Source organism: Neofelis nebulosa, chromosome 5, assembly GCF_028018385.1.
Source record: "Neofelis nebulosa isolate mNeoNeb1 chromosome 5, mNeoNeb1.pri, whole genome shotgun sequence".
Taxonomy (NCBI): domain Eukaryota; kingdom Metazoa; phylum Chordata; class Mammalia; order Carnivora; family Felidae; genus Neofelis; species Neofelis nebulosa.
Window position 1 is genome coordinate 150,314,548 of NC_080786.1, and position 117,830 is coordinate 150,432,377.

General features: G+C 47.0%; 1 protein-coding gene across 5 annotated transcripts; it reads left to right on the top strand.

The window, feature by feature from the left end:
* The first annotated feature begins 1,294 nt into the window (after positions 1 to 1,294).
* DOP1B (DOP1 leucine zipper like protein B) lies at positions 1,295 to 105,578 on the top strand. 5 transcript variants are annotated; one of them, XM_058731947.1, is made up of 37 exons: positions 1,297 to 1,481; positions 8,214 to 8,378; positions 33,552 to 33,733; positions 34,358 to 34,528; positions 40,091 to 40,280; positions 42,272 to 42,370; positions 42,710 to 42,833; positions 44,695 to 44,804; positions 45,119 to 45,233; positions 47,270 to 47,390; positions 49,024 to 49,143; positions 51,433 to 51,535; positions 52,717 to 52,908; positions 54,942 to 55,626; positions 57,330 to 57,601; positions 65,527 to 65,679; positions 66,357 to 66,457; positions 67,404 to 67,594; positions 71,329 to 72,958; positions 73,444 to 73,555; positions 74,196 to 74,384; positions 75,706 to 75,828; positions 78,079 to 78,213; positions 82,784 to 82,839; positions 84,129 to 84,233; positions 84,330 to 84,396; positions 86,220 to 86,364; positions 88,831 to 88,916; positions 89,133 to 89,242; positions 89,346 to 89,492; positions 90,491 to 90,552; positions 91,065 to 91,193; positions 98,988 to 99,124; positions 102,027 to 102,082; positions 102,746 to 102,907; positions 104,423 to 104,552; positions 105,073 to 105,578. In XM_058731947.1, the coding sequence occupies exons 2-37, from the start codon at positions 8,241 to 8,243 to the stop codon at positions 105,322 to 105,324; spliced, it is 6,900 nt and encodes a 2,299-aa protein (XP_058587930.1). In that variant the 5' UTR covers positions 1,297 to 1,481; positions 8,214 to 8,240; the 3' UTR covers positions 105,325 to 105,578. The 5 variants fall into 5 exon arrangements, 4 of the variants coding, with proteins under 4 accessions (XP_058587930.1, XP_058587931.1, XP_058587932.1 ...); XM_058731948.1 differs by having other exon boundaries at positions 88,834 to 88,916; XM_058731949.1 differs by having other exon boundaries at positions 71,332 to 72,958.
* The last annotated feature ends 12,252 nt before the right edge of the window (positions 105,579 to 117,830 follow it).

Genomic DNA, 117,830 nt, shown 5'->3' on the forward strand with positions numbered 1-117,830 from the left:
TCAGTGCTCTACCCTTTAGTTTTCCTCGGCTTCCACTTTAAGACTATTCCTAAAATTGACCATTAGAGAATTGACATCTGGGGCCCTTGGTGTATGGCCAATGTAGATAGAATCAGAAGCCTGGGTGGGCCAGGGGTGGGTTCAGCGTCGCAAGCTATAAATATATTCTTGGTGATTTGGGAGAGGTGGCAGATCCCTTTGGGAATCTGACACAAACTATATACCCTTTTGCAGAAACATATACACAAAATGTTCTGTACAATTTTGAAGTGTGCATGGACCTCCGAACTCTTTCGTGACCGCCTAGCTTTTACGAGCCCCGGACTAGATCTGAAAATTCCTTAAGGGACTGTCAAGGGTTAAATGATTGGCGGCCTGTGCAGAAATGACTACCTCACTCAACAGGTGCCACTGGTTTGATTGTCTGGGAGCCCCAGCTGGTGCAATTAGGGTGCTCAGGTGAACTCTGCCTGACTCCCATCCTTAAGGTGCATCTGGCCCTGCAGGCGTTGGGCCAGGTTGGGTGGGTCTGAACTGTCCAGGTCCGAAGGCTCGTAAGGATGACAGGAAGGAGTTAGACTTTATCCGGAAATATTAATGCTCTTTAGGCTGAGGTCTCCTTTCTGAGCCAGAGCCCACGTAAAGGAACTCATTACAAAAATTAACTTCCTCACCTCTGATGCCGAGGGCCAGAAAAGTGCGGCCTCCGGGGGTGGGGGCGCTTTAACCAGGTTCCCCGAGCCTCCAGAGGCCCCAGCATGTATGGAAAGGTTCATTTCATCTCCTCGCAAAAGGTTTGGGTGTGGCCCTGACGGAAAGGATGGGGTGAGCCAGGTGCCATCGGCCCCAGTCTTTTGGGCCCCCGCGGTTCTCCTTGTCTGTAACTACAAAGCCCCTCCTGGGGTACGCTGATTCACTGACCGAGGTTCTGGTGTGGCTGGGGAGCCCCAGGTGAAAGCCGAAGCCACCCCGCCCACCGGAGCAGGCCTTCCCCAGAGCAGACCCGCTGCGAGGGCGGCAGTTAGTCTCTGCTACTCAGAGCGACGCCCACCGCCTGGAAGCTGTGGAAGACCGGAGGCTGGAGCCCCGAGCTCGCTAGTCCTCGCCCAGGACCCGCCCCCGCACGCTAAGGTACCGCCTCCTGATCCCGCCCCCCGGATCAAAGGCCCGTCTACTGCCTCTGACCCCGCACCGAGGGCTCGCCCTTGGTCCCGCCCCGGCCCCGCCCCCGCGCGCCGAGGGCCCGCCCCGGCTCCGCCTCCGCCCGCCATGACCACGCCTCCATGCCGAGGGCCCTCCTCACGGTCCCGCCCCACCGCCTGGGGCCGCGGCCGCTCCGGCTCGGGCGCGGTGCTTCCTCCGCGGTCCCGGCTCCCGACTGAGCCGCAGCGGGCCGCTCGCTCTACCTGCCACAGCCCGGCCGGCTCTTCCGCGCCGCACGTGGGCGCGCCCGCCGACCAGGGACGCCGCCGCCGCCGCCGGTAAGCTGGCCCCGCGCCCTCGGCCGCCGGGCGAAGCCCGGGCGCCCCGGGCGTCTCCTCCCGCGGGCCCTGGGGCGGCGAGGCGGCGCGGGCGTCCTCCCCCCGGACGCGCAGGGTTCGAGCGGCGCTGTGGGGGCGGTCCCGGGGCGAGGGGAGCCCCCAGAGCGCGGCCGGGGCCCGCGGCGGGCGCTGCTGCAGTGCGGGGCCGGCCCCGGCGAGGCCGCGCGTGGGCGTGGGCTCCGGCCCGGGACCCCCGGGGACACCCCGAGGGCAGGGCGGGGTCCCCCAGTCTCCCCGGCCGTCTGCGGCGAAGGAAGTGCGGCCAAGTCCACACAGGGCCGGGCCGGCCTCTCGTCGGGCAGGTGGAGGTCAGGTGGGTCACCGCCCGCCTTCCCCTCACCTCGGCCGGCGGACGCGACGCAAGCCGCGCCTTTGTTTGCTTGTGCCGTCCTGGTCCGGGCGGAGGGCTAGGGACTGAAATCTTTGTAAACTGAGGGCTTTCCTGATGAGGGAGGACCCCAGAGTCTCCTAGACTGCCCCCAAGACAAGAGATCCGAGCCGCAGTGCGAGCGCTCTCCCCGCATCCTGGCCCCGGAGTCTTGCAGGATTGCCGCCTGCGGCCGGCGTGGTTGGACCTTTAGCAACTCCTAGGGCTGCTTAAGGAGACTGTTAGCCGCAGGTGTTTCCCTAACCTGGGACAGTTGCTCAATATTTGGAGAAACCTTTGTAGGATTTTTTGGTAAGGCGATGGAGGCCTTCCCCCCGCCCCCCCCCCCCCCCCCCCGTCCCCAAAGCCCGCTCCCGTTAGGGTCTTAAATTTTTTCCGCTGCAATTTAATTACCACTCTGAAAGACCGAATTCAAAATAATGTGCCCCAGAGTTGATTAAACCATTGGCAGAAGAGTGTTTCCGTGCTGTAGACTAAGGGTCATTATCTAATGTTCTTTCGAGAGGATGGCTATTTGTCATTTTTCACTCTGGTTTCATCTTATTCCCATGTTCTTTCATGTAAATGTCTTTACGGTTAACTTCCTTCTCATCTGGGCAGTTGATTTTTTACCTGAACTTGTTTTTCTAAGAAATTAGGAATGGAAAAGGTGAGAGATTTCTTGCTGACATTTTCGATTTTAAGGCGGCTCCTTCTGGTCAGATGTACTTGTTTATATGGTTATTCCTTTGTGTATTTAATTGTTAGTAGTCTGTGGGACTCCATCAGTTTTACTGAGCTGAGCCTCTCACAGGAAAGGTACTCAGGATACATTGCAAGAGCATTGTCAAAACAACTATTTGAGGGCTGAACTGTTCATTTTACTTGCCGCATAACGTAGTAAAAGCTGTGTACCATTATGCTGACCTGAACTGGATCCCTAACTCTGCCCGATGGTTGCTGAGGGCCCTGGGCAGTTTTTCTGATTCCCAATATCCTCATCTTGAGCAGCATCAAGATAATGCCCATCTCCTAGGCTTCTGTGTGTTGCATAAGATAAATGCATGCATAATGATGGATTTACTGAGCCCAGAAGGCTTGTGTAGTAGCATAGTATTGAATGCCCATATTTGAAATAAAGGAGTTTGCTTGAATGCCTCTTTCCAAACCTCCCATCTGTGCTTTTAGTTACACCAGATAGTACTTTCTTCATGTAGCCAGCCATGACATTGAACTGCTCCAGTTACCTGCTCTTACCTGGCCAACCCCTTCTTTGCCAGGAGCAATGGCGCCACGTCCTAAACACGAACCTGATCGCTGACCGAGGCTCTCTTCCTACTAACTAGCCGCCCAAACCTGTGGACTTTGAGGACTCCTCTGCTGGTAGTTGGGCTTCCTCTGTCCTTTCCTTGTGCCAGTGTTATGTCGGCACACCCTCTGTCCCTGCCACCTTAAATTGAAATTATGTGTTTAGGTATTTCCTCTTTCAGTTATGTTCTGAACTATGAAAGGGGAACCCTGGTTTTTTCCATGTTTCCTTTCCCTGTACTTAGACACTTAATATAGTGAACAGACTATGTATGGAGTTTTGCAGTGGTTCAGAGACGCTGGATTTCAAACCTGTAAATTTCCTGGGGAAAAAACCCAATTATGGTTTCTTTGGGTGTACTAACTCCTTACTCGGGAAAATAAAGTACCATTTCTCATTACCATCCTTTAATATTTTTAAGGAGTGTGATGGCTAGTGTTTCAGAAAAAGGGACAAGCCTTCCCAAGGATCAGTGGGCAATTTTACTGTGTGCATTGATACACGTAGTCCAGTATATTTTTGCAGAGAGCCACAGAATGTGCAAAGGCTCTGTGATAGGCTGAGTTAGCTCTAGAACAAGCAGAGTGCCTCAAAGAGAGATAGATGGAGCCTTGTAGGCCATGGGGTGAGGGGTGAGGAAGTTTGGATTATGATAAGCTTAATGGGAAGAGTTTAAACATGGTGGGGATGTAGGGGCACCTGGGTGTCTCAGTCGGTTAAGCGTCCGACTTTAGCTCAGGTCATGGTCTCACGGTTTGTGGGTTTGGGCCCCGCATAGAGCTCTGTGCTGACAGCTCAGAGCCTGGAGCCTGCTTCCGATTCTGTGTCTCTCTCCCTGTCTCTCTCTCTGCTCCTCCCCCACTTACTCTCTGTCTCTCTCAAAAATAAACATTAAAAATAATAATAAACATGGTGGAGATGTACTGTAAAGTATGTTTTAAGAGGATTCTTGAGGTGCTATGTGAAAATGCATTGGAGAGGGGCAAGAGTGAAGAAGAAGCGTCAGGAAATACCTGCAAGCTTGTAGGGGAAAGGTGGCTTCTTGCACAGTGGTGCCACGGGGATGGAGAGCAATTGAGGCCACAGGTGTTTTGGAAGAAGAAGAGTCAGGACTTGGGTTGAGTGTGGCAAGTGAAGAGAAGGAAGAATCCAGGATGATGTCAGAGGTCTTGTGAATGGTGGGGCCACTTTCTGAGGAAAGGAAGACTGGAGAAGGAGCATGTTGAGCAGGTCGCATGAAAAGTATAGTTTCTTTGGGGGGGCGGGCGCCTGAGTGGCTCAGTCAGTTAAGCGTCTGACTTGGGCTAAGGTCATGAGCTCACAGCTAGTGAGTTAGAGCCCCGTGTCGGGCTCTGTGCTGACAGCTCAGAGCCTGGAGCCTGCTTTGGATTCTGTGTGTGTGTGTGTCTCTCTCTCTCTGTTCCTCCCCCACTCGCACTCTGTCTCTCTGTGTCTTTCTGTCTCTCTCTGTCAAAAATAAAGACTAAAAACATTTTTTTAAGTATAGTTTTTTTTAAGGTTATTTTGAGAGCGTGTGCGTGCGTGTGCACATATACTCACACGTGCACGCACACGCACACACACATTAACAGGGGAGGGGAGAGAGAGAATCCCAAGCAAGCTCCACACTGTCAGCACAGAGCCAGACACGGGGTTCGCACTCACAAACCATGAGATCGTGACCTGAGCGGAAATCAAGAGTCGGACGCTCGACCAGCTGAGCTACCCAGGTGCCCCAACAGTGTGGGTTTTCTTAAAGACAGCTTTATTGACGTGTAATTTACAGATCATAACCTTCATTTAAGGGCACAGTTCGGTGATTTTTAGTCATTCACGGAGTTGTGCAACCATTGCCACAATCCAGTTTTCGCACTTTTTGCTTTACCCCAGGAAGATCCCGTGCCCAACAACTCCCTGTTGTTACTCCCTTCCCTAGGAGGCCACTAACCTGCTCATCATCTCTGTAGCTTCACCTATTCTGGGCATGTGGTATGAACAGAATCATCCAGTATGTGACCTTTTGTGCGGCTTCTTCCACCACGTTATGTATGTCTCAGGTTCACCCGTACTGTGGTGTATATCAGTACTCTGTTCGTTGTGTGGCTGGACCGTATTTTGTTGATGGATGTTCGGGATGCACTAAGGCTGAGACACTGTGCCTCATGCGAGTGGAAGAGTCAAGCAGACAATTGCATGAATCTGGACCTCAGAGGGGCAGGTTTGGGCAGGCATTATGAATGCGTGGGTCGTTAGCTTGAAGATGGTATTTGCCAGATGACCAGGGCTAAAGAGACAGAGGACCCAAGGCCTGGTACCAGGACATGCCAACGTTTGCAGCAGGTAGAGGAGGATCAGCCTGCAGAGGAGAAGGAACCACAGAGAAGGAAACCCACTCACAGCTGGCGGGGCCAGAGGAGTGTGTGGGCTGAAAGGAGGCTGTTTTGAAAAGGAGGGAGTGGTCTGCTACACAGTCCTCCTGAGTGGTAAAGGCCCAGTGACGTGAGAAACTTGAAAGTTGTGGTGGCCCTGGGAGCTCAGAGTGGGCCCAGAATGACCAGAAAGTGAACTAGCAGGTATCATGGGATTCTTAGAACTTGGCCAAGGCCAGTAAATGAAAGGTCCAGGCCTCAAGAACATTTCGTATCTACAGTTCAGTTTCTTTCTTTCTTTCTTTCTTTCTTTCTTTCTTTCTTTCTTTCTTTCTTTCTTTCTTTCTTTCTTTCTTTCTTTTCCTTCCTTCCTTCCTTCCTTCCTTCCTTCCTTCCTTCCTTCCTTCCTTCCTTCCTTCCTAGTTATTTATTTGAGAGCAAGAGAGACGCTGGGGGTGGGCAGGTGGGAGGCATAGAGAGAGAATCCCAAGCAGGCTCCACATTGTCAGCATAGAGCCCGACGTAGTAATCGAACCCATAAGCTGTGAGATCATGATCTGAGCTGAAACCAAGAGTAAGATTCTTAACTGGCTGAGCCACCCAGGCTCCCCTACAGTTCAGTTTCTTTCATCTGTGGTTTTGCCATTTCGACTGACTACATGCGACTTTGTTAGCAAACTCACTATGGCATTTTCAGTATATTTAATTACATCACAGTGCTCTACATTTTATTCTCTTTTCAGACTACGTACTAGTGACTGTTAGCCTCGTGTATCAATCAGGCTTGATCGTGTTTGGTTGTATCACAAAATGTGATTCAACGGTGGCTTACATTATCTCTTCTGTGCAGCAAACATCAAGTCCAGAGGCAGAGTGTCCAGGCTTGATGCCTTCTTAAAGCCATCTCTGGCCTCAGCTGCTGTGTCTTTCCACCTACCCACAAAAGTTGCACACTGTGGGTGGTGGTTTCTTCTTGGTTGCCACACGTGGCTTCACCTCCAACGTTAAACCTTTGTTCCAGGCAGAAAAAAGGGCAAGAGTGAAGGGCAGGAGGCCCATGCCAGAAGAGTCTACCTCCTTTCAAACCGCCTTCCTGATGGCCCCACCACCAGCTTCTACTGACTGTTCATTGCCTAGAACTGTTAATGGCCACCTAGCTGCAAGGGAGGCGGGGAACTGTTAGCACTGCCCCGAGCAAACTTAGTGTTCCCTTAGTATGGAAAAGGGGACAAGGAATTTTAGGGTAGATGCCTGCCATACTTTACATAGATCTTAATCAGATGAAGGCCAAAGAAGGAGGGCAAATCAGAGCCTTAAGGCAGCCTTTTTGAGAAAAATGTCGAAGTAAAGAACTTGGTGACTTCCAACATTTCCATATCTTGTGGAATAGTTTTTTTTTTTTTTTTTTTTTGAAGGTTTATTTATTTTAGAGAGAGAGAGAGCATGAGCCGGGGAGGGACAGAGAGAGAGAGGGAGAGAGAAGATCTGAAGCGGGCTCTGCGCTGACAGCAGTGAGCCCAGTGTGGGGCTTGAACTCACAAACTGGGAGATCGTGACCTGCGCCGAAGTTGGATGCCAAACACAGGCACCCCTGGAATAATATCAGAGTTGTTATTTATTTGAATAAACTGGTAGGTTGACCTACAGATTTTTTTTAATGAAGGAAAAAAAAAACAAAACTTAAACCTAAGCACGCATACGTTATAATGTTTAAATGACAGATATTTCCACAAAGTCAAATCAGTGCAGTATTCTGTGTTATTTTTTGTTTCCTTTTGTTGCACTGAGGATAAAAAGAAGAGGAAATGGTTGCCATTGGAGCTGGGATTAGACCATAAAGGTCTCAGGCTTTATACCAGCTGCAGTGGTTCATACATAATGAATGCATCTAGCCACAGGGAAAAATGAAAGAATCCGTCAAAGAATATACAAAGGCGAGGAGAATAAAATGGTGATTGCTTGGGCCCTGGTGTCACCACCCTGCGTCCAGACTCTTCACACTGAGGCATGAAGCTGTCAGGGCAGTGCCTGGCTGGGGAGATGGGTGGGTAATTGGAGCTCAGTAACCGAACAGGCTCATGGTGGATTTCTGGCAACACTGGGGTCACATACTGTATTCTTACACCCTTATTGTTTAAACTTTTCTTGTTTTTTCCATCAGATCTTCCTCTAGAATATTTCCAATCCTCTAACATAGTCTAGTCGAAAAGGACTAGATCACTAAAGAGGTTGTTTTGGGTAATAGCATTGACCTGCTTTTTCTTAGCCTTTATAAATGCCCTTCAGTGGGAAGGGCCGCCTGCATTCAGAATTACCGGTGGGCAACAAGATTGGTTTGCCGCTTTGTAAGTTTCACTCCTAGAATTAATTTTGTCAACTCAGGAATCCTAGCATTTTTGCTTCTTTTCTGCTCCGTCCATTTGTCTCCAGAATCCAAGAGGGCCGGAACTGTTTATTTTTTATCTACCACAGTGCCTGGCCCAGAAGCCTTGCTAAATATTTGAATTGGATTGCTGAGTACGTTTGTGCACAGTAGTGTTTGTGGACGCGTGTCCTCTGTAGCTCTGGGCTGGGAACGCTTTGTGTCCTTGGGTAGCTCCCTCATTTATTTCTTAATTCACTTTTAGATCCTTTCTCCACTGTGAGAATGTAAGATGGATCCAGAAGAGCAGGAACTCTTAAATGATTACAGATACAGAAATTACTCTTCAGTGATTGAAAAGGCTTTAAGAAATTTTGAGTCCTCAAGTGAATGGGCGGATCTCATATCTTCACTGGGCAAGCTCAACAAGGTAGGTGGGGTGGAGACTGGATTGCATGGAGGGGGGGGGGACACCACTGTCTTTTTATTATTTCAAGAAATTACCTTTTTTAAAAAAAGATCTTATTTTTTTTAACTTTTATTTATTTAAGTAAGCTCTACACTCAATGTGGGGCTTGAACTCAAGACCCAGAGATCAAGAGTTGCCTGTTCTGACTAGGCCAGGCAGGGAATTATCTTTTTTTGTTGTTGTTACACAACATGTTGATTATAACAACTAGGAAATACTGATAAGAAAAACTACCCATATTAGAGAGGGAGGGAGCCAAAGCATAAGAGACTCTTAAAAACTGAGAACAAACTGAGGGTTGATGGGAGGTGGGAGGGAGGGGAGGGTGGGTGATGGGTATTGAGGAGGGCACCTTTTGGGATGAGCACTGGGTGTTGTATGGAAACCAATTGGACAATAAATTTCATATTAAAAAAAAAAAAAACTACCCATAATTCTGTCACCCAGTTACCTGCTGTTATCCTGGTCAGTATATTTACCTCCTTTTTTTTTTTTTTTTTTTTTCCTGATAATAGAATTATACCGTGGATGTAGTCAATGGAATAGCTGAACAGTCTCTTTCTCAACTATATTTACATCTAAACAAGCTAAACTATAAAATTGTCCAATCAGTTATTCAAAGATGAATTATTTTTCAGGTATTACTTAGGATTTTTATGGCTTTTTCTTTTTCAGTCTACTTTTATGGCCATTTTTACTGCAGATTGTCAAATTTTGGTCTTCCATGAGTTACCATCAATATTGAAATCTGCCCAGAGATTGTGAGTGTGTTTGGACTAGGAGAAAAGGGCCAAGTCTAGGAAGAGCAAAACTGGTCACATGCAGGTTTGACCTTGTGTCCTATAGATGGGACCACTGCATGTTCCCATCCTGCCCAGCAGGATGACCTAGTAATGCCCAGTGCTTCTACTGTAGGTAGAAGATATTTGGGCTTGAAGGTGCCAATCCCGGGCTCCGTTGCTGCCTGGCCGAGGCCCTTGGCCAGGATACCTGAGTTTGGAAAGCTAGTGCCATATGGGACTTGAGAGATACCCATACCTACTCTGCAGATCTCCACTCACCAGGTCACACACACCAGGGTCCTCTAACGAAGGGAAAGAATTGACCTCTGCAGGGAATGCGGGAGGGGTCTGGGGAGGGAGTGAAAAATTCCAGCAGCCTGACCATGATTACAGTCCAGCTAGCAGTCCAGCACCGACTACCAGAGAGCAGCTGTCAGCCTTCACAGATGCCCGTCAGGCACAGTGGAGGTAGGCAGTCGTGACAGGTAGTGGCCGGGAAACGACGTGATCTCTTTCAAGGTATATTTATCACTTGTGAATGCCACGGCTGGTGCTTGCTGGGATAACTAGGTGTAATAAAACAGCAGATAAGAGCTGGAGAGTTGTTTGGCTGTAGAGCTCTGACTCTGGAATGTGAAAGCTAAACACAGTAGTCACTGTCATTCATGAAGATGGGTCTCCCTTTAGGAGAAAGGGAGAAGCGCTGGAATGGGATTTAGGCATATTCAGGTTCTTCTAGATGTTTCCATAGTTTAGTGCTTGACTCTCCTGGAATCTAAAAATAGCATACTTATTTTGGGACAGGGTGTGTCCATTATTTTTTGTTGCAGTAAAATTCACATAACCTAGAATTTGTCATGTAACCATTTTAGAGCTTACAGTTACACATGGCTTTTACTACATTCGCAGTGTTGTGCAACCATCACCACTATCTAATTCCAGAAGGTTTATACCACCCCGAGAGGAAACCTTCCCCATCCCCCCCAGCCTCCCCACACAGGCCCCGGCAACCACTAATCTACTTTCTGTGTCTGTGGACATTTCATGAAAAATGCACACATACACTGTCCTTCAGTGTCTGGTTTCTTTAACTCAGCCTGTTTTCAGGGTTCATTCATGTTGTAGCATGTGTTATTGCTTCACTGACTTTTGTGGCTGAATAATACTCCATTGTATGGATAGACCACATTTTGTGTATCTGTTCACCTACTGATGGACACTTGTGTTTTTGCCTTTTGGCTCTTACGGATAGTGCTGCTGTGAACATTTATGGACAAATTTTTGTTTCAACATCTGTCTTCATTCCTGTGGGGTATAGAGACCTAGAAGTGGAATTACTGAGTCACGTGGTAATTCTATGTGTAACTTCTCAAGGAACCACCAGACTGTTTTCTGAGGTGGCACCAGTTTACATGGCCACTAGCAATGGTTGAACATTCCGGTTTCTTCGTGTCTTCACCAACATTTAGATTTTTAAAAAAATTTTGATGATAGCTATCGTAGTAGTGTCTCATTGTGGTTCTGATTTGCATTTTCCTAATGACCAATAATTTGGGTATTTTTTCACGTGCTTATTGGCCATCTGTATACATATAAAATATATATGTATATTTGTTTGTTTGTTTGTTTATTTATTTAGTTGAGAAAGAGACATAGGGAGAGAATCCCCAGCAGGCTCCACACCATCAGTGCCGAGTTCAGTGTGGGGCTCAAACAACAAACCGTGAGATCGTGACCTGAGCTGAAACCAAGAGTTGGACGCTCAACCGACTGAGCCGCCTGGTCGCCCTTGTATGTCTTCTTTGGAGAAATTTCTGCTCAAAATCTTTGCCCATTTTTTAAAGTGGGTTGTCTTTTTGTTGTTGATGTGTAAGAGTTCTTTACATATTCTGGATACTAGGCCCTTATTGGATATATGGTTTGCAAATATTTTTTTCCCATTTTTATGTTGTCTTTTCACCTTTTTGATGGCATCCTTTATGCAAAAACTTTTTAGTTTTATGTAGTCCAAGCTATCAACTTTTTCTTCTGTTGCTCGTGCTTCTGATGTCATATCTGAGAAACTTGCTGAATCCCAAATCGTGAAGATTTGCCCCTGTATTTTCTTCTGAGAGTTTTACAGTTTTAGATCTTATGTTTAGGTCTTTGATCCATCTTGAGTTAATTTTTGTGCATGGTGTGAGGTAAGGCTCCGAGCATATTCTTTTGCATGAGGAAATCCAGTTGTTCCCGCACCATCCGTTGAAGACACTGTTCTTTCCGAGGGCCTTGGAACCCTTGTTGAAAATCAGTTGGCCATAAGTTGGGTTTATGTCTGGACTTCCATTTCTTTTCCATTGACCTGTCTATCCTTATGCCAACACCGCACATTTCGATTACTGAGGCTTTGTAGTAAGCTTTGAGATGGGGAAATGATTTTGTTGCTCTTTGTTGTTCTTTTCACCGTTGTTCTGGCCGTTCTGGATTCCTTGAAATTCCATATGCCTTTTAGGATCAGCTTGTCAGTTTCTGCCAACAAGCCTGGTGGGATTCTGGCAGAAATTATATCGACTCAGTAGATCACTTTGGGGAGTGTTGCCATGTGAACAGTATTAAGTCTTTGAGTCCATGAATACAGGATGTCTTTCAGTTTATTCAGGAACATATGCATTTTGAGCTAGGTAAGATAATAAACTTGGTAAGTGCAGTTCTCAAGCCACAAGGTAGTCCGTTAAACAAGCCTCGTTTCGATATGCCTGACAAACTTCCTAAAATGTTTAATCGTTTTAACCCACCTTTTATTATTATTATTTTTTAAGTTCATTTATTTACATGATCTCCATTCCCAACCTGGGGCTCAAACTCACAACCTTGGGATCAAGAGTCATTCACTCTCCCAACTGAGCCAGCCAGGCGCCCCTTAACCCACCTTTTAAAATGCAGGTTATCGAGTAGAGATGAACCCTTTTTGGAGGAGCTTTAAAAGCATTGGCTATTCATTCGGTAGCTATGGGAGTCCCTGCAACATGCTAGTACTGTCCTAGGTGTCAGGGCAGAGCAGAGAACAAAACCAAGACTCTGCCCACACCGGGATCAGGGGAAAGCTGGATAATAAACAAAATATACGGGCGGGTAGATAGTGATGAGCGAATGGGAACAGTAAAGAAGGGAGGGGACGGTGAGTGTTGAGGACACGTTGTGATACTAAATGGGGTCTTTAAGGAAGGCTTCGTTGAGAAAGTGCCCTTTGGCTAAGTGTAGAGGCTCTCGTGTGTCTGAGGCCAGTGAGGTCACAAAGCAGGCGAGGGATGGGGAAAGGGTAGTACACAAGGCTATAGAGGTAAGGGGTGGGGAGGGCATCCAGTCTTGTAGGTCCTTTAAAACTGGAGTCTGACAGTGGCCACTGAGTCAGGGACTGCGTGGGGGAGCCCCGGAGGGGAGTTGAGTGAGTAGCGTAGCCTGGCTTAGCCCACTGGAGCCGGCTCCGGTTGCTATGTGGGGGCTAGAAAATGGGTAGGAGTCAGGCAAGGCAGAAACAGGGAGACCATTTAGGGGCTGTTGCTGTAACATAGGTGCACCAGTGGAGAAAGGTTTGGATTCTGATATATTTTGAAGGTGTAACAGGATTTGCTCATGGACTGGATTTGGGATACAAGAGAAGAAGAGGAGTCCAGTAGGATTCACAGGTTTTCTCCCAGGCTGTTGGCTTGAGAAGCCACAAGATGCAACCGGGACCCTGGGGGCGGGGCCCACTTCATGGGGTGAGCAGGGAGACTGAGGGATGGGTTAGTTTGATGTTTCTGGTGGACGTCCCCACGTGATGTCAGTAGGCAGTTGGATATGAGTGATAGTGAATAAAAGTTTCAAAAGACAACTTTTTGTTACAGTTGGTACCCAGTTCCATGTAACGGCTCTACTGTGTTTTCTGTGATCAAGCTTCCTGTGCTCTGCTGCTATGTATGATTAAGTGATGAGCGAAAAACTTGCAAGACATCAGTGGGATGAGGTGACACTGTCCATCTTTGCCTCAGCCCTGCCTGTGACAGTGGACATTCCTAGAGAGCATACTGTGTGCTAAGGACTTGGCGTGCATTATTTTATAATACTGTGTATCTGGAGATATGCTTGATCTCAAATTAAGAAACTTCTGCAGTATTCGAGCCTGCAAGCGCAGAGAGCTCAAACCCTGGCTGCCTGGCTGCAAAGCCCATGCTCTTGAGCTTTTTTTCAAGTCATTATCTGTATGGCTCACATAAGGGGGCAGTGATAACCTCTTTGCTGTCAGGGGCACTATCTTCATTATCCAGATGAAGTAGGTGCAATGAATTATTAAGACCCATTTTATTGATGAAGGCTAACTAACTTGCTCCATGTCGTACAGCTGCTAAGTGGTGGTTATGGGTTGAATTACGTCCTCCAAAAAAGATAGGTTCTCGTCTTAACCCCCAGTATCTCAGAGTGTGACCTTATCTGGAGATCTGGTCTTTACAGAGCTAATCGAGTTAAAGTGAAGTCACTAGATTAGGGTGGGCCCTGATCCACTTGGACTAGAGTCCTTCTAAAAGGGGGCAATTTGGACTCAGACACAGACATGCACAGAGGGAAGACCCCATATGAAAGTGAAGGCAGAGGTCTGGCTGATGCAATTATAAGGCAAGGAACACTGGAGATTGCCAGCAAACTTCCAGAAGCAAGAGGAGCAGTCTGGAGGTATTCTCCCTCACAGCCCCCAAAGGAACCAGCCAGCTGACACCTTGAGCTAGGACTTCTGGCCTCCAGAACTCAGAGACAATCCTCTTCTGTTGTTTAAGCCATCCAATGTGTAGTGCTACGTTACAGCAGCCTTAGCAAAGTAATACAGTGGTAGAACCAAGATAGACCGAACACCTAGGTGCTGGGGATATGGCATTGAACACAAAGTTCATAAGGCTTTGTTGGCAGAAGGCAGACAGTGAATAAATATGTGATATCCGGTGCTGAATGCTAAGGAAAAATAAACCAGGGAAGGGAAGTAGGGTAGTGAGGAAGGAGGGTGGGGTGCTCTGATAATGTGACATTTGAGATTTGAGTAGAGGCCTGGATGCAGTGAGCAAGCTGGTGGGGAGACCATCTGGGGTGTGGGACTGTGTCCAAGGTACAGTAGGGGGTGGGTGTGACTGGAGTAGAGAGGTGAGAGGAGATGAGGGAGGAGAGATAGCCAGGGCAGATGACGGGGTTTTGTTCTGCAAGGGAGGAGAAGCCAGGTGACGTCTGCCTCGCCTGCTGGAAGAATCCTTCTGGCTGATGCGTGGGCAGTGAGCCCGAGCGCAGGAGCCTGCTGGGGTGGCAGTGGGCAGCTTTTGTGGTCAGATCAGAGTTACTGGAGGTTCAGGAAGTGCTGGATGGAGCAAGCCCCGATCAGTGTTGGCAGCTACCTAACTTCTGGGAGACTCACAACTGTATTCAGGGAACCTTAGTAGGAATTGATGTGAATAAGGGATTTAAGGCTGTGGTGGTGGTCAGGCTTCCTGAGCTCATGGGTGTACACAGAGATTCAGTGAGTAGATGGGTGATGAATTAGTAAAAAATGTTCATAATGCAAATGGAAGCAATATTATAGGTTAATAGTAAGGTTAGATCAAGATACTTTTTAATTAAGGTAGGTGATTGCTGGTTATAAAACGTAAACCGTAGACAGAACAGAAGGCTCATCTAGCTCCAGGCTTGGCAAATGAGGAAACTGAGCCCCAAAAAGTCTTGGTTTGTCAGACTATCTTCGTGTTCTAAGTATATCAGGGTTTTTGTTTGTTTGTTTGCCAAACTTACAGTATGATTTTGAGATTTTTATGTAGTAGAAAAAGTTTATCTTTGATTGCTTTCAGGTGTGTCAACATGAATAGAGTAGATTTTGCTTAATTGTTTATCTGAGATGCCAAGCCATCATCTTTCACTGATTATTTTTAGATAAATTTTAATTAACAGGCGGCATGTTGAGCTCTTATGAACCCAACCACTTGCCAAGCCTGGATTATGACTTTGATTATTGAAATGAAGGATAGTAGAAATGAATAAACTCTGGGCATTTGAAAATCTTATCACTGAAACCTCTTTTTTAAAAACTTCATAATGGTCCTAAATGAAGCACCTTTTTTGTGGCTTTTTTTCGGTACCACTTTGTTTCACAAAATGGCCAGAAAGCAGGTGACACGAATAACGAGAAATATTATGGGTATTGTGATACGTTTCAGCTTCTCAAGTCTTATCACTTAATGGTGACACCTCCTTGGTAAAGCACAGCCCCCCTGTGGCATCTCAGAATTAGCACTATTTGGGGAAGAATGTGGGCTGGAGATGGGAGACCTGGTGAACGTTTCTGGTCTACACTGAACTGATTAGCCCCGGGACCTCTTTTGCCTGGAAACTCGAGGAGTCTGAGCTGGATCTCGATTTTTTTTTTTTAATTTTTTTTTAATGTTTTTATTTATTTTTGAGACAGAGAGAGACAGAGCATGAGCAGGGGAGGGGCAGAGAGGGAGGGAGACACAGAATCCAAAGCAGGCTCCAGTCTCTGAGCTGTCAGCACAGAGCCTGACGCATGGCTCGAACTCACGGACTGTGAGATCATGACCTGAACTGAACCGACTGAGCCACCCAAGCGCCCCTGGATCTCGATTTTTACCCTAGTCCTAGTCAACTACTTTTCTCTGTTAGATCGTGTTAGTTCAGATAAAGCCCCTTTGGTCTGAGGTCTTATGTTAATCAGCTAAGGCTGTCATAGCAAAATCCCACAGGCTGGGTGACTTAACGGAAATTAACTTTCCCATAGTTCTGGAGGCTAGAAGTCCAAGATCAAGGTGCCGGCCAAGGTGGTTTCTTTTGAGGCCTCTCTCTTTGGCTTGTAGGCAGCCAACTTCTCACTCGGATGTCATGTGGTCTCTCCAGTGTGCATGCCTGTGTCTTGATGTCTTACAAAGACATCAGTCATATTGGACGTTCCCTAGACAGTCACATTTTGCCGTAGTTATCTTTCTAAAGTCCCTGTCTCCAAATATGGTCATACTGTGAAGTATTAGAGATTAGGGTTTCAACTTATGAATTGGGGGGGGGGGGACACAATTTAGCCTGTAACAGGGTCTGACAATGAAGCACAGATTGTTTTTCCATGTAAATCAGTTTTTTTCAAAAAGCTCATTTCTGATAGCATCCTGGATGGTTTTTCATCACATCCCTTATGGAACAGTAGAGTGTTACTTCCTTAATCTTTTTTCGTTGCCCCACAATGTCGTGAAGAACTTCACTTCTCATATGCATGGTGATTCAATGTGTGCCAAGAACTTCTGAGTCACTCTGGGCCACCTTCCTGGCTGTCTTAGTCTGTGTGAGCTGCTATAAAGAAATAACCCCAGACTGGGCTTCTGAACAGCCAGCCTTTCCCAGTTCTGGAGGCTGGGAGTCAAATCTGGGCACCGGCAGATTCAGGGCCTAGTGCGGGCTGCTTCCTGGTTCACAGTGGCGGTCTTGCATCACCTCCTCACCTGGCGGAAGGGGCGGGAGAGCCCTGTGAGGTCCTTTCTCTAAGGGCACTAACCTCATGAGGGCCACCTTCCACAGCCACCCCCACCCCCCATTAATACCATCGCACTGTGGGACACAAACATTCAGACTGTGACACTAATGATTGGTGTCCCATTTGACTGCACCTCACTAGCCCTGCACCAGTTTTTTCATAAGGGCTTAGTTGTGGGGTGTCTTTTTGGCGGGGGACATTGTCCTTTCCCACGTGTCTCTCTATGTCCTCCTCCCCAGCCTCTTCATGCTTCCAGTGAGATGTGGTTTAAATCACTGCTCCAGATCCCCTCTAGCCGGTGACCCGGGGTAGGGCCTCAACCCCTCTCAGCCTTCACTGTTTATGACTTGTAGCTCTGAGCCTGTGTGATGCCCGGTTCCTTCTTGTCATCTTACTTTGGGGGTCCCACGTGTTAGAGTGTGGTACCTCAGTTTGGGGCAGATATTGTAGTCATTTTCCAGCAACCTTCTGCTGCTGTGACCCTGGGGGTGGAAGTTGTCAGTTAAGTGTGGTGTCAGGGTCATATTGGAAAGATGTGGCCTGAGTGCCTTCTGGGAAGAGACCAGATTGAAAGCCTGTCTTTGGCAGTTACTGGATCTTCATGGGTCGGTAAACTAGAACGGGTGGTAAGCACAAGGCCCATTGGCTTCTGGCAACGTGCTGATTGTCTGGGCACCAGAACTTCGGTCCTGGAGACATAGCTAGCTAACAGAATGTCAGGCAGAGCTCCTGATCCTAATGTGAGGCAGAGGCTGCCGGGTCCTCTGCTGCTGTTCGGGCCTCCTCCTCTCGGTAGGTGACGTATGGGGCTCAGACGGCGTTGTGGCTTCTCACCCTCTCGCAGGTTCTTCAGAAGGGGCTGAGGATCAGCACGGGCGTCGCTGGTTTGGGCTTGTGGTGGCCGCCTCATGTGAGCCTCTCAAACACGGGTTGGCACGAGGCTGGCATGGTCCTTTGGAAAGAACATTTCTGTGCTGAAATCGGGAGGCTGTTATCCTTTCGATAATTTATAGCTAGGGTAGTGTATATGTTTTGCATGTGAGCAGAGGATATTTTTGCTGTTCTTTGAGGTCTGCTGGTGGGGCAGAGATAGTCCAGATTCGGGCAGGTGATTTGTTCCTCCAGCAGTCTAATGACAAAAACCCATCTTGAGGGAGGGAGCGGGGAAGCTCATCTAGCAGAATTGAGTTTATGGACAAGGGTAAGAGCTTGTTGTCTGCTCACATTTTATATATTCTGTCAAGAAAGTTATGAAACTAGAAATTTCCTGTCAGCCATTGTAAGGAAAGTGCTATGAACCGAATTATGTCTCCCCCAACCCCACCAAACTCGTACGTTGGAGGCCTAACCCTCAGTGTGACTGTATCTCAAAACACATCTTCAGGAGGTAATTGAGGTTAAATGAGGTCATTCATTAGCGTGGGGCCCTAAGCCAATAGGAAGGTGTCCTTCTGAGAAGAGGGACAGAGCGAGAGATGGCTCTCCCCCATGTGAGCACACAGTGAGGAGGTGCCCTCTACAAACCAGGAGAGCCCAGTCAGCCAGCACCTCGATCTGGGACTTCCAGCGTCCAGAGCTGTGACACATAAGTTTCTGTTGTTTGAGCCCCCTGGTCTGTGGTATTTGTTGCAGCAACTCAAGCAAACTAATGCAGAAGGAGTTGAATTAAATGTGGCTATTTTTCAAAAAGGACAACTGATTGAACACGAATACCTATATTCAAGCTTGTATTTGAGCCAAATGCAGGCATTCCCATTTATTTATCTTTTTTCAAATGGTGTTTTCCTTTTTCCTTTCCTTTTTTTTTTTTTTTACAGCTTTGTTGGCATGCGATAAACTAGATGTACTTAAAGTGTATAGTTTGATGAGTTTTGACACGTGTCTATCCCTGTGAAACCATCCCCACGCTAAGATAATAGGGTGTATCTGTCACCCCTAGAAACTTTCTCATGCCCTTTTGCAGTCTCTCCTTCCCTCCCGTCTCTGCCCCCTTCTCTAGGCAACCACGGATCTGCTTTCTATCACTATAACGCTGGTTTGCATTTTCTAAAATTTTATATAAACAGAATCAAAGGGCATATACTCTTTATTCCCCGGTCTGGTCTCTGTCGCTCGGCAGAACTGTTTTGAGAGTCATCCAGGCTGTTGTGTAGATGGAGAGTTCACTCCTTTTTACTGCTGAGCAGGATGCCATGGGTATATATCATTTATTTGCCCATTTTCCTATTAATGGACATTTGGGTCGCTTCCAGTGGATATATATTTAACTTTTTAAAAAACCTGCCAGATCGTTTTCAAGACTGGTCGTGTCATTTTTCACCCATTCGGCAGTGTACGGGAACTCCATATATTCCGTACTCTTGCCAGTGCTTGGTACGGACAGTCCTTAATTTAGCCGTTTTAGTGGGACTACAGTACTGGCTCCTTGTGGCTTTTGCACTTCCCAAAGAACTACTCATTAGACAGTACACGATCGCTGTAAATTTGTGTGGATCTTCTGGAAGCACAACACAAAGATAACCATAAGAATCTGCGCTATTTTATTGTATGTAATAGGCAAAAAAGTGAAAGTAGCCCCCCTCGATGGGGAGGGGTGGCAGAAGTCTAAGTCATGCCACAACAGGATGATGATGGATGTAGCCATCCGGATGGAGTAGTCTTACAGTCACCTGAGCGAAAAATGCTTATGATAAGATAAGGGGGCAAAAAAAAAAAAAAGGGCTAGTTGACCAGTTCATCTATAGCTCTAGTCTTGTATGTGGGAGAGAAGAAGAGAGAGAGGGAGGTTGTATGGAGGGGGACAAAGTCTGGAAGCCCTTTAGTGTGGGACTGGTTTGCTTCCAGTTTTTCCTGATTCTACATGAAGCTCTAAGGAACATCTCTCCCCACGTGTCTGTTTTTGCCAAGGTCCATCAAGGTGGGGGCAGGGTCCGTGTCAATGGGCGGGGAGCTCAGCCTTCGGACACATGAGTCTGTGTTCTGCTGATCCGTGTGTGTTGGTGCCAAAGCTATGCCCTTGAACCACCATGCTATAGAGTGTGTCTGTCTCTGTCTACACCAACCAAACCCCTCTGCTCTTTCGGAATTTTTCTACCATTGCCAGGTCCTTTTCCTCCAGATGGACTTCGGAGTCATTCGTAAAGTGAAAGGAGTCCTTGAGGGGTTGACTGGTATTAGGTAACAATTGTAGACTATTTGGGGGAAGAGGTGACATCTTTACACAGTTGGCTCTCCCACGTGGAAATGCAGGCATTCTCTTCACTGGTGAGAGAGTATTCACTTTTGTCTCTAAGAATTTAATCATTTTTCTTGCATAAGTCCTTCCTGTTTCCTAAATGTATTAGGTATTTTATACGTGTAGTTTTGCCGTATGACTGGGTTTATTTCCCACTCTATGTTTTAACTGGTTGTTGGTATGTAGGAAGTGATTAACTTGCAGAATTTGAAAACTGGCCATCTTAGTGAATTTATTTCTCACTTATTTTCAGCTAGTTGTTTTGAGTTCTTTAGTTAGACAAGCATACATATGATCAATCAATACTGAATTCGTGTTTTTTCCTATTTTGCTAGTAGCGGTTACTGGAACAATGTTAAATAATGATGACACCTGTGGTATATCAGTTACAGAAATGTCAGCTGCCGTAACAGAGCCGTGCAAAAATCCAGAGCCACCAGGAAGATGGAAGTTTCTTGCTCGTGTACTGGTTCAGCGTGGTGTTCCAGATGGGCAGCTCTCTTCCCCACGGTCGTTCTAGCGACCCCAGCCCAGTACCCTGCCATCTTTAACACATGGCTTGCAGAGTTGCTCTGTTCGCTGCCATTCTGTTCCCTGGGAAGGGGGATCAGCATGTAGGAGCATGCATAGACCTTAATGCCACACATTACTTCCCCTCGTATCTTCAAGGGAGAAAATTACCCTCTGGCCGCGCAGCCAGGGCCCAGCCACAGCCTTACCACAGAAGCAGGGAGCGTGATTTGGGTGCACCTTGCAGTCCCCACGCCCACCTGGCGCATGTGGATTCTGATGGTGGTGCCTCCTGTTTCACTGGTATCTCAGCGCCGTAGGTCCATCAGATTGCTGTCTCCTCAGACATCACTTTATTCATTCTTTACTAACTTTAATGACTTCTCATCTTTATGTGGCCAGAAAGCATGGCATTTCATTACCTGATCAGTTTGTAAAGTGTTGAATTGCTCTTTTCGAAGCAGCACAGTTCTGCCTTACACCTTATTCATGTGCTTTTGGTGATGATTGTACTTAAACTGGTTCTCTCAGTGGCAGAGGTACGCCTTGGAAATCAATCTGCTGGAAGGTCCGCTAACTCAGATGTTGTGGAATGAAGGAAGGGGCACTGAGCTTGGAGGCAGAGCTCCTGGGGGCGCCTGGGTGGCTCAGTCGGCTGAACGCCTGACTCTTGATTTCAGCTCAGGTCATGATCTCACAGTTTGTGGGATCGGGCCTCACATCAGGCTGTGTGCTGACAGCATGGAGCCTGCTTGGGATTCTCTCCCCACCTCCCAATCTCTCTGCCCTCCCCCACTCACGTGCATACTTGAGTTCTCTCTCTTAAAATAAATGTTTAAAAAAGCAGAGCACCCTGGTTTATGTTCAAGCTCACCGCTGCTTAGACTGAGACACACGTGCTGGATGTCTCCCCAGCTGCTCACCCCCTGCCTCCTCGTCGGAAGAACCCAGCTATGTGTAGGCATCAGGTAACAATGTGCTGCAGCGTGGCAGCTCCCATCTCCCAGCCTCAGAGGTCAATGCTACTGGTCTACGACTTCTTCCTAGTAATTCCATTTCCCTGGGCAGGGATTGATTCAGACACGAGCATGTGACCTTCTCTGACCTATGAGGTGTGGCCAGCTGGCTTCTGGAAAGGGCTTCCTCTAATACGAAGAGACAGGAAAGGAACCAACCCTTGACGTTTTGTTCCTCTCTTTAATTGAGGGGGAATTTAGGGCTGATATGTGGCAGACATCTGAGGCCACAGTAGGAAAAGGCTGAGGATAAGTCAACTCACCGTGAGAAGCACACAAGCATGAAAAGGTTCAGGTGCTTTTAGGATGTCACTAAGCCCTTTGCATTAGCCAAATACAGGAATATGCTCCCCGAGACCAGTTTCTTGGCCTTGGTGCTGGTGACCTTCCGTGATGGGGCAGGGAGTGCTGCCCTGGGTGTTATAGAATGTTCATCAGCATCCTGGCCTTTGTCCACATCCCACCCCCAAACCCCATTATAACAGCCAAAAATGCCTCCAGACATGGTCACATGTCCCTAGGGCAAAATTGCCCCAGTTTGGGAATCACTGCTCTAGACTTTCGGTTGTGCTCTAGGTTGTGAGGTGATATGTTTCTTCATTGAGATTTGTATACTTGGATATCCTGTGCTTTACAGCCCAAAGCTTGGTAACTGAGTCCGCAACCTTGGACCATCCTTAACCCGTGGGAGCCTGTTTCCTCTGGGGGCAGAAGCAGGCACGCTTGTTTCTCAGCAGTAAAGGTGTTTATGTGTCCTTAAAAGGCATGGAATGTCCCCTGCTGATCTGTGCCCTCGCCATCTGCACCGGCGTGGTTCTGGTTGGCATCAAGGCATTTTCAGAGAAACTGCAGAGGATTTTCTGTCTCCCCACCTGCACGGGTTTCACCCTCAGTGCAGAAGCCCCGTTGTGTTTCTGAGGAGGCAGTGTTCCTTGAGTGCCTGCTTTATGCCAGCCGTGTGTTCAGCGTCTTGGTTCTGAGGGTCCCGGGCAGTTTTATAGCTGCTGGGGTTTGCAGAGTGGAGCCAGCTTTGGGCTTGAATGGATCTGGAAAGAGCCAGGCTTTCACACCTTGGTCACCGTCCCTGTGTGCCTGGTTAGCAGCCTTTTCCCTCCCCCTCACCAAGAGCTACCTTGTTCTTCAGCTGTCCCTGCTTTTATGCAGCTGGCTTGTCTCGGGGACTGGGAAGCAGAGGAAGAGCAGAGAGGAGGAGACGCACAGGTCACGTTCGGATCAGCTTGAACAGGCAGTGCAGCATTGGGGCGGTGTGTTCTTCTTCTTCACCCCCGGCTTGTGACTCTGAATTACATTCCTTGCTGCACACGTGGGTCACAGGAGCCCAGTGCGTTCCGGTGCCCGAGGCTTTTGTGGGCTGTCAGAGCCAGAGCGCTGGGAAGATGTGTCCCAAGCTCCACACAGCCCTGCTGAACCCATTTTGCTTCAACATTGAGGATCAGGAAGTGCTGCTCTGGAGCTCTCTAGAGAAACCTCTGCCCAGGAAGGGATAATATTCAGTCCCATTTGAGCGTGCCAGTTCTGTTCTTCTGGCTGTGACTTTGAAAGAATATGCAGTTCTATCAGTAGAACTTTTGGGACTGAAGCGTGTTTGGGATTTGTAATGAGACTCTTTCTCCAAGATACTCTTGCTGCTTTTTTGGCTCTGACTTGAACAAGTTGGTTTCCACATAATAGGCTTTTGGTTTGTTTGTTAAATATATCATTTGTATGTGGATTAAAATACGTTTGAAAAGCAGAAAAGAACATATGTCCAGACACTGAGTCATTTAGTATCTTAACGATAGGCTTTTATTAGATCTTCTGGTTTATGGTTATAAATTCTTCAAGTATTTTGTGTTGTCTATATCATGTATGTTTCCGTGTTTAGTTCTGAAGGGTGTGTTTGCCCTTCTAATTCACTAATTCATTTCCTTTCGTGTGGTTCACTATCTAACTCTGCTGCCGTGACCTCCTCCCACCCTTTTCCATCACCCCTGAGCCTCTTGGCTCATAGCCCCCAAAATAGAATGATTCCCTTTTAGTGAGCCCCCCTTACATGCTTGTCACTCATTGTTTTTTCAAACCTGTAATTCTCCGAAGTTGGTGTCATTCAACCCCTTTTACTGGTGAAGGCACCGAATGCAGGTCAGGCTTGCTTGAGACTTCTTAGTTCAGCATCCCGTGTTTCAGCTCAGCCAGCGCGGCCGCAGCACCCACACACGGGTGCCTGGGTGTAAGGGAGGGCTCAGGACCTGCACCACAGCCGGGAAAGAGTAAGATGTGTCTGGAAACCTGGAAAGCGTCACAGCTAGCCGTCTAAAGTTTCCATGTAGAAGACTGGGAAAATCGCCATTAGTGGTGAGAGGGAGTGGCTTCTACGATCTAGATGTTGTAATAAACTCAGAAGGGGAAAAATAAAGAGCAATACTGGAACACGTGTGTCACAGCTTGCCCTCTGTGAGGCAGCGATGCGTCTGTCACGTGTTTTAAAAGGAGTTTCCCGACCCAGTGTGGAGATTCCCCAGTCCTCTCAAGCGAGAGCCCGGGGTGCACCCTGTGATCCTGTCGAATGCACTCCTTGTTAATCCCGATGCCCTGGGGAAGTGGGAACGGCATGAACGTGGAACCTTTCAGCTCCTTTTGAGTCTGGCCTGCGTGCTCCGGGGAACTTGTGCCCAGCGGGGCAGCTGAACAAGGCTGGGGCCCCGATGGGGCCCCAGGTCACCTGATTCCGAGCCCATGCTCATCATCACGGGGCCCCTGCCCCTGCCTCTGCCTCTCCTTGTCACGAGTTAGACCAGCACAGCATTCCCTCCACAGCCCAGCCAGCTCCGGTTAAGCTCAGAAAAATGGATTCCCGAGACAGCCCCACAGAGGCTGGGGCCCAGGGCTTGTGGTATCATCAGGTAGTCAGCGGTGGCTCCGGCTGGGGTTGGCCTGCCGTGTGCCCCCCCACCCCTCACCCCCAGCCTGGCCCTGGACAGCCCGCTGCTCTGCCTTCAGGCCGCGCTTTGTAACGTCTCCCGCCTTTGTGTGTGCTCAGCCTTTGCTTGTGCTCCTGTGCAGGCAGCATGGTGTTTGCTCAGAAAGTATAAGTTAATATCAGCTATAGCAGTAAGGTGGAGCTGATTCAAAAGGGACAAAAATAAGCGTAAGGAATTTTAAAAGCAGAAACATATTCTTGTGTGTGTGTCTCTACCTCCTGTGGAAGGTTGAGTGAACCAGAGGCCGCGGCACCCTGCCAGGGTCATGGGGTGTGGGTGCTGTGACCCTGGTCGAGAGCAGACTGCCCACTCAGTTCACTGTGCTGTGGGCTGGTCCTGAGCGGTCAGCTGACATGTCCCGCACAGGACAGTCATGTTGCGGCCCGTGACCTTTTTAAAGAAGGAAGCTCTTCTTTTACAGAGGGGTTGAGCCCGCGTCACTCCCCCAGTTAAACAAAAGCTGGCTTCGTTGGTTATCTGTGAAATCGCAACATCCTGTAGTGGCTGTTAGGGGGCCTGTCTGTCCTCCTCCTGTCTCTCGCCCTCCCCAGCTGGCGTGGTGGCTGAGGCACTGCCATGTCAGGTAAGGCGAGACGCTCTCCACCATCCCCACCTTCAGCACTTGGCCTACTTTAGTGTGGGCAGTCCTGGCCACTTTGTTATTACTCAGTGTCTGTTCTGTTTTCCTTCTGTCTGAAGGGCGTCGCGGGTGTCCCTTGGCCAAGTATGTAACGAGTGTTCAAGCTCGTGCTACCTGGCCAGCCTTACTCTCTGTTCGGCTTCGTTCTCATAGCATGAAATGAACATCCTTTTAGAGATGACCAACTTCCAGAAGGAAGACCTGCTGGTATTTTACCATTCGCTTGACGCGAGACCTGCTTTGAAATTGGCTTGCTTGAGTTTCTTTATAGATGGGCATCTGGCATTCTGAATTCCAAAGTCAGGGTGATCACCGTGCAAAATTAGGTTTGGGCAAGCTCTTCTAGGAACTTTTTTTTTCTTAATGTTTATTTTTGAGAAAGAGAGAGAGAGAGAGCACGTGCACAAGCAGGGGAGGGGCAGAGAGAGGGAGACACAGAATCCGAAGCAAGCTCCAGGCTCTGAGCTGTCAGCACAGAGCCTGACGCGGGGCTCGAACTCACGAACTGTGAGATCATGACCTGAGCTGAAGTCAGACACTTAACCAACGGAGCCACCCAGGCACCCTGAAACTTTTTAAAAATCAAATATAACTCACTCCCTTACCCATATTGTTAAATGACCCTTTAAAATTTTCTTAATTGTGATAAAATACACTTCACATACAATTTGTCTTAAACCATGTTTAAGTGCATTAAGTTACTTTTTTGAGTCGGTGGTCTACCCTTTTGGAATTTTTAATCCCGTTTCTTACACGGAACGGTATCTAAATTGTGCTGAGAGTCCTGGAAGACATCAGACTGTCAGATAGGCTGACAGTTTACTGTCAGAGTTTAACAAAGTGCGACACAGATGTTGTCTTGGGTGGGGCAAAGTGAGACACTTCCTGGTCTCTATTAATGAAGCTTGGATGTGGTTCAAACCTTTTTTTTTTTTTTTCCCAAACTTACATTTTGTAAGTTTTTTTATTATTTTCAGGTCAACCTGCTGAGCCTACACATACAGTGAAGTCCAGAATATTATAATTGTATCTTGATTATAGCTGAAGGAATGTTTTTAAAATAGTGTAGTTCTTGAGGAAAATAAGGAGGGAAGGTTTATTTCTGGTTTGATCCTAGCTTTTCCTTTCTGTTTAGCACTTTTCCAAGTGACTCTGAAAACATGGCCATTTTTTCCTTCCAGATTCATGAGTTTCCCTGAGATGTTACTTCTGTAGCTGAAGAACGTTTCTCATCTTTTTTTTTCTTTTAGTAAACATCATTTTTATTCCGTGTTTACCATGCGCATTGTAGATGGAATATAAATACATATATTATATACTATATCTGTATACTTATCCGTATCTGTTTGTCAATGTATCTGTTAACTTGCTTGGGTTTTGGGTTTCCTAAAAAACACAACCCAAACAGTTTCTGAAACTTCCCTGGAAATACTCACTGGGCTTTGCCCGCCGGAGAAGCAAGCGTCTGCATAGAGGCTGGCAGGAAAGAGGCAGAGTCGCGCGGCCCTCCCTCGTCCACACCAGGGGTCCAGTCTTGGCAGCTCTTAAACAGCTGGGAACGGATGAAGGGGAAATCAGGAGTTTTCAAGCAGTGGAAGCTGGACTCAGTTCAAGGTGGCTAGTTTGCTATTGAAGGGTTGGAAACACTCAGGAGAGGCTGGACCCAAGTCCCTGGGTCCCTTCAGGGTTTATTAAAAGGAGTTCCTTTGTTCTCTGATAAGGAAAGAGTTTGTGGTTTGTCCAACATGCAAACATCGCTCGAGAGTTCATGGTTCTTGTAGCCCGGCTGCAGGAGCGGTTGGGTGAAACACAGCATTCATTTCTTTTTTCTTTTGGGGTGATAAAATCTACGTAATATAAAATTTGCCGTTTCTTTTTTTCAACGTTTTTTGTTTTGTTTTGTTTTTTTTATTTATTTTTGGGACAGAGAGAGACAGAGCATGAACGGGGAAGGGGCAGAGAGAGAGGGAGACACAGAATCGGAAACAGGCTCCAGGCTCTGAGCCATCAGCCCAGAGCCCGACGCGGGGCTCGAACTCACGGACCGCGAGATCGTGACCTGGCTGAAGTCGGACGCTTAACCGACTGCGCCACCCAGGCGCCCCTAAAATTTGCCGTTTCAACTATGTGAGTGTACAGTTCAGGGGCATACAGCAGTCACCACCATCCGAACCTGAACCTGTTTCCATTAGACATAAACACTAGCTCCACTCACTTCCCCTACCCCGACCCCTCCCATGCTGCTTTCTGTATCTGTGGATCTGACTGCGTTAGGTCCCTCACTTAAGCGGAGTCATAAAGGATTTGTCCTTTTGTGTCTGGTTTCTTTCACTAAGTGCAGTGCCTTCAGGGGCCCTCCATGTTGTAGCATGTCAGAATTTCTTTCCTTCCTTTTTTTTTTTTTTTTTAATTTAACGTTTATTTATTTTGAGAGACAAAGACAGAGTGCCAGTCGGGGAGGGGCAGAGAGAGAGGAAGACACAGAGTCCAAAGCAGGCTCCAGGCTGTCAGCACAGAGTTTAATGTGGGGCTCGAACCCATGAACTGTGAGATCATGACCTGAGCCAAAGTTGGACACTTGCCCGGCTGAGCCACCCAGGTGCCCCACAATTTCCTTCCTTTTTAAGGCCAAGTAATATTCACTGTATGTGTAGACCACATTTGGTTTATCAGTTCATTGGCATTTGGGTGTTTTTTGCCTTTTGGCTGTTGTGAACAGTGCTGTAGTGACCATGGGTGTGCAAATATCTGTTTGATATTTGCTCTCAGTTCTTTTGAACGTGTACCCGGCAGTGGGGTTACTGGATCATATGGTAGTTTGGTAAACAAGTCAAATGTTTAATCTTTTGAGGGGCCACCATGCACAATGCTGTGTGCACAGTGATTACACCATTTTATATGCCCATCGCCAGTGCGCAGCACTCCGTTTTGAAACCTCCTAGGCCAGGGCTATTCTAAATAGAACATTTACTTTTTCAAGAGCAGTGACAGCTCTGGGCATCTGGCTTGATCTCACTCTCAGAGAGGATGCGGCAGAATGCCTCCAGTTTCCAACTGAGAAGTGCTTTTCAGATCCTAAAAGTGGGCCAGCCACATGGGCCAAGCACTTCCGCGTGTCCAGGGATGCCTAAGTGACAGCTTCCAGGTAGAGGAGCTCCTGAAAAAAGACACGGTGGTTCAAACACCACCGTGAGCTCTGAATCTTTAGCAGCCAAAGTGGCAGAGTGAATCATTGGATGACTCATTCTCATCTAAGTTTGCCCTGAAAACATGGAGCCGTTCCCCTCATGGCCATGCATTAGCCCTCAAAGAGAATAAAGGAAAAGTCTTAGAAAGGGAGTCTTCTAAAGGGACACCACACCTTTGTGACCACTGACCAGAAGCAACTGGCTCTTCCTTCACTGGTCCCCCTCCCCCCCACCGCCCCCAGCTTCTGCACACAGGGCAGGGTGATGGCGAGCAGATCACTGTTTCCTTAATGGCATCAGGAGTTAGGTTATGTTCCCCTTCAGGCATGTTTGCGAGATGCTGCTTAGTACTGCCCACGCAGAAGGTGTTTTTAGGGGCTTCTCGTGGCTCAGTCGGTTAAGTGTCCAGCTTCGGCTCAGGTCACGATCTCACAGTTGGTGAGTTTGAGCCCCGCATCCGGCTCTCTGCTCTCAGTGCAGAGCCTGCCTCAGATCCTCTGTCCCCCACTCTCTCTCTGCCCCTCCCCTGCTTGCACTCTCTCTCTCTCTCTCTCTCTCTCTCTCAAAAATAAACAATAAACATTTTAAAAAGTGTTTTTAAATAGGGCCCCCAACCTCCTTTCCTGCAGGAAGTCCATCAGTCTGGAGGAGGAGGTGCTCTGTCTAAGGGAATCCCTTATTTCAGAAAGTGCTTTAAATGCACTACAGACAAAGCGTTTCACTGGCAATTCTTTTTTTTTTTTTATTTAAGTTTTTTTTTTAAATTTTATTTTTTATTTTTTAAAATTTACATCCAAATTAGTTAGCATATAGTGCAACAATGATTTCAGGAGTAGATTCCTTATTCACTGGCGATTCTAATCTCCAGTTTTAAGGCTTGCAAAATGTTCGTTTAGAAATTTTGCCTTAAATATTATTTAAGAAGTAATATTTTATTATCCCTTTTAATCTTCAGCATTGGTGTTTATCTTTGCCTCTGTCTTCCTAAAAGGAAGTTTCGTGTTCTCCCAACTCTACCTCCTCTGTGCAGATTTCCTTTTCCGCTTTAGTGTCTCTTGGGATTTTCATCAAATTTTGGGTCTGCAGTGATCTTACCACCAAACATAAGAGCGGTTTGAGTTTTGCTTTTCTGATTTGATATATTTTTCACCCTTCCTCATCAGCACCCCTAACTAGTGTCCTTGTTTGCTTTTGTGACAATAAAGGGCATTATCTGTAAACAACTGGGTATCAGTCCATTCTTTTATTATTTTTTTTAGAGAAACTTTTTAAAATTTGTTTTTTAATGTTTATTCATTTTTGAGATGGGGGTGGAAGGAACAGAGAGAGAGAGAGGATCCGAAGCGGGCTCTTTACTGACAGCAGAGAGCCCCATCTGGGACTTGAACTCACGAACCGTGAGATTATGACCTGAGCCAAAGTCAGACACTTAATGACTGAGCCACCCAGGTCCCCCATCAGTCAATTCTTTTAAAATTTTTTTTAAAGTTTATTTATTAATTTTGAGAGAGAGAGAGAGAGACAGTGTGAGTGGGAGAGGGGCAGAGAGAGAGAGGGAGACGGAATCCCACACGGGCTACGTGCTACCAGCGCAGAGCCCAACACAGGGCTCGAACTCAGGTCACTGACCTGAGCCAAAACCGAGTCAGATGCTTAACCAGCTGAGCCACCCAGATGCCCCTGCCCATCAGTCAGTTATTTTAAAATGCAGTGTATCTTCTCTCCATCTCTAAGTCTTGTGCTTCCTTTTCAGTTTGTCCTTATTTTTCTTTTAATTTTTTTTTTAATGTTTATTTATTTTTGGGAGAGAGAGACAGTGTGAGTGTGGGCGGGGCAGAGAGAGAAGGAGACACAGAATCCGAAGCAGGCTCCTGGCTCTGAGCTGTCAGCACAGAGCCCGCCTCAGGGCTTGAACTCGCAAACCGTGAGATCGTGACCTGAGCCGAAGTCAGACGCCCAACCAACTGAGCCACCCAGGTGCCCCTTCAGTTTGTCCTTATAGTAAGAGGTCATGTGCTTCCCGGGTGCCAGACAGCGTGCTGTCCTGTTTACATGTGGTGTCTCACCTGATGCTTGCAACTTTGTGAAGCGCCATGATCTTCATTTTTATAGATGAAACTATAGCCAGAAAGGTTAAAGAATTTGCCCAATGAGCAAATAAATGGTGGGACTGGAATGCCAGGCTGTCAGCCCCACGCTCACAAGTTAAACCGGTCTAACGATACTACAGTCTTGTTTGCTTAGCCTCAGCGTGGAAGCACCTGTTGAGTGGCAGGCTCTGTGGGAAGCGGGTTGGCACAGCCACTGTGACCGAGGCACTATTTCAGTCCCGTCATTGGTGATGGAAATCTGCAGGGTGGAATGTCCTGACTGTTCCACGGAGCAGGCTCGCAAGTTGTTTGGCCACATCCTGACTCCAGGTGAGGAACTTGGTTCATGATCCCTGGCTGGCCCTGCTCTGCTCCTGAACCTGTGCGCCTTGATCGAACTTGACAGTCTGATGGGTGAAAAGGATGGTATTTCCTTGTAGTTCTAATTGGCGTTTTTCTTACCAGGAAGGAGGAACAGCTTCCCGGTTTTCTGCGTACGATCTGCTTATCTCCTTTATTCTTGCTGAATTTTCAGATCAAGCAGCATCCTATATTTCTAGGCACCTTTCCCTCAACAGCACAGAGCCCCTGTCTCAGGCATGCCGTGTTTGCGTGGATTAACGTGGACGGCATACAATGAACAACCAGGTCCACCTTTGCTGGTTACAGCCTCCGTTCTTGGTTATATTCCTTTTCCTATATCTTTTTCAAATTACATGAAGTCACACATTCAAATGAAAAATAGCAAGCAGCCCCCCTTCATTTGGAAAGAATGGTTGTGGTTCATCATCATTGCATTTATGTGGGAAGAGGTGTATCAGTCAGGATAAGGAGGGTTATGCCAGGGTAACAAACAATCTCTGATCTCTGTGAGTGTTACAGCATGGTTGAGTTCTGCCTCACTGGGCTGCAAGGGGTTTCTGCTCTGTAATTTCTCAGGGAGCCAGGCTGGGAAGGGCTTCAGCTCAACCCACATTTCCATGATCTTAGAGTCAAGAGAAGAGAACCCGACAAGCTTTGAGTTGGCTCGTAGAGCCTATGCCAATATGACACGTATCACTACTCATCTCTCTGGCCAGAGTAAGTCATGCTGCCACACCTAGGGTCACAAGGGCAGAGAAATGGGATTCTACATGCACAGCCCAAGGGAAGCAGATGCTGGTGAGTCCCGGATGACCACCATGGGAGGTGCATCACATCTTTTCCACCTCAGATAGAAGAAATCCTGAGGATACTGAGGCGAACGAGAGTAGGTAGTGACTTAAAAAACAAGTGCTTTATCCTGATAGAAATAATTGTTACAGGTGAAGACAGAGGCTCTCTCTCCTGCTCTTAAATCCATGGAGAAAGCCCACAGCCACGTTATTGTTAAGCCAGTCAAGTCTCAGACGTGGTTTTCCAAAAGCCGCGTCTTCAGGATTGGCTGGGAGTTGATGCTCGTTGACGCCGGGTGCTGGTTACATTGCCGTTGCCCCTGCTTTTCTGTGTGTCTGAAAACGCCCATAATAAAATGCAGTTTCCTGTGCATTTCCCACATTCATTTTCCCTCTGCCAAAACCCTCAGTTTGTTCTTATCCTTCGTCACAGCATGTGTTTCCAGTCACCTCAGGATTTGTTTTGACAGGAGACATTTAAAAAAAATTAATTTGTTGGCTTTCCCTTTGTTTTAAAATGTCAGACTTATATATATAATGTTTCAAGGTGTTTCTTGATGACTTCTAGTTGCATGAGCTTTTTTTTAAATTTTTTTGAAACATAGGTTTATTGAATTCAAGAGTTCAGTTAGACTCCAGCCTTCCGATGAAAAATATTCTTTTCCTTCCTTTCCCTTTGCCTCCTGCATAACCTCAGTGTATGTTTAAGGTCATTTTCTTCGTTGATCAAAAGAACATGTGGTCCAGTGGCCAGGAGTTGTGACACAGAGTGCAGGTGGCATCACACGTCTTCTGACATTCTTCCAGAACACGCCGGCTTTGTTTCAGGTGCTATGCAGAGTACCCAAGTGATTGTTACAGGTGAAGGAAGACCATAGACCCAGCCCTCAAGTCATTGCCCACCTGAGTCAGCCGTGAAGCAGATGATCAGTAGAACAGGGTTGTAAATCCATGACAGATACGCCCATGGAACCCAGAGTAGCCAGAACTAAGTACGGGGAAGGGGACGGAGGGCCCCTGCCAGGGAGAGCCATTCCGCCTCCGTGAGACGGGGTGCTAGGTCTCATGTGAGGGAGATTAGCAAAGTGGACAGGATGGAGCTTGGGCAGAGAGCCAGGCAGGAATCACAGATGGATCTGAAGTATTAAGAGTCACGGCAGGCAGGAGTCATGCTATGGAGGCCTTTGAGTGGCTTTTTGAGAAGCGTGGACTTCACCCTGTAGGCCTTCAGCAAATATTTGTGGACTGTTCCCTAATGACAGACACTTTGTCTCATAAGGTTGAGTCATGAGGACCCACCCAACCGCAGCACTCTGCTTGTGGTCACTTGAGGCCGGGCAGAACGGCCACAGTCCGCTCACACTCCTGATTGTGGTTCTCAGGTACTGCGAATACGCAGGCAAGGCCCGGCTCAGGAGTGCCGTTGCCGCATCCCAACAGGGCTGGGCGTTTCTCCTGCGGGACGCAGGTCCCTCCCAGCAGGATCACCAGCTGGTGGAGATGCCAGGAGTCATGGCCGAGAGGTGTGCCCCCCCATTTCTTCTGGGGTGACCCCTTGCTCAGAGCCCCCGGCTGTGAAGCCAAGCTGGGAGAATGATGGGGATAACTCAGACCCCTTCTTCTCCCTGGACAGAGTCCAAGGGCTTCCTCAGTGCAAGAACGAGGGTCTTCTTGGGGACAGGGGTCACCTCCCCCAATATGGTCTGTGCTCCGCTGAGCCTCATGCGTGGACTGGAGCCCTCACCTGTACCTGGCTTCCTATGTGTGGCCAAGAGGCTGGTCTGATGGTGACAGAATCTTCCTTGCTATTGATTTTGATACCTGCCTCATCTCCAGCATTGCTGGGGGCTTCCCTGATACCCGTGCCCCCTGGCTCGTGGCCCCCCTGGTGTTCCCCACGATGACCCTCTGTCTTCCTTTTGAATCTGTTCTTGTCTTCCTGGCCTCGACAGATTTACTTTCCATTGTAAACATTGCTCCCTTTTTCCTCCTGTTTTTCCTCTTGTTTTCCAGGCTCTTCAGAGTAACCTGAGGTATTCCTTATTGCCAAGACGGCTCCTCATCAGCAAGAGATTAGCCCAGTGCCTCCATCCTGCTTTGCCCAGTGGTGTGCACCTAAAAGCCCTAGAAACCTATGAGATTATCTTCAAAATTGTGGGGACCAAATGGCTGGCCAAGGATTTGTTCCTGTACAGGTAGAGTAGCTTCCCTACCGTATTACTTTTTTGTTACCTGAGTAATCATATTTCAGTTCACGAGATTAGAAAAGGACAAGCAACGTGGGGGAGTGGTAGGCAACAGTTCATCCTAAAGACGTCAGCAGGAGATGGCCAGGGCTCACCTTCTGGAGGCATCCTCCCCGGCCTCCCCATAAGTGTGTCCTAAGTGGACGTGTAACGTGCATCCTGCCTAGACGTCCGCTCTTTGCCCAACAGCACATTGTGACCATCCCGTGCCAGGCAAGCGTCTCCGTCCCTAGTGTAAATGGCTAGCTGGCTGCTTTTGAAAATCCCCTTTGGGGGCACCTGGGTGGCTCGGTCCGTTGAGCGTCCGACTTCGGCTCAGGTCATGATCTCACAGTTCGTGGGTTCGAGCCCCGCATCAGGCTCGCTGCTGTCAGGCTGTCAGCGCAAAGCCCGCTTCAGATCCTCTCTCCCCTTCTCTCTGCCCCTCCCTCACTTGTGCTCCGCCCAAAATAAATATTTTTTTAAAAACATAATAAAAAAATTAAAATCCCCTTTGGCTGGGTGATTGTGCCAAACTTCTGACTTGGTGTCTCATTTATCCCCCACCCCGATCTCCCTTTCTCTTTCCCAAAGCTATGGGTTGTTTCCTCTTCTGGCGAACGCAGCCATGTCGGTGAGGCCCGTGCTGCTTGGCCTGTATGAGAAATACTTTCTCCCGCTGCAGAAGCTTCTCCTGCCCAGTCTCCAGGCCTTCATTGTGGGCCTGCTGCCCGGCCTGGAGGAGGGCTCGGAGATCTACGACAGGTGGGTCTCATCCAGTGCTGACGGTGGCGGACTGCTGGTGGGGGGGTGGTGCTGGTGCACCGGGGGAGGGGGTGCAGGGGGACCTGCTGGTGCACAGCGGGGGGACGTTGGGGGGCCTGCTGTGTAAGAAGCAGGGAAGAAGGAGCAGCAGGGAAAGGTGCAGAAGTCGGGGTGATGCTTTCCATTGCCGTGGTGGTCCCTGCTTGACCGGATGCTGTGTTCTCCTGGGAACTGCCTTCAGTTACAGGTGAGAGTCAGAAGGTAAGGTTTCCCAGAGTCACATGGTGAGTGAGTGGCAGAGCTGGGATTCTGAGCCACGTAGGTCAGATTCCAAAGTCTTCCTGCTTCCCATTACACCTGGCTGCTTCTGAACGAAAGCAGAGCCATGCTCATTGATGGCTGGGGCTCGAGAAGGCAATGCTAACTAAGCAGAATAGCTCGACACCTTTCAGCAGCACTTTGGGGACATTTGTAAAGCTCCTAGCATAAAAACTCATGGAGGGCTTGTTTCACTCGTGCTTAGGAGAAGAAGGCATAAGTCTATTCAGACTATTGGGTATATACCGTGTCCTGTTTGTCTGGGGAATTATCACATAAGAACTCACTTCCGTTGTATCAACCATCTGATCACTGTGATTACCCTCTATTTAATAGGACCTGTTTTAAGAGCCTGTGTGCAGCCTGACTGGGAGGTTTAGAAACCTTGGTGCTTGCAAAAGTTTTCATTTGATTACACAATGCACTGCCCAGATTTCCCCCACGCCAGAGGCCCCAGCCGCCCCACCTTTGTCATGGCTGTGACTGGGGGGTGCAGGGGCTGGGGTGGAATCAAGGAATCAATCCAAGGTCTATTTGGAGTGCTCCCCTAAATTCAGAGAAACCAGATAACTAGAATGGTTTGGGGGATTGTGGCTAGTGGTTATTAAGGGTGCATTTAAGTCAACAGCATTTGTAGTGGAATTTGACATACCTAACCAAAAATTTACACTGGAACATTTCAAGCTTTCACATAGAGCAGGTGGTGGCTTCCCACTTCCCAGCGGAGAGCCCCCCCTTGCTGTGGGTCTGGTCAGCCGTCCACTTCTGTAGGAGGCAGAGTCTGTGTCACTGCCTTGTTAAGCCGGTGGCCGCATGCAGGATTGGTAGGTGTGTGGAGGTGATGAATGGAAGGTCATGTAGGAGTCAACTAGAGGGCCCTTACCAGATCTGTCTCTTGACTCCTAGTTCAGGCTCTTTCTAGAAGTTCTGGCCCATTCATGTTTCCCAGACAAATATGGTATGTTCACGTGTGTGTACGTAAACGCTTTTTCTGTCATCTGACAGATGAACACATCAGTTCCCTACATGTGTTGCGACTTGTGTTTTTTTTTTTAATCTATAAGAATGAATCACACCAGAAGAGCATAAATAGTTGGGGTGTTTTCGTGTGTTGTCTTAGTTGATCGATGAGGGTTCATTTGAACAGTTGCTAACATTGCTTAATATAGCTTTTTTGTGTGATTTCTTGACATCCGACCAAGAGCTGAGTAGAGCTGCATGAAATCACTGGGTAGATGGAGCTGTGACAGGAAACCAGGCCCAGAGTCATTCGTTTTCAGCTCTCCTAGGTGGTTACTGGTCGAGGGTTCCAGAATCTCTGAGTGGGTGTGCATGGGCACAGTAATGGGAAGATTGCACCAAAGTCTTTGGTCTCCGTGTCCGTGTTAATTTGAGAGAAGTCATCATTTTGAGAGAGTCGTCAGCTCTTTCTCCCCCTGAGTGCTCTGGAGCTGAGTCAGACACCCCCCGGCAGACACTGTGCAGGAACAGGGAAAGGAGGGTCAGTGGGGTCCTGCTGTCCTGTTGGTAGCACATGCAGAGGGGTGAGTTGGGCTGGGGCTGCTGCGGGCAGGGTGACTCACGAGTTTCGCGGAGGTGGAGGCTTCCTGGCTTGTGTGTCAGTGAACCCTAAGAACAGAAACTCTGACCGGTGTTAGGACTTCTTATTCACCCTGGCTTTCCGACCCTTGTATGCCTGCAGATGTCTTTTCTAAAGTGGCTATGAGGGGCACCTGAGTGGCTCAGTTGGCTTAGTGTCTGACTCTTGGTTTTAGCTCAGGTCATGATCTCATGGTTGTGAGTTTGAGCCCCGAGTCTGGCTGTGTGCTGACAGCATGGGGATTCATTCTGTTTCCCTCTCTCTGCGCCTTCCCCACTTGTGTGCGCACTCTCTCTCAAATAAAATAAAATAAAAACAAAATAAAATAAAAGTGCTGTGAAATAGCTTCATAGCTGTGTTTTGCTGCACTGAGAAAACAAGAGTAGTTTGGAGAAAATCTCGAACTCCTGAGGAAATGGAGGAAAGGTGAATATTGTCAGAGGTTTGTAAGCAAGCAAAAACTGCTTGGCAGAGATTTTCATGTAAGTTAGTGGTTCTCAGCTGGGGTGATTCATGTCCCCCACGGACATTTGGCATCATTTTTGGCTGTTACCACTGAGATGGAGAGGGTGTTACTGGCATCTAGTATAAACATCCTGCAGTGACATGGTTGTCCCCACAGTGAAGACTTACCTGCCTCAAAGTCCCTCGTGTCAGGGTTGAGAAAGCCTGACTTAAATGGTAGTTGAAACATTTATTGACCTTTCTTTTGGTCGGTTCCAGGCACCATGATGATCAGCTCTGCTGGCTCTAGAATTTTTGTACTCTGGTCATGTATCTGTGGCGGTGCAGGACACTGTTGTCACTGTTGTGCTTGTTCATATGGCCACACCTCGAGCTCTTTGCTCCTGTGACAGGTTGGCTTTCCATGACTATCCCCTACACAAGTGGCAAGTTGGGAAAGGCTTGGGGCTTACAGCAAACAGCCTGTGTCACTGACTATCCATTGAATAGAGAGTGAGCTTGTGTTTGCAGGAGGCACGAGAGAGCGGCAGGCAGGGTGAGGCAGGAGGCATGGAAATAGGAGGGGTCCAGAGGCTGCTTTGGTTGCTGATTCGATCTGAATAGAAAACATTTGAGTCCCGGGCTCTAAACGGTGTAAGCTAATTTCACATTGGAGATGATAGGAGTGATTCTTACTTAGTAGAGAGTTATTTGGCTTTTCTTTATATATATAAGGATTATTTATTCATTTTGAGAGAGAGAGAGAGAGAGAGATAGAGGAAGAGAAGCCCAAGCAGGCTCCACACTGTCAGCACAGAGCCTGACACAGGGCTCAGTCTCAGGAACGATGAGATCGTGACCTGAGCCAAGGTCAAGAGTTAGAGGCTTAATCGACTGAGCCACCAGGCGCCCCAGAGAATTGCTTGACTTTTAACCCAGTTATCTTGCCCTTCACTTTAATCTCCTTAGCAAAGTCTTGTCACAATTGCCCTTTTTTGAACTACAACATCATTGACATTTTTAACGTCTATTAATTTTTTTAGGATAAAATGAGACATAAGCTGCATTTCTCCAACAAAGGGAACTAGCCCGTGCACGCTGAATGCAAAAGGGATAGCTTAGGCGGCACCTCCCCCATTGCTGGACAGTTGAACCCTCCGTGAATAGCTCGTGGTTGGTGTTCCGTGGAACTGACTTTGGGAATACCCTGTTCCAGCAAAGGGAGATGCCGCAGCAGTGAGTGCACCGCTGTGTCTGCGATGGGCTTTATCTAAGCATCAGTCCCCGGAGAGGGGTCGGGCTTTATCTAAGCATCAGTCATCCCCTGAGAGGGGTCCCGGAGAGAGGGGAGCTCTCCCAGGGTTTTCTCAAATCTCCTGCTGTAGGAATCTCTTCCTAGCTCCAGACCGGCCTGTCGGCCTGTCCAGTGCGCTGCAGCCGCCGCTGCTGAGTGAGTGGCGCTCCTGCCTCAAATCGGGGCCTTTGCTGGGCTGTTTTCAGAGCTGGGCGAGATAAGCTCAATTTGTTTGCTCAGCCTCAATAGAAGACCAGTCGATATCTTTAGCCACCAAACATTCTGTGTGCTTTTCCTGAACATTTGGCTGTCATTCGTGCCTCTTCAGTTTTGGTTTTTTCTGCAGAGGTGGTAATGTGCATCACGTGCACAGTAAAATTCAAGTATTTTATGACTAAAAGGGTCAGACTAGTTTTATTTATTATTTTTTTTAAGATTTTAAGTCATTTCCTTACCCAACAAGGGGCTCGAGCTCACAACCCCAAGATCGAGAGTCACGTGCTCTACAGACTGAGTCAGCCAGGTACCCCAGACTAGTGTTAAAGAGAACAAAATTTACTGTTAATATAAAGAGGTAGTAATTTTCTGTACGAAATGCCTTTGTGTACCTTGAACTGATTATCGACAAGTAAGCTGAAGGTGACTCGGGTCGTAATAAGAGGGAAAGAGTGACACTCCTCTCCCCGTGTTTTTGGGTGCCAGACAATCATCTGGACCCTAGGGACGTGTCAGCAAGCAGAGCAGACCTGGTAGTAATGGGTGGGAGGTGATAGCTCTGTTCGCCTGTGCTAAGGTTTACGGGAGACTCTCAGGTCATGGTCCGAACATCTCCATCTCTTCTCCGTATCTCAGAGCCACAAGCTAACATGCACAGAGGTTAAACTCATCCTAGGGACCCTTGCCAGGAAGCAGACACAGGATCTGGACAGCACAGGCCTGATTCTGGGAACCTGGGTAGGCCACTGAGTCACCCTGGACGACCAGTCCTGTGATTGTTGCCTGTCTTCTTTGCCAGTAGGAAACCCGACAGGTAGAATTCTTTTGGATTTTGAGTCACTTCGCTCATTAAATGAAATCGCTTTGTGGAGATTTCCCTCTGCCATTTACTGACAGGTGCTGTCATTGGCCCCGTAAGCCGTTCTCACTGTTGACGGGGAAGGTGCCCTAGTCAGCTGCAGGCACACCACTGAGCGGAGAGGGGCCGGGCCTTGGTCAGTGTCCGTGGAAAAATAAGCCCGGACCCGCTGAGGACCCTGCTTCTCTTCAAGGGCGGACGTGGAGTTGCTGATGTCCCGTCATGGGAGAGAGACCCAGATAGAGATAAGAGACAAAGGAATGTCAGACATCAGCAGGAGAGCGTCCCAGAGCCGGACTCAGCAGAGGGGGTGCTGTGGATGGAGTGACAGGCTTTATGGGATTTGCAAATTCCCAGGGGAACTTTGTCCCCAGTGTTTCTAAAGTCAAATGTCCCTTGGCTCTGCTCAGATGGAGGGCTGTCTTTATCATTATTTGAGTCTCCAGTCAGTCGCACTGACCTTTTATTTTTTATTTGACATGTTAATGAAAGTGACTGGTCTGCTCATCCCCTTTTTGGTGGTGGAACCGCCCACCCACCGGGTCTTGCAGCATCAGGAGCCACAGATGGATCTGAGCCACGGTGCCACCACCAGTCAGACATTTCCTGTTGGCCAAGAAGCTGTACCTCTCAGCGACATGCTTGTTTTAGCAAATTCAGTTTCAGTGATGGCCAGCAGGTGGACAGAACAGAAAAGCGAGAGGCGGCAGCCTCTCAGAACCACGAAGAAATGGTCCCACAGCCAGGGGAAGGCGAGCAGGGGCTGTTGGTTACCGTGAGACACGGACGCCTGGGACCAAGCCCTTACCTTCCGTAACGTCTTGTCCACAGAACAGACGCTCTGCTCCTGAGGCTGTCCCTGGTGGTCGGCAAGGAGGTGTTTTACGCTGCCCTTTGGGGGAGTGTCCTGGTGAGCCCCGCCATCCGCCTTCCTGCCTCGCTCTTCGTGGTGGGCCACATCAGCAGGGACTCGCCCGGCAAGGAGCAGAAGTACATGCTGGGGACGGATTACCAGCTCACGGTGGGTGCTTTGCTTCTCACGCGGGTGGAGCGGGGCACGCAGGTCCCGGCTTCCTGGGCACAGGCCGTCACTGGGGCTGCAGAGGGGCTTCGGAGAGCGGCAGGGAAAGGGAGGTGTTGCAAGCTTCAGAGCATGTGTGCTCTGCTGCTGAGCAAAACGAGGAGGAGGCTTCGAGGCGGCGTCGGTACCCAGAATGAAACCCAGGATGGTGGTGTTTGTTTTCAACATACGCGTTAACTAACGCTTTACATATTCAAACAAGTACTTGCACCTAAGGAGGGCCCTTCGGGAAGCAGTTAGCTGTGACCAGTGCTCTGAGGCCTCACGGAGTCTTGCTGTAGCTAGAACCTCGTTTCCTCCCTGTCCTGTGTCACACTGCACACTGTCCACACATCAGGCTCCCTCTTCCTCCAGCCACTGTCTCTGTTAGTCCTGTTCTTGCCGTCGTCCTCTCCTCTGGCTGCTCTCAAACCTAGACTGTCAAGGTTCTTCCTGTGTCCATCCCCAGGCCCTTTGGAGGGCCGCTTTCTTTCCTGGCAAGGTCATCCCTTCCCTTGACCTTCCCAGATCTTTAGACTTAACGTCTTGTGTGTCTGATGGCCCGCAGTCTGTCGCCACCTAGTGGTAAAACTGAACAGCTTTGTCCATTTCCGCTGCTCTCCTTTCAGCTTCTGATCCTTGCTCTGGACCACATCATAATCTTCTGACTGCCCATCCTCTGCCCATCCAGACTTGTTTTTTGTGTTTTTTTGTTTTTGTTTTTGTTTTTTTTTTTTACTGCTCTTAGCTCTTTGCTTTGTTAAAGCATAGCTTTGTTCATATCCATACCATGCTTGAAAAATATCTGGCTTCCTCTTGCCTACAGATAAAGTCCAAACTCGAGAGTATTATAGGTTTGCTTCCAACCCACCAGTCTCACTCTCCCATCAGGCCCTCTGCACCCCCAAACTGACTGCCCGGCCTGCCCTGCAAGTCTGTGATGCTGCCTCCCTGCTCCTTGCCCTCATTCCCCACCCCTTCTCCCCCGGCCTCAGTGCAGGCCCTCCCTGACCTTCCCGCTCAGCTTTCCTACAGAACTCCAATGTTTTCCCTCCTCTCTATCGAATTAACATTTCCCTTATGGCTCTTCTCAACTGTTCTGCATCTGTGTTCCTGTATATCTATACTTGGAAAAGACACACAGAGTATAGATTGAATTGGTTTGGAATCCATGTAACTGAATGGAGTTTGGGGTTAGTCAAAAGATCCTACCGGAACCTAAAGACATTCCTTTCTGGATCCTAGAATTTGAGGCCTTAGAACCTGACCATCTCGTCCAAGCCCTTCAAGCTCTCAGATGCAACGTGTGAGAGCTGCAGCTGATCCACTGTCCGATGTTACACTGTTTACAATCTCCTTGGGAACTTCCTGGGTGTGACCTGGAATGTCCCATACATGCAGAGGGCAGGGGGAGGCCAAAGGAAGAGGCAGGCCACTCCAGATTGGTCGGCGGCCAGTTTACTACGCCGGGGAGCTTACTGATGAGGCTTGTCTTGGGTGGGCACAGGACAAGTAGATCTCTGCATCCAGCTGCCAGATTGTAAAAGTTTACTATGTAGAGACTTTGCCTGGGTCGGTCACATATACCATGCAGGTGTCGTCAGTGCCACATCACCATGTCAAAGCTGCGTCCCTCAGGCAGCTTCTGAGGCAGGGAAGGCAAGCAGAACGCACACTCCCAGGACAGAGGAGAAGGTGAGGAGCCTCCAGCTCACAGGTCAGCCAGGTCACGTCATCTCGATGACCTCCTCTCACCACCCCACCCCCAGTGTCTAGAGCTAGAACCCATATTTCCACATTGCTGCCTTACTGTTGTATTCCATGTGATTTAACACAGTGGTTTCAAGATTCCCAGGAAGAGTTAATTTTATTTTTGTGAGTGTAAAGAGTAGCCTACAAATGATGTTAATTGACTTGGGAGTGAAATGTCCCTGCTGTTTTATCATCTACAGGTAAAGTCTCTGTGTGCATCACTGTTGGACTCCAATGTTCTGGTGCAAAGAAATAATTTGGAAATTGTTCTGTTCTTCTTTCCATTTTATACATGTCTGGTAAGCTGTTTGTGTTCTCCCAGGAAGTCCCTAGTATTCCCGAGGATGTGGGGGGCAGGGGGCAGGTGGGACAGATCCAGGCAGCTTTATAGCAGCCACTTTGCGGTCACCATTTGCTTCCAGCTGGCTGAAGCGTCCTTGTTCATTTTTGTGAGGATGGTGTTTTCGTAGCAAAAACTGAGTAGCTTCTGTCCGTGGGCATCGTGAAGAACCAACCCCTTTTGAGAACTACCTTTTTAAGAGCAACCTTGGTAGACCGGTAAGGAAGGGCCACATTCAGAAAGCCGATGATCTACTTGTTCATCCCTCTGCAGTAAAGTTTTCTCTGTCTTCCAATAGGATTCCAACGAGAGAGCCATTCCTCTGCTCAGATCTGACATCGTGCATATCCTGTCAGCCGCCACCCAGACCCTCCTGAGAAGAGATATGTCTCTAAACAGAAGACTTTATGCGTGGTTACTAGGTACTGAGCAGTATACGACAATCGAAAGTTGAAGTTAACATGAAACCTTATAGTGCTGATTTGTGGATCAAGTTTCAGTCTTGGTGATATGTTTCTGAATCATGAAGTATGGAGAGAGGGCACACTGACGGAATATGGCACCGGTCAGATGAGTTCTGCCTACGCTGTAGCTTTGCTTATGTTGCAGCTGTTACACAGAAAACAGGGAAATAAACAAATGGTTTTTTTTTTTTTTAATTTTAGAGATTGAGAGAACGTGTGCGATTGGGGGAGGGGGAGACAGAAAGGGAGGGAGGGAGGGGGAGAGAGAGAGAGAGAAAGAGAATATCTTAAGCAGGCTCCACGCTCAGTGCGGAGCCCGACGTGGGGCTCGATCCCATGACCCTGGGATCATGACCTGAGGCAAAATCAAGAGTCAGCCGCTCAGCAGATTGAGCCACCAGGTGCTCGTAAATGGGATATTTAAAATGCTCACTGAATTGCATTTTAAGAAGCTTGAAATACCACAAAAACTTGTAGTGAAACCTCCTTCAAGTAGAAGCTTGCTGCTATGAAGAAGTCTCATGGGCTTGCAGGGTGTGAGAGCAAACCCACAGACGGTTTGATACAGATGGAAATGTTTGTGGTATTGACCTAAAGTGTTGGAAGACATTTGGAACCGACTTTGGGAGAGCCTGAGAACCCGGGCCCATGTTTCTGTGCACAGCCCATAAACTTGTAGAAAAGCCTTTGATGGTTGGTTCACAGGGACAGAGTTCAGGAAATCCCAGGGCTTGGAGGCTAGCACTTCAGAATTTTATAAATCTGCATGTTCGTGTACCTGAGCACAGGTGGCACACAAAGTGACCATGAAAGGACTCCACAGCTTTTTTTTTTTTTTAAGACTTTATGATTTTAGAGCAGTTTCAGGTTCACAGCAAAATTAAGAGGAAGGTACACAGTTCCCAGCTCCCCCTCCCCGCCACAACCTCCCCACCAGGGTCGCACGTGTGTCACAGTCTGTGAACTGGGGCTGGCACGTCATCACCCAGCGTCAGTGGCTTCCACCAGGGCTCACTCGTGGTGGTGAGCATTCTGTGGGCTTGGACACATGTAAGGACACGCGTCCACCTTTACAGCATCACGCAGAGTGGTTTCACTGCCCTAAAGAATCCTTTGCTTCTCCGCTTTTACAACTCTCAACATATAGGTCTTCTCACACCAAAGTCAGGAAGTTCTCTGAACCCTTTCCTTCCTCTCTTCTCCCTAGTTACAGAACTGCCAGAACCCATTGCATGGAAGCCAGTGAAGGATGTCAAGAAGAATATTTACAGACTCTTTAAGCATTTTTATCAAAAGGATGATTCTGATGAATGCTCAGCTCCCGCTTAGTTGACCTTGACTTGCTGTATATAGAGGACCTGGGAACAAGTTGAGTGCTGGCTCCCACCTGTTAGCCTCAGCCCCAGAATCAATGCTCCTAATACCATGAGATGCCTTTCTTGCCCTGAAGACCTCACAGACTTACCCAGAACTCACAATAAGAGCATATAGAGGAGAATAGCTTGAGTTCACATACTGCCATATAAATGCTGGATTTTAAAAATGATCCTGTTTCCATTAGGTCCTTGTAATCAGACTTATCCAAGACAGGGTGAACTCTTGGGATGAACTAAATTGATGCCTGTTGAGCTGGAATCCTTAGCATACCACTTTTTTTATCAGAAGAAGAAAATGTGACTTAGTTTCACCAGGTTGGAATTTGGTTTTCTGTTGGAGGAGTTCTCTTTTTAAAAATACCGCAGCATGAGACCCTTGCATAATGTTATGTACCTTAAAATTATAGATCTTGTTACAGCTCATGGCTCTTGTTCTCTTGCAGGTTCAGATATTAAAGGAAATACCGTTGTGCCAGAATCCGAACTCTCAAATTCTTACGAAGACCAGTCCTCGTATTTTTTTGAAAAATATTCTAAGGATCTTTTAGTTGAGGTAAAGGAGACTTTCTGGAAAGTAGGTCCCAATCAGAACATTCCTGATCATGATTCCTCAGTAGATTGATTTGTAGGACCTCAAAGTAGATGTTGGGAATGTTGCTGGATACGCGGTTGGGAAAATTCTGTGTGTGTCTGTTTCATGCCCTGTGACTGGTTTTCTATCAGAAATACTATCCCAGAATACTTAAAATTAGAAAAAACCAATAGTGTCATACTGTGCTTAAAATTAGAAAAACCAAGAGTGTCATGCTGTGCTACAGTGTCCTACAATATCCTAATAATATGTGGCTTTTTTGGGGGGAAAAAAAGGGTCTAGCTGAGATACTGCACCAGAAGTTCTCAGATGCTGACATAGAGGAACGCCATCATGCGTATCTGAAGCCTTTCCGCATCCTCATCAGTCTTCTGGACAAGCCGGAAATAGGTAATGTTAGAAGTGCGGTTACCGGGGTGCCTGGGGGGGGGGGGGCTCAGCCGGTTAAGAATCCGCCTCTTGATATCAGCTCAGGTCATGATCCCAAGGTCGTGGGATTGAGCACAGTGTCGGGCTCTGCACTGAGCATGGAGCCTGCTTGGGATTCTCTTTCCCTCCCTCTCTTTGCCCCTCCCCTGCACTCGCTTGCATGCACATGCACGCTCGCTCACTCTCTCTCTCAATAAACTTTAAGGAGAAAAAAAAAAAAAGAAATGCGGTTATCCTCATAGGCCCGATGTGGATTGCCTGTGTCGAGGGAGTTAAACTTGGCGAGACACAGTCAACATGTTATTTTGAATATAATTCAGTCATTGGAATTTCAGAATCTTGAAGCATTTTCATCACCTTGTGTGTTCAGTCATCCTGTCTGGGCACCACTTAAAAGTTTTGCACGATAACGTGAATGCTTTTGTTGGAAAAATACCTTGGAGCTCCTATCGTGCGCATCTGTGTGTGTGCCCACAGAGCACATAGGGCACTGATTGTGTGAGAATGTTTCCTCCGTCCAACGTCATGCTTCAAATGCACTTTGATCTTATTTTCAAGTGAGTAGGGATCCTCCTCCCTCTCTCTGCCTCACGACCTGGGGAAAGCCACGTCTGCCGTGTGGGCCTCGGTCTGTTCCTCTGCCAAATGAAAGGGGTTGAACTAGACTCCAGCTCCTGAAGGGTCCCCTCTTGCACACTGTGGTCCTGTGAGTGTCAGCTAAAAACACAATGACCTCTGTCCCTTGCTTAGAGAATAGAAATTGCTCTGATATCCATTCACGGTAAGATTTTAACATCCAATCGCTTGAGTGGGGGAGGGGCAGAGAGAGGGAGACAGAGAATCCCAAGCAGGCTCTGCAGTGTCAGCACAGAGCCTGATGCGGGGCTCGAACACACGAAACCGTGAGACGATGACGGAGCTGAAACCAAGAGCCTGACGCTTAACTGACTGAGCCACCCAGGCGCCCCAAAAGCGTTCGACGTTCTTATGCTGTAGGTAAAATATACTTGGGGCTGATCGTCAAAAAAGTTCTCAAAAATGCATAAATAAAAGTTTTCTGAGGCACGTTTTTGGTTTTGTGGAAAAGCAGCATCAAAGATTAATCTGCTGATTGCTTTTTACACGGATACATTGAGAGAGCTTTCACTTTCTCAGAATCAATCCTGTTTTCATCCCTTTGCACACTTGGGTGAGAAGTCGCTCCCTTCACTGCCTGGTGGCTGCTGGTTGTGGGGCAGAAATGTCCAGCCACCTTCCACCTGCCTGATTGACAGCAGTGCTTCTCTAACCTGCGGCTGGTCCAGTTCTTTTGTGCCATTTTAATAAGCTTTTCAAGAGCAGTGTTATTTTTTTTGTGGGGTTCTGGCTCACGATTAAAAGGATTTAGACGGGCACCTGGCTGACTCCGTAGGTAGAGCATGTGACTGTTGACGTTGGGGTTGTGAGTTTGAGCCCCTTGTTGGGCTCGAGATTACTTTAAAAGAAAGATTAAAAGCAAAAACTCAAAGTGTAAAAAAAATTTTTTTTAATGAAAAAATAAGGAAAGTTGCCCTATTCTACTCTGTTGGTATTTATGCCTGGTAACGTCTCTGGCCAGAGGTGATGCACACTTAACACACACCAAGCACACGCCCTGGGTCCGTCAGGCAGAAGCAGGTGTGGGCAAGTTACTTAACCTGCCTGCCTCTGTCCCCTTATCTGTAGTCCGTACAGCAGTCGGTACCTGGTCGCGTGGCTGTTGTGAGGATGGAATAAGTTAATAGATACAACGTGCTTAGGGCGCTCTCCAGCCCGTAGTGTGCGTGACGGAAATGCTGGCCGTTTACATGAATGTTGTTCCCCCAACTTAATAAAGTTGTCATTATCAAACTAAAGTTTCTGAGCATTTTAGACTCTAAGATTGTGTGTACGGTTCCTCTCTATTTCATGCGTACGCCATTTATTTACTTATTTAAATACGGATTATTAACCTCTCTCTGTTTTCTTTTTCATCACAGGGCCTCGAGTGGTTGGGAATTTGTTCCTTGAAGTCATCCGGGCCTTTTATTCTTACTGCAGAGACGCTCTCGGCTCTGACCTTAAACTTAGCTACACCCAGAGTGGAAACTCGCTCACAAGGTACGGGTTTGGCCTCCAGCTTCGCACTTCTTCCTCCCTCCCTGATGCTGCTCGTCTCACTTCCCCTGCCATGTGGTATAAAGTGGGCGGGGCTGGAGAAAGATGTGGCAGACATGGTGCCTTGGAGTATGTAGTTCTCTCTCAACCCTGGGTTTTGTTTTTGTTCCTTTTAAGATAGTGCAGTGTCTTCCTTTTGACTTTATTATTTTTTTAATGCTTTTATTTATTTTTGAGGGAGAGAAAGAGAGAGAGTGTGCACAAGCGAGCCAGGGAGGGCCAGAGAGAATCCCAAGCAGGCTCCAGACCCCAATGCAGGGCTCGATCCATGAGATCATGACCTGAGCCGAAACCAAGAGTCGGATGCTTAACTGACTGAGCCACCCTGGTGCCCCTTACTTTATTCTTGATGTAGTTTCCTTCTGCCTGAATTAACATTGGATATATTGAAAATTTAAAGCTATTTGAGGATTTATCTGGCTTCTTAATTGTAAATGTACCAAGAGTTCTGAGTGTTTGCTTTTTTCCTCCCAGAATTTTTCCTCTTTTCCTCCCCTTTTTTCCTGTTTTCTCCCAGAATTACTGTTTTTCTAAATATGAAAGTAACCATGCTCTTTGTGGAACATACCAGTATTTGAAAATGTCAAGAAAAAAGATACCACCCATGCTCCACCACCCTTGAGAGAAAAACATAAAACGTTTTCATTTCTTTCCAAACTTTGAATGTATATGTAAATATACAGATGCCTGCCTTTTATTTTAAAGATGGTATTATGAGCTATTTAATTGCCTGTTTTTTCTTTTAAATGCAAGTTGTGAGTAGCTCTGCTCTCTTCTACAATGGAATATAATGGTTGTCTTAGGTTCCTCAGTAAAGATTGATCATCTGTTTAAATGAATCCTGACCGATTGGTCAATCTCCTGCTGACCGACTTGTAGGTGGCTTCCAATTTTTCAGTGTTTTTAAATGGCCTTGCAACGGTATCCTCATGCATATATCTTTGGGTGACCATGCAAGGATTTCTGTAGGGTAAATCCATAGAATAAATTTCCTGAGTCATAGAAGATACACATTTAAATTTTAGCCAAATTTCCCACCCAAATGGGTATACCATATTATTTTACCAACAGACTATCTCATTACCCACAGCTGGACTCAAACTGGTTTTCTATACCAGATTCTTTTCACAACAGCTCTGACACTTATTTCTTTTTATTTCTTTTTTAAATGTTTATTTTTGAGAGAGAGAGAGCATGAATAGGGAAGGGGCAGAGAGAGACGGAGACACAGAATCCCAAGCCGGCTCCAGGCTCTGAGCTCTCAGAACAGAGCCTGACACGGGGCTCGAACTCACAGACCACAAAATCATGACCTGAGCCCAAGTCATATGTCTAACCAACTGAGCCACCCAGGCGCTCCTCTGACACTTCTTTCTAAGAGAATGTGTCAATATAAATCCTGTTTAGGATGGCATGCAAACTCTTTCCAGTAACAGGACAGTAACATTTTTATCTTTCTTGGGATTTGTCCATCTCTCCAGAAACAGGTAAATGAATTACAGGTTTTCAGGAACAGTGTCCTTGTAGTGAAGGGTTTCTCATGGATATAGTTAAGAGTCTCCACCTTCCCTTACAGTGCAATAAAAGAAAACAGAAATGCCTCGGAGATTGTTAAAACGGTGAATTTGCTGATCACTTCCTTAAGCACAGACTTTCTCTGGGATTATATGACAAGGTGCTTTGAGAACTGCTTTAGGTAAGTGTCCAGTTCCAGATTATAGAATGTTCAGGAAGGACTGGAAGCTCTTGTGGTTTCATAGCTGCTTTTTGTGGCTCAGGGTGGGTGATCTCTGCTGAGCACACGACAGGAAAGAATTCAAATCTTAGCGGAATAAAAAATATTGCCATTAAGAAGGTTCAGGTAATCTCCGCCACATAATTCTGAAGCTTTTTTATTTATTAATTTTAATTAATTGATTGATTAATTGATTAATCAATTAATCAATTAATTAACTGAGATGAAAATCCTGTGCATTTTCAAGTTATGTTGACTAAATAGACTCTTTGCACAGTTCTCCTGGAGGCTGATGTGTTTAAGGAGGCTTAGTTTTGTGGCTCTGTGTCTAGAGTGAGTGGTTTTGAAATCACCAGTCTCCTTAAATTCTTACTGAAATTGTTCCATAACAGGTCCGATAAAAGCGTAATGTCTCAGCTGCCACAATCAGCTTCAAGTCACCTTCGGTCTGATGACTTGTACCACCTTGACATCGTGGATGGTGGCCCCGCTGTGGGGATCCACGTGCCTCCCTGCGAGCCTTTCCCCAGTCCCTCCCCCTATAGCAGGGGAGTAGCGTCATTTCTCAGAGCCCGTCTTGTCCTGAGTCCCCCTATCAGCCTTCCCTCCTGTCACCCTTGAGTGCGATGCTCTGTGCTGTCACTGTCCTCCACTACCCAGCAGCTTAGCAGAAGCTTGACTTGTCGCTTCCTGTGGGCCCTTCTCTGGCCTCAGAGCCCTACACGCACTCACTAACGCCTTGGGACAGCCCAAGGAGAAGTAGGCCCTTGTATCACGTAAGAAAGCCGGGGCCCAGTGAAACGCAGCCCTTGTGTGGCTGCGCGGCAAGTTAGCAGCAGCCGAGATGGGAACCTGGGAGCGCCTCACTTCCCGGCTGCTCCCACAGTGCAGCTCTGTGTCCTCTAGAGCCAGGTCCCGGCAGGTGTTCAAACCTGTGATGAATGAATTATAGCTGGACCCACGGGCAACCCAAGGCCACGTTATACTGAAGCTGGACTGTATTTTGGTCAGCGTGTTTCCACTTCAGAGTTAGAAGGTGTGCTTTCTTTTTTTAAAAAAATCAACTACGAAACATATCAAGTGTAAGGAAAACCAAGAAGTAATGTCAGATACACATGCACCCATTACTGAAATTATAGTGAACCCTTGGCCATTTTTTTTTTTCAGATTTCTTTTTTTTAAGGAATAAAATGTTGCTACCCAGATAGAACTAATTCCTACCTTCCCAGCACCTTCCCCCTTCTTACTGGGATTATTAGTGTCCGTCCTAGCCGTGATGTTGTTTGTGCATTTATAACAAGTGCGTATCCAGAAATGATACAGTCTCGTGTGTCTGTTCAGGCTTTACATAAGCGGCATCAGGTTGTATATAACTTTTTACAGTGTGCTGTTTTGGTGGTGGGTTAACAGTCCTTTGGAGAGCAGTCTGTACACCTGGTAAAAACACTAGTTTCAATTTTTCCATTGTTGCAAATGTCCTTTGTCCTGTCTCTTTACACATACATGCGCAAGTTTCTTTAGAGGAGACACGGAGAACAGTTGCCTAGGCTAGAGTGTGTGTACTTCTTCACAGTGCTCAGATAAATGCCAAGATAACTACATGGTAATTTGTGGTGAAGACAGTGAACTCAGGTCGAGTTGTCCCATGAGAGCTAGATGAATCCAAAGTTACTCTGTTTTGAGCACCGATACGTATCTATTTTTTAACTTACCTATTTAACCAGTCACCTGCTTCTTTAAAAAGAAGTGTTGAGTTTTATAGCATAAGCAGCCACCGATAGAGTGGAGCGGTGTGGACACTGGAGAGTCTAAGCCGCTCCCGTGCCGAGCTCATGGGGGTTATGGGGAGGCGCTGTGTCAGGTTGCTTTCAGGAAAGTAGAACGACTGCTCAGCCTGCCCTTCTCTAGCCAGGCGCCTTCCCTCGGAACATGCCTTTGGTTTGGGGCTGGGGACCTAGTGTTGCACCCGTAGCAGAGCTCCGGATCCGCTGGCCGTGGAATCCCACCTGGGTGTGGGACCACCCTCATCTGAACTGATGAAGTTCAGATCTGACCAAACCCGTTTTGGAGATAAGCAAATTCAAGACACTGACACTTCTTTGTGTTAGTTTTAAAAAGCTTAATTATGAGAATTACAGAAGCTATCTTTCATTATGTTTGAAATAGAGGAACTTTATTGGACATCATGAATGCTTGAAATTACCATAGGAGAAAGAACTGACTTGTTTTTCTTTCCTGTGACTTCTGTAGACCAGCGAAGCAGAGTTACACTGTTGGGAACAGCATCAGCCCTCCTCCGACGGTCTCGGAGCTCTGTACCCTTCTGGTGTTCCTTCTGGATGTTATTCCCCTGGTGAGGCTGCTTGCTGTGAAGAGGAGGCTCCATGCTTGGCTGATATTTATGCTTTTCATTAGTGTCGTTGGCCTGATAAACCTTGCCATACTGAAAAGTGGTTTTACGTAAACACACAACACTTTTTTTTATGTTTATGTATTTTATTTTATTTTTTTTTAACATTTATTTGTTTTTGAGAGACAGAGAGGCAGAGCGTGAGCAGGGGAGGGGGAGAGAGAGATGCAGAATCTGAAGCAGACTCCACGTTCTGAGCTGTTTGTTAGCACAGAGCCCGATGCAGGGCTTGAACTCACGAACTGCAAGACCATGACCTGAGCTGAAGTCGGATGTTCAACCGACGGAGCCAGCCAGGTGCCCCTTTAATGTTTATTTTTGAGAGAGAGAGACAGAGAGACAGAGACAGAGCATGAGTGGAGGAGTGACAGAGAGAGAGACACAGAATCTGAAGCAGGCTCCAGGCTCCAAGCTGTCAGCACAGAGCCCAACGCGGGGCTCGAACCCACAAACCGCGAGATCATGACCTGAGCTGAAGTTAACTGACCGAGCCACCCAGGTGCCCCCAATGCACGACACTTTTAATGTTTGTTTTAGCGCAGAGAATGTAGCTGCTACACAATGTTGTTTAGTAGTGAGAGTAAATGTGCCTCTAGGTAAAATTGTGCAGTTGACTAATTTTCTCAAAGGAAGCTAATTTACTTAATATAGAAACAAATGTGGCAATAGTTTTCTACTAGAAAAGGTAAAGACAGTTGAAAAAAAGAGGAAGAATGTCCATTGATTTGTCTAGATGAAAAAGAAAATACTTTGTTTTCTGATTTGGGAACGAACATAAAACTTATGCTCTTAAAAAATGGACTTTTCGGGGCACCTGGGTGGCTCAGTTGGTTAAGCGTCCGACTTCAGCTCAGGTCACGATCTCGCGGTCCGCGAGTTCGAGCCCCACGTCGGGCTCTGGGCTGATGGCTCGGAGCCTGGAGCCTGCTTCCAATTCTGTGTCTCCCTCTCTCTCTCTGCCCCTCCCCCGTTCATGCTGTGTCTCTCTCTGTCTCAAAAATAAATAAACGTTAAAAAAAAAAATTTAAAAAAAATGGACTTTTCTAAGGTGCCATTTTGAGGTGCATTTGCTTTTTTCTGATCAAAAATTGAAAGCCCATTAAACCCGGGTCTTTTTTCCACAGGAACTTTACTCTGAGGTACAAACCCAGTACCTCCCGCAGGTGCTGGGCTGCCTGGTGCAGCCTCTGGCCGAGGAAATGGAGACTCTAAGCTTACCTGAGCTCACGCATGCCTTGAAGACATGTTTCAAAGTGCTGAGCAAGGTCCAGATGCCACCTTCCTACCTGGACATGGAGCCCACGAGTGGAAGCACGGTACGTGCCTCGAGGAGCTGACGTGGTTCTCCAGGTGAGGCTTATGCCCTCCTGGGAGCAGGAAGGAATTAGGGTTGGTTAGGGGAGGAGTAAAGGTCAGAGGATGTAGTGGTAATATCTAAGTTATGCTTCTAAACTCCTCAGACACTTTCCAAAGCTTTTAGCATGGAAGCTGATCACCCCTTCACTTTGCCTACCCACCCCCCCACTTCCTCCTACAGCTCTCGGTTAGCTTCCACTCACCTTCCAGATCTCGTCATGTGTATGTTTTTGTGTGTTGGTGGTATCTCTCTAAACGCGTAAGTGAGGGGCGCTGGGTGGCTCAGCCAGTTAAGCGTTTGACTTTGGCTCACGTCACAATCTCGCAGTTTGTGGGTTCGGGCCCTGTGTCGGGCTCTGTGCTAACAGCCCTGTGCCTGCTTCAGGTTGTGTCTCCCTCTCTCTTTCTGCCTCTCCTCTGCTCGTGCTCTTTCTCTTTTCCTCAAAAATAAACATTAAAAAACGACATCACCACCACCTAAGTGAGATACTGGTTTACCTGGTCTGCAATAACAAAGTACCAACGACCGAGTGACTTACGTGAGAGGAAGTTATTGTCTCACGGTTCTGGAAGCCAGAAGTCTCCACGACAGTCTAGCTGTGGGCTTTACAGTGTCTTCCAGTCTTGCCCCGTTGGGGTTATTTAGGCGGTTTCTGGGTTTCACTGTTACCGCTCTGCGTCCTAGTACAGCTTGTTCGTGGCTGCGGGTTTCTCTGAAGGATCAGTGCCTTGAAATGGGTTGTAATGAAACCCATTTCTTTTTAAACTGGGAGAGAGGTACACTTGCCCCTTCTGACTTGATGTGGGCGCTGCCAGACCGGGTCCCCAGAAGACTGTGTCACAGTTCCCCAAGCAGTTCGATTTTTTTTTTTTATTTTCCACTTCGCTTCAAGATTTGAAAATTCTGGGGTGCCTGCCTGCATGGCATAGTCCCTTGAGTGTCTGACTCTTGATTTCAGCTCCGTTCATGATCCCGGGGTCGTGGGATCGAGCCCCGAGCCCCGTGTCAGGCTCCACACTGAGCATGGTGCCTACTCGGGATTCTCCCTCTCCCTCTGCTCCTCTCCCCCACATGCTCGCTCGCTCTCTCTCTCTCTCTCTCTCACTCACTCAAAAAAAAAAATGTTTTGAAAATTCTGGCCTTGACACCCATTCAGTGTAGCCAAGGGCAGGAGAGTGGACAGGCTGGTAGCCAGGCACTCCTGGAGGCGCTGGGCCTGCCCCTCGGGTGCAGACTCACTCACAGACGTTTTCTTTCCACAGTGAGTCCTTTTCTTTTTCTAGCTGTTATAGCTAATCGGAAAAAAATCCTATAAATGATTTAAGGTACAAAGTTTAAGCGTTTGTCTATAAACATAATTAACCGTGTTTTTAGAAGTGCATACTGTTTCATTCTTCCCTAGAGAGCACAGTGGCGTAAATGGTCAAGTGTTTTAAATTTAATGTAATATTATGTAAGTTAACAGTGTAAGAGGAGAGGCTGGTGATCAAAGGTTGCAGTGGCATCCCTTTGAAAAAGCCACAAAGTGTAGACACACACGTACACACACACACGTAGACGGATGGATAAGGTGCTATATATACAGGGGCAAACCCTTCATTCTAGTTCTCTGCTCTCGTTTTATTTCTTCATGCCTTTATTTTACCCCCACTCCAATGTCCTCATTCACGTTTGAAATTTAAATAGATCAGAAACTGTTTTTGCAACAGGTTTTTGAACCTCAAAGGCTTAAATGAACATACAAAGTGGGCTCAACGCCAGCCTGCGCAAAGCGCTGGAGACACAGCGGCCTCTCTCTGGGCTTGCACCCATCTTCATCCCCCGATGGGCCTTCTTCATTTTATTAGACACTTTTGCACGGGGGTTGTCTTGGGGTAGAGAATTAGGATTTTGGAAAATGGGAGGTGCAAGCTTTGGTTTGCTGGATTCGGCTGATTCTTGAATCCCTTGGCCCCACGAGATGGTGTAGTTACAAATCTCCATTTTTTGCAGAGTCCAGTAAAAGGTGAAAACAGTGAAGTAATTATAGACACAAAGGCGGTGATTCCGGGTGATGAAGAAGCTTCGTTTCCTCCCCTTAAATCTGAAGACAGCGGGATCGGGCTCAGCGCCTCGTCCCCGGAGCTGTCGGAGCACCTGCGGGTCCCCAGGGTGTCTCCCGACAAGGATGACGTTTGGAAGAAGGGTGGGAGCATGCAGAGGACGTTTCTGTGCATCCAGGAGCTGATTGCCACCTTTGCCCACAAGAACATCTTTGGGGTGCAGCCGACGGCGTCTGGAGAAGAAACCAAGTGCGAAGAGCCCGCAGGCCGCAGAGACGAGGGCGGGCCACCAGGCACGGCGGTCAGCGACCCCGGCGGGAAGAACTCCTGGGATGCCAAGCCCATCAGCGTGCCCCAGTTTAAGCAGATGCTTTCTGACCTCTTCATGGCTCGAGGGTCTCCATTTAAGACAAAAAGCGCGGAGTCACCGTCACCTGTGCCCCGGAGCCCTGGCCGGAAGAAGGAGGGGGACTGGGCCGTGGAGCAGGGGGTCGTGGACCTGGGGAGCTCACGGGAGGCCTGCCGGGAGGCCTTCGCTGCCGCCTGCCATCTGCTGCTGGACTGCGCTACCTTCCCTGTGTACCTGTCCGCGGAAGAGACGGAGCGCCTTTGCGAAACGCTCTTCCGGCTCCCGGGTGAGCACCCTGCCCCACGGAGCCACCCCGAGGAGTCCCGACACCTAGCTGATGTTTGCAGACAGGCTGAAACCGTGTCTGCCGGGAGGGGACTCTTCCCCACACTCGTCTCCTCCTTATTTTGTCACAAGCTGTGTGTGCATTTGACTCGTGTCTTACCGATGGCAGATTGGTGAGGCTGGGGCTGTAGTTTTGACCTTTAGGTGTCCCGTGCAGCAGATCCCATTAAAGGATCTGGAACATAAAAGGTGCTTAATGATAATCAAGAAGTAGGCTGTTTCATGAGGCCTGTTGTTAAAGATTTGTGTTAGTTTGCTAAGGTTGCTGTGACAAAGTCCTCCCAACTGAGTGGCTTAAAAAAACAGAAAGGTATTGTCTCCGGCCCTGGAGGCAGAAGTCTGAGATCAACCTGTTGGCAGAGCCGTTCTCCGTCTGAAGGCTCTGGGTAGGGATGTGTTCCAGCCCTCCCCCTTAGCTTCCGGTAGTTCCTGGGACCGTGGCGTTATAACTCCAGTCTGCATGGCATTCCTCCATGTGCGTGTATGTGTCCTGCATTCAGATTTCCTTCTTATAAGGACACCAGTTGTGGTGGATCGGGGCCCATTCTAATGTGACCTTGTTTTAACTAATTACATCTGCATCAACCCTGTTTCTGAATAAGGTCACATTCTGAGGTCCTAAAGGACCTTATGACTGCAACATAAGAATTTGGGAGAGTTGGGGGGTGAGGGGTACACAGTTCAGCCCATAACAGGCAGCTTCTTAGAAGCTCAGGCCGCCATAACAAAATCCCATAGGTCAAGTGGCTTAAACAACAGAAATTTCTTTCTCAGAGTTCTGGAGGCTGGAAGTTGGAGATCAGGATGCTGGCATAGTCCGTTCCTGAGGAGGGCTCTCCCCTCGGTTATAAACGGCCACCTTTTTGCGGGATGCTCACATCCCGGGGACGTGGGCGGGGGTGGATCTCTCTAATGTGTCTTATAAGGGCACTAATCCCGTCATGAAGGCCCCACCTCTGAGTACCAGCACATTAGGGGTTGGGGCTTCAACATCTGAATTTGGGGCAGACACAATTCAGTCCTTAGCAGGCATTGAACACTTTAAGAAAAAGAGAGGAACATGGAAAACAAGAAAGAAGGGATCAAATTGAAGGGAACACAGGAACACAGGACAAAGCTGTCCCCTCTTGTAGCCGTTACGGTAAATGTCCTGTCTCTCAAATCATTAGCTGCAAACGACACCGTACTTGAAGGCACTGCACTTGGAATTCAAGTCCACGGTATATTTTGGGCCTCTCTTAAAGCTAATGCCGTGAGTCCCACTATCGAGAGAGCAGCCTTGAAAAACCATTTTGAACTCTACACCAAAAAAATGTGGATATACTATATGTAAATTTAAAAGAAATTTTTAATGTGAGTTTTACTGGATGTAAACTTTTAAAATAAAAGACGCTTTGAATCATCCCAGAGCCCTGACACATTTTCAAAATTCAGGTAATCTGACAAGCTTTTGAAGGCAGACCCAGTCCCCTTTGTCCTCTGGCCCTGAGCGATGACTGATAGCACGTCCCCACGAGAGATTATCGCACCTGCTGGCCGTGTGACTTCTGGACCTCAGGGTGTCTTGAATTGTGAATTGCGAATTGTGAACCGTTTTCACGCGATTTTCTTTATCTCCATCCTCTCTGACTGGCTTCCTCCCAGGAGGCGGCGACTGCACTTTCCCGTCGTGGCTGAGATCCCTCATGACCGTTTGCTGCTGTGTGTCTGACTGCTTCCTCCAGAACGTAGCCATCTCCGCTCTGCTGGAGGTGATCAACCACTCCCAGTCCCTCGCCCTGGTCATCGAAGACAAGATGAAGCGCTATAAAAGCTCTGGACACAACCCGTTTTGCGGCAAGCTACAGATGGTGACCGTCCCTCCCGTTGCTCCAGGAATATTGAAAGTCGTTGCAGAGAAAACAGATTTCTATCAGGTATGTCCCACTGGGAGGAGGGGGGTGACGCCCTCTTCCCAGCCAGCTATCTAAAGCTGTCCCCAAGGTCCCAGTCACTGTGATAAGAGGGATGCGGCGGCTCTGGTGACAGCTGGAGAGGGTTGCTCGAACCCTGTGCCTGCCTTGCCTGTCTCTCTGTCCCAGGCTCCTGGTACAGTTTCTGGCTCTGTGGCAAGAGGGCAGTAAAGTATTTGTGTTCAGTTTCGGGCTGACTGAACTTCGTACATAAGGACTGTTAGATTCTCTGAACATACGGAAGAAGAGACTGGGCCCTAATTTATAAGGTTAAAGCCTCCGAAGCTATTTCGCCTCAAGGAACACTTAGTTACTTGTCAAATTTAGGAAAGCTCGCTGAAGATGGTGAGCAGCTGTTGTTCCTCTTTGTGGGGACAGTGTAAAATAGTTTAAAGCTACATATGATAGGGCTCTTTTAACTGCAAGAAGTTAGAAACAGTTCCAGCTGGGGCCCCGGGTGGCTCAGCTCATGATCTCACAGTTCGTGAGTTCGAGCCCCGCGTCGGGCTCTGCGCTGCCGGCTCAGAACCTGGAGCCTGTTTCGGATTCTGTGTCTCCGTCTTCTCTCTCTGCCCCTCCCCCACTCGAGCACATGCGCGCGCGCGCTCTCTTTCTCAAAAATTAAAAAATGTTAAAAAAACAGTTCCAACCAGGTCATGAGGAAAAGTGAAATTTATTATAAAGGTGGTGCCCGTGGATGCCAAAGGGCAAGCGTAGACTGCAGCCGGGTCTCCTGGGCTCTCCGCTGGGCGGCTGTTAGATCCTGAGGCTGCTCCTTCTCCACGTCGCTCGGCCGTTCGGGGGTCACCTGACTAACTCGGTTGCCACTTGACCTTTGGTCTGCCATGTGACCCTCAAGTTCCTCTAGCTAATGATGTTTGTCTGTCTCTCCCACAGTTGTGAACTGGTCAGTGTTACTAAACAGTCTGTCAGTGAGGCACCTGTGGGTCAGGGCCCTCGGCTTCTCCGGCCCGCCCAGCAGCGATGGGGGCCCAGGGGTGCAGAAAGGGATGTGCCCGCTCACCAGGACCTTTTCCCTGCAGTGATGGGGCAGCAGACACCCTGAAAAGTTTTGACACTGAGGAAGAGAGCTTTCTGATATTTTATGGGTGAATGAGATATTGAAACCGTCCAGTCCCTTTAGGTCCTAACAGCCTGTGCTCTGAAAGCCTTTGAGATAGGCCACCCTTCTCCTGTTTGGGATGAGCGTTTCTCAAGCAAGTCACGTAACTGAGGCCACCTCTTGGCTTTATTGTTTTTTGTTGTTGTTAGTGACAGCTTTATTTAGATAGAATTCACATACCACATAAATCACCCACGTGAAACGTGCAGTTCAGCAGTTTTTACCATATTCACAGAATTGTACCATTTTACCTGTTTTCTCTTTTTTTAATTTCTCCTTTGTAATTTTCTTTTTGAGCAAACGAATGCTTTCCAGCTCAGTATTTTAATCTCTTTAATGATTTTCCTCAGTATATTTTTGGAGCTATTAGTGGTCGGTCTAGGGCGTAGCAGGTACATCCTAACTTACCAGAATCGACTCACTCCCAGACTAAATTCCAGTGAAACCCAGAGGCCTCCTGCAGTGTGGGCTTCTCCTCTTCCCCTTCTTGTGCTGTTGGTGTGCACGTGACATCCATGCACGTCACGAACCCAGCGATGTGGTGTTATTGTCGTTACGTAATTTTATGTCCTTATCAGGAAGCTGGGAGAAGGAAGGAAAACACACAGCGAGACAGAGTGTGTTACTTAACCTCCTTTTTTTTTTTTTTTTTTTTTTTTTTTACCATTTCTGGCTCTTCTCTTGTGGATTTCAGTCCGTACCTGGGCCATTTCCTTCCTCCTCTGCACCTGTGCTGCCACCCCCTCCCCTGTGCCACTGATGCTGTGTCCCGCCAGTGCACCTGAGCAGTACGTGTGTGCCTGTCGTTCACACAACCTTTTGAAGAGAATCAGTGGAAAGAAAAAAGGAGATACACACTTAGGTTGTCTTTGTGGAACCATGTAATTACCTTTACTGGTGCTTTTTGCCTTTTCTATGGATTTGATTCACTGGGGTCGATTGTTTTCACCTTGAAGAACTTCCTTACATGTTTCTTATAAGACAGGTCTGCTGGCAACAAATTCGCTCAGTTTTTGTTTATCTGGGAATGTCTTCATTTCACCTTCTATTATAAAAGATAGTTTTACTAGATAACATGCTCTTCGTTGGGCTTTTTTTTTTTTTTCCTTTCAACACTTTGAATATAAGAACAAATCTACTTTAATCAGCCCTGGGTATGCCTGAATATGCAATATTTAAGGAAAGCAGCACTTTTTATTTTTATTTTATTTTTTAACATTTTTATTTATCTTTGAGAGAGACAGAGTGCGAGTGGGGGAGGGGCAGAGAGAGAGAGAGAGAGAGAGAGAGGGAGACACAGAATCGGAAGCAGGCTCCAGCCTCTGAGCTGTCAGCACAGAGTGCAACGTGGGGCTCGAGCTCCCCAACCACAAGATCGCGACTTGAGCCGAAACCAAGAGTCGGATGCTTAACCGACTGAGCCACCCAGGTGGCCCCAGGAAAGCAGCACTTTTAAATAACCTGTAACAAATGCTCATGTGAATGTTCACATGAACTTACCATTTGAATTCACCATTGGATACGTGATCCCACTGTCTTCTTGTCTCCAGCTTTTCCTATAAAAAGGCAACTCTTAATCTTACTGGGTTTCCCTTATAAATGATGAGTGAGTTTTCTCTTGGTGCTTTCAAGATTTTCCCTCCTTTGTCCATTGGCATCTCATTGTGATGTGTCCAATGTGGATGGCTTGGAGTTTATCCTACTTGGAATTCTTTAAGCTTCTTGGATGTGTACATTAATGTTTTTTCATCAAATGTGGGAAGTTTTTTTAGCCATTATTTCTGCACATATTTTTCCTGCTGCTTTCTCTTCTCCTCACCTTGCACTCCATTTGTGGGAATCTGCTGCACTTGATGGCGTCCCACATTTCTCTAAGGCCCTGATCATTTTTCTTCATTCTTTCTTCTCTCTGTTCTTCAGATTTCATAATTTCTGTCGACCGGTTTTCTTCACTGGTTCTTCCTCGTCTTTGATATGAACTGCTGAGCCTCCTCAGGGGTGAAAGTTTTATTTCAGTTATTGTACTTTCAATTCTAGATTTCCATTGGGTTCTTTTTTTTTTTTTTTTATGCTTTCTACTTGTTGATATTATCTACTCGATGAGAAGTTATTGTGCCTTTCTTTACTTTTTTTTCTTTTCCCCTGAGAGAGGACACAAGTGAGTGAAGGGCAGAGAGAGAGAGAGAGAGAGCTGGGGCACACTGGAGGCAGGGCTCAAGCTCATAGACGGAGAGATCATGACCAGAGCCAAAGTCAGATGCTTAACGTCTGAGCCACCCTGGTGCCCTTCCTTTACTTTTTAAAACATGGTTTCCTTTAGTTTTTTGAACACATTTATAGTGGCTACTTTGATGTCTTTGTTGAATAAATCTGACACCTGGCTTGCCCTCACAGACACCTTCTGTTGCCTGCTTTTTTTCCCTTGTAGATGTATTGTATTCTTTTGTTCCTTTGCATGTCCTATAGTTTTTCTTGAAGACTGGGCATTTTAGATAATGTATCATAGCAACTTTTCTGACCCCTCCCCCCAAGTCTTTTTGTTGTCTTCATTTCTTGTTTATTGCTTAGTGACTTGCCTAGACCGTTTTAGTGAAGTCTGTTTCCCCGGAGGTGTGAGCCCTGTGGTGCTACTCCCTGGAGGAATGTGCAGGCGCCTGAGATGATGGTGGTCTTAGCTGGGTTCTCATTGACTATATCTCTCCCTGGTCTCTCTGAAGCTGTGTCTTTTGGTCTCACACCCAGCTGTTAGGCTCCACTAACTGCTGACCGATTGCTCTCTTGTTTCCAGCGGGGCCCAAAGGCGTAAATTACTCCACAGCCTGATAATTTTTTGACACTAGTCTTTGAGGGGGTTTTTTGTTTTTTTGTGTGTGTGTTTTTTTTTTTTGTTTTGCCAGTAGAGTTCTTCCTAGCTCCCTCTTTTCCTGGTTATTTCTGATAAACAAGCTGGCCTGTGGTTTAATTTGTTGCTGTGCTGGAGCTTCCAGCCTCCTCTTAATTACTTACTACAAAAATTCCATTGTTTTTAAGAGTACCCTAGGCTTGAACTTCCTCACCCTCTTCGAAGTAAACTCTTTTCCCTTGATGGAGCTCTCTGTTTTGTTTTGTTTTTTTGTTTTTTTTTTTTTGTTTTTTTTTTTATTTATTTTTTTTGGGACAGAGAGAGACAGAGCATGAACGGGGGAGGGGCAGAGAGAGAGAGGGAGACACAGAATCGGAAACAGGCTCCAGGCTCCGAGCCATCAGCCCAGAGCCTGACGCGGGGCTCGAACTCACGGACCGCGAGATCGTGACCTGGCTGAAGTCGGACGCTTAACCGACTGCGCCACCCAGGCGCCCCGGAGCTCTCTGTTTTGTGGCCTGCCTCTCCCTCTGGGCGAAGTCTCCATGTCCCATTGCTCAGGAAGAGCTGGGACCCAAATAGTGACCTGCTTCTTTTGGAGCGAAAGCTCCACAGGTTACTTGCAGGGGTGGGGGAGCCTCCAGTCTTGTGAGCTGGCTTCTCCCAGCATATAACCTCCCCCCTGTAAGCAAAGTAGGGTAAGAATGACCAGAACCCCAGCACTGTTGGCCTGCAGCCCAGTTCTAGCCTCCACCCGAGAGGAGGGATGAGGAGTGAAATGCCGCTGCCTTCCCTTTCGCAGAGCCTTGGACTAGGAGCTGGTGGGGAGGGGACTCTACCTGGAGTGGGTAGTCACCTTGTTCCTCGAGCCTCACTGAGCCGAGGGGGTGGGCAGGGTCGTAGTTCGACTGCCGCAGACTTGTTGCTTTAATTGTAATTTAGTAGATATTCTTGAATAAATGTTTCTTTATTTCCTGAATGCCCTTAGGATAATTTCCAAAGACCCTAAATTATGTTTTATTTTTTTATAACTTTCTGTAATTTTTTAAAATGTTGTAATTTATATTTTTATAATTTTATAATTTTTTAATAATTTTTTTATTTTTATTTTTCTCTGATAGTCCACAGAGCTCCTCACACAGCCGCACTAACTTGCATACTCAGATCCCGTTTACAGTATTAGGTCCTGGTGGAGCTTTATTTAATTGCTATTCGGCTTGGGCCCCTTGTCCCCCTCCCCTTCCTGCCAAAATTGAGCCCGTGTGGATCTTGCAACTGGAAACAGTGGCACCGTAATACAGCAGCGGTGATTGGGCAAGTCCTTCCTTCCTTGGTCCTGCATATATCTGAGAAGCTTGGCATCATTGTAATATAGGCACAGAGAGGAAAACAGAGGAGAGAACTTAGCCCATGAATCTTTGACCGCATTAATTACTCTTGCGATGATACACGCTTAGTGATGTTTTTGAAAAGGACGCTTTTTCGAGTTCTGTCTGAAGTCTTGAATTTTGTTTTGAATCAGATTTAGTACATATCTCAGTACTTACCACTCATCATGCACTGTAGCATCCTTTATTAACGTATACAACTCTCAAGGGCTGGGGCGGCAGGGGCCGGTGCCTGACCATGTCCAGATGCTGGATAGGAGCCAGTAAAGCAGCCCGCACCAACATCCAGGCCACCCCCCAGTTCTCGGGCTCTAGGAAGAGGGCTGCTTGCAGATCTTCTAGACTTTTCTCATTCCCACGGAACAGACCATGTACCAGTGTTCCTGTTGCCCGTGATGTACAGAATAAGGTCTGCAATCCCATGAATCCCCTGACCTTTCTGATCAGGTGGTAAAGGCAGAATTCAGTTCACTAATGAAGTGTCCAGAACATAGGGATCAAGAAGTCCAACATAGATGAAGGAGCAGGTGTGCGTTTTGGGATCAACATCCACGCTCCAACCCTTCAATTCCAGGAGGAGTCTCTTACCTGTAAACTTGCCCATGGGGACCACAAGTAAAGGGACTACTCTGCTTGGTCGAAAGTTTTGTATCAGAGGTTTAATTGCAATTTGATAATTGGAAATCACATTCCTTTAGATTAAAAAAAACAATGGACATCATGGTTAGGGGCTCGAGGCAGTCGGTGGTTAATCTGATCTATGCAGAGAAGATAGTTTTGTCGAATAGAAATAAAGGGGCCAAAAAAGGAGTCATTTGGTCTAAGATGTACTTACAAAGTATTACAGTCTATAAGTCGTAGTCTTCTTTTTTTGGTTTTTGGTTTTTGTTTTGTTTTGTTTTTTAATTTACATCCAAGTTAATTAGCATATGGTGCAACTATGATTTCAGGAGTAGCTTCCTTAATGCCCCTCCCCCATTGAGCCCATCCTCCCCCCCCCCAACTTCTCGGGTAACCCTCTGTTAAAACATAAGAGACTCTTAAATATGGGGAGGCATAGTCTTTTTTTTTTTTTTTTTTTTTTTTTAATTTTTTTTTTTTCCCACGTTTTTATTTATTTTTGGGACAGAGAGAGACAGAGCATGAACGGGGGAGGGGCAGAGAGAGAGGGAGACACAGAATCGGAAACAGGCTCCAGGCTCTGAGCCATCAGCCCAGAGCCTGACGCGGGGCTCGAACTCACGGACCGTGAGATCGTGACCTGGCTGAAGTCGGACGCTTAACCGACTGCGCCACCCAGGCGCCCCAGGCATAGTCTTTTAACATGACCTGGAAGAATGCCTTCAGAGATTCCTTCCAGGAAATGGGGTTGACCCTCCCTTTGAGTCTCGCCCAGTGGGGCAGGCACCCCCAACCCTCACTGGGGCTCCCTGGAATTTAGGGAAGGGCTACAGCCAGGTGCAGACCCTGCATGTTTAAAGAGCTAAGATCAGGGCTGAGGAGACAGAAGACTTGATTTGAGGTGTGATTTGTGTCCTGAAAGTGAGCTGGGCATCTGCCACGGCACTGTGCGTGGAAATGGGAACAGGCAGGTTTATGGGGTTAACACCTCGAAAGACACGAGTCTTCACCGCTGCCGTGTGGTGACCAGTTTGAACCAACCACAGGTGGTAGGGAAGGTGCTGCAAGTGTCACCTCGAGACTGGTGACCACTGCAAATCCACCACACTGCCAGCACATAGTAAGACCGGGTCAAGTGTGCTGGTCGGACGGATACGTCAGCCAATAGGTTCTTGCTTCCAATTGATTTCTCTTGGAAAGTAACGTCAAGATTTGGGCAAGAGCTGCAGTGTTCTTAGCTGGTCAGAAACCTCCAAGTTTCAAGGGGTGCCTGGCCGGCCCGGTCGATTGAGCCTGCAACTCCTGATGCCAGGGCCATGAGTTCAAGCCCCACAATGGGCATAGAGCTTACTTAAAAAATGAAGAGTGGGGTGCCAGGATGGCTCAGTCAGTTAAGCATCCCACTTTGCCTCAGGTCATGATCTCACGGTTCATGGGTTCGAGCCCCGCGTCAGGCTCTGTGCTGACAGCTCAGAGCCTGGAGCCTGCTTCAGATTCTGTGTCTCCCTCTCTCTCCCACACTCATGCACTCTCTCTCTCTCTCTCTCTCTCTCTTTCAAAAGTAAAAGTGTTAAAAAACACATTTTTAAAAATTAAATGAAAAGCGTTGTTTTGGGGCGCCTGGCTGGCTTAGTCAGTAGAGCCTGCGACTCCTGATCACAGGGTCATGAGTTTGAGCCCCTCATTGGATGTAGAGAAACCTCCAAGTTTAACCTATCACATTACCTGCTGGGGTTTTAGTTTGGTTTGGAGTTTGGTTCGCTTTGTTTTGTTTGTCGATGGTACTTCTCTGTATATTAAGGATTCTCACGTAGCAAGTGTAGATAGAAGCCAGTTCCTCGGGGCTGGGACTGGACTGGCACAAGGAAGAAATGCGGGTGCTGCCTGTGTTCTCACGGTCTCCCTTCTGTCACAGAGGGTGGCTCGTGTGCTTTGGAATCAGCTGAACAAGGAGACCCGGGAGCATCACGTCACCTGTGTAGAGTTGTTCTACCGGCTGCACTGCCTGGCCCCGACGGCCAACATCTGTGAGGACATCATCTGCCACGCCCTCCTGGACCCTGACAAGGTCAGTCTTAGCAGCCTGTCTTCTCTGTCCTATGATCCCAACCGCCAGGCCACCCATCACTGCCTGTGCCCGGGACAGACTTACACACATACAGTCATGCCAGGGCTCAGCAGGCATCCTGATCAGTCAACAGGTGTTACAGAATCTTGGGGTTGGGAGGCCTTCAGAAGCTCTAGCCATCCTTTTCAGAGTCCTGAGAACATGGGTTGTGTCCGAATTAAGGCTCACCAGGGAAGTCTACCCCAACTCCTGTGATGTTTGCAGGAACCGTGAGCTCTCGCAGGTGAAGTAGGCAGTCATAGAGAATGCATCGTCCTTTTAGGCCCTGGCCGTCCTTTGCAGTCAAGTTGTATCCTGGTTCTCTAAGCCACTTGCGCCTGACACCTTCAAGAGGTGTGAGAACGCCACGCTCTCTTGTGATCTTCGATCACAGGCCCAGGTGTGCCCCTGGATGTAGGCTAACGTGGCATCTGACCATGCGCGTTATTGTGGTAAAGTGAGCAAGGAAGAGAGGAGGACATAGGTCTTCCTCCTGCAGGCCGGTCGGAGCCCAGCGCCTCTGCTGACGTTGCTGCCGCCCTGCTGAGCTCCTGTTTGTTACGCGGTGGGGTTTGCTGACTGTGGACAACATGCTGTTAGGAAACGAGTGCCTCACTGCCGTTTGTTTCCTCATCAAGGGGACAAGACTAGAAGCTCTGTTTAGGTTCTCCGTCATCTGGCACCTGACGAGAGAGACCCCAGGCAGTCGCGTGACATCTCACAACCGCTCCTTAGACAGGTAAGGTGGCCCTTGTGGGCAGTTACCCTGAACGCCCAGGACGCTCTGCCGAGGTTCCTGGTCAGTGTGTCCAGCTGGGGAGGGGAGCGTGTGAAATGGAAAATGTGACCCCATGTTCTGGATGTACAGCAAACGGTTCCCACGATCCCCCAAGTGAATTCAGGCCAGACACATGTGAATACGTGGTAGGAATGTTCTCAATTTGATCCTGGGGGCAGGAAGCCCAGCATGTATCAGAATCACCGGAGGAGAACATGCCTCACGAGGGGACCTCTGTAGGGGACGGTGGTCTGGGTCTGGAACGGGCCGGTTGGCTACGCTGGGTACGTACACTCGCAGTGTCCACCGTGTTCGTGAGATGTGAACTTCACTGCACTACAATCTAGTGCACTTTTTTTTTTTAAATCCCCTTCCTTGGGGCGCCTGGGCGGCTCAGTCGGTTAAGTATCTGCTCAGGTCATGATCTCACGCTTCATGAGTTCAAGCCCCGTGTCCAGCTTTGCGCTGACCATGCAGAGCCTGCTTGGGATTCTCTCTCCCTCTCTCTCTCTGCCCCTGCCCTGCTTGTGTTCTCTCTCTCTCTCTCTCTCTCTCTCTCTCTCTCCCCCCCCCCCAGAGTGAATAAATAAACTTAAAAAAAAATTATTTAAAGCCCCTTCCTTGTTTCCAAACCTGGGTGTGGTACCAGGTGCCCAGCTTTAGAGAGATGCCAGCTGATTCTGATGCTGGCGGCTTAGTCCCACAGTCGATTGAACCAATGTGGGGTGAAGCCCGGGCATCGGGACTTGGAAAGCTCCCCCGGCGATGCTAGTGTGAAACCAAGGTGGACATCCCCTGGCCTTTGTCTGCGTGGGTCTTTAAACCCGGTTTGCGTGGAGCCGCCTGGGGGTGTCCTGGTGCACGGGGTCACCGGACGCTGACTCAGTGGTGCCCTTCCCACCCACAGGTCCCTGTTCGTCGTGCTGGACAGTCTGGCCTGCACGGACGGTGCCATCAGTGCGGCGGCACAGGGCTGGCTGGTGCGGGCGCTCTCCCTCGGGGATGTGGCACGCATCCTGGAGCCCATGCTCCTGCTCCTGCTGCAGCCCAAGACCCAGAGGACCTCCATCCACTGCCTCAAGCGGGAGAACTCAGCAGGTGAGCCCGCCACGGAGGGCAACCCCGGGGTCCCTGGACCTGGGAAGGAGGGAGGGAGGGAGGAGCAGCCCCGACCCCAGCTGCCCGTGGTGACAGTCAAGTTCCTTAGCCCCACTCAGTGGTTTTGTCAGTTTCAAATGGTGTGAGAGTACTTTGTAATGTTGTGAAGACTTTTGAAGGTTAAGGAGCAGATGAACCAGCCCTTAGAAATGCTACGGAGTGTGCTTGTTGTTTTCACTGAAAAATCGGATTTTTTTTTAATAAAAAAGGAAATGTTTAGTAACCCATGTTCCAATCAGAAATAGCTGAGGGGGCGCCTGGGTGGCTCAGTCGGTTAAGCGTCCCACTTCGGCTCAGGTCACGATCTCACAGTTCGGGAGTTCGAGCCCCGCGTCGGGCTCTGTGCTGACAGCTCGGAGCCTGGAGCCTGCTTCGGATTCTGTGTCTCCCTCTCTCTCTGCCCTTCCGCCCCTCCCCCACAAAAAATAAACATTAAAAAAATAGCTGATTTTTTTTAATTCTTTTGCTAATGAAAAATTCAAGTGCACCTAAGATAGGAGGAAAGAATAACAGACCATCCACACCAGTCTTCCCAAGCCGATGCCTTCACTTAGAAGTCATAGTTTGGTGTCCAACGGGAAGTTAAGTTTGAGGAGGCTAGGCTGGCACTTCTCTCCAGATCCCTGCTCAGAGCTAGGGATAGTTTAGGTGGCCTCCAGCTAGGAATGGCCGAGAAGTTGAAATCTGCATGTAATCTGGTCAATTGTATCTATGAAAAATGACTTGTGAGCCTTCAAACACATGGTAAGAAACCACAGAAACCACAGTGGTTTCTGTTTATCCATTTTTCTGTCTGCTCTCTAAGGTTCTTTCCAGCTGTAAATTCTGTGAACATACAATCAGAAATGCAGAAGAAATAAGCCTTTGAGTTCCAAAAAACTTCCAGAGGCATCTCTAGCACAAGTAACAGTAAATAGGAAGAAGAAAAGAAAGGCTAAAATAAACCTGATGAGTGCGTTCCATTTGGGTGATTAGCTCCTGGCACAGTTTATGAACTAACATGACTTCCCACAATAGGTGTGTTTTATGACTTCCTGCAGTTTTCTAAGCAGTGGGTTAACAGGCTTTGAGTTAGCTTGTTTACGGGCTTTGAGTTAGCTCACTGGGCTGTAAATACTGTTTGCGCCAGTCTTGTCTTACAGAGAAAAGCAGCCTAACCTGCATAAGCAGCAATTTTGGAGATGCTGCCTAAAACCGTAATCTCCCGTTTTCCTCTAGGAAAGAAAGCTGGCTGCCTCCTCAAAGACAAGGCCTTTTATTATTCCATATTATGAGAAAGTAAAGTCCAAAGAAATGTAAACTAAAGCACCTTCTCGAAAGTTTGGCCATCATTTATGGCAGCTAAATTTTTTAGTGTTCCTTTGTGTTACGAAGGAAGCTCTGTAAGGGAAGCGAAGCAGAAATAAGATAAAAATAGAGACAAACCATAAGAGACTCTTTTTTTTTAATTTTTTTTTTTTAATGTTTATTTTTGAGAGAGACAGAGACAGAGTGTGAACAGGGGAGGGGCAGAGAGAGGGAGACACAGAATCCAGAACAGGCTCCAGGCTCTGAGCTGAACTCAGAAGCCATGAGATCATGACCCGAGCCGAAGTCGGATGCTTAACCGACTGAGCCACCCAGGCGCCCCAGGAGACTCTTAAATACAGAGAACAAACTGAAGGTTGCTGGTGGGGTGTTGGGTGGAGGGAAGGGCTACGGGGGTGATGGGCATTAGGGAGGGCACTTGTTGGGATGAACACTGGCTGTTGTGTGTAAGTGGTGAATCACCAAAATCAATTCCTGAAATCATTATTACACTATATGTTAACTAACTTGGAGTGAAATTTAAAAAAAAAATGAAAAAGGAAGTTTTAATACCACGTGTGCTGGTTTTAAAAGTCACACAGCACTTCCTGCTGTTTCCTGTAGCCCATGTTCCCTGCACCCTTCCCAGTAAGAGAAAATGTTTTTTCCCTGCCTTGCCCTTCCCCTGGAAGGAACTAGAAGTGTAGTGCCTTACTCACACTATCTGTGTAATAGTGTAGAAATCTCTACTGAAGATATTACTACGAGCATCAGGCAGCTCGTCTATTTCTGTCTTATTCTTCCTCCTTCCCTAATCTTATTTAATGTTCATGGAATAGATTTGCTGAGAGCTGTGTATTAAGATGGTTTGGTGATACATACCAAAGTCTTCTTTCTGGTTGTTGTTCCTGTTTACAGAGACCTGAAATATAATATAATATAATATAATATAATATAATATAATATAATATAATATAATATAATATAATATATATAATTGTATTTAATATGTAATCATGTATTTTTTTTTTATAAAACATGTTATTTTTTTATCTTATTACTTTGTTTTGAGAGAGAGTGTGCATATGCGCAAATAGGGGAGGGGTACAGAGAAAGGGACACAGAGAATCCCAAGCAGGCTCTGCACTGTCAGCACAGAGCCTGACACAGGGCTCCATCTGATGAACCATGAGATCACGACCTGAGCCGAAATCAAGAGTCGAACGCTTGATGGACTGACCCACCCAGGTGCCCTAAGACCTAAATATCTTAAAGTATTGCATGTTTTCTGATTATACAAGTACTAACATGCTTATTTTAAAAATTGAACGGGGCACCTAAATGGCTCAGTCGGTTAAGTGTCGACTTTGGCTCAGGTTATGATCTCGTGGTCCATGAGTTCGAGCCCCGCATCGGGCTCTGTGCTGACAACTCGGAGCCTGGAGCCTGTTTCAGATGCTGTGTCTCCCTCTCTCTCTGACCCTCCCCTGTTTGTGCTCTGTCTCTCTCTGTCTCAAAAATAAATAAACGTTAAAGAAAAAAACTGAAGTAAAAACATACATGAAAGTCCCTTGAAATGCGATTAGAGCTAGGTACGGATAATAGTTTGATAGTCTTCTAGATTTTTTTCATAGCTGTGTATTTCAGATGCTCTCATGTAAATGAGCTCATTCACCACAGCCTGATTCTGCAGCTTGATTTTTCTAACCCCCCCTTTTTTTTTTAATTTATTTATTTATTTTGAGTGAGAGACAGGGCAAGTGGGGGAGGAGCAGAGAGGGAGAGAGAGCGAGAGAGGGAGGGAGAGAGGGAGGGCACGAATCCCAAGCAGGTCCCACGCTACCAAGAAGCCACAAGGTTATAACCTGAGCCACAACCAAGAGTCGAATGGTCGCTTAACTAACTGAGCCATCCAGGCGCCCCTTGATTTTCCTTTTTTCATGTAATATATCCCACACACTGCTCCGTATCAGGACACATATCTTTTAAAAACCCGAGTAGCACTTCATTGCATGCGTGAGCTGAGGTTTATTCCAGTCTACATGTTTTGTTCACTTCCCGGTTTATCCTCACACATGACCGTCCAATGAATACCCTTACAGCTTTGAAAACTTTCTGCTTTCGTTTCTGTGGGATACGTTTCTTGAAAGGAAACTGCCGAACAAAATAATACGCATTTTTAAAAATCACCCTCCCCGTAAAAGTTGGTTTACTTGTCTGCCTTTTGTCCGTAATACAGTGTGGACTCCAGTTGTTATAGTTTTTTGGGGGAGTTTTATCAACATTGATCTTTCTGTCTGGCTTTTTAAGATAAAGATCGTTCTAGAACTGACTTATCGTGGCTGACCCTCCTGTTCTGAAGTCATTTGTCGTTTTGTAATTTCCAGAAGACTTGCACCGTTGGTTTCACCGGCAGAAGACGCCTTTCAAAGAGGCGGGTGGCGCGTCTGAGCTCCAGGAAGGCGGCTCGGAGGAAGGTGCGTCTCTGAGCCAGTTCACCACCGTCGACCGTGAGGCCATCTGGGCCGAGGTGGAGAAGGAACCAGAGAAGTGCCCCCCAGGAAGCGAGCCGAGTGAGGACGACCTGCCCTACTACGTGGACCTTCCCGACGGGCCCGCCTGCAGCGCCGTGGACAGCAGCGAGCACACGGAGTCTGCGGACACGAGCTCTGCCCACACGGACAGTGAGAACACGTCCTCCTTTTCTTCTCCTTCCCACGACCCGCAGGAGCTGAGCAACGAGGAGAACTGCTGCGCGCCCATCCCCACGGCTGGCAGGGCCTACCCCGAGCGCTCGGCCTTGCTGGCGGCCTTCCAGGCCGAAAGCTTCAAGCCCGCTGCCAAGTTGAGCCTGGCGCGCGTGGACTCAGACAGGACCCGGGCGTCCGAGTCGTTGTCCAGCGACGAGGAGGCCGACCTGGAGCTCCAGGCCCTCAGTGCGTCCCGGCTGCTGAAGCAGCAGCGGGAAAGGCAGGAGACCATCGAGGCCTTGTTCAAGCACATTCTGCTCTACCTGCAGCCCTACGACTCCCGGAGGGTTCTGTACGCCTTCTCCGTGTTAGAGGCCGTGCTCAAGACCAACCCCAAGGAGTTCATCGAGGCGGTGTCCAGGACCAGCATGGACACCAGCTCCACCGCGCACCTCAACCTCATCTCCAACCTGCTCGCTCGCCACCAGGAGGCCCTCATCGGCCAGAGTTTCTACGGGAAGCTCCAGACCCAGTCTCCCAGCGTGTGTCCCCACTCGCTGCTGATCGAGCTCCTCACCTACCTGTGCCTGAGCTTCCTGCGCAGCTATTACCCTTGTTACCTGAAGGTCTCCCACCGAGACATACTCGGCAACCGGGACGTGCAGGTCAAGAGCGTGGAGGTTTTGATTCGAATCATGACCCAGCTGGTCTCCGTGGCCAAGTCCGCCGAGGGGAAGAATGTGGAGTTCATTCACAGCTTGCTGCAGAGGTGCAAAGTCCAGGAGTTTGTCCTGCTTTCGCTGTCGGCGTCCATGTACACCAGCCAGAAGCGCTACGGCCTGGCCACCGCCGAGCGAGGCCGGGCCCTGCAGGAGGAGAGCCTCTTCGAGGAGAGTCTCATCAACCTGGGCCAGGATCGGATCTGGAGCGAGCACCCGCTGCAGATCGAGTTGCTGAAGCTCCTGCAGGTGCTGATCGTCTTGGAACATCACCTGGGCCAGGTCCAAGAGGAGGCTGAAAATCAGCCAGAACTGTCCCGGGAGTGGCGGAAAGCCCTGAACTTCCAGCAGGCCATCAGCGCCCTGCAGTACGTGCAGCCCCACCCGCTCACCTCCCAGGGGCTGCTGGTGTCCGCCGTGGTGAGAGGGCTGCAGCCGGCCTACGGCTATGGCATGCACCCGGCCTGGGTGAGCTTGGTCACGCACTCCTTGCCGTACTTCGGAAAGTCCCTGGGCTGGACGGTGACACCTTTCATTGTCCAGATTTGCAAAAATTTGGACGAGCTAGTCAAGCAGTATGAAAGTGAATCTGTGAAGCTCTCTGTCAGGTACGGCCAACCCTTTGATACGCTGTTCTTGCCTTAGTGACAGTTTTTTGCAAGGAATGACTAATTTGCCATAGAAGCCACTTGGAGAATAATTTCAGCCTGATCAGCCGCCTGTCTAGCGTCGTCAGGAGGGGTATCTAGGAACGAAATGCTCCCATCCTTTACTTTTTATTCTACACAGATACCCAGCCCAGCTGAGTATTGCCGTCGCTCTCCGTTGTTTTTGCAAAACAAAACTAAAAACATGCATCACCTTCACAGAAATTCTAAAACATCTGAAAACATTTTTCTAGAATGACCATATGAACCTTACGTAAAATTGCACAAAGGATGCCCATCGTTATTATAACTATTGCAGTATGAGGGCCCCTGTTTATTTAAGATACCGCTGTCTCTCTGGTTTCTGTGTTTCTAGGTGGGATTAAATACTTTACAGCCTCGTTTTTAAAAATTCTCAAAACAGGTTTCTCATTTCTTCACCACAGCATAACCGCCAAGAGGGAAAACATCTCTCCGGATTATCCACTCACTCTTTTGGAAGGTCTGACAACCATTACTCACTTTTGTCTTTTGGAACAACCCAACCAAAACAAGAAGGTAAAATTTTTTTTCCGAGTTCGAGGCAATTTTCTTGTATTGTTTTGTCTTCGTTGGGTTATGACCGGTTCAAATAAGAAATGTGCAGCACATGTGAGTAATGAAAATATGTATGCAAATGTGTGCTTGCACATGAAGTGCATATGCAAATATGCACGCACAAGGCTGTGTGAAAGTAAACAAGTGTAGTTTGTTCTTCTGGCGTTCCCTGGGGCTCCTTCCCAGTGCCCAGTGTTAGATCAGTAACCAAATGGGATAAAATGTCCTCTTTCTCGGACATATTTTTTACTGGACCTCATGGCGTTTGTGAAATCTGCAGTCTGAAGCCATTTTAGCCGTTAGTTGCTCTGACCTGTTGGGGATTAAAATTTTAGAATGCAGCTGCTGCTTTGGCCGGATGACCGAAGGGGTCTGTGACGTGGGGCCTCGGACTCCCAGGGGCGCCTCTTAGAAAGAAGGCTACGGGTTGAAATGCACAGGGAAGCATTTTGCTTCCAGGTCCCTGCCTGTGGGACTCGTCAGAGGTGTGAGTGCTACGGCCCAGACTCCCATCCCACCGGTGGCCTGGCAATCACCGGATCCTGGTTATCCAGTTCTGCCACACACGCAGCCGAGACTCATGTTCAGTTCCAATTCTTAGACCACTGCTGTAAGCGACCCGACCAACTTGAAAAATGCCAAGAATGCCATTCTGGAAGAGTTGCCTCGAATCGTCAACACCATGGCCCTTCTCTGGAATGTTCTCAGAAAGGAGGAGACTCACAAGAGACCCGTCGATCTCCTTGGAGCCACGAAGGGATCCTCTTCCGTTTACTTTAAAACCACCAAAGTGAGAGAACTTCCTCTGTGGTTTGATTATTTCTTTTGTCTTGTGTTGTCCCACCAAAAATAAGTACGTACAGGAATATGTACATAAATAATCAGTGTGTGCTCAGTGAAACCCAAGTTAGGCGTAAGTCGGAGATAGAAACCTCCAGTTAGTTTGTTAGAGTAACTTTCCTATTCCCGACTAAAAGGCTTTGTGAGTTTTTAACCTGTTTTTTTCCTTTCGCCCTTTTCTTTTAAACTAGAAGTTTCTGGGGGTTTAAAGACCTTTCCTATGGCTCTCAAGCATTTCTGTAACACAGCTTGTCTCTTATGCCCAGCTTTTAACATTGCCTTGGACACATGGGCACGTCAAGGCAGAATTTAGGGTGTCGCTGAGTTTTTTTACTAAACGAGAAATGCAAAGCCCAGAGTATTTCTGGTTTACTGAGCTCTCCCCCAATTCTAACGGTCCCTGCCTTAGAAGCATCCGGGCACATGGCTCAGTCTCTGTTTGCCAGGTATGGCGGCTTGGAATTATCTGGCCATGTCTTGTGTCTGCTGACCACCCAGTGCCAGGTGTGGCCTCTGGGCTCACTCAGGCACCCAGCAGCCCAGGCTGGGTGGACTGGTTCAGAGCATGGGGAGCTGGGGAGCCTGGGTTCAGCTCCCTGGGACCTTGGGAAAGTTCACTAGCCTCTCTGTGCTGGAGTGTCTTTGGTTGAAAGCACACACCGTCCAAAGTGCTGTACATTTATTAGCATATCTAGCCCTCACATAGGAGGTAAGCGCTCTTTTTAGTCCCAAGTTAGGAACAAGAACACTGGGGCCTAGAGAGAGTGAGTGCTTTGCAGTCAGTTATACATCTGATAAGGCAGCCCTGAGGCTGGACCCAGGACCCAGGAAGGAGGATATCTCGCTCATGTGCTCGTTGTATATAAAGTGATAGATAGATAGATAGATAGATAGATAGATAGATAGATAGATAAATGATATTAAATATAGGCATGGGGCATAGTACGTGCTCAGTAAATTCATTCGAACAAATATTTGCGTGCCTGCGGCTGTGTGCTGGGCCTTGTTTATACCCGGTGAACAAGATGGAAGAAGTCCCTGTGCTCACGGCAGACACAGCCGTTACCCTCCAGTTTAAAAGTAATGACGAGAAACAGTGAGAGGAAACGCAGGACATTCTGATGGCATGTGACCAGGGAACCGGACTGGGGCTGGGCTTGCGGGGCAGCCTTCCGGAGGCCAGCTAGCAGGCTTCTACTCCTTGCGTTACAGGCACTGCGTAGTGGCCCTGGCCCCACTCTGCCATAACTCTTCTTTTTCCCGTGTTCTAGACCATACGACAAAAAATTTTAGACTTCTTGAACCCCTTGACGGCGCATCTGGGAGTTCAGTTAACAGCCGCTGTTGCAGCAGTATGGAGCAGGAAGAAGGTTAAACGCCTCAGTAAGATGAAGGTAGAGTTTAAAAGTCAAAGTTGTATTTAAACTTGCTCTGCCAGGATCACCAGAGTCACATGCAAGTGACGGTGGTGTTAAAGGCCGGCTCGGGAAACCGCTGAAGTGCTTTCACTGCTTTAAATGCGTAGATGACACAGGCGTGTCTCACTCCAGCTGGGACTGCGGGCGGGCAGGCGGGCGGGCAGGGAGCTACCCCTGGCTTCAGCTTTCGGATCTCTCTGTGAGGAATATAGAATACTTCTTTCTATTATTATCTTTTTGAGATGATTTTGAGAGAAAGAGAGAATGTGTATACGCAAGCAGGGGAGGGACAAAGAGGGAGACAGAGAATCCCAAGCAGGCTCCACGCTGTTGGCACAGAGCCTGACACGGAGCTTGAACTCATGAACCCAGAGATCATGCATGACCTGAGCTGAGATCAAGGGTTGGACACTTAACCAGCTGAGCCACCCAGGTGCCCCTCTTATAGATGTTTTTAAACCATAAGATACTTTACTTTTTGTTTTAAGAGAAGTCTTAGGTTCACAGCAAAATTGAGGGGAAAGTACAGAGATTTCCCCAGTATCCCCTACCCTACACACGCATGGTGTCCCCCATTATCAACACCTCCCCACAAAGTGGTGTGTTTGTTACAGTCAGGAACCTACTTTTTGACACATCATTATCACCCAGGACCCATAGGCTTTTTAATTTGTAAAAATAGTACTTACAAAAATTTATACCTGATTCAAATCCTCACGTTCCTGTTCCCAAAGATAACTTCGTTTCGCATTTCATCCATTCTTTATCCACTCACTGTGGTCCATCACTCAGTCCTCAAGGGACTTGGTTTATTTCTGCAAAACCAACACAAGCCTCTTCCTTTTTTCTCTCTTGACCATCTAGGTTCCTACGTCACACCTCCCTCAGAGGGTCTTTCCCACCCCCTGGACACTATCTCAGTGTCCAACATAGGCTCCTATTCCCTGAGGAGGCATGAAAGCTTGGTGGCCCAGGCCGCCCGGCTTAGCACCTGTGGGGTATTCACTGGTGGTAAGTCTGATACTTCCAAGTGCATGTAGCCATATTATAGAGACTCGACATCAAAAATGTGTCTCCGGGGGCACCTGGGTGGCTCTCAGTCAGTTGGGCATCTGATTCTTGATTCTCAGCTCAGGTCTTGATCTCAGGGGTGTGAGTTCAAGCCCTGTGTTCAAGCCCTACATTAAAAAAAAAAAAAAAAAAAAAAAAAAAAAAGATGTGTCTCCCATCCCTGGGATTTCCTGCCAAGGCCAACCATCAAGAATCTGATTTCTCGGGGCGCCTGGGTGGCTCGGTCGGTTAAGCGGCCGACTTCGGCTCAGGTCACGATCTCACGGTCCGTGAGTTCGAGCCCCGCGTCGGGCTCTGGGCTGACGGCTCGGAGCCCGGAGCCTGTTTCGGATTCTGTGTCTCCCTCTCTCTCTGCCCCTCTCCTGTTCATGCTCTGTCGCTCTCTGTCTCAAAAATAAGTAAACGTTTAAAAAAAAAAAAACAAGAATCTGATTTATCTGTTTTCTCTGTTACCATCCTCATAGTTCTAGGGCTCCCTTTCAATGTCAGCCTGCTTCCTTCAAATTACGTGTATCTGTTTCTAAAATGCTCTCTGAGGGGTGCCTGGCCGGCTCAGTTGGTAGAGCATGCAACTTTTGATCTTGGGGTTGTGAGTTCAGGCCCCATGATGGGTGTAGAGATTACTTTAAAAAACAAATCCTTTCTGGGGCACCTGGGTGGCTCAGTCAGTTAGGTGTCCAACTTCGGCTCAGGTCATGATCTCATGGCTCATGAGTTCAAGCCCCGTGTCGGGCTCTGTGCTGACAGCTCAGAGCCTGGAGCCTGCTTCAGAGTCTGTCTCCCTCTCTCTCTCTCTGCCCCTTTCCCACTCACACTCTGTCTGTTTCCTCTCAAAAATAAATAAATGTTGAAAAAAATTGTTTTTGATAAATAAATGCTTTCTGAGCTTGAACGTACCAGTGTCACTGCCCCATCATCAACTGCACCTGTTATTCCTAATGTATGTCAGATGCTAATTCTGTCACAGTGATTAAATGCTTAGCTCACTCTTTGTCCCCACCAAGAGAGTCCTTTACCCGGTTTTTGTTTAAATATTTATTTAAAATATCAAAGTTCTTTCTCTGGGGGCAGCTCTTATAGAAGACTTTCTGTGCATTGTTCTTATGTTTGTTTTCTCTCTGTGAGCCTTAAGGGAACTATTTTTTTCCTTGGCAGATTGTCCCGGCGGCAAGCACATCCCAGCTGACCCTTGTCGACTTGATTTGTGCGCTCAGCACCCTGCAGACAGACACGGTGCTTCACCTGGCAAAGGAGGTGGTGAAGAGGCCGCCGCAAATCCGAGGGGACGAGGTCAGGAGCCTGGGGATCTTCCAGATGAATGCGTGGCGCCCTCCTGTCTCTGTGTCTTATAAATTGTGTTTGGAAGGGAAGCAGAAGTCTCAGGAGCAGCTAGGATTCCCTGGGGGGTGGCATGGAGGTATTTTGCTGGGCTTGGAGGAGGCCACGTGAAGTGTGCCCAAAGGGCTTTGGTGCACCTGTTTGAAGGTGGGAACCACCGGAGGTCAGCGGCCATCTTTCATCGTTCCCTCCTTGCTGCGGCACGCATTGCCTGGGAGTGGGTTCTTACCAAGTGCCTGCAGTATGCCAAGTTGAACAAAACCTTTAGAAAGAGGAAATGACACTTGCCTCAAGGAACTAGCAGCCTAAGAGGCATCAAAGAGAAGCAAAGCCAGACACTAGTTGAAGGTGGTAAAGGCCAACTTATATTCCGTAGCTACTGTGTTAGGGGAGAGAGCGGACCTCAGTTCTGATTTGTGCAGAGGTAACAGAGTACTTTGAGAAATGGAGGAGTAGGAAACGTGAAGGAGCAGGGGCTCCAGCAAAGCCAGGGAAGTAGAAAATTACAAAAAGTGGGGAAGGGGATTGGTCATTGTGAGTAGGGTGTTGGGTTTGCTGACCGGTGCTCATGGAAGGTAGGCTCCTATCCTCCCGGAGACTGGGAGACAAGGGCCCTGTCTTTCCCAATGATGGTACTCCAGAGGACGGCTCCCAGCTCCTTGAGAAAGACAGTCTTGTTGTAAGAAATGTATGTGCATCTCAAAGGACAGAGGAAGGATTTATAACTACACTTTCCTTAATAAATGCTCTGAGAAGGAAGGTCAGGAGCCTGTTGGGTGCCGACTGAGCACATGGTCGATTGCTTTGGCAGCCTTGAACTCTCTTGGGCAGGCATTTTAAGGGGGCTGGGGTCATCACCTGAGGGACACCACCTTGAGCTGCTAGAAACCCTGGTGGTGTTTGTTCAGGTTAGCGTGGGGGATGGACGGGATCATTTCTGCTGAAAGTCAGTCCTCGTGGGCCAAAGTGGAGGCCTGGTGGAGAAGAGAGCTCTGACCAGAATTCAAACTTTGGTAATTTTTACATAAAAGAAAAAAAAATGGGTCACAGGACAGGACTCATGTGAGGCATTCTGAGAAGGAAGAGATTTCATCTGGCTGCAGCAGAAGCCGTGGTGTGTAGAGAGCTAGGATGGGACCATGAGGCTCCTATGGTTTTGCAGGCCGTTTCTGCATAGCGGGTGTGGAGTCCTCGCTGCCGAAGGCCTCGTGCAGTCACATACAGTGGTTTTGAAACAAAACCACTTGGGGTTTTTTTGTTTTTGTTTTTTTTTTTTTGGGTAAGATTTTATTTTTAAGTAAACTCTACATCCAACATGGGGCTTGAACTCCCAACCCCAAGAACAGGAGTCACACGCTCCATTGACCGAGCCAGCCAGGCTTCCCAGAGGTTTTTGTTTTTACCAAAGCGGGGAGCCTCACTGAAAGTGTAGGAGCTGTTTTTGTTCTTAATTCATTAATTTGATAGAAAGCAGGCATTTATTTCAGCCTTGAAATAATTGCATTCTATGAAGTGATTTAAAATTGTTAGGAAAAGTATAAGAATAATTACCTAAATGGAAACTAGTGGAACGGTCAAAGTGATTATTTAAAAATGCAGTTTTACTGAAAAAAAAAAAAAATTTTTTTTTGGCAGCTGGGTAGGGCAGTCAGTGAAGCATCCACTTTCGGTTCAGGTCAAGATCTCGTGGTCCATGAGTTCAAGCCCTGTGTCAGGCTCTGAGCTGTCAGCCTGCTCCAGATTCTGTGTCTCCCTCTCTCTCTCTCTCTCTCTGCCCCTCCCCCACGCTCACACGCACGTCTGAGCATGCGTGCACGCTCTCGCTTTCCAAAGTAAACGTTAAAAATATATAAAATAAAATAAATAAAATTACAGTTTCACTCAAACAGGTATTTGTTGGGGCGCCTGGGTGGCGCAGTCGGTTAAGCGTCCGACTTCAGCCAGGTCACGATCTCGCGGTCCGTGAGTTCGAGCCCCGCGTCAGGCTCTGGGCTGATGGCTCAGAGCCTGGAGCCTGTTTCCGATTCTGTGTCTCCCTCTCTCTCTGCCCCTCCCCCGTTCATGCTCTGTCTCTCTCTGTCCCAAAAATAAAATAAATAAATAAATAAATAAATAAATAAATAAATAAATAAAACAGGTATTTGTTGTATACCAGTGTTTGTAGTAGCGTTGCTCACGGAAGTGAAAGGGGAGAAGCACCCCAGGTATCCTTCGACGAATGATTACATAAACCAAAGCAGGTGCACCCACGCAACGGGGTATTCCTCAGCCTTAGAAAGGAAGTTAATTCTGACACCTGCTGCAGCACGGATGAACGTTGAGGACATGTCAAGCGAAGCCAGTCACAGAAGGACCAAAGTGAAAGGATTCCACTGATAGGACGTCTCTGGAATATTCAGTTGTGTAGACAGAAAGCAGAGTAGTGTTGCCAGAAGTGGGAGGAGAGAGGACAGGAGTTACTGTTGGACGGGGACAGAGTTTCAGTTTGGGAAGATAAACAAGTCCTGGAGACGGCTGGTGAAGATGGCTGCACAACATTGTGAAGGAACTTAACGCCACGGACCTGGACACGTAGAAATGGTTATAATGAGGGGCGCCTGGGTGGCTCAGTCAGTTGTGTCTGACTTTGGCTCAGGTCATGATCTCACAGCTTGTGGGTTCGAGCCCTGCATCCAGCTCTGTGCTGACAGCTCAGAGCCTGGAGTCTGCTTTGGATTCTGTGTGTGTGTGTGTGTGTGTGTGTGTGTGTGTGTGTGTGTCTCTCTGCCCCTCCCTTGCCCCCTCTCTCTATCTCTCTCTCTCTCTCTCTCTCTCTCTCTCAGAAGCTAAATAAATGGTTTTTAAAAATTAAAAAAAACAGAAATGGTTAAAATGGTAAATTTTATGTACACTTTATTACAATAAAAAAGTTTTATAACAAAGGAATATAGCTTTGAATTTTAAAGTTCTCACCCAGGATGGCAAACAAAAGCTGAACCCTGGAATAAGCACTGTTCTCAGCCATTTGTCACCCTGTATGTGAGAAAACTGGCCAAGAAGGTCTTAGGCCATGTTCATAGCTCTGCTTGTCTTGGAGCACAACTCTGCCTCTGGTCACGTCTTCCTCCAGAAGGGCCCCCCTTGCACGTGGCGCAGGGTAGTGGTCTTCCAGCCAGTGGCACGTGGCACAGGCCTGCGAGGTCCTCCAGCCAGTCAGCTGTGCCCTTCCTTCGTTCCAAAACTGAAGATAACTGTGCTTCGGGGGTAGGGAATCCTCAGTAGTGAAACCGTGTCTGCCCTCAGTCAGCTGTGTTCTAGTTGGGAAAAGAAGACGAGCCAACCTAAACATGAGCGCCACGAGGCCCGGATGATGGAGCTGTTGAAGCCCTTAAGGGATCAGCTGTGAAATGTCATGGGAGACGTCCACGGCGTGTGTTGGACGTCTGCCCCCGGGGCCTCCCTCGAATGCCCGGGAGACTTGTCGTCTTTCGTTCTGGTCCATAAATATTAAAGTAATCAACCCTGAAGAGAGGAGCAGGGTTGGAGAAACTGTCAGATCCTCGGTGACTTTGCATCTATAACTCTGAGCCAGTCTCAGGTGTCAGGAAACTGACCCTCAGCATTACAGCTGCAGAACCAGAGGGAGCTGTCCTCCAGAAGGAGGCTCTGTGATGGCTTTTGTGGACCAGGCAGGCCCTTGTAGTTTTGTTCCTTCATGTGGCTTGAAATTCTACAAATATCTGCAACTCGTGGGCTAGAAATAAACCACGAGGGGGCGCCTGGGTGGCTCTGTCAGTTGAGTGTCGGGTTTGATTTTGGCTCAGGTCATGATCTCCAGGTTTGTGAGATTGAGCCCTGTGTCAGTGTGGAGCTGCTTGTGATCCTCTCTCCCTCTCTCTCTCTTCCTTCCTCACTCATGCGTGTGCCTGCTCTCTCTCAAAATATATAAATAAACATTAAAAAAACCCATTAGATCTCGTCTGGCTGGCTGGTTTTTGACTGTTCAAACAACAAAATTACATTTTATTGATTAGTTAATCAGTTCAACTTCCATAACTTCCACAAATAGCTTTTTATAAGCAAGAAGAGAAAAAAATATGTTTTCAAAACCAGTTTCTAAGTGGCTCCAACCCCTTGGGATGTAGGGAAGTTGTCTGGGCTGAGTTTGAGGGAATTCCTTGAGCTAAGAATTAGAACTTTTTATTGTCTCTTGTCGGTAGTGAGTCGCATGCACTCATGAGGGTCCACTTGGGCCACCAGAGTTTTATTACACCACAGCTTCCCCCAAATACCTGTTACAAGCCTGGAGGGGACTCGCCCTGAAGTCTGGTAAGAAGGGCGGTGATGATTTGGGACCTCACAGTGTGCATGTGTTTTGTCACACTTGGGGGCTGCTTTCACATGTGCTATCCCATCTGAGAGACTCTGGCTAAAATCCTTTGCTTTGTGAGGATATAGACTCTCTTTCGTTTTGTATTCTAATTCTTTTTTTAACCTTATTTCCTAACCAACTTGGAGTAATTGGTTTCACTTTCATTTTCAGAAAGCGCCGCTCGTGGATATCCCTGTGTTGCAGTTTTGCTATGCTTTCATCCAAAGGTAAGGCAACCCTTCACAAACTTTGCTCAATCGCAGTAATCACTGCACAGATGCAGTTGCGCTGATTGTAAACATGACTCCCAATTGCATTTCTTGCCAACTGGAGAGCCTTAGTTCAGAAAGCATCTTGAAGGTGTCCTACCTGGTTTCTTCCCAAGGTGTGAGAATAAATGCCCTGAGGCTCTTCTTTCTTCTCCAGAGATCTAATCGGACTTTGTAAAATCCATGTGCTGTCCCTTGAACACTTCACATTCGGCGTCAAAGTGTTAAAGACTTAGAAAAAGGAGAAGTGATTGTTTTGAGTCCTCGGTGCTTTCCTGTGGTTTCTGCCTGTGAGCTTCGTGTCTGTTTTCAGCCTCTGCTACAGGGGAGGTTGAAGCAGGTTCCCCAGGTGGAAGGGAAGCCTTACCGGACCCACCGTGCGGGGCTGCCTCTGTCGCAGTCACGAAGGCGAAGTGGGGGACATAGCCCCCTTCTCGTGTGGCGGGAATTGCACGGTCAGGCAGTCTGACAACCAGGTCCCAGCTCCTTGGTTAACAAGGCTCTCGGGCCAAGCTTCTTGCAGCTTGCCACCCCCACGGCTACAGGCGGGTAGATCCGAGCGTCATAGTCCCAGGAGTCCCTGGGTCTGGGGTTAAGTTCGAACCCGCTGTCGATACTTCGCCCACAAGCGATTTTCCAGTTCCTTCTTCCAGGGGTTAAAGAGGAGCTGGTCACGTCCGTCCTGGTGGTCACTGCCGTGCTTTGTAATGCTGGCGGGTCTCAGCATTACGGTGGTCTCAGTGACCCATGAGCCATCAGCAGCTGCAGATTTCCATCCTCCTCCTCTTGCAGGGGAGGCACTGCTGAGGTGGCTCAGGACTTGAACCTGGGGCCCTTGGGCTGCGGCCTGTCGCGCTATGTGGCCTCACCATGAAAACTACTGAAGATCAGCTCCTGGCGGGTGACCTTGTGGGCTGATGGCTGCGACACTGGAAAGGCCAGATATTAGAGCTAGACTGGCCCAAGGGGTCAGATAGTCCTCTGGTTCAAGGCCTTTATTTGATACACAGGAAACTGGGAGCATCTGACTTGTCAGCAGCAGGATTTCTGGTTTCCAGACTCCCCAGGTTCTTGCCAGAATACAAAAATGTAGCCCGTGCGTATTTTAATTTGAACAAGAACAAAGAGGTCAGTCAGATAGGCCATATGCCCTCTGCTTTCCAACTGCCTGGACCTAAAATGTGCTTATAATGTATGTTTTGACTTGTTCACCGTCGGGTTATTTTTTCCTGGTTTTTTAAACATAGGCTCCCAGTCACGGCCTTGCAAGAGAACTTTCCTTCGTTGTTGGGCGTGCTAAAGGAATCCGTACAGTTGAATCTAGCTCCGCCTGGATACTTTCTGCTTCTCAGGTACCGTGCCCCAGCAGTCACGTCACCGTGCTTTCCTGCCGGAATACATCTTGTTCCTGCAACATTCTTAGTCTGAAGCTGCTTGTCTCTCAACAGCATGCTGAACGACTTTGTGACGAGAACTCCCAACCTGGAAAGCAAGAAGGACCAAAGAGACCTGCAGGTCTGTGTGTGAAAAGGGTGGCGATGCCACCGTTCCAGGAGTAGTGGCCGCCTTTAGAGGACGTGCTCGTGGATAATCAACACTGGGCAGAATCGGCTCTTAGATCTTTGTCGTCACGTCTCACTTCCCTCGTTACTGTCTTTCGGGGGCTCAAGGGACCCGGGCCGGGGTCTCCTGCTGAAGTTCTTGCGTCCGGCCTGAGCAGTCCGCTAGGGATTGACACGATGCCCCCTCCCCGCCACCGCACACAGATAGAGGTGGAGACGCCTCCTGCACAGCGTTAGGACAGCAACTCCGTACACATGGATTTCTGCCCTTGAAACCATTCTGGCCCCTCCTTGCTGAAGCAGTATTTGCTCACAGGAAGTTTCCAAAAACCTAAGAAAAGTAAAGGTGAAACTCACCCCAGGAGAAGGGAAGCCTTAGAGTAAAATGCCAACTACAAATGGAATGGCGGGGTCAGGAAATCACGATTTTGCAACCATTAGAATCGTTGGTTGAGGGGCTTTTGGAGCCATGGCTTCGAGTTAAACCGGGATGTGTATCAGTTTTACAGCCCTGGGAATGTTACTGCTGACCATTATCCCTGGCTTTTGTGAAAGGTCTCTCCGGTTCCAGTGCTGATCCACTGGAGCACAGTTTAAAGCACAGCCAGGCTTAGTTAGACAACCCAGGGACCCGCGTGGCCTCCACTTGTGGGGAAGAAAGCTGACGCTGCACGACCAGTACTTGGACAGCACTTCCCAGACTAGCCTCTCAAGGCCACCTGCCTCGTGGCCTATTACCTACAGCACGCCCCTGCCTTCTGTCTGTTCTGGCAGTAGCGTTGGCCTCGGGGGTCACGGCAGCTGGTGTGCCTCACCCCTGCTCCCTTTGGTTGCTCCCATCTCATGATGCCCAGCCTCCCTGACACCCCAACTCCTCACCCCTGCTTCGAGGCACACCTACACCTTTTCCCTGCCCACTCGCTGCGTGGGAAGTGGGATACCCTCCGAGCCCTCAGTCTCTTTTCTTGCTCTTTCTTGCCACCGTCAGCCACACCACACCCCTGCCCGGGTTCGCCGAAGGTAGCTCCCTCACGTGTGCCCCTCTTCCCACTGGCAGTGCTCTCGCTCTGTGCCTGACCACCCCAGCCCACCAGTTGGGTTTACGGTCTATGTCAGGATTGTTCCGTTCTCAGACGGCAAGGATGTGCAGCCAGTCTTTGCTGGTGAGACTTGATGGTGCTGGCTTGAGAAAGGGGCTCAGCATTTCTGCCTCCATCCCAGCTACTTGGCCAGATTCTTTACTGATTATACTCCTGATATGAATCGTTCCTCACTTCACCCTCATCGAGTCAACTTAATTCAGTTAATTTTATTTCTGGTTAAATTATCGAAGGATGCCATTCTAGCAAGGACCCATGGCCCCAAAGACACCGGAAACAAATCTGCTAGATGGCAGTGTGCAGCTATAACTTCCTGTTTCTCTGTGGCGTGCCCATGATGGCCAGTATGGTAGCCGTTAGCCCCCTGTGGCTGGTGAGCACTTGAAATGTGGTTGGTCTGAATTGAATGTGCACATCAGATTTCAAAGGTCTAGTGCAAAAAAAGAGTGTGAAATCTCATTAATAATTTCTACATTGATTACGTGTCGATCATGTTTTGGGTATATGAGGTTAGAAATTGTGAACTTGTTTCCTCTGACCCTCTAATATGGTTCCTGGAAAACTTCACGTTACCTGTGTGGTTCATAGTTGTGACCTATGTTACGTTTCTACCAAATGGTGTGGTTTTAGGCATTTCAGCGTCTTTTCCTGAGCTAACTTCCTTTCTTCTTTTCAGGAAGTCACTCAAAAAATCCTAGAAGCTGTAGGGAACATTGCTGGCTCTTCCTTGGAACAAACCAGCTGGCTAAGTAGAAACCTGGAAGTGAAGGCCCAGCCTCAGATCTCTCTAGAAGAATCTGATGCTGAGGAAGATTTGTGTGGTAGGTACACGGGGTCAGAAAATGATACCTGCTGGGGTGCCTGGGTGGCTCAGTCGGCTGAGCGTCCAACTCTTGATTTTGCCTCAGGTCATGATCCAAGGGTCGTGGGATCGAGCCCTGCATCAGGCTCTGTGCTGTGTAGAGCCTGCTTCAGATTCTCTCTCTCTCTCCTTCTTCCCCTCTCCCCCACTCATGCTCTCTCCCTCTCTCTCTCTCTCTCTCTCTCTCTCTCTCTCTCTCAAATTAATTAGTTAATTAAAATTAAAAACTAAAAGGATTTCACAGTGGTGTGGGCAAGAGACAGTGTTGGCTTAGAGGCAAGGGCGATACAAAAAGGTGGACTGATTTAGATGCAGAGTCCACAGAGCTTGCTCATGGGCTGGATGTGGTGGTTAACAAAAAAGGCAATCAAGGATGACTTTGGTTTTTGGCTTACACAATTTATTGAGGTGGAAAAGACTGAAATAACATTCCGGAACAGGAAATTGAGCTTGGTTTTGCAAGTATTAAATTTGAGATGTCAGAGAAAGAGCCAGAAAAGACACTTAGGTGGTCACTGGGATTGGACAAAAACCAAGAGAGCGTAGGGTCACAGAAACATAAGAGTGCTTCCAGAGGAAGGGAGGAATAACACAGTGGAAGACTGCCAAGAAATGGAGGCAAGTCGGACAGAGACCCACTGGGCTCAACAACATGGAAGCCTTTGGGCTGGGAACACCAGAGTAGGTAGAGAAGAGGCTGGGGAGAAAAGGAGGGGGAGGAGAGAGCAGTGACGGCATGAATGCAGAGAACTCCCTGAAGCTCACTTGTCAATAGGACAGTAACCAAGTAGAACCAAAGACCAAAGAATATCTCTTACTTGATTTGTTTTTAAATTGGAGTATGCCAGGGGCGCCTGGGTGGCTCAGTCAGTTGAGTTTCTGACTCTTGATTTCGGCTCAGGTCATGATCTCACGGTTTGTGAGTTCGAGCCCCATGTCAGGCTCTGTGCTGACAGCACGGGTCCTGCTTGGGATTCTCTCCCTCCATCTCTCTCTCTCTCTCTCTCTCTGTCCCTTGGCTTGCTTTCTCTCTCTCTCTTCCAATCTCAAAATAAATAAACATTAAAAAAAATAAAAAATAAAAAATAAATAAATTGGAGTATGCCAATGCATATTTGTGTGGTGACCGAACAGTGCGGCAGAGGTGTGCCTGGGTGGCTCAGTTGGTTAAGCATCCGACTCTTGGTTTCGGCTCAGGTCGTGATCTCACTATTCGTGGGTTCAAGCCCTGTGTCAGGCTCTGCACTGACGATATGGAACCTGCTTGGGATTCTCTCTCTCTCTCTCTCTCTCTCTCTCTCTCTCTCTCTCAGTCTCTCTCTCTCTCTCTCAGTCTCTCTCAAAATAAACAAACTAAAAAAACAGAAAAACAACAGTGCAGCAGAGAAGAAATAAATACCACAGAGAGAAAGGATAGTTAGAAAGCAAAACCCTTGATGGCCATGGGGCCAGGGTTGGTGTCATAAATGGAATTATGGTCTTCCCATAGGAGCTAGGGGCATGTTTATCAACACAGGAGACCAGGCAGAGAACACAGATATATATGTTGTAGATTAAGAACTCATCGTGGCCAAACTGACAGAGTCCTGTTTGTTTCCATTAATTTTCTCCATGAAATATGAATGAGGTTACCAGCTGACAAGGGGAGAGTATTGATAGTTATCGAAGGAGGATCTGAATTTTGTTGGAGAGAAGGGAAGCCAGCATACCACCAAGGTCCATGGGTGGGACTATCTGGTAGCCATCAGGTTCTTTTTGAGGTTCATGGTCATGGGGGAAAGTGAGGTCTGTCTCGTGGTTTGGTTTTCTCCAGAGCACTTACCTACACAGAACTGCATAGGCCGAACTTTGGGTTTCTCCAGGTTTGCATTTTTCCAGGTGAGTGCCTCAGAGGGAGAGAACAGCAAAAGTCGGGATGCTTCCCAGGTAGAAGGCAGACCGTGGGTGCAGGTGGGGAGGCAGAGAAGGGCAGACCTGGAGGAATTGATGAAGGATTTGGTGTCCTGTGCGAGGATCCGGGAAAGATAAGATATAGTCAGAGAAGGAGGCTGGAAGTGGAGAGTTGAGAAATTGATGACATCAAGGGTGTGATGGTGACAGACGACAGAGCTGGTGCAGAGTAAGATTGTCAGAAGAGAGAAGAGGGTCAGGGGCGCAGAGGCCGAGCTGTCAGATGGATCACCTAAGCGGCTGTTGATGCCCCGAGAACGATTCAGAGCAGAGAGCTGGGGAGGAAGACAGTGAGTCGGCACTGACGCCCTTGATCACAGTGCCCAGATGCTTACTGTGGAGTCGAGCATGCTAACGGAGGACATTGCATACTCCACGTGAGAAGAGGGACTCGTCACACGTACATGCGATGCTTTCGAGGCGTGAACGGTGGCCCAGCCTTCGTGACTGAAACACAGCTGCCTCTTTCTGTCAGCAGAGGCCACCGCCACGGCTGCAGCAATGGTGTCCGCGTCCGCCCCGTCGGTATACAGCGTGCAGGCCCTGTCTCTCCTGGCAGATGTAAGTGCGCCCCCTACTGGTCCTCCCTCGCGGGCCCGACGGCCGGCTGCACACTCGGTGCAGGCAGGCCGCCCCTCGCAGGGGAGCTCGGGAGTCGCTCTTGGCCCCAAGCTGCACCCCAGACTTTTCTTGGGAGGTGACGTCCACCCTGAGGACCGACTCTCACTGTCGCTGGCTTCAGCAGGTTTCTGTGTTCTTGTGGTCCTGCTCCGGTAGGTCCTGGCCTCTCTCCTGGACATGGTTTATCGAAGTGACGAGAAGGAGAAGGCAGTGCCGCTCATCTCCCGCTTGCTCTATTATGTGTTTCCGTACCTGCGCAATCACAGGTATCCTCCCATAGGTAGCACACTAGCTTATGGGAAATGCATCAAGTGGCGTTCTTGGCACAGTCTTTGACCTCGACCCTCTTCCCTCCCTGCCCCTGTTCAGTGCCTACAACACCCCCAGCTTCCGAGCCGGCGCTCAGCTGCTGAGCTCCCTGAGTGGCTACGCCTATACCAAGCGAGCCTGGAAAAAAGAAGTCCTGGAGTTATTCTTGGACCCTGCTTTCTTTCAGATGGACACTTGCTGTGCACAGTAAGAAACGCTGCCCTGACCAAAGGGTGCTGCAAATGCTTGGGTGGAAAAAGGGTTTCGGTTTACATAATTAATTCTCATACTTGAAATGGGAGCGGTCAGCATCAGCCCAGATCCCGGGACGTCATTGTCACAAGCTTGCAGGCTAACTGTGTTCATGGAAGAGAGATCAGGCGTTTTAAAAATACAGAGGTGCATTTTTTTTCTCAGGAGAATCTCAATTAAGGGAGCATATTATCCCCAGGACACACAAAACAGGGTTCCCGTGGCCCCTGGTCTGGTACTGCTCCATCTGGGAGTCACACAATATTCCACTGGCACTAAGATGACAGAGCCCACTAGTGACGCCGTGGTGTCCTTATCCCATGTCTCAGCTTACACAGGTTCTCAGAGAGACCGTGCAGCCGGCCAGACACTTTGCTGGCAGAGATCCATTGAGGTACACACACAAGGTGAACTCCCAGTGCCTTTTGCTGGAAGGTCAACAAAAACACTCAGTGCCTCTCCCCCTGGTGTGGCCCAGCATGTCCTCATTAACGGCAGGGATAGAGAGCGGACACTGGTCAGTGGTCCATAAAGCTTGACAGTTTGCCCTGCCTCCCCCCAGAGTCCTGTGGCTTCCATCTTGAGCTCCTGTTACCCCTCCTAGGGGACCCCATTTGAAAACTGGTGGTGTTTATTGCCACTACTCCCCGCTTGTGTCCATCAGCACGAGCGTGTGAACATCGTCCTGTGTGAACAGTCAAGGGCAACTCTTGAAAAAAACCATTCTTTGTTTACCATAAGCTGGGAATTATTCATTCTTTCCCGTGTTATTCGTTGCCTGTGTTTAGTGTGTAAATGAAGAGCTTTTGCTCACCTTTCCCTTGTATAAAAACTATTCATTTCAGTAACTTTTCAGAAAAGTCTTTAATATATCTAAAAGGGGATGTGTTCTTAATGCCTTTAATCAGACTGTCATCCTTGACATATTTAATTTTGCTTTTTTCAATATCCAGTTGGAAGTCCATTATTGACCATCTCCTGACTCACGAGAAAACCATGTTTAAAGATCTAATGAGTAAGTTGTATGTTACGTGCACATAAGTCACTTTTAAAGAACCAATACATCATAATCAGCTTTTATCACGTATTTCAGAACCCCACTAGGATCTTTTCTGGTGCCATCTAAGCTGCAGACCATAATGTAATGTGCATAACATGTCAGGACTAATGAATGAGCCTTCCCAGTTCCAGTCTGTTGACCAGAAGGCCCTGACAACCTTTTTGGCAGCTTCTCAGTGGAGGGATACTTTTTAGAGAGTAAGGATCGGTTCACTCACCATAATTCATTAGGAGTACTTGTCCGTCCTTCATCCTCTCTTCCAACTCCCTGTCATTAATGATCATTAGAGAAATGTTTCTGTTTACAAATAAATATGTGAGTAATAACCACAAGATCATAATTATTTAGTCAAGATCACGACTTTTTCACCAGGAAGGATAGAAATTGCACTAGTGTGAATTTCCTGTCGCTTCCCTCTGACTACGGTTTTCTCACTAAACGGAACTTCCTGACTGTATTTATCATAGACATGCAGAGCAGTTCTTTAAAACTGTTCTCAAGTTTCGAGCAGAAAGCGATGCTGCTCAAGCGTCAGGCTTTTGCTGTCTTCAGTGGAGAACTTGATCAATACCACCTGTACCTTCCTCTGATACAAGGTAAGAAGGCCACCCTCCCTCGCCCTGAGCACACCCCTCTGCCGGATGGCAGACCCCCCGACTGGCTGACTCGGGCCGGCTACCAGAGCGGCCCAGGGCACATTCTGGCAGGATGGTTGAGTGTTGAAATAGGCACTTGGCAGGGGTAATCGTAGAAGAACAATCCAGAAATGTATTGGTGAATCTGAAGCTTTATTTTAAAACTCAATTATTATAATGCTATTAGATTCCACTAGGTAGTCTCTAAAAGTCTGACAGTACTTTCTCGGCACTGTCCCTGCCGGATCCCTCCTGTAGTCAAGATATTGTGAGGTCACAGCACCAACCGAGGCTAGTGAAGGAGCAGGATTTGGGGGAAGTGCCTGACCTTTCCTTAACAGTACTTCATACTCAGTCTGTTCTTTGCTTCAAAAATGAATTATTGCAGCTATTTCTTTTGTTTTATTTTTTTAAATTTATGTCCAAATTAGTTAGCATCTAGTGCAACAATGATTTCAGGAGGAGATTCCTTAGTGCCCCTTCCCCATTTAGCCCATCCCCCCTCCCACAACCCCTCCAGTAACCCTCAGTTTATTCTCCCTATTTATGAGTCTCTTCTGTTTTGTCCCCCTCCCTGTTTTTATATTATTTTTGTTTCCCTTCCCTTATGTTCATCTGTTTTGTCTCTTAAAGTCCTCATATGAGTGAAGTCCTATGATATTTGTCTTTCTCTGACTGACTAGTTTCACTTAGCATGATACCCTCCAGTTCCATCCACATAGTTGCAAATGGCCAGATTTCATTCTTTTTGATTGCCGAGTAATACTCCACTGTGTGTATGTATATATATATATATATATATATATATACCACATCTTCTTTATCCATTCATCCATCGATGGACATTTGGGCTCTTGCCATACTTTGGCTATTGTGGATAGTGCTGCTATAAACATGGGGGTGCATGTGTCCCTTCGAAACAGCACATCTGTATCCCTTGGATAAATGCCTAGTGGTGCAATTGCTGGGGCATAGGGTAGTTCTATTTTTAGTTTTTTTGAGGAACGTCCATACTGTTTTCCAAAGTGGCTGCAACAGCTTGCGTTTCCATGAATTATTGCAGCTATTATACATGATTTTGATGGGTTTTTCTCCTCATAAAATGTGGAGATGGTGAAGTGGGCATTCTAAGTTCACCCTTCTCCACGATATGAAAGAATTCTCAAAAAGAAATATGTTCTCCTTAAGACTCACAGCCTGATTGGAATCAAATAAAATTAATACAATTCTTGACAGATATTTTAATTAATACTACAAAGACTAGTGTAACATAATTTTACAAATATCAGAATTATGGTGTGAATCCTCTTTTGAGGGTCGGGTTTACTAGGCTATAATTTACATACAGTAAAAGTCACCCTTTTGGGTGTACAGCTCTATGAATTAGATTAATACGTATAGTCACGTAACCACCACCACAGTCAACGCACAGAACATTTTCATCACCCCGGAGAGTTCCCTTTGCTCCTTGGAATCATCCCCTCCCCTTCCCCAGCCCCTGGCAAGTGCTACTCTGCCTTCTGTTCATACGGGTTCGTCTTTTCCACAGTGCCTGAAATGTAATTAGCTAGGGTGCAGCCTTCGAGTCTGGCTTTTTTGACTTGTGTCATCTGTTTGAGAGTCATCTGTTCCATTGCATTTATCAACAGCATACTCCTTTTTATTGCTGAACAGTATTCCAGTCTGTGACTTGAAGGACGTTCGGGTTGTTTTCAGGTGGAATTATGACATAAATCTTGTACTCTATCCTTTAAGAAAAATGTTTTATAGGGGCGCCTGGGTGGCTCAGCCGGTTAAGCGTCCGACTCTTGATTTCGGCTCAGGTCGTGATCTCACAGTTCCTGAAATCGGTCCCCGTATCGGGCTCTGTGCTGACAGTGAGGAGCCCGCTTGGAATTCTCTCTCTCCCTCTCTCTCTGTCCCTCCCCTGCTCACACGCTCTCTCTCTCAAAAATAAATAAAATAAACATTTAAAAAAATGTTTCTAAATACCTGTCAGCTCACAAAGCAGTCCTCTTCCCAAAGTTATCCTGATTACTCTTAACATTAGTGGTAAGTGTCGGCCTGCATCCCATCTTGACATTAGTAGTAAGTGTTGGCCCACATCCCAACTTGACTATTTGAAAGCTCCTAATTGCCTTAATTCAGAACACTAATAGCTTTTACAGTTACTAATTATAACTATATATTTGCAATAATAAAATATCTTTACAGCAAAACTGACATAACTTCAACACGTGAGGCACATTAGATTTTTCACATCCTAACGCCCTGAACACTTGAAATACGTGAAAGCGAATGTTCAAAATACTGACAGATCCTTTCTGGAACTGCTGACAGGAGGCTGACTTGGTCAGGTGGCGCTCAGGAATGCCAGTAAGGGTAACGGCAGACCTCCAAAGACTTTGGCTGAATGCAGAGTCCAAGCCGAGCTCTGTTGCACCCCCACAAGATCTGGAGGGAGATAGGACCGAGGACCGCAGGGAGCACCGCCCCTCGTGTCTGTGCAGCGTGCGAGCAGGTGCTTTACGCACCCGGCTGTTCAGCAGCGTCTGAAAGTCCACTTTCAGTGGCGGCAAGAGGGGGAAACTGGAAGGGAGAACGTGTTGGCCAGAGCACCTTGCAGTCCTTCCCGTGTCTTTCCAGTCTGAGAGCAAACACCTGCTCGTTCTCTCCCGTCTCCCATTACACACACCTTTAAAGTTTAGGGTGAGGCCCAGAGAGCCAGAAAGACAGTATTACATGTGTAGGACAGGAAAAGTATAGACGACAGCCTTTTTCAAACAGTGGTGTGGTTTGACCATGGCAAGATTGAAGCATCTAGCAGTTCTAAGCAATCATACATCTGAGGAGAGGCAATATAATACTGTACATATTATATAAAAGCATGTGAAATGTACATGTGTGCTGACTTTAATCTGGAGGTGGTTTGGGGGCCCTTAGAGAAGCAAGAATTTCCCCATATACCCTCCATTTTGCATAGCTCAAATGCTGCATTTTAAATAATGATCCATGTTTTTAAACATGGGCATTTTTACCCCATTTCATATTTTGTTAACTGACAGTTTACAAAGCATTTTCCACTTTACTGTCATTGTCCCCAAGACTGTTGATAGACGCAGCCTCTGTGAGGCAGGGGTGATAGAATTCAGAGCATTCTCTGATAGTCTTGGGACATTTGACTGGCCCCCAAGGAGCAATGATGCCCAAGTCAGGAGAAGAGATACATCCAGAAGCTTCTAACTTGCATGCCATGGTAAATAGTTCAGGCCTAATCTAAAATTAGTCAGGAATTTCTAACATTTCTCCCCTGGGATACACCCTGGAGTCCCTTTCCCCTGACTGATGGCACCATCAAGGAGCCCTGGAGGAGGTCGGTGTGCACAGGGTGTAGAACTGAGTGGCTCTGTACAGCTTGGCGCAGAGGGACATAAATTTTACATTGATCACAAAAGAAGCTGTAGATAAGCCCAAACCAAGGATTTTTTTTTTTTTTTTTTTAAGGGGCAAAAAGCTGTTTGTCTCAGGTGAGAGGAGACCACCCCCAACAAAGGCCCTGACTAGGGGCATCAGAAGGATCTAGTGGCAACACTCTGTACCCTTCAGGCTGGGTGACTTTGGCCCTTCCCAGGTCCGTTGGAGGCTGTCCCACCTTTTAAGTCTCCCTCCTTGTCCTGTATGTATTAGCTCTATTTTTACATCAGGATACTGCTGCTCAGAGAGAGTAGCACCTGCCTAGAGTTGTGTTGCCACGACCGGCAAAACCAGGCCTGAAACCTGAGCCCTTTGGTTCCCAGCGATAGGCTGTGGTCTTGAGTAGGTGCCCTGGGAGGGGGGTGGAGTAGGGGACTGCTCCGGTTTCACAGATGGGAGACAGAGCGCGGCTAGATTAGGTGGCCGGCCTGCACAGGGTCCCACGACCTGGAACGGTGGGGCGGGGACTGTCTCGGGCCCTCCCGCTCTCTGCTCGCAGAAGCTCCTTAGATTTCTAAGGTTTTATCACTCAGCTGAGGAAGGAATATTAGAATTGAAGAATGTTAGTGATTCTGCAACAGATCATCGTGGCTAAAGAAGAATCTCGTGAGTTTAGCTTTTATTTGGAGCACCAACAGGAAACGGGCCCTGTGTGTGCAAACCACTTTTTCCGTAATACTTTCTGTCTTGAAATGGGTTAAGACTCAGAGGCAGCCGCACAAACAGCGAGTGTCCTGTGTACCGTACGTCCAGCTTCCCCTGTGGTGGCATCTCACATGGCATAGTCCACCTCCGAAGCCACTTCCACTGTCCCGCGTAATTTCAAAAGATAACATCATTTTTACTCATGGATTTACCCTTTCTGTCGCTTTTTTGTCTTGCTGTTCCACGCTTCCTGCCGTTACCGTTCCTTTTCTGTCTGAAGAACATCTGTTAGACATTCTTGGAGCACAGATCTGCTGGCTGCAAGTTTTCTCCGTTTTCCACAGAGACTGTCTTCCTTTTTCTTGGTCCGGGTTGGGTTTTTTCCTTCCACCTTCATTCCAGAAGGATGTTTTCACTGGAAATGGAGTTCTGGGGTGAAGTTCTTTTCTTTCCGCGCTTGGAAAATGTGCCGCTTCTTTGTGACTCCGTGGTTTCTGAGGGAAATCTGCTCTCCTTCAAATTATTGTCCCTTTTTCAGTACAGTGGTCTCCCTTTTCCACAGGGGATACATTCTAAGACCCCCGGTGGACTCCTGAAACCATGGATAGTTCCAAATACTACTTGTACTGTGGTTTTTGTCCTTATGTAGGTACCTAAGATAAAGCTTAATTCGTAAATTAGGCACAACGAGAGATTAGCAACAACAAGAAAATGCAACAGTTGTAACAGTATACCTAGTGAAAGTTGCATGAATGTGGTCGGTCTCTCTCTCTCTCTCTCTCTCTCTCTCTCAGAATATCTTGCTGTTCTGTCCTCACCCTTGTGATGATGGGAGGTGGTAAAGTGCCTCCATAGTGAGCTGAAGCGAGGTGAGAGACGCAGGCACTGTGACGTGTAATGTGAGGCTGCTGTTGACCTTCTGACTGCGTGTCAGAAGGATCGTGTGCTTCTGGACCGCGGCTGAGTGAGGCCTCGGGAAGCAGAACATGGAGAAGCTGGGGGACCGCTGTCATGTAGCTTTCCCTTCTGACCACTGTCAAGGTTTTTTCTGTAGCTTCAGTTTTCAGAAGTTTTATTATGTGACTGAACTGGATTTCCTTGGTTTTATCCCTCTCAGAGCTCACTCAGCTTCTTGTCTGTAGACTTCTACGTCTTCCACCAAATTTGGAAAGTTGTCAGTCATTATTTTTTCAATTATTTTTCCAACCTGTACTCTTTTTCCTTTTTTGGGGGGAGACTCCAGTGACACAAATGCTAGACGTTTTGTTGTCCCTCTGGTCCCTGAGACTGCTTGCTTCCCCCCACCCCCAGGCCTTTTTTCTTTCTTTTGTTCAGTTCCAATAATTCCCATGAATTCTGTCTTCAACTTCCTTCTTTCTTTTGTCCATTCCGTTCTGCTGTTGAGCCCATCGGTGAGCTTTTCGATTTTACGGATTTATTTTTTAGTTCTCAAATTTCCATTTGTCTCTTCTTTGTATCTCTTATTTCTTTGGTGACAGTTTCTATTTTTCATGTGTTTCGAATGTCCATAATTGATCATTGGGATATTTTTAGACCACATCTTTAAAATCCTTTCCTGATAATCCCAACCTCCATATCCTCTCTGCACTGGTGTCTTTTCTTATCTTTTCTCGTTCAGGTTGAAACTTTGGCATTCCAGCTTATGTTCTCCTCAGGTGTCCAGGCCAAAATAAAATAAATTTAAATAAAAGATTTAAAAACCCTAGCAAATTCACCTTCAGGTCATTGCTTAAGTCCAAAGGACCCTAGCCCATCCTGCTGCCTTTCCTTCATGTTCCAGTTTTCTGATAGTCAATGTATTTTTACTCAAGGTTTTAGTTGTTTGTTTTTTTTTTTTAATTGCAGTTAGAAAAATAGGATGTAATATATTTACTCCATCTCTTCCAGAACCAGAAACAAAGCCCTCTTCAAAAATGCTAACCTGGGGCACCTGGCTGGCTCAGTCGGTAGAATGTGCTACTCTTAACATTAGGGTTGTGAGTTCAAGCCCCATGTTGTGTGTAGAGGTTACTTAAAAAAAAAAAAAAAATTTTTTTTTAATGCCAGTCTATCTGTCAAGTGTCTGAGCTATGCTTGATCCTTCATTTGGTCGAAAGTTTTTTTTTTTTTTTTTTTTTTTATGGTTTTATTTATTTAATCTCTATACCCAATTTGGGGCTGAAACTCACAACCCCAAGATCAAGAGTTACATGCCCTATTGACTGAGCCAGGCAGGCACCCCTGGTTAAAAGGTTTTTTTTAAGTTTATTTGTTTATTTTGAGGGGTGCCTGGGTGGCTCAGTTGGTTAAGCACCCGATTTCGGCTCCGGTCACGATCTCACTGCTCGTGGGTTCGAGCCCCACATCAGGCTCTGTGCTGACAGCTGGGAACCTGGAGCCTGCTTTGGATTCTGGGTCTCCCTCTCTCTCTGCCCCTCCCCTGTCTCTCTCAATTTTATTTATTTATTTATTTTTTTAATTTTTTTTTTCAACGTTTTTTATTTATTTTTGGGACAGAGAGAGACAGAGCATGAACGGGGGAGGGGCAGAGAGAGAGGGAGACACAGAATCGGAAACAGGCTCTGGGTTCCGAGCCATCGGCCCAGAGCCCGACACGGGGCTCGAACTCACGGACCGCGAGATCGTGACCTGGCTGAAGTCGGCCGCTTAACCGACGGCGCCACCCAGGCGCCCCATCAATTTTGTTTTAAGAGAGACAGAGACGGCATGAGCAGGGGAGGGCAGAGACAGAGAGAGGGAATCCTCTGCAGGCTCCAGGCTCAGCCTAGAGCCCGATCTTACAACCTCGAGATCATGACCTGAGCCAAAACCAAGAGTCTCAAGCTCTACCAGCTGAACCACCCAGGCGCCCCTCCCAAGAGTACTTTTAAAAGCAAGAAACAAAAACCCACTTAAGGTAGCTCACATCAAGAGTTTATTACTGAGATACTACAAATAAATCTTAACTGGCATGAACCATTATCTGGCTGTTTGCTGTAACAATTTGTTACGTTTCTAAGAAACCTTAAAAGGGGGGGGGGTGGCAGGGGAATCATATTCTACAGCTATTTCAGTGGAGAAGTGGGGAAGACTGTGAGGGGCTGGAGGAACTCACACCTTTTGTTCCTGCAGGAATTAACGTTTTTATCATGGCCACGAAAAAATTCACTGAAAACAGCTCTTTTGTTCACCCCCTGCACTTCTCACCCTTCACTCCCAGAATGTGGCGTCAGCTGCCGGCTAACCTCTGTGATCGTGTAGCTCCGTCACTCCCCGAGGACCGTCTGTGGTTCTTGTGTCTTGTATTTCGTATTCTCTGAAGCAAATGCGGTGGCCACTGGCCATCTGACGGATTTCTGGTTTCAGTCAGAAGTTGGTGTCCCTCTGGTCAGCTGTGGCAGGGCAGTAAAGGGCTGCTTGGTTCACTTCCTTCAACGAAGGCCACGACCTGCTTCACTTCACAGAGAAGAGGGCTGGAGGTCAGCGAGAGGGGCAGAAACAGACTCCCAACACGCATCACTTAGGCTGCGTTGTCGTTAAATGCCAAAGTAGTTACAGCTTTGTGCTTTTTCTTTGTCTAATGAGAAACCCCAAACTGCATATTTGTGTGACGTCTTTAAAATCTTCTTTCCTTAGAACGCCTGACAGACAATCTCAGAGTTGGACAGACATCCACAGTTGCTGCTCAGATGTTTCTTTTTTTCAGAGTTTTGCTGCTAAGAATATCTCCCCAACATTTGACTTCATTGTGGCCAATAATGGTCTCTGAATTAGTAAGTACAAATATCTTAACTCTTGAAAGCGGAGTTGATGCTTTTTAAAATGCTTTTTCAGGAATAATATTTCATATATATCTTAATTTTTTTTAAATGTTTATTTGGTTTTGAGAAAGAGAGAGAGCGAGCGAGCGCAGGGGAAGGGCAGAGAGAGAGGGAGACTAGATTCAAAGCAGGCTCCAGGCTCTGAGCTGTCAGCACTGAGCCTGACAAGGGGCTCGAACTTGTGAACCGCGAGATCATGACCTGAGCCAAAGTCAGACGTTCAACGGACTGAGCCACCCAGGCGCCGCAACTGTTCCAAATATATCTTAATTTTATCTGCAAAATTTCCTTTTTATTTTATCTACAAAATTTTCAATCAGGTTGGTAGCATGTAGTCAGCTCTTGGTTAAATACAGAATTTTTAAAGATAGAACCATTTAATGTAGCTCTGGGAAATTTTATAGTTTGAATAAACAAAGTATAAAACTTTAAGGCACAGTGAATAACTACACATTACAAACTGGCCACTGTTGGACAAGTAAAGAAGGTAAAATTCAAGGAACATGTGGGGCGCCTGGGACGCTCAGTTGAGTCTCCAACTCTTGATTTTGGCTCAGGTCATGATCCCGGGGTTGTGGGATTGAGCCCGTGTCTAACTCCACACTGAGCATGGAGCCTGCTTGAGATTCTCTCTCCCTCTGCTTCTCTCCCCAGCTCGCACACTCTCCCTCTCTCTCTAAAATAAAAAAATAAATAAAAATAAAAAAACATAAAACCTCTGAGTTATCCTCTGCCTTCACCTGCAGTCAGAAAATTTTCTAGGTAAGCTCCGTTAGATCGAGAGCCTCTAGGGAGAAAAGATTCAGATCCTGTTTAGATAAGTGGATAACCAAATATATGAGTTGGAGATGCTATCTCATGTGAAGTCAAAATCAAATTAGAGGGAAGAGGTCAGGTTATCATGTTTCAGAGCTACTGGCAGGCTATACTTTATGTTGACATGAATTACCTAATCTGAAGATTAATCCTTTAAATTCTAAATTATAGAGTTTACACCCATCCCTGAAAACATTACCATCACACCCATCACATACCATGACCTACCATTCCATGCATCCATGTAACCGAAGCTTCCTAATGAAAAATTATCTGTCCTAAATCCTTCAAATTTCAGCTGAAGAACTTACTAGCCAGATGTTCACGTTCACTGATACTAGATTTCCATAATAGGCCCCCTGTACTTATGTTGTGGGTTTCTTTGAAGCCGTGCCTCATATAGAAATATTTAAAGTGGAAAGCTGAATGCTGTTTAGAGGGCTGTTAACAACATTAATCTCGGAAAGCACTAGAAGTTTGTGGATAGGCTTTTAAGAGCAGCATTTCCGAAATACTCCACGCATTTAATTCTTTTTCCTTACCCGCATTTAGTTATAAATTACTCATGAGGATATGTCATAAGATTCTGAATAGATATTTAGGAATGTTTTCAAAATTCCCTTTTCAGGACTAATATACTATTTCATCTATATCTAATTTCATCTGCAAATTTTCAAGTTGATAGCACATGGCTCTTGGCCAAATAGAGAATATGTTATCTTCTGTAATTATATTTGACCTTTTTTTTAACTGTCAGCTTGTTCACACTCATTTGTATTGTTTGATACTATCTGCTTTTTAAACTTTTATTCTAGTTCTACTGAGACATAATTGGCATACAGTATAATATAACCTTAGGTGTACAAAGTGATTTGACTAACATTGGGAGATGAGGACCACCGTGAGTTCAGCTAACATCCATCATCTCCTATAGACAGAAAAAGAAAATCGAGAAAGAAAAAATGTGATAAGAACTTGTGATAAGGACTCTTAAGATTTGCCTTAACTACTTCATATATGCCCTCCAGCAGTGTTAACTATCGTCATGTTGTATGTGACATCCCTAATACTTCTTTATCTTGTAATGGAAGTTCATACTTTTTGACCGCCTTCATCCAATTTCCCCTCCCCCACATCTCCTGTCTGTGGTAACCACAAATCTGATTTCTTTTTCTGTGAATTTGGTTTCGTTTTGATTTTTTACGATTCCACGTATCAACTAGATTATACAATATTTGTCTGACTGACTTCACTTATCATAATACTGCCAAAGTCTTCCACGTTGCTCCAAATAGCCGGATTTCCTTCCTTTTTTATAGCCGAATCGTATTTTACTGTATGTACATACACAACATTTTCTCTATCCATTCATCCATCAGTAGACATTTAGGACGTTTCCTTGTCTTGGCTGTTGTAAATAGTGCTGCAGTGGACATGGGTGGACGTGTATCTCCTGAACCTAGCATTTGCGTTCCTTCTGGCATATTCCCAGAAGTGGAATTGCTGGATCGCATAGTAGTTCTAGTTTTAATTATTTGGAGAACCTCCATACTGCATTCCGGAGTGGCTGTCCCAATGTACATGCCCACCAGCGGTGGCCGAGGGTTCCATTTGCCCCACAGCCTCACCAGCACTTGTTGTCTCTTGTCTTTCTGCCGCTTGCCCTTCTAACAGGTGTAAGGTGATTCCTCACTCGGGTTTTACTTTGCATTTCCCTGATGGTTAGTGATGTTGAGCATCTTTGCATCTGTACCTGTTGGCCATGGTATCCCCTTTGGGAGAATACCTATTCAGGTCCTTGGCCCATTTTTAAGTTACTGGCTTTTTTGTTATTGAGTTGTATGAGTTTTTTTAAATACATCTTGGATACTAACCCTTTATCAGATACTTGGTTAGCAAGTAGTTTTTCCTATTCTTCAGGTTCTTTTTGCCGAGTCTCTTGCTTTATTTGCTCTTTTTTATGGACATATAAATCTTAAACATTAAGCTAGGTTTAACCCCTCTCCAATAGTAAATTGAATTATGTTTTCTTTTTAAGATTCAGACATTCATACAGCTTGAAGAAGATCTGAAAGAGGATGACGAATTATTGAGGTAAGCTGTATGAGTTCTATGCACACATGTGAGCGGACATCACTTTGTGACGTAGGATTATGTAACACTCAATATTATCATTTAAAAAATGTTTTTCATGTTTATGTTGCGAGAGAGAGAGAGAATGAGCAGGGGAGGGGCAGAGAGAGAGGGAGACACAGAATCTGAAGCAGGCTCCAGGCTGCGAGCTGTCAGCACAGAGCCCATCGTGGGGCTTGAACCCACAAACCATGAGATCATGACCTGAGCCGGAGTCAGCACTCAACTGAGCCACCCAGGCACCCCCAAACACTCAATATTATTTTCTTGAAATACTTGTGAAGAGACCAGCCATTTGACCATTCTTTTTTTTTTCTTTTTAATGTTTTATTAACAGAGACAGAACATAAGCAGGAGAGGGACAAAGAGAGAGGGAGACACAGAATCCAAAGCAGGCTCCAGGCTCTGAGCTGTCAGCACAGAGCCCGATATGAAGCTTGAACTCACGAACTGTGAGATCATGACCTGAGTTGAGCCCGAGTCAGACGCTTAACCAGCTGAGCCAACCCTCAACTGTTCTTAAACGGAAAGACGGAAAAACCCTTCTTAGGGACATTGCATAGGTAAATGGGCTACAGCATACGTGAATGAATTTGTAACAAGAGTTTCTTTGCAAATTTTTAGAAACAGCAACAAAATCAACAGAACAAAAGTTTCAGTTGCTGATGGCAACGGGCCCTCCCTGGGGGAGATAGCCCAGAGTGAGCTCATCTTATATTTGTCAGCTTGCAAATTCTTGGACACAGCACTTTCTTTTCCGCCTGACAAGATGCCGTTGTTTCAAATGTAAGTCAGATAAGCCCGTGTGCCCTCCTTGAATTGGTGACTTTCCTCGTGAGCACTTTCCCTTGTTCTGTACAGGGTGGGAGAAGCCGCCGTAGGGGTTTCTGGTGGCCCACGAGCCTCCTCAGAATACCAGATGTCAGAGTGCTTACAACACCTGTGGTTTTCTGGATTTGCCTCACAGTAGTGTTGATGGCTGGGTTTCTGCGGTGTGTACGCGTTTAGGTAGTTTTGCTACTGAATGCTCGTAAAACGAGAGTCACGGACTGGTGGTCCTCACTGCATTTGCGTAGATTTCTTCGTCTGTTTGTTTTTAATAAGTGGAACACGCAGTCTCCACTTCACTTTGCCCCTATTGGCTTATATTTCCTGTAGGCTTAACACAGCTGCTCATACATTTAATTTCATGCCTGGCCCCAGATGCCACTTCTCTCTGTCCTGCCCCCTCTAAAGAAAGAGTTATCACGTAGAAATGTTTGTGGTTAAAATGTGGGTTCTTTTTAACAGCATATTACAAAGTGAAAGAAGCCAATCTGAAATGGCTTGAAATAGTATGATTCCAACTCTGTGATACTCTGGAAAAGGCAAAACTATGGAGACAGTCAAAAAAGATTGTCAGGGATTGCAAGACAGGGAGTCAGAGCACAGAGGATTTTTAGAACACTGAAACTACTTTATTTGGTACCTTGATGACGGATACATGTCATTATACATTTATTCAAAGCCATAGAATGCACACCACCAAGAGTGCACCCTGAAGTGAACTCTGGCCTTGGATGATAACACAAATTCATGTCATTTCACTGATTATAACAAACGTACCGCTCTGGTGGGGTATTGATAGCGGGGAAGGCATTGCGTGGAGAGGCGGCTGGGGGCACACGGGAAGCCTCTGTACGTACTTCCTGCTCAACTGTGTTGCAAACCTAAAACTGCTCCAAAAAGGAAAGTTTTTTTAAAAGTGGGTTCTGATGTATGTGATTATGCATAGCTGCATTACTCATAAAAGGTGGAGGAAATCTAAAGTCCACGAATGTACGAGAGGGTAAATAACATTGGTATATCCATACGATGAAACATTCAGCAAAAAAAAAAAAAAAAGAAAAGAAATACTGACGTGTCCTCCAACATGGATGAACCTTGACCATGTTATGTTAAGCGAAAGGAGCCAGTCACAAAGCACCACATATTGCATGATTCTGTTTCTATGAAATGCCAAATATATTTTCAAATAAGAAAATATGTAGAGGCAGAAAATAGATTGAGGGGATGTAAGGGGTTGAGGGGCGATAGCTAGAGGGAGCGGGTATTCTTTTTGGGGTGATGAAAAAAATATCCTAAAATTGATTATGGTGGTGGATAAACAATTCTGTGAATAAACTAAAAGCTAATTCAATTATGTACTTCAGATGGGCGTACTATATGGTATGTGAATTATTTTTCCATAAACCTGTTGAAAAATCTTTTTCGAAGTGAGCTCTGAGCCAGCACGCCTGACCTCGGATTGTTTTCATCCAGTTACAGGTGGGCATTTGTCCCAGAAGTGGACACGGAGGTCCCTGCCTTCCTGTCAGACCTAGAGGAGAATCACCAAGAATGCAAACCCCACACTGTTAGGATTCTAGAACTTCTAAAGTTAAAATATGGGGTAAACGTCTTGCTTTTTACAGTCAGTGTTTGTGGCGGAGGGGAGAAAAGCTAGGCAGCGAGGGCCGCGAGAGAAGCCCGTCATGTGCCACTTGATTTTAATGACCGAATAGTTTTCAGAAGTGCTTTGGTCTGAGTGTTAAAACTCGGAGGTGGTCAAAATCCCATCTTTATTTCCTCATTGGCACGTCACTTTCTCTGCCCACATGCTGAGGTGCGCCTCCTGGAGAACCACAATCACGTGGAAGAGGTTTCGCACAGAGTCGGTTTATTAGGCGGAGGAAGGCCCTGCAGGAAGAATAGGGGTCTCGGGGAGAGGGGAGGGGCTGGGGTGAAATCCCGGCGGGAAACATCGGTTGAAGACCTCGCGTTTGAATTTTTTGGGAAACTGCCACCAGTGCTGATGATGAGTGGTCCCCAGAGAACCCATCGCTTAGATTTGCCGCCCACATGTCCTTGGCCCGCACCTCTGACCCTTAACAAAGCCTTATCATCGTTATGCGGTGTTTTTGTTTTTGCAGGAAATTGGCAGCTCTGATGAGATCAGCGCAAAGAATGAATTCCCTCTGCTGCGCCAACATTCTGTTTCCAGCATTAGGCAATTGATGCCATTCTTCCAGACTCTAAATTGTGCTTTTAAAACCCAGAGTAAGCTGTCTGCCGACACCCAAGGACCTCCAGTCTTAGAGTTCCCGGTCACAGATAGCCCGAGGGTCTTGCAACAGCTAGAAGAATGTGTTGAGTATGATTTTTTGGAACATCTGGAATGTTAGCCCCATAAGACAGGATTTGTTTAATCCATTTACCGATACGTCAGTGACAACCAGGATACGTGCGTTCTAAACGAGAAAGGAGCCAAGGATAGTGCTTTTTAAACAAGCCAATTTCGATTTTGAAGGTAGATTTCGGATAATTTTCTGTTGGGCAACAAAACACACCTCCCTAAATGCCTTGTAATATATTTGGATCTGATTGTATGTTTCGTCTTCAATTTATGTAAAGAAAATAAAGTTAATGTATCATCTAATGCAAGCACAAAATTCATAATATGAAGCATGAAGGCAATGAAGAGTTGTTTTCTTTGTTGATGCAGCCATATGGGCTGTCTCGGTATATTTCTCTAAAAGTTTACACTTGTGGCGTATTACTCTTAATACCTCACACATATGTCCTTTAAAATGTTTATTTTGGTACCACATTTTAAAGCCAAAATACATTGTTTTCTGAAAATAATAATTGCCCATTACCATTGACTGTTCAGCAGTGGTGAGGGCTTGAAGATATCTCAACGTATTTAACTCTTGCTCGTTAAAATCACATATTAAGGGACACCCGGCTGGGGCGCTTGGATGGCTCAGTCAGCTGAGCCACCGACTTCAGCTCAGATCGTGATCGTGAGGTCCGTGAGTTCGAGCCTGGCATCGGGCTGTGTGCTGACAGCTCAGAGCCTGGAGCCTGCTTCAGATTCTGTCCCTCTCTCTTTCTCTCTCTGCCCCTATCCCTGCTCGCATGCACACGCTCACTCACTCGCTGTTTCTCTCTCGCTCTCAAAAAATAAACATTTTTTTAAAAGGGGGGGATGCCTGGCTGTCTCAATCAGAAGAATGTGCGACTCTTGATCTTGGGGTTGTGAGTTTGAGCCCCGTGTTGGTTGTAAAGTTTATAAATAAATAAACTTTAAAATAAATCACGCATTAAAATCACAGTGCATCCAGCTTTGAAAGAAATACATAGTTTTCAGAACTCTGACAGCTGTAACCTTAGTTATGTACCATGATGTGCCTTGCCAGCACTTTCCATTTAACATAAATCCGTCGATGTAGTCATGGAGCCTTTAATGCCTGAAGCTTCTGTCAGAGAAACGGACTCTCCACTCTTCCCTTTTCCTTTGTCCTTTCTGGGATCTCTTTACCACTTTGTAGACCTCACTGTTCATTAAAATAATCCCTTCCTAAGCACAGACTCCTCTCTCCTGGCAGGGGGTCACCCCACTCCTGCCGAGCCTCTCTGTATTAAGCCAGCTACCCTATTTAGAATCCTGGCTCGGCTGCGGGAGCCTGAACTCTCTGCCAGGGAGCATGGTTTGCCTTCCAGACTTGCCTACCTCATGTCCCCTTTTCAGCCTCCAGAGCATCGCATGAAGTCGGGTTCCAGGCCAGATGATGCACACTGGCCTAATGCATGCTCTCCTGCCCATCCTTTCTGCACGCCAGGGATCGGTTTGGAATTAACCAACATCGTCGGTTAAGTTTCCCGTAACATCCTACTAGTTCCTAGCGTGTGTGCAGTGTAGAAGCAATTTGTGTCAAGAGCCCCAGTACGGGATTTGGGGAGGACAGAACCACCCGATTACCTACATAAGGGCTCGAAATAAGAATTCAAGCTCACCACTAGAAATAGGAGTAGTCATACAAATATGTGTTAAGAATTACATGAAAATGATGGGTTTGTGCGTGTAAGGGGTATCTCTAAGAACATCTGCAAGCTTGGTGACTAAAGCTTTAAATACCGAAGCGTAGAGCTATAATTTCTATGTAAGTTCTGTGAGTTTGCTGTAATTCAGACTGTGAGGCGATAACCGTATGCCGATCAATAGTTAACCTCAAGGGCATGCACATGTTCATACCTCAGAATTTACAAAACTAGTAACTTACATCATCGGGAGCTATTATGCCATCTGTGCTTAGATTTACAAATTTTGTTGATTGTTTTTCTCTCTAGTATCTAAAACAGCTTAATGGTCTCTGAACATGTGTGTGTAAGTGAATCCTTATTTATTAATAAGGATAAATAATCCTTATTTATTAAATGGAAATCTTAAAAGGAATTCCATAGTACATCATGGAACACTAAGGAAGTCTTATCAACGTGATGCACGTTTAAATCTTTAGTTCGTGGGGCACCTGGGTGGCTCAGTCGGTTACACGTCCGACTTCAGCTCGGGTCACGATCTCGCGGTCCGTGAGTTCGAGCCCCGCGTCGGGCTCTGGGCTGATGGCTCAGAGCCTGGAGCCTGCTTCCGATTCTGTGTCTCCCTCTCTCTCTGACCCTCCCCCATTCATACTCTGTCTCTCTCTGTCTCAAAAATAAGTAAAACTTAAAAAAAAAAAAAATTAAATCTTTAGTTCGTGAATACCGTAGTAGTTGGGGTTATAAGCTGTGAGGTCGGCTCGCCTGGGTGTGGTGTTCAGCTTCCCCACATACTAGCGTGAGCAAAACTTGTGCCTCGGTTTTCTCATCTATAAAATGGGAATATCGAATGCAACTGCATCTTAGGGTTCCAGCAACTAACCGTTTCTGTGATCTGTGAACAGTTTTGCACCCCTCAGTGAAAAGGAAGCCTGTGCCCACCCCAATATCGGTAAGATGAGCAGAAGCAAGGTTAGCGGTTCCGTATTTTCTTCTTACTTTGGAACCGAGGCCCTTCACCACACTGTGGAGCCAACTGCTCTGCCTCCATTCCTCCCGGTGGAAATGCTCCGCGTCCAGCCCTCAGCCACTGCACTGAGGGCAGGGAGTGTGCTGGGAGAGGTGGGACCTGCCAGGAGCGGCCAGAGCCAAGGAGAACAGACTGGTGCTCTAACAGAGCGGGTTCGAACACACACAGCTGCGGGCAGTGTCGGTGGGAGGGTGGCCCGTGCGTGCGGATGAAACGATCCCCGTAACCAGAGTGCTTTCCAGGGGCCAGGCACAGTGCCAGGCGCCTCCCGGGCATCACTTTCTCTCTTCCCACCCCCTTGGGAAGTAGAGGCTTGCCCCATTCTACAAGGCCAGCAGAGCTAGGAAACGGAACCTAGATCTGTCTCCCTCTTAGAGCCCTTTTCTCCACCCCAGTGCTGAGAAAATCAGACAGGAAATCCCCATGGTGGCTACTGTTGTTCCGTAATGTGTGGCAGACAAGTTTCTGAAACTACCCCGCCCATGTATGACTTCCTGCAAAACCAGCTCGTGCTAGGGCCACAGCACAGAGAAAGTAGCGCCTAGCTTTGAAAGTGTGGCGAGATCTGTTTTTAGAGGAGAACACGCCTTGTTTTCCAGTATTTGTACATTATGCGCAGTTAAATTAGGAGAAATGGCTAGGTTTGCCAAAGTAGTTAAGGAAGGTGGAACTTAAAAGTCTTGAACTACCCAGACAGGTTCTGTGTCATTGGAATAAAATGCTTTGGTGTTAAGACCATGCCTGCTAGCGGGTATTACTTGCAGTTCGGTGAGACACATAAACCAATGAACGTGCAAAGTCAACACCTTCGAAGAGAATACGATTAGGAGCCGAACGCGGATGAGCCAAGGGCACGCTGAGCAGTCTCCACGTTCTACCTGAAGGAGCAACTGGGCTCGTGAGGGTCAAGTTAGTACCCTGTGTGTGTGATCATGTGTATGTGTTTTGTTACGTCGCGCATCCTCTCCAACCGGACTTGGTGCTGTCTGTCTCTGAAGTTCAGAGTGAAGAGGACCCCTGCAAGCATTTTTCAGGCTGGATAGGGGTATCCTGAGGGTAGAAATCTGTCAGTTACGGTTAGAATCTAGCAGAGGAACTATGCTTAGCGAGGGTCCTCCCACCTGCATGTGCACGAGGACCACCCGGAGAGCTTGCAAACTTGCAGGATGCCTAGCCTCCTCCCCAGAGAGTCTGAGTCAGTAGAAAGGGTGACATTCAGGAATCTGCATGTGTAACAAGTTATTTTTGTCACCGGTGCTTCCTGGATCATTCTTGGAGACGCGCTAGTTTTCAGAGCAATTTCTTCGTAAGTATGACGTGGAAACCAGGAGGAAGCCAGCAAGGCTGAACTTGTTTGGTTACTTCTCATCCTATATAGGTAGCTCCTTCCAAGCGGTTCTCCATTGAAATCAAGTAAGTCCACCTTTAAACCAATGGGAAAGGAAATACATTTTAAAATACTATGGGTCTAGGGGCGCCTGGGTGGCTCGGTCGGTTAAGCGTCCGACTTCGGCTCAGGTCATGATCTCACGGTCTGTGAGTCCGAGCCCCACGTCGGGCTCTGTGCTGACGGCTCAGAGCCTGGAGCCTGCTTCGGACTCTGTGTCTCCCTCTCTCTGCCCCTTGCCCACTCACATGCTGCCTCTCTCTCTCTCTGAAAAGTAAATAAACACTAAAAAAATTTTTTAAGTACTGTGGGTCTAGGAGAGGAGTAAGGTAGTTCCTCAAAGAGTTAAAAATAGAATTACCATATGATCTAGCAATTTCACTAAAAAGAAATAAAACCAGGGGCACCTGGGTGCCTCAGTTGGTTAAGCGTCTGACTTCAGCTCAGGTCATGATCTCGAGTCCATAAGTTCAAGCCCGGCGTCGGGCCCTGTCCTGACAGCTCAGAGCCTGCTTCAGATTCTGTGTCTCCCTCTCCCTCTGCCCCTCCCCTGCTCATGCTCTGTTTCTCTCACTCTCAAAAATGAATAAATATTTAAAAAAAATTTTTTTTTAAAAAGAACTGAAAACAGAGTCCCAGATATTTTTTTAATTTATTTATTTTACTGTTTATTTTTGACAGAGAGAGCAAGCAAGCACGAGTGGTTCATGTGTGAACCCATGAACCGTGAGTCATGACCCGAGCTGAAGTTGGACGCTCATCCGACTGAGCCCCCCAGGTGCCCCTGGGGTCTCAGATATTTGTACACCTACGTTTATGGCAGCACTATCCACAATAGCCAACAGGTGGAAATGACCCAAATGTCCATCGACAGATGAATGGCTAAACAAAATGTGGTCTATCCACACAACAGAATATTATTCAGTCTTAAAAAGGAAGGGAATTCTCACACATGCTACAGCATGGATGAACCTTGAGGACATTAGGATACGTAAACCAGTCGCAGAAGGACAAATGGATAACTCCACTTGCATGAGGGACCTGAAGTAGCCGAATTCATAGACACAAAGTAGAAGGGTGGATACCGGGGGCTGGGAGAGGGGGATGGGGAGTTCGTGTCTAATGGGTACAGTGTTTCAGTTTGGAAAGATGAGAAAGTTCTGGAGATGTGTGATGGTGACACCACAATGTGTGCGTAATCAATGTCACTGTATTGTACACTGAAAAAGGGTGAAAATGGCAAATTTTATGTGCTGTGTATGTTACCCCAATAAAAATTCTAACACAAAACCAAAATTACCGTGAGTTTAAAGGGAGGGCGCGGAAGAGGGTCTAAGCCAGGATTCCCCTTATGCGATGAACAGTGTCTGTCTCATCCTGGGTTTCCCCCACAAAGTCAACCAGAAGCAGAGGGGAGGTGGGAATTTAATCCTTGGGACCTGGAGGCCTCTCGTCTGTCTCTTCTGTCTCCCCGAACCACTCAGCATTTTAATCTCTTGCATATCTTTTCTATGTTGTTCCAGCTGCGTGATACTCTTTTCCTTCACCTGACACGTCCCACTCAAATTGTTTATGTAACAAACATATGGGAGCCAGTCTTTGAGATCCGAATTCCTCAGTCTTGCTTCTTTCTGCAGCTCCTCAGACACAGTGAGGCACTTTGTCACAGGGCAGCCCTATTAGAGCACCTACTAATGTCATAGCCCATCGCTGGCTGCGAGGCAGGCGCCCCTTTTGTGGAAGAGAGAGACCCGGTATCTTCTTCAGTTCCTTTGGGGTCTGGCCTATGTAGGCAGTCCACAGTAACTAAATGAAGAACATAAAAGTTGATGTTTCTGATAAAGGTGGTGCTGGAGGAGGAAGAAAGAGTAGGAAACCCCAGTTTGAATAAAGTAGTTTGTAGGACTAGACAGCGGGGGGCTCAGGGAACAGTGGGTTTTGGGCCCCAAACTTAGACCCTCTTAGTAACCACTCCCCGGAGGCTCCTGCTGTCTCACTGACCACCCAGTGTTGGCGCACGAGGGCACTCTTCTTGGCTTGCTGTCCCCACTCCTCCCTGCTGGTCCTTGAACTACCTGATTTCACAGTCAGCCCAACCCACCTGAAAAACATGTGAAGACTGCCTTTTCTATCCTCCATGAGCGTGTCCTCAATTCTTATCGGACCCTTTGACAACAAAACACTGCTATACTGTGTGGGGGGTGAACACTTGGCCCTGGGCACCACCGTACTGGTTGGAGAGCTCTTTGTGTTATAGTAAAGCTACTATCTTAACTCATAAGCACTTGATTGTATATTCTTCCAGGTTTCCCTTGCAACTGTTTTCCGTTTGTTTCTGAATCTAAGCCAGGTTAAGCATCTCATTGTTAAGGAATCTAAATTTCTTCAGGAAACAGACGAGTTGTCTAATATGATTGGGAGAGGTGGAGCTTGTGGTTAATCAAAGAGCATGATTGGCCTAAAGGCAATCAGACTCAATAAAAAGTTAATACATATACATCAAGGGACGCCTGGCTAGCTCGGTCAGTAGAGCATGTGACACTTGATCCTGGGGTTGTAGGTTCGAGCCCCACTTTGGGGGTAGAAATTACTTAAAAATACAGTCGTTAGGGGCACCTGGGTGGCTCGATCAGTTAAGCGTCCAAGTCTTGGTTTCAACCGGGTCATAATCTCACAGTTTGTGAGTTCCAGCCCCACATTGGGCTCTGTGCTGATAGCACGAAGTTTGCTTGGGATTCTGTCTCTTCCTCTCTTTGTCCCTCCCCCACTCATGCTCATTCTCTTGTGCTTGCTCTTTCTCAAAATAAGTAAATAAACTTTAAAAAATGAAAACAAAATCTTTATACACACACATGCATATATATACATCAATATAGTTTTTTTGACATCAACATCTCTAAATGGCTAGTCATGAGATAGATGAAATCCCACTTACAATAACAACAACAATAAAATATCAAGGGGGAAAAAAAGCTTCGTAAGAACTCCTTGAAGAAAATATTTCTGAAGGAGTAAAGGACACTTGGAGTGAAAGGAAAGGCTCACTAGGTCTGAAAGAGGAAGACTCAACATCATCAAGTTGTAAATTCTAAATTAATCTATGAATTTAAGGCAATCCCCCAGAAACAACACTTGGTTTTTGTTTTGTTTTGTTTTAACAAGATAAACTCATCCTAAATTTTATTTGGAAAAATCGGCAAAAGTAGCCAGAAATTTTCTGAAAACAAGCAGTAAAGAAGAGAACTACGCTGAGTAGGTCTTGAAACATGTTAGAAAGCTAAAATAATTGGTACCAGTGCAGGAATGGACAGAGATCAATAGAATAAAATAGAAAGTCCATCAATGGACACAAATGCATAGAAGAATGTAGTATTCGAACCAATAGGGGGAAAGACAGGTGGCTTATTTGATAAATGGTATTGGGATAGCTGGGTAACCAACAGAAAAAAATAAGAAATTGGATTTATACCTCCCATCTTTCACCAAAATAAATTCCAAAGAGATCAAAGATTGAAACCATGAAGAAACCATAAAAATACAAGAAGAAATCAAGAGAAGGCATTTATATAAGCCAATAATGATCTTTTTTAGATGAATATAAATCCCAGAAGCCATAAGAGAAAGTTCAATAATTTTGGCTATATGAATTTTCTTTTAAAAATTCTGCATAACAAAAATCATAAGCAAAGTAAAAGACAAATGGCAAACTGAGAAACATATTTGAAAAGACTCCTTTTACGAAGGGCTAATTTTTCCAATACTCAAAGAACGCCTATTGAAAGATAAAGTATAGAAAGATGGGCAAAAGAAATGAACGGGGGGTTCTACACACACGAAAAAACAATTGGCTTTAACACACGTCAAATGATGTCCAAACTTACAATATAAGGAAAAACTTAAAATTGCTCTGAAATATTATTCACTGACCGTTTCAGCAGATATTAGTATTAGTGGAAAACAGGATCCCTTCTACAAATAAGGAATATAAATTACTACAAGCTCTTTGGAGGAAATTTGTCAATTTCTATCAAAACTATGATTGGGTGTATCTTTTGACCCAACAATCCTACTTTTGGGAATTTTCCTGATATACATGTATAACTTACATAAAAATTATTCGCTGTAGTCTTATTGATAATAACAAAACTTTGGAGACAAACTTTGCCCACCAGCACAAGGAAGGATTGGCTAAAGAAATTACAATACATCAATAAAATGGAATGTTATTGAGGAATCCAGCTGGCTCAGTCAGTAGAACATGTAACTCTTGATCTTAGGGTCATGAGTTCGATCCCCATGTGGGGCATAGAGATTACTTAAAAAAAAAAAAAAATGTTAGGAAGTTGCAAAATAACATGAGGAAGTTCTTTAGGCTGTTTTGGAAGGATCTACAAAATATACTGTTCAGTGTAAAAGTCAAGGTGCATATCTGTGTAGGTTTGTGAAAGCAACCAGATTTCATATTGTATTTATTAAATCAGGGAGAGATTTTATTTGACAAATATTCTAACTCCTGTATGGACTTTAAACATTTCTCTTTCCTTGACCTAGTCCATTTTCCTTTGACTTAGTCCTACAAAAATACTGTAGGCTGGGTGGCTTAAACAACAAACATTCATTTCTCATGGTTCTGGAGGCTAAGAGTTCAAGGTCAAGGTACCTTCCTGGTTGTTCCTGCCTTGTCTTCACATTGCACAAGAATTGAGGGAGCTCTGGTAGGTCTATTTTATTATTAGGGCACTAATACTCATGAGGGCTCCACCTTTGTGACATAATCACCTTTCAAAGGCTCCACCAAATACATTCATTGGGGGTTAGGATTTCAATGTATGAATTTGGGGGGGAGACAGACATTCAGTCTACAGCACTCCCCAAATAAGATAGTTTTCTATCATTAAAAAAATCACATCAAACTCAGCTTTTTTTTTTTAAAAAATAAAGTTTTCCATGTAAGCTTGGGTTTGATACAAGTACCAGAGGGGTGTGGTGGGGCATTTATTTTCCTGTAAAATCCCCTTTTATACCAACGTAGTGTAAGTTCAGCCTGTACGTGTTTGCCTCACATTTTTTTCGATATGAGTAAGCCTTGAGGATGTAGAATTCCACAGTATGCTCAATTGTGTTAAAAAAAAAGGGGGGGGGGACAAGAATCTGTATATATAGGTAAGTACTTGCTTGCACATGAATATATTGTCTACGCTTGTAGTTGTCCTAACAAATTACCACAAATTTAGTGGCTTAAAATTACAGAAATTTCTTCTCTTCCAGTTCTGAAGGCCAGATGTCTGAAATAAGTTTCACTGAGCTGAAACCAAGCTGTCTGCAGGGCTTCATTCCCTCCGCAAACTCTGGGGGCTCTAGAATGGAGTAGCCTTGCCTTTTCCAGCTTCTAGAGCTCATTCCTGGCATTCTTTGGCTCAAGACCCCTTCTTTTCAAAATCAGCAGTATAGCATCTTCAAGTCTCTCTCTGCTGCAGAGGCCAAATAACCTTCTGCGATCCCATCTCCCTCTGTCCCTGTCTTATATAACTTTTTCTTTTAAGTTTATTTATTTATTTTGAGAGAGAGAGAGAGAGTACGAGAGAGGTAGGAGCAGAGAGAGGGAAAGACCAGAATCTCAAGCAGGCTCCATGCTGCCAGCAGAGAGCCCGGTGCAGGGCTCAAACTCAGGAATCCTGTGAGATCATGACCTGAGCTGAAGTCAAAAGTCTGACGCTTAACTGAGCCACCCAGGTTGCCCCTGTGTCTGTCTTACAAAGACCCTTGGGATTGCATCTAGGGCCCAACCACATAATCCAGGCTAATCTCATCTCAAAATGTGCTGAACAGCATATGATCAATAAGGGAAGTTGGAATAATAATAATAGTAACAAGTGAAGAAGTTGTCAGCCCTAGACTGACACAGCACTATACTAGTAAATTAAAACTCTGTTCGGATTCCCACAAAACGATAGTTGAGACTCATCAAATTGATTTCACAAGTCACAAATGGGCCACGATTTATTTAACCAACACAGTCTTGAGATCGTAAGTTCAAGAGAGGAAACCTTGGCTATTTTGTTCACCACGGCATCCTTAGAGCCCTGACGTTGACAGATATGAAGAAGGCTCTCAATAAAGAGTTGATAAAAAAAGCCTGTTACATAACAATCTTAAAGCTGGAGGGAACCGAGAAATTATCCAGTGCAGGGCATTACAAAGGGTAGTAACTAGCACCCTGATTTAGGCGATTCACATTATGTCATTTGCCCAATGAGTGGCAAGGGTGACAACAGAACTTTTTTTTTTTTTAACATTTCCTCATACATTCAGATCTTCCTCTACTTATGATGGAGCTACCTCTCAATAAACCCATTGTAAGTTGAAAATATAGTAGGGTGGGGGCGCCTGGGTGGCTCAGTCGGTTAAGTGTCCGACTCTAGATTTCAGCGCAGGTTGTGATCTCCAGGTCATGAGATTGAGATGCTCACTGAGCCTGGAGCCTGCTTGGGGTTCTCTCCCTCCCTCTCTCTCTCTGCCCCTCCCCTGCTCGCACTCTCTCTCAAAATAAATAAACGTTAAAAAAAATCGTAGGTTGAAAATGCGTTTAATAAACCTAAACATATCGAACATCAGAGCTTAGCGTAGCTTCACCTCAAATCACCTTAAATGTGTTCAGAACACTTACGCTAGCCCACAGTTGGACAAAATCATCTAATACAGAGCCTGTTTTATAAGAAAGTGTTGGAGATCTCTTTGTTTAAATACTGTACTGAAAGTGAAAACCAGCCTGGTCCTATGGGTTGCAATTGTTGTTAAGTGTGTGGGTTGTTTATTCTGATAGCATGGCTGATTGGGAACTACGACTTGCTGCTACCCAGCATCATGAGGGAAGATCGAACCGGATATCGCTAGCTCGGTGTTGACCTTAAAAATAAAATAAAAACTGCCAGTTGTTTTACTGGCAAAATTGGGCTTATTTAAGAAAAAAAGAGAACTGCAGTTGGGGACAAACAAGTTGCGGCAAAGCCATAGGTGATTCCAGAGACGAAAGGAGAGGTACCCTTTTTGAAGGAGAAAATGGGTAGATTGGGAAGGTTGTTATAAACTAAAAAGTCCACTGGAGTAAATTGGGAGTTCACAGTATGGTGTCTTGGCTGAGCTGTTTCGGGGGTGTAGGAGATAAGGTAAGGCTTTATTCTTTTCCCCACTCTCCCCCCACCCCCCATAGTAAAGTAGTACCAAGCAGCAAGGTCAAGTCCCGGTAGTGTCAAGACAGTCTCTTCCTGTTGGGTCTGCAATTGACAAGGAGTGGTACGTAGGGCGGGAGAGCGCCCTCTGTCAACCCCCCTACTCCACTTTACCCAGGTTTCTGGTTATTAATTTTCACATCAGCAAAAGAGCAAAATTCGAAATTCCAAGTACAGTTTCTACTGAATGCGTATCATTTCCGCACCACGGTAAAGTCGTCAAATCCTAAGTAGAACTGGGGTAAGTGGGGGTGGGGGTGGGGTTACCATCTGTATTGGAATATTTAGTCTACAGTAAGCCTGGACTAATGTATACCAAATTGTTTATACGTTCTGGTGAAGAGATTGGGAGTACATTTTGTTTCATATCTCCGTATGATTTGCATTTTTACAAAGGAAATGTATTACAGTTTAAAAACGCGGGGTGCCTGGGTGGCTCGGTCGGTTAAGCGTCTGACTTCGGCTCAGGTCATGATCTCACCGTCGTGAGTTCGAGCCCCGCGTCGGGCTCTGTGCTGACCGCTCAGAGCCTGGAGCCTGCTTCGGATTCTGTGTCTCCCTCTCACTCTGACCCTCCCCTGTTCATGCTCTGTCTCTCTCTGTCTCAAAAGAAATAAACGTTAAAAAAAATTTTAAAACGCAATAGGTGGGAAGCGGGTGGGAGAAATGGGATAACTTTTTTTTTTTAGTCGAAAAAAAAATTAGGGGTGCCTGGGTGGCTCAGTCGGTTGAGCATCAGACTTTGGCTTTGGCTGAGGTCAGGATCTCACAGCTTTGTGAGCTGTGCCATCAGGCTCTGCGCTGACAGCTTGGAGCCTGGAGCCTGCTTCGTATTCTGTGTCTCCCTCTCTGTCCCTCCCCACTCAACGCTCTGTCTCTCCCTCAAATAAACATTAAACAATTTTTTGAAAAAAATCTGAAAAAATTAAGCGAAACAAAAACAAGTGTTGGAGACCTGACAGGTGCTTAAACTTACCCCAAATCAGCACAAAGACATAAAAGGAAAAACAAAAAGCAAAAAACCTAAATGGATGTTAAAAACAAAACAAAACAAAACCGTTTCCATCCTCTCTTTACCTGCAATATGTAACAACCCTATACTTCTTCATTTCTCTATCTTCGTCACTCAGCCCGGTGCTCGGCTCCAAGCCGACACCGAATAAATGTGCATGCGAGAAAGGACTCTTTTCCTAAGGATGAAGGATGATAATTTCCAGGACAACT

What these genes read in the sequence shown, in the direction of transcription:
- DOP1B (XM_058731947.1), top strand. Translation starts at nt 8,241, where the DNA reads ATGGATCCAGAAGAGCAGGAACTCTTAAATGATTACAGATACAGAAAT. An exon ending in AGTGGAAACTCGCTCACAAG is followed by an intron (nt 47,391 to 49,023) that starts GTACGGGTTTGG and finishes CTTCCCTTACAG; the next exon opens with TGCAATAAAAGAAAACAGAA. An exon ending in AGGACCAAAGAGACCTGCAG is followed by an intron (nt 84,397 to 86,219) that starts GTCTGTGTGTGA and finishes TCTTCTTTTCAG; the next exon opens with GAAGTCACTCAAAAAATCCT.